The sequence below is a fragment of the Anguilla anguilla genome, chromosome 2, assembly GCF_013347855.1.
Source record: "Anguilla anguilla isolate fAngAng1 chromosome 2, fAngAng1.pri, whole genome shotgun sequence".
NCBI classification, from domain to species: Eukaryota; Metazoa; Chordata; class Actinopteri; order Anguilliformes; family Anguillidae; genus Anguilla; species Anguilla anguilla.
The window spans coordinates 54446103-54551524 of record NC_049202.1 but is presented as its reverse complement, the minus strand read 5'-3'; the positions used below and the strand labels follow the sequence as shown (position 1 = coordinate 54551524).

At 39.6% G+C, this 105422-nt stretch overlaps 3 protein-coding genes and 1 long non-coding RNA gene across 7 annotated transcripts; 2 read left to right on the top strand and 2 right to left on the bottom strand.

The window, feature by feature from the left end:
- The first annotated feature begins 2318 nt into the window (after positions 1–2318).
- rab40b (RAB40B, member RAS oncogene family) lies at positions 2319–37434 on the top strand. The gene is made up of 6 exons (XM_035406450.1): positions 2319–3294; positions 22403–22463; positions 26262–26322; positions 30658–30735; positions 33367–33589; positions 35302–37434. The coding sequence occupies exons 1-6, from the start codon at positions 3153–3155 to the stop codon at positions 35571–35573; spliced, it is 837 nt and encodes a 278-aa protein (XP_035262341.1). The 5' UTR covers positions 2319–3152; the 3' UTR covers positions 35574–37434.
- Positions 37435–38238: 804 nt separating this feature from the next.
- Positions 38239–55048, top strand: wdr45b (WD repeat domain 45B). Its single transcript, XM_035404148.1, has 10 exons — positions 38239–38522; positions 47738–47812; positions 49383–49484; positions 49713–49800; positions 50372–50466; positions 51195–51385; positions 51610–51695; positions 51787–51888; positions 52058–52179; positions 53049–55048. Exons 1-10 carry the CDS (start codon positions 38456–38458, stop codon positions 53153–53155), a joined length of 1035 nt encoding a protein of 344 aa, XP_035260039.1. The 5' UTR covers positions 38239–38455; the 3' UTR covers positions 53156–55048.
- Positions 55049–57706: 2658 nt separating this feature from the next.
- foxk2 (forkhead box K2) lies at positions 57707–81563 on the bottom strand. Of its 4 annotated transcripts, none has more exons than XM_035404144.1 (9): positions 81073–81563; positions 63500–63694; positions 62171–62318; positions 61753–61899; positions 61191–61384; positions 60298–60515; positions 59836–60144; positions 59513–59722; positions 57707–59229 (listed from the first exon to the last, which is right to left on the bottom strand). In XM_035404144.1, exons 1-9 carry the CDS (start codon positions 81366–81368, stop codon positions 59039–59041), a joined length of 1908 nt encoding a protein of 635 aa, XP_035260035.1. In that variant the 5' UTR covers positions 81369–81563; the 3' UTR covers positions 57707–59038. The 4 variants fall into 4 exon arrangements, with proteins under 4 accessions (XP_035260035.1, XP_035260036.1, XP_035260037.1 ...); XM_035404145.1 differs by having other exon boundaries at positions 57707–59226; XM_035404146.1 differs by having other exon boundaries at positions 59848–60144.
- Positions 81564–90618: 9055 nt separating this feature from the next.
- Positions 90619–92748, bottom strand: LOC118219904. Its single transcript, XR_004763882.1, has 2 exons — positions 92198–92748; positions 90619–91643 (listed from the first exon to the last, which is right to left on the bottom strand). It is a non-coding gene; the product is annotated as an uncharacterized LOC118219904 (long non-coding RNA).
- Positions 92749–105422: the final 12674 nt, after the last annotated feature.

Sequence of the window (105422 nt, the reverse complement as noted above, 5' to 3'; positions counted from 1 at the left end):
GAGTTATCAAATTAGCTTAGCAAATTAGCTTATTCAGACTTGTTCATAATTCGATCAACTGAAGGATTTTGCTAAAAAAAAAAAAAAAATTCGAATTGTTATGTTACATTAAGACACCTCCAACGCCACAAACTTTGGTCGTGGACTCTTGACCTGTCTGGGCAATGCACATGTATGCTTCTTGGCCGCACAGATATTTGAGTGACAGTAAGATGTGTATTGTCACACTGTAAGCCGGTGGTTCATGAACACAGTCCTGGGGACCCACTGTGCCTGCTGGTTTTTGTTCTGATTATAATTGCATCTGGATTATAACAAACTCTGCATTATTTTTATTAGAGTCTTTCAGTGTCTGTTGAAGAATGATCAACTGTCGTATGGCCATATTATGTCAGAAATGGCTTTGCATGCCATGAAGAATAAATGTCTCATTTACATCCCTGCAATTATAAGTGAGATCAACTAATACTTTCACTTTCTGTAGTACATTATGTGATGAATGCTTCATCTACAAATACGTAACTTTTTATTTTATTCATCTAGACTGGCAAGAGAAATCAGTGGGGTCCTAACTGCTGAAAATATGCAACACTTGGTTACTGAAGCTAAAACATTTGTGGAAAATGAAAGTTCAGTGACAGAAAAAAATAAAATGACAGTGCACATGGAACAAGTCAAGCCTGCATTTTGTTAAAATAAATGTTAGTAAATAATTACAGTGTAATCTAAACACATCGATTTAATTGATAAAGAGATTGGATTTGACAAAAACCAAAGTTGCTCCTTAGGACCAAGTTGACAAACCACTGCTCTAAGCAGAGACAGTAACTGACACGTACAAGGTTTCTTGATGTCACACATGTGAAAACCGAGATAGGGCCTGAGTATGTGCATGTGTAATTCACACTGGGGCATGTTTTAATGTTTTAATAATTTCATTTTGATTTTGTTTTACTCTGGAACTGTACTCGAGTCAGGCCAAGGCTGCATACTTGGTCACAGGCATTAGGTCACAGGAGGCACTGTGCACAGTTCTTTCTGAACTTTTAGGAATTTTTTTATTTTACATAATCCTGGCTCTGATTCAACATGACTTCACTGATCTTCCCACATGTGGATTGGCTCATATGTTGCTCTCGCTAAAAAGGATGATCTATGCAGACAAAAAAAATGCAACATTAGTCAATAGCACAATATGTTTAGCACTCATAAAAAAATTAATAATTTGAAAATGTTGATAGGTGAAACTGAAAACAGGGACTTGCCCAATGGTTGAAATAAATATGTACCCTTAAAAATATTTTTTTTTAAATATCTATGTTCAGTTGATTCACCTGTATTCCTAGAATACGGATCGGCTTATATGGATGAGGTGTAGGCTATGATTTATTGCCTTTAGCAATTAACAATAGGTTTACTATATGACCTTGGAGGCTGAAGAGGTCCTACTTCTGTGCATATTCACCGATTGTAATGTTTTGTGGATATACTGGTATCTGAATGCGATGAAGGGAGATCAGTGCATGTGGCGATAAAAAATCTCCAATAGGACGGTCGGGTTGGGTGTCCACTACAGTTCAATTGTTTGACAACATTGTGAAACCACTGGTTTTCATCTCAAGCAGATGTGTAACATAAAGAACGATCAATATAGCCTATGCAATGTAGAAAATATAGGCTACGCTCCTCGCTGTATCCTGCTGACCAGAGCTTTTCGCTGACGCAAATTGGCTTGCAACGCAAAACTATACGTGTTGTCTTGGCATATCAGCATCTTCGGTTTTTTCTAAATATTGTCATTACGAATCCATGTGTGTTATCATTATTTTAACCTGAAAATGTTACATTTTGACGTGCTTGCTCAGCATTCAGTGAAATGTTGGACTTAGGCCTGCTATCAAAATCAATTATAGGTTTGGCGTAAGAAAACGTGCCTTTGCGAACGGCTTATCTGTCGTTTCATAATAGTAGCTACCAAACAGCGCAAGTCTTCTTTAAAACAAAAGAATATCACTTGCTACATACTGACCGCTTAACTAGCCTATGTCAACAATCGTGCCTTGATAAACAACAACAAACCAAACTCCGCCCCCTTCACCGCGTCTTGCTGCGTGTGCCCCCATGTGCTGATCGAGGATCAGCTAACCAAATCCTACTCATTATCTTGACCATTTTCAACAAAATCCTTAAACTGATCTCGAGTAACCTTCTGTGGGAGCACTATGTCCAGACCCGCACGCGTCGCCTTTAGCCACACCCTCACTTGTATCAAACTGGCTTTTGTAGATTTTGACAGGCGTATTCAATAACTACTGAACGAAGAGAGCTGCCCTAGCAACTCAGTTGAGGAACCAACCATGGAATAGATGGGCAGGACTTTAGTTGCCGTCTGAAGAAGGCTGTATCTTGTGAAAGAAACAGTGAAAACGCATGAGGACAGTGAAAGCGAACAGCGTGGTTGTCGGAAAGGTTTTGAGACGGGACTGTCAGGTATTTTAATTCGCAGTTATAAAGAGACGCGACAGGGTTAAACCTGCAAATGAAACTTTCCAAAGAAACTATACGTGGAATTTTGGGCATTCAGACACGAAGTGGGATATTGTAGACCGTTGTGTCCATTTACAGTGGAATGCTCTTATTGGCAGTGCAGCCTATGACATAATGCAAACTTATACGTTAGGCTACATGTTCTTTTAGCATTCGAAAATATTCAAGAAAATGCCATTTGTTAGTGTAAAATCGAGCAGTGTTTACCGTTATTTCTAAATGACGTGTTATCTGCATTTAAACACGGATCTGTCTTTCAAACATATACGTTGCTGAAAAGACCTTTACTGCGCAGACTTGTTTACTCCTCGATCTGTACAGGTGGGAGTGCTTCATCAAATGTTACTGTTACGAAAACCACGTTTTGCCGAATTAAATAATTTAAGGAGAAAATTGTCGGTAACCACGTCATAGGCTACTATCATTAGACAGTGATTTTGGACACAATGTTTCTGGAACGGCGACTTTGCACATGTTAAAACTTGTTCAGTGACACATAGATAACTTATTTCACCAAGTCCATAGGCAAAGTTAAACGCGCTGAAAAGTGATCCAACGAGTTGCGGATGTTCCATTATGGGACATATGAGTGATATGTCGTGAGGATGACCCACAGAAGTAGCCCCGCAAAGGCTTACGATTTTCTGCTTAAGTTTCTGCTGGTTGGGGACAGTGATGTTGGGAAGGGGGAGATCTTGGCAAGTCTTCAGGATGGAGCCAGTGAATCACCATACGGATACAACATGGGTGAGTGACTTAAATCTTATTTGTTAAAAAAATATATGAGTTGCAATCATATTTAATAATTTTTCTTCCAACTTATATATTAAAGTATAGTTTATGTTATTTACAGTTTTCAGCTGAATTATTAGCAGCCCTAGCTGATAAACGTGCCTATCTCGTTCGAAAAATCTGTGGCTAATAGGACATCGACCCACGAGTAAGTGTGACGTAACCGTGGGAAAAAGTCTTTGGACTCTTTCTTATTATCGATGCCTCAGCACAAATTGACAGTTAGGTCCACGTGTTAGAAATGTGATGTCTCTGTATTCAAGATTTCATGCACCCGTGTCCTTAAAATAAAACTAACTTCCATGTGAGGTGATACAAGTCTTTGTGTAAATTTAGCCCATTATATTTAGAACGGTGTGTGTGTGTGTGTGTGTTTGTGTGTGTGTGTGTGTGTCTGTTAGAGAGAAGGGGGGTATTTGGGTGAGAGTCAGGCATGTATCTTTGGCCACTGTTCCTGGTACTTAACATTGGGGGTAGGCTTCTTCATGGGGGCATACAGGAGAATAGGTTACAATATTGGCTTGATTGATACCATATATTGCATCAAAATGGCAAAGATTTGTTAATCATTCAGAATGGAGGATTTGCCATTTCAAATCGAAAGTGGTGTCATATATTTATTGTGTATGTTTGCATCTAATTTCTATGTGAAATCAACATGATTTTAAGACTGGCATGGCCTATTCAGATTGATGTGAGAGTGCAAATCTTGGTATAGCTGTCTTATTGACGTTATGCCAGTCTTGCATGAAACGTTTTTCTTTAATGTCAGGGCAATTTTATTTATGGATTAATCCTATAGGTTTATATGTAGATGTGAAGGATCAGAAAATAACCATACACACTTCTGTATGAAGTTGATCTGAAGTTCTGTTATTGTTCCAGAATCAACTCTGTATCAATGCCAAACTAACCCTAGAATAATTACAGAGTCTAAAATAATCAAGGCTTCTAATTCACTTCTAATTCATCTGAGAGGAGAACTGTAATTCAGAGATTAAGAGTAAATAAATAAATATCCACATTTTGTGTTTTATTATGGAGTCGCATGTTACCAAGATATGACTGATGTAATGTTTGTGAGTTGATGTTTTGAGGTGTGAACTGAGCTCACATTTTGTACAGTATTTTGCTTGTATATTTTTGTGCTGTGCACACCAAGAACAAAAGCCAACATCATCACTTAGCCACAGAAATTTACATGCAAGATTGAAAACTGACATTTGGCCCAGGCAGTGGAAATACATTTACTGACAGGTGAAACAAGTCCACCAACTGCCATGACAAACTAAGAATATATTATGAGAATTTTACGTGGTATGACTCCACAGAGAGAACGAAGAAGCCTCAGCTTGATGACTGTTGCCGTGGTGTCGTGGAGGTTCATATGTTGTGTTGATGCCTAGCTTTCATTGTCAGTGTGGGTGTCCTGAACTTGTGAATGTTGTTCTTCCCCCATTGTGAGCTATTGCTCTGCTGGTGTGTACTCTTTTTGCAGTCCACTGTCCCTCTGTTTCACCTCCCTACTCCCTGGGGGATGTTATTTCAATAAAACCCGTTTGTTTGTTTAGAAGTTGTTTTGCCTATGAGAATGAGAAAAGTTATACTGCAGAACTAATCTAACAGGACATATGCACAATGCACTTTCAAAAGTGAAGGTTTTGGATGACAGATGTGTGAAACGGTTCATCTTCAGGCAGTGATAGCGCACTGCAGTTTGAAATCAATGTCTGAACTCTGAATAGTTAGCCATTCTAATTGGTGTCACATAGCCTGTCAGGGTGCTGCAGACAAAGGATTTTACTGTTTCAATGGGTCCAATTGAAAAACATGCTCATTGCAATTCCACAGTAGAATCTGCCTTTATTTGCTGAGCTGTTATTTACATGAATTGCTGAAGAGTACCCTTTGTTGCCCGAATTTGAGGAAATACCTGCAGTCCTGAATCTAAATGTATGTTTTCCAGCTCCTCCTTTTTGTGGGGTTTGGATGAGATTGTGATGTCATTCATGAAATGTGGCAAATTCAAATTGAGACAGTCATCACAGATCATGGCGAGACTGTTTCATGAAATACAATCCGCAACCATGAACCAAATGCCATATGTCAGTTTGTTTGCACTGACTCACAGGTAAAGCAATTGCTGTGGTATAATGCTGTACTCTATTTCCAAGAAAATTATGGACATTTTGGTTGTAGTTTAATATTTAGATTGAATATTGTACATTTTTACACAAGAGATACATGGTAATATTAGGCTAATATTAGGTGTTTTGGTTTGGTGAATAATAGGCTAGCTTCAAACAAACTCACTGTTTCTGGCCTGATGCTAAAATTATGACTGATTTGATGTGCCAATACGAGGACACAGCATGGATTTGCCAGAGAGACCATGAATTTGTGGCGCCTCTGATGCAGTAAATTAACTGAAAATAACATGCTCAAACATTTGTCTAATCACAGTCATCAAAAGCTTGTTTATTATTTATTTGTAATGTATCATTTTACCAAGTAAACTTGCATGCAAAGCTATAGAGACCCAGTAGCTTTCTAGACAAATACTATTGTAATATAATAAAGTAAGAAAGTTTAAGTATTTGTTATTCATAAGTTAACATCTGCTCATATGCGTCTTCCATGTTTTAATATACATATTTTTTAAAACATTAACTGTGATAACAATGCTGTAATACTGCCCTAGTAGAATTTAAATGGGAACACTGTTACAGCTACACAGTTTTATATCTACATTTCTCCAAGGTATCAGGCCCATTGTCAGGGTTTCGGCAGGTTTTGTCAGGGTTTTAGGTGGGTTTGAAGGTGCAGTGGAAGGGTGATCTGTTTAGTGAGTGTTCTATGTCGAGGGGAATCTTTATGTGGGACAAACGAACCGTTTCCCATGCAAAGCGATGATTGGGTGAAGGAGCTATAGGAACCATTCTCTTTGAAGCGTATGAGCACTGGGAATGAGGGAGTCGGCTTCCCACAGAGAATATAGTCAGCTTCACAATATCTTTTAAATGAAACTGCTGAAGATCAGTGCTGTGAAGTGTAAGCAAACTACAGTTTAAAAAAATAATTTTTATTTTTAGCTTTGCAGTCTTACTGATATACATTGTTGCACAAATCACAACATTGGTGCCAGGAAGTACAAATATGTTCTAAATAACATGCCTAAAGGATGGTAAGAAATAGTACAGAGACAGTATCATGCACCTGAGAGCATGAATGCCCTGCCTACAGGCTCTCGTACATGTTTTTCTGACAACTTTCCTGACTTTCCCCTCCCGTCCAATTGTGCCTCTTTAGTCACTGCTTTGCCACCCACAGTTGCTTAAGGAACATTCAAAGCCGAGAAGTGATGTAACATTACTCACCAGTGTGACTGTGTGGCTATTTTACTATTTTACAGGCTACATAGAGCAAAAGCAGAGCTTGCACCAACAGGGTACAGAGGGTACAGTACATCTCCCACTGACAGCTGGAAACCTATGGACACCTGGTGTACCACTGGGAGGAAATAATGCAGCGGTTACCCCAGGACTACTGATTTGGACCTACCCGCACATTGGAAGGATGCATAGCGGTGTCCCACCCCTTTGAACGCCCTCTTATCGATAGCTAATGATTTAGCTGAGGCTCAAGCCTGTAACTGTAGTGCCCTGTCTGTGCTCACAGTGCAAACAGTGCGTACTGACCAGCCGCACAGGAGCCCATTGTTGTATGTAACGGTCATCTAATACATTAACAGTACTGCAATGACGTGCAGATGTAATCTTACCCAAAAGGAGAAATAAAGTGTACGGTGTCATTTAAGGTACGATGAAGTTCTGCTGTACTTGAAATCAGAGGGATGGTGTAATATCTTTCAGTTATTTTATCTGCATGCTAATTGGCTCATCTGCAGTGTGTAAGATAAGTGAGACCTGCAGTTCTGGATTCGTGTGACACGTTCAAACTTGTCGGCTCTATCGTGAGAAAAATCTCAGACAAGCAAGTGATGCAGGGCAGAGGCAGCAGTCTCGGAAAGACAACACCTACAGCTTCAAGTGGCTCAATGCACTTGTGTTGGATTGTTCAGTATCTATTAGTCAAAACGATGGCTTGAATTTCATCACACTGATAAAAAGAAATCAAAAAGTTTTTTGTACCAGTTATTTTGCTTGGGTCTCAGTTTAGCCTCTCTATGTTTTATTCTGAGGACACTGTGTACTACCCCCAAAAAGTGCTTCTTAATCCCAGATAAATCGCTGAAAGTTTATCACTAGTGGAACTTCCTGTCTCATTTATCATTTGAGGTATTTTGTGTTTTACTATTGTAGAGGCAATATAACTTTTTATTTGTAACTTTGCTTTGAAAAAAGTGAGCATCTGAAGTATATACTGGTATGTATTTATCTTATAAGGATCAAGATATAGGAAAACTCTAAAAGAACATACAGAACAGTAACTGGGCTGCCATTTGAAGGGCAGTAACAGGTAATTGTGTCTGTTCTCTCTTGAAAGCATGGGGAATTATCTGAATTATTACACTGAACATAATGCCATTCCCAGGTTAGATTTTCAGCAGTCCATTGTGCTCCAAGACAATCCAATGGAAAGAAAAGAAATATGATGTTGGCTTTTGTCTCCTGCTACTTTGGCTCAGGTTGCTGTGGAAAATGAAATCAGCTAGCTATATGAAATTGAGTGCTTCTGAGGGACTAAATCTGCCAGCGATGTAAGACAGATGGATTGTAGAAAAGAGCCTCTCGCTATACTCGGGGCTATGTTTTATGAGCCAGAATTGCAAAACCAAGTTCTGGTCATGAAAGTAGCACACGCTATTGGCTTGAGTTGGATTATCATTAGTTTGAGTACATTTAACATGATTACAGTTCGGCTTGACGTGGGGTTTGCGTCTTGTGTTAAGAATGTTTATTTTATGTGATAATGTTGGCAGCCTGCTACCATTGTGCAAGGTTTTTGTCAGCGTAGCGAAGCCCTTCTGCAGCTGCATTGTAATTCCTGTGACATTACCTCAGAAATGCTGCACCTTCATGCCTCTTCCATCTCGCCTGGGGTGCCAGGCTTACAAAGAACATTCTAGAGTATGTAGAACATTCTAGAGTATGGTCCACAATGCTCCTACCTACTGCTATAATAGATGGTCCCCACAGAGGAAACTTGAAGAGTAAAACCTTTTTTATGTGGATGGATGTCACTTTAAATACCAGGACAGTCATAGCTTGTCTGTCTGCCCAAACTGAGGAATACATAGCAACAGTTGCTAAAGAAACCAGGAGAGATGTCTGCTTGTGTAGATGTTAGACTGTAGATTATGTAAAACGGTTCTGATGAGTGTAATTTATGATACTGTCTACACACACATCTGATTTTTCAGTAAAAGATACAGTTGTATACGTCATAAAGTCAGTGGAAGACATATAGGTGCTCTGTCAATAAATGAGCTGCTCTACTATTCTCTACTGTTGAAATCAATGGTATTTGTTCTGTCGTATCTCAAACATTGCAAAGCCCAGAATGTCCAGCATGTTCCCTCTTTGTTTTTACAGTGCATCTCAGGGGACTTAAGTCATGCTCAGGCTCTGTTTGGAAATGCTGAGATTCAGTTTATAGGTTTATAGCAGATTATTATTTCCTGTCTTGGATTGTAGAGCAGTCGATTTGGATTTATGCTATACTGACACAAAGTACATATGTATACACATAGAAATATGTGTATTACGTGCAGTGTATTTTATTTTCTTTGATTACTCCATGTCCACGTATGAGAGGGAATGGACTTAATCATTATTTATGAAAGATTGCTTCGGTACCAAAACCACAATAATGAACAGTATTCTGTCACAGAAACAGTCACTTAAAGATTTTATGTTGCACTCATGTCCTTTCATGTTTCAAGACAAACATTATTGTGATTATTCATTATGAAGAACTCCTAGGGTTATTGGCCTGGCACAAAAGCTCTACAGAAACCAGGTCTGTCTTGTATGGATATAATCAGGTTGACATAGTTGAAAATATCTTTGGGGTCCTGCATCTGTGCTGTTGTTTTTAACTAGCAGGCCTGTTGGACAGAGGTCAGAAGGTGGCAGGCCCCTATTTAGACCTAGCCTGCTAGGCGTATTTGTTCACTTGTTCTCCTGCAAAGCTGTGGGTTATTTATAAGTAGTGGCAAGTGTCAGTGTGCTGAATCAGGAAGCAGGTTACCAAGAGGGAGGGAAGACCTCATTTACCTTTGCACCTTCACACATTGGCAGAGCAGTTGGCAGTGGATGCTGTGTGTCACAGACTTTAATTTGCTTCTTACCTGGAAGCAGTGAGAACTGAAAGTGCTGGTTCTTATTATTTTTTATGCATGTGATTCAGGCATGGTGGCAGAATCTTTCATATTGGTCTCCTAGAAAGCAGGTCCTGGAGCAGAATTATTAATAATAACAAACACTGTGGTATAATAATAACAAAATATTTCAAGTAAATAAGCCTAATTTGACTTCCTGTGCCTTTTTCGTGTACTCCTTGTCTGCTTTTGATTTATTATGGTGACCTTTGCGAGCTTGCTGTCTCTGGGCAGTGTGTTTGAATTGTGCTCAATTCACTGCCATTTCCGACCACTGCTCTCAGAGTAATAACTCATTCAGGCCTCTGTGCCAGGGCAATGTGAGCCATAAAATTATTTTTATGGGAAGTGGGTATGAGGATCATTGTGATTTCTGGAAGGACGAGTTCGTGTTTTCATAAATTAGGTGTTTCCTAGCAACTTTTTTACACTTACAAAAAAAGTTACTTATATAACTCAACTCTATAGTATGTTTTTGGCGTTTAATTCATATCTGGTTAAATGTATCATGCAGAATCATAGCTCAAGTAAAGCTCTAAAAATGGATATGCCCCTGTTACCCCCTCTCTCATTTCTGGTGTTGTTTGGTAGAGGTGACAGAAGTGGAAAGTAATTCACCCCCTGGATATATGGAGCTTATGAGTATCTGGGGGATTTTATTGGCATTATGCAAACTTTAGTTTTGGGGACATCTGCTGCTAGATTTAAGCTATCACTGTCCAGTTAATCACTGGATATTTGTGTTGTCTTTTTTTAGAAGTGTGTTTGTGTTCCTTTCTGGGAATCTGGAGGCGCTGTGTCTGTTTGGACCGAATGGATAAACATGGACATTTTGAAGAAACAATCTATGTCATTTCTTTTTGCTGATGCCAGGCCTTTAGCATGTATTGAAGCAATAGACAAATAATTGTTCATTTGAATCCAGCAGATCTACTATTTCACATTTGTTTTTGGCCTAGTGTGTTTTTGTCTTTTCGCCGTCTTGACCATGCACAGATGCGGCTCTGGATTTGTGTTACAAAGAATGGGAACAGTTAATTGAGCTTTTTTATTACTTATTTTTCTCCTATTCTGATTAGGCCTAACTCAGAGAAATGCATAATTAGTTGACAAATTATGTCCTCACAAAATTTAAGAATGGGAGAAAATGTGACCAACAAATTCAGAGCCATTTTCTGTTGATTGAACCATTGTGCTCAAGTCCGTGGACCCATCTGTGTGGAGCTCCAGGATTTCTCCCTCATCCATTTCACAGTTTTTCCAGAAGCATCACTTTCCCTCATTGTCAGATCAATGCATTGACACATTTGGCTAATTAAAATGGTAATCATTCTCACTTTACTAAGTATTTCTTGAGTGTTTTTATATATTTTCTGCACACCTCTTCTACTTTACTGCCACTGTTGTGGCATATTTTCAGGCCAAACTTATTAAAATTACTTATTAAATTGCCTTCACAATTATATAATATAAATAATATAAATGTTGAGGAGTTTGGTTTAGAAACTATTTTGTTTGCGTGTATATTTGTGTATGTCTAGGCTATATGTTAGCTGCGAACGTAAGACTTAAATCAGTGCTGCATGGGCATATTGGTGTGTAAACATGGCTTCTTTCCTACCAGAAGTTGCTCAGTATGAGCAGTATGACGATTTCCCTCAAACCACTTGGGCTGAGCTGTTTCCCCTCAGCCATATGAGGATTCTCCCAAGCCCGGTGCCTATTCCTGCTCTCTAGCGGAAGGTTTCTGGGTTGACAGCACAGAAACTTCTGTGGGTCGGGCTGAAGCCTTCATGTGGCCAGTTTCCCCGAGCCTGGAAGCATGCCTGCAGAGTGAATGCATTCTGCCAAGCTGCTGAGTTCACACCAGAAGTGACCTCAGGCATCGAAATGCAGAAAGCTCTCCTTTCTAAGGGAATCTGCCCATAAACCACAGTTATTAGACTCATTGGTGCCATACTTTTTTTCCAAACACAATCTTCCAACTGCCTTTTAACTCAGAACACATGGAAGTGCACACGATGTTTCTTCCTTAACTGGAAAATTGGTTGCTAGAAAGAATACAGAGTTGGATGGTCTTATTCTTTTGATTCCTTGACCACTTTTTATCAACTCTGCACACTGTAGTTTTTAAACCATGAGATTTAAGCTATACTATATATACGGCTGCCTCTCTTTGGAAGTAGATTAGATAAAACGTGACATTTTGTTCTTCTAAAATATCATGCAGCCTGCACAAGTGCACATGACAGACAAGTATCACCCTTAACATTCTGTGGTAGTTGGAAAATTCATAGACATTCACACCTTCCATGGTAGAATTTCCGCCCTCAGTACCTGGGTCCATCTCATAGACTGTATAAAAATAGGGCCAGGGATAACGTTTGTCCTGTAGCCTACATTGTAAAAGTTTAAAGAAACATTTCCAGAAATGGTATGTTTTTAAAGATGTATGGGAAGGGGGGTTCAGATAATGAATTGCTGTATCATGAAAAAAGCATCCACTTTAGCAGAATAGAAGGAGATTCATTCACTAGGGGTACTTGCTACACGCATGTGTCGATCAATAAATAATGACACCTAAAGGAGGGCTCAAGTCTGTTTCTAAGGCAACAGCTGAGCATATGCAATGTGCGCCTGCTTAAGGCTAGCACAGAGCACAATGGAATTCCTTGAAATTCCAGGCAAAAACCAGGGACAAAAACAGCGGTGATGTAATGTGAAGGGATGATGTGATTGTTCATCTGAAGCATATTCCTCATTCTAACTATGAGTGAGACGAGTCCTGTGGATTTTCCCCTCCTGAGGGCAAGTGCCTCGGCTGAAGGAGGCGCACATGTATGCAGCGCAGTTTGCTGCCTCTCTTAAACAGATGGCTCGTGCGTGAGGAGAGGGACTGGGCCTGGTGGAAATTGCAGGAGGGCTGTCTGTCCATGATGAGCTGTCAGCTTACTTTAGGCCTTGTTAAAATAAAATTGGCACGGAAATAAATGTTGTATGCTGTTTAATATAGAGAGGGACGCCTGGGCCCCTTTCTATATTTACTCCTGTGCTGTAAATAATTCATTCCTGCCACACGCTTCACTGGCAGGATCATCTCATTAAAAGCTACAAATGTCCAGTTTACCTCGAAAACGGCACGTTTAGTTGTAGAGGATGTCATAAATGTAACCAATAAAGTTAATTAACATTATGGAAGACAGTTGTGATCCTGCAGCCCACTGCATTTAAATCCTTGTAAGTTTTGGAGATTCATTTGCATATCTGATAACACAGGTTTTTAATTGGATTGTGAGAAAAATAATTAGAATTACCCCACATGTTCCTTAAAAAAAAATATATATATATATATTTTTTTTTTAATACATATATATATATAGCTTCAGGGTTTCTGAAGCCATCTCCCCTGAATGCCTTAGTCCTCCAGTGGCCTGGCAGAATCCTTGTGAAAAGTTACTGGTGATACAGGTTGTTGAGAACTTTCCCTTGTACAATGCAGGTGGAAAAAGTGTGAATTACTCATCTGTAAATTCTGATCCTGTGCTGGCATGGGGGGACAGCAGAGTCTTAGGTGGGAATTGATTGGTGCAGTTCTGAAATGGCCTGAGGATGATAAGCCAAGTTAGATTTCATTTAATCTCAGTGTTGCATTTAAAAGAAGTTCTGTGTCAACAAACAAAGAAAGAGGGTCTTAAGCTCCTTATTTTAATTTTAATTTGAAGTGAGTCTTTTTGTTTATATTTGATCATATTTGTTAATTATTTGTTGTTTATTCAGAACCTGGTACAAAGTGGGAGACATATCACTGAGGCTTCATTAGGTATTGACACAGATTATTCTTTTATCAACTCTATTTATGGCTTTAGTAACCACAAGATACATATAAAATCACATTGCTGGTTCCAGTATTAGCTAAGAGGTGATATTGGGTAATGTGATATGAAGTCACTTCTGATTGGCAGGTTGTGACTGGGATCTTTGTCCTGACATCCCCTGAGCACTAATAAAACCTTGCACAGCCAGTTCCTGGCAGCAGGGTCCTGTTCCTGCTGGAAACCCATATCAACACAACATGGCCTCTTGGCAGGGGCTGCTGCGGATAATGTAGTATCTGGCATGGACTCTCGCTGTCTGCCATTTACATTGCTTTGGTTTTTCAGACACAAATAAGCTTTGAAAATTACTCCTGAAATGTGCTTGTGAAAGTATACAACCCAGTTTCATGCTTCTCTATCATAGATTCAAACCCTCTGTGTTATACAGGAAAGACTGCAAATGGAGCAACAAATTGTACTGTGAAGATGGAAATTTACATCTGCTGTAAATGACACTCGATGGTTCACAAAACCTGCCTGCTCAACCCTGCAAGAACTGAAGCAGTTACTGTTCTACAGAGCCGTTGGACTTTAAAACAAAAAAAGATTGTCTTTTTATGGCAGTCCAGTGGGAACTGTGGCCCCATGTTTGCATTTGTCCTTTGATGCAGGGATTTTAGCACTATACAAACAGGGAAAAGCCACTTCAATTATCTCATGTCTGTTCTGGGTGGTAACTCATGATTTGTCCGCACTTGCCTGCGTTAGCCTGGTGCCTCTCTGTTTTTCACAGCGCACTGATAGCTAAAGATAAGTTTACTTTAGCCTTTGGGGAAATACACATTTTAATAGGCAGTGTTGGAGTTTGTGTGTTTTAGATCGATGTGCTGAGACATTGGGCTCATCAGCCAAAGGAGGCAGTGTATGGAGGGACACTCAAACTCAAATCAGACTGCATACAGTAGGCTATGTCTCAGTGTGCAGGCAGCCAGGGCACTGTTGACATCTTTCACCTGTTTATATTGAGTCACAGTACAGTAATGATTTTGTGCATTTTTAATACAGAAAGGCAATTCTTATGGTTAGTGAATTGACCATAACACTCTGAAATCTGTGCTCAGTTGGTTGAAGGATGGATTTGAAACAAACTCATCAAAACACAAAATATTCTCTCTATCACCCATGAAAATACAGAATAATCTCAGTGATTTCAAACCTTCAAAATTAAACTTTGATTTGTTATTGTTCCCAACTGGTCAATGATGGCTATCTCAAATGGCCATGATCTTGTGATAAACCCTAGGATAACCCAAGTATGGCTCTTTTCCAGACGAAGGCCTTCTCTTTATTGTTAGACCATGTCCCGTGACTTATTCAGTGTTTGTGAGAATTGAGTGTTTGCTGGAGCAGATTTTCTGTTTGCTTTGCCTATTCCATTGAATGACCAGGCTTATGTTTTTACAGTGTTTATTTTTTCGGTTCATTTCATGGATCAGATGGCAGTGAGAAGCACAGCACGGCTCCCCAGTGCACTGCCGCGGCTCTGCAGGGGCACGCTGATAAATAAAAGACAAGCGCACGTGGCAGAGCCTACGATCCGTCATTGGCGGGGCTACGAAGGCTGGAAGACACGGCGCAAAATGAAATGCCTTCTTCCGTATGGCCACGCGATTCACAAAATGTGATCTGAGCCATGTTTCACTGTGTTCTCTGAGGATGTTGTCCCACCCCCACTCCCCCTACATCTCATAGGTTTTGCTCTGCATCTCGGTCAAACTATATTCTGACTTACGCTACCAGGTACAACACAGCTTGACCTAAGCGTATCAGTGCCCTGCAAGGCAGGAAGCACTATGTTAAATAAAACTGTAAGGTGCTCTCTCCCTGTCCCTGTCTGTCCCGGCGTATATGACGCAAGGCTGGCCCTGGAGTTCAGCGCAGACTGGCAGGGGTGGGGTGGTCCCCCTCCCTGAGGTGCAGCTGACCCCCGGGCTGTGTGAGATGAGCGCACAGGTGGAGGGGGCATTCCTGGCGTTTCGGGCAGTCAGCTGAGCGTCCGCTGACCCCTCATTCCGCTCCAGGCCTCCTCACACTCTGCGCTGGGCTGAGCAGAAGGGAAGCTCGTCAGCGGAGACGGCCGCTGATTTCACGCTCTCTGGGACGCAGGGGCTGTAAATATGCAGGACGGTCACATTTTCAGCTGCCTTACCCCTGCAGCCATATAGTATTAAGTGTGCAAATTAAGTGTGCTAGCTAATGGTCATAGAGCCACTGCTCCATCTGTTGCCAGATTCGGACATCAGTCAAGAGACCACAAAGACTGATGCCATCCCTGTCCATGTGCAGCTGATTTATGAGAGTTTCATGCAGTATGAAAAGGGAATATCTTTCGCAGTATAAAAAATCAGTGACTGGTCCAGTATAAATAACTGGTATTAAAAATATTATTAGATGTTGTGTTAGTGGGATAAGTTTACAGTATTTATTTTCAGATTGCGGAATGTCTCTTGGGGGCTTCTTGTTTACTGTAAGTAAGGGATATTTATATCAGACACTCTTGCCTTTGAAAAGGTTTCCTCCCATGTTTACAGTTGGCCAGCTCTCTAGCTGTAGTTGTTTGTGTTGCATAATTTGGGTCCTCTGGATATGTGCTCCATTTCAATATGAAGAGGAAGCCTTTCCCCCATTTTTGTACTGTATGTGTATACTATATATACACACACACATATGTGATTGGCTACACAATCCCTTCCATTCCTACCACTTTAATTCCCAAAGTTGTTACATATTGCAAAAAGAAATGTGAATCTGTATCAAAAAGCAGCTTTTTCTTTTCATGGAAAGTATCATTTGTTCTGCTGGAAGCAGCGTTATTTTGATCTGCACGAGTGGTTGGGTCCTATTAGACTCGAGCCATGCACACTGACCTGGGTTTTTTTTAAAGACCTGTGGAATGTGTTGGCAGTAAGAAGCCCTGTGGTGTGGCAGTTAAACGGTAGAGTTCCTGGATCCCCTGGCTGTGGGAGTGGGAGAAGATGCCCTCCGGTGTAGTGCACCTGCATTCCCCTGGTTCTGGGAGTGGGAGAAGAAGCCCTCCGGTGTCACAGTTAAGCAGTAGTGCACCTGCATTCCCCTGGTTTTGGGAGTGGGAGAAGGAGTGAGATCCTCCTGTGGCCCTGCACGTCGGTGGAAGTTGTGTCGATGCGTGCCAGCCAGGATTACAAGCGCAGTCATAAGCGCTTGCTTCCTGCGCTGGGTCACGCACGCGATGCTACGGCGGGGGTGGGACAACAACTGGCACTGCAGGCAGCTGGACGCGTGCCACCGAAGGGCTGGAGCATGCCACCCCTGTGCCCGTCTGACTCTCCGCCCTGATGTCACCACACACTCCGTCTTCCATTAAACCCTGAGAGCCAGAGAGTCCTCCGGTTTTCCTGCTTCCTGTTTCTTTTCTTTAACCTTGCTGTCTTCCTGTACCTATCTATAAAAGGTGCAGGTAGCTTCATTGTGGCATTGTGTAGTGTTCTTGTTAGTTTTATTTCTTTATTTTTAACAATGTCTTTGATTGATATAGTACGGGGCACATAACTTCGGCTGGGTGTAACAGGATATCTTCAGTCCTATCCTGTACCTCTCTGGGTGAGATTGAGATTGCGGATCTGAACAGTGTCAGCCAAGCAAGGCAGGGCAAACAACAACTGGCTGTTTGTTTTAAAGAATAGATGCTATTAAGGGGCTTATGTTAGCGGTTGTATTGGCTAGAAAAAAAGCAGTTATTGTTAGCAAGTCTTCTGCTAATAGCATATGTACATGGGCTGGCCATCACCGCAGATTCATCAACAGATATGATGTAATCCAAAATGGCTGTCCTGGGTGTTGTGCAATTTTTTCCGTGTTTAGATTTTTCCCTCTCCCGCTGATTCTGTTTGTGTGCGTGTGTGTATGTGTGTGCAAGTGCATGTGTACAAGTGTACATGTGTGAATGCGTGTGATATTAGTCTTGTATGGTTGTTTAAGCTTTATTAAATCTATGGGAAGGGGAAGCCTAGCACTGCCTGCTAATGAAGGAAGAACAGAAGACCTTTAGAGAAAAAAGGTCAATACCAAATGGGGCAGCATCATACCATGAGTCTTTGATGTTGACGGTTTTGTGAGCGTTATTTTCATAGTGGCAAAGAATGCATCAACATAGTATAGCCACCCACGCTGACAGGAAAAAGGTGTGTCATTTATGGTAATAAGGAAATAAATTATGAATTTTTGGCCTTGATTTAAGTTTCAAGTGTGATTGTAACTCCTATGCTTTGAATTAAATGAAGCCCACGACTATTGTTGAGACCATTTGCCGTTTAACACTTGGCATGTATTTAAATAGGCCTATGTGTGATTAGTCTTTTACTAAATTTGTAATGAAATCTTTATGGCAAATCACCAGTTTTAATCAGGGCTGAGTATTGCATGCATATAAGGCAAGGACAGCAGCTGGTATTCAATGCTCTTTGCTTTTTCTGAATTACTGATGTTTTAGCTTAGATGAGTTAAGCCCAATTAAAACATGACACAAAACAGAACATAATGGCATTTCCACCCCCATCAGAAACAACCAAGGTTCTGTCAGCTTTTGCGTTTTACGGTGATGTTGTTTTTCATTAGCAGCTCTTTCACTGCCCTCTCTTTTCGGCTGGCAGCTAAAGTAATGTGTATACACACACACACACATTATACGCAGTCACACACACACACATTATACGCAGTCACACACACCTTTACACGCTTCACACACGCATCAATCTTCACACATCAGTGACTGACTTTATTTGCTCACACACACATGCATGCACGCACACACACAGACACACAATACACAGTCACACACACCTTTACACACTCACATAAATGACTGACATTTACGCACAGACACACACACATACATACACACACACACACACACACATCGCATTTTCCCAGCAGCACATAAACATAGAGCCCTGCTCGCTGCCTCTCCACTGTAGCCAGGGCCTATCTCTCCTTTGGCTGCTGTGTGAGGAGCCCTGTCAGGTGGATACTTTTTCTGCACTGCCCTCGCTGTCTTACTGCCGACCCTTTCAGGCTCCTGCCCCTCTTCTGCTGCTGTGCCTGAGAGGCAGAGCTGAAGCAGGGAGCTGAGTCTCCAGCAGCGCATCTCCTGCGTTGGCAGGCATGTGTGCGTGCACGTGCGGGTGTGTGTGCGTGCGTGTGTGTGTATGTGTCTGCGTGTGTGTGCGCACGTTCAGCTGGGTTTATCTCCCCACGCAGCACCGGCTGCACCGTCCTCAGGCTTCCATTATTCATAGGGTCTCACCGCAAGCCTTCCCTCCGTTTCTCCTCTGAAATGTAAACAGGGGCACGTGCGCCTCAGCGCGTGCAGCGGAACCTTTATGCGGATACGCATGCGTCTGCGCGCGTGTTATGGAATTGCATCTTCAATCAGAGCAGAATGCGGCAAATTAGGTCAGCTTCTGTCTCTCAGATGTGTGATATCAGAAACATTTCGGATCGTTGCAACACACTCTTCCCCCCTTTGGGTGTTCCTGCAAACCATAACAGTGGTATTATTAACAGTGTGCAACCTTATCTCCACAGTGCTCTTGCGCCTGACCAGACCTAGATTCGCCAGCCAAGCTTTTTTATGTCCTTGCAGATGTAATGCTTGGCCATAAAAGCACTTTGTTTGGGGATAAGCCCACCCAAATTGCAGGAGGAATCCTGTTGATACACCCTGCTAGTAATTTAATGTGGTGAAATGAATCATGCTTGGGGGTGGGGAATTCAGGGCTTGAACACTGGTACTCAGTGTCCAACTAATAACATTGTTGCTGAGAACTTTAATCACTTTATAAGACAATCTGAAGAATGAGGTGTACGAACTTAGCTGCAAAATTGCTCATGGAACATTTATTAAACTGAAATATGGAAATTACAGACAGGAAGTGGAAATTACCACTCTGACACATTTCCCACCATTGCTCATTGGACACATATCTTTGGATTGACCGGCATATGAACAGATTCTTATTTTGTAGTCAGACACTTCTCCCATGATCTTCCATGATTGCTTATAAAGGTAAGATTACCAAAAATGATTGAATTGTGTGGTCATTTTTAGCTAGCAAACTCTTGGCTGCTCAAACCAGTTGTGTTGTGGAATCAAACAACTTCTCTGAGATTTCCTTTTCTGAGATTCATCTACTTTAGCAAAACCATGTTTTTGCAACATGGACGGTAGACATGGATGGACTTTCAGGAAGTGAGACACAGGAGGAGATACTTACCAGGTACTTCTACTGCAAGTCAGTGTAAAACATTCCTGAAAATCCTGAAGCAGTTATCCACCTAGTCAGTTGGTAAGCTAAGGGCCTTTCATCTGAAAATGAGGATTGACCAGGCCTTGCTCTATAAACCACTGTTCAATAGGCTGGAAGTGAATGATTCATATCAATGGTGTTAAGCTGAACTTCTGGATAATACAGAGATGAATGTTAATCACCAATAAATACCTTAATCCATGAATATAGCATAGCATAATATGACATAGTAAACTTGACCAGGTCCCCAATACAGCTCGTATTTCAATGTACTGGAGTGATAAAGAAATGTGTGGTGGGGGGTCAACCATGTTTCTTGTGCAATGAGGAACCACACAACTTGTTTTTGTTTGATGATATCAAAATTCTGTCGGTAGCCCATTGTTGCAGCAGCATGAGAAGGTGGATTTAATCAGTCACACACAAACATGCACACACTTGAATGCCATTCCACTGCGATAACATCATGGGTTCAGAAACCTATGGGGATTGTGGTTACTGGGGATATGGTTTCCAGAGTAGATGTGGAATTTTGACTTCTAACCTCCCAGGTGTTGGAGGCACACTGCAGCTGTCTCGTGTAACTCACTAGTCTTTATGTATGCCAACCATATGGCACTTAGAAGTAAAGGCAAGCCGTGGAGGCTGCTGATTTCAATTTTCCGGAGTGTTAAACCATGTCAAATCTTGGGTCTGTGTTAATTAATTGACAGGAACGCTGTACCAGTGGCCATTGCCATGTCATAGTTTTCATATGATTAAACAGTGCAGCTGAATGTAATGTTATTACTGCATCCATTAAAAAACCTCAAACCTTAAATCTACTCTACTGTAAGAATGTATTTGCATAACGGTATGCATTATTCTGCTCCAGTCATAAATTTTTCACTGGGTCCCTTGAAAGTTCTTCAACACAGTTCTTTTTCTCACAGCTTTTCTATGCGTTACATTTTTTGAAGATAGTATTACAAGGCAAGGGACTCATGTCCATAGTTGGTTACTCTCTGAATTTGATTTTATTTTGAGAATGACTGTAACTCCATACATAAGGGTGGAAATAATGTCCACAGGGGAGATGTGTGAACATTTGAACCACCATCAAGCCTCAGACCCTTAGGGTGGTGCAAAGCAGCACACAGTGTTGGAATGCACGCCTACTCTTCAACGCTATAGAGTGTCTGGACCGACATCATGTCAGGACGTGTGACAGCTCCTGAAGCTTTGGGAAGGTGATCCGTGCTGTGAGTGGAGGCATAGAGGGGAGCTCTCTTTACAGCCACTATGATGTCAGCGGCTGAGAACCCCGCTGTGCGTTCACCTTCGGGCCTCTTGGAAGAAGGTGGACAATTTAGGTAAAATCCACACCCAGTGAGCTGGGTTCAGGGCTGGGGAAGGTGAGTTCATGGGAAGAGGAAGCCTGACACCACTCTTGTGCATGGATGGTTCGCAGGTCACGTGACATAGGAGAGAAATACCCTCCTGTTGACTGAGATCATTATCTTGATGCTCTATACTTAGATTTTATCTGAAACTGCCTTTTTCTTCTCCAGTGGCTCATCATTGACTGTCATTTTTAATGGTTCTCCCTTTATGTCTGTTTTTAAAGTAACTACCACAGAAAGAGGCACGAAATGGCATATTTCCCCTCAAAAAAAGTTATTTGAATTGGATCGCGCAGTGTTTCTCCAAGTTTTTCTTCCAGAAAATAAAATAGTGTGCGGTTGCGTAAGAACACACAGCCTTTCTGGCGCTCCTGAATGTAACGCAGGGCTGGGGGAGGTATGTGCGTGTGCATGCACGTGCGTGCGCGTGTTTGTGTACGTGCGTGTGTGTGCGTGTGTGTGTGTATGTGTGTGTGCTGGAGCTCTGGGGTGTAATTAGTGCAGGTTGTTGTGATGAGTGTGCAGACCCCTCGCTGAACACATCCCACAGGGCTGCAGCAGATGTCTTCGGCATCGTGTTGGGCTCGACACTGGGACAGCTGAAGCATGCGTTCAGTGGACGCATCGCTGAGAGGATAGAACCCTGAAGCCAGAGCTTTTTAATTCACAGTGATGACCTGTCAGCTGCACTGTGATGTCACACCAATGACATTTTTGTTTTTAAAAGACTGCTGTCCTTGGTGACAATTATGCAATGGAAGATCCTCCTCATAGTTCCAGTCATATTTGTCACCATGTGCTTTAAATGATTATTATAAGAAGGGGAAAAGAATACCTGACTGACAGGTTCACCACAGATGATGGGGAGATTGAGATGTTGGGGACAGGGGGGAAGTTGCCTTGGAGATATTGCTTATTATACAGGCTTATTATATCATGCGCAGGTTTCTGGAGCATGCAACTGAGTCAACATGAAGTATGAAATTAATGTCCACAATGCACTCCTTGTTTTCTACACTGAGCCCTACTACAGTTCCTTTTTCTCATCTGTTACTGAGTTCCTTTCTGCATTTTCCAGCCACAGAGAGTGGTCCTCCTAGAGTGACATACTGACACAGTCATTTTACCAGTTAAGGTTATCTCAGTTTGCTTGATTCTTCTCTGTTTTGTCATTCACAGGAATCGATTACAAGACAACCACCATTCTGCTTGATGGACGGAGGGTCAAACTACAACTCTGGTAAATTTGGATAATTGGCACTGTTCTGTGACTGTTTCAAAAGCTCCAAAGTTGTAAATACAAAAAGCACCGCACGTATGTGACAAATTTGCAAAGAGTATCCACAGAAAAGTTTAGAAAAGGAAAAATATCCAGAATCCCTTATGTCTGTGATCTCCCGCGTGGGACACATCTGGAAGTGTGGTATACTGTGAGAAGGGTTATGTCCCTGAGCTTTAAAAACTGGTGACAGGTGATTTATATACTGTTTTTATTGGTCATATGAGAAAAATAACTTCAAGGGAGAAACGTCTGTGAAATGACTGACGGTTCGCATGTCTTTGTAGTACGGTTTCTCTATTCACAGTGGGACAATCAGCATAGAATCAACCTTTTTCATTCTAGATTTTCTTAAATAAACTTTGTATTATTTGGATTCTGCCATTAAACATTATGCCTGTAATGTAATGTAATGTAACATGTTTTTGTTATTTATAAGGTTATATTAATGCCTATAAAAGTGGCATGGTCTGATTGGTCATACTTGGTTTTGGATATTGGAACAATATTTTTTTACCCCTTCTGAAATATCCACAGAGTGTTTTTAATTTTGATCTCATTATTGTGAGAATGGCGTATTGTTGCAAGACTCTTAGATTCATTGAGACTAGGGGTGGGGGTAGCATTTGAAGCTGCTACGAGGGACAGAATCACATGAAAATACACCCAACAGAAAGAAAATGCAAAGAATGTGCATTCTATTTCTTAGTATGTCATTACAGATCTGCCCAACCAAAAGCATTCTGGCTGCAGAATGTAGCTGGCACTTAGTTCCTTTAGAGCAACACGACTCATTTTACTCTGTCTTACTTCATTTGGCTATTTGTCTAAGTTTAGTCTGTTAGTTAAGCAGATGTTGAATTATTCATTTGTAAATGCATATGCTGTCCAGGGGAATGCAATGCCTTAGCAAATGTTTTTTCCCATCCATTTTTCCCAGCTACATGATAATAACACAATCTGAACACAATCTGAACACAGCTTTCTAAATTATTTAACACATGAGTCCTCCCTGCAGCAAGCTACCCAGGACAAAGTTCTCTTAAAAATCAGAACTGAATTTTGTGGATAAAACTCATATGATTAATTCTGTAAAGTGAGAAAAGAGAAAAGAGAAGAGTATGATGCACAGACCAGGCAGAGGAGATCTGTTTCCCCTCTTGTAGTATAGAGAGATTAGGGACCACTGCTAATGATGTACCTCTCGCAATTAAACGTCTTTGATCGATGGAACAGAAGTGAAAATGGTGAAGATGAATCATTCTAACATCTCTAATGAGGGGTGGTAGCATTTAATTAACCTGCCTACTGCTCAATCAGGTCAAACACTGGAAAAGGGTTCGAAATGAGCAAAAGACTTATCAATTTGTTTGAACAGCAGAGGACAGCAAATGATCCATTTGCTCACCTTTGTCAGCAAAGTGGTGGTAGAAAAAGGTTTCACACTCAATTTTAGTAGCAAAATGGTGAATTTACATCAAGTACACAAAGCGAATGTAAAACTGCAATTCCTGTTCTTTCAATGAATGTTTGCACATAAATTATATTTTTGCCTGAGCCATTTCAAATGTTATTCACAAGTTGTAAAGGTCTCCATTAGGTCTAGATAGAATATGGTTTAATTAAAGTACATTTATACAATATAATTAGAAAAAGAAATAAAGCTGTTTATGGGGACCTTTTCTGTGTTTCTGTCAAGATCTGTGAGGATTAGTGGATGTCATATGTTTGCTTTTATTTGACGTTTACAATAGCACCTCTGCATTGTGCTGTCAGCAGCTTAATTATGTAACTTAGTGCATGCCTTTTATCAGTTTCATTGATGCTACCTGTTAAAAACGAAGCATTTTCAATGTCTGCCCACCAGAAGAGACCCTATGATCGCACCGCAAGTGCCAGCTGACTGCTGCTCAGTTGACCTTGTGCAGAGTTTTTGCCCCGATATGGCTAATTACATGAATCACAAAATAATTAACATGATAGAGCACAAATTAGGAATCTATTAATTTCCACAAATGTGATAATTTATTGTGGGCCTTTTGAAAAATCACACATATTCAACGGTCAACAACACATACAAGATGGCTAATGCAGATGGAAGAATGAACAGAAGCGCAGATGTCTGGTATGTCTGAGATGATCGAAAACATACCCGAACACTAAATTATGGTAATATCAAAACCCCTGGAAAGTGAACTTTAAGAGATAAAAAGTTCTAATGAATTTAAGAATAAACTTTAGGCTTATTGGGAAAGCATATTGAAAAGGAGTGATCTCTGGGAATTATGCATGACAAAGTTTAAAAATGCATTACATGCAAACTGGAAAAAAATGATGGTGATGATCATTATAACTACAGAATAAAAACAACAGCTTTTTAAAAATATTGTTAATGATCATAATGAAATCAGGATGCAATGCAGCTGCAGAATTATGTCTATAGAATTTGTTTGCTCACATAAATAATTGGCAACTCCAATACTTCCAGTGCCTCTAATGATTGGTTAATGACTTTGTTAGTCAGAAGAAATTGGAAAATGAATTATCACCTATTATTTTATCATTAATCCAATTATATCAGGATGCAGCTTGTGAATTTGGCGTTGTGTTGAACACACATCGCAATAGTCGTACCATTACCATATCTTCGTTTTCAATGCTGGTTCAAAAGAAGAAGAAGAAAAAAAGCAAACCCCTGCAGAGACTGCAAACACCTCTCATTTTCATTGTTTTATTTTCTAGGGTAATTCTCATAATCTTTGCCTTTTCATAATTTTTTTTCTGAAGCTGAATACTGACTCCAAGTAGCAGGTTCAGCAATTCTTGGACCCAAATGATATATTTCATGAATTTTGACTTCTAACAAGAAATACAGCAACTGCATAGTATTCATGTTAACTAAATACTTGTGTGTACTTCAAACCATACTTCATGGCATAAAACAATTTGAATAAAACAAGTCTCCTGTGATAATGTTATGTTGTGAACCATTTTTAAGGAGCCTTAGCATTCTAAAAATGTCCATGTGCTATGACTCACCTATGAGAGTACAAAGCCATCAGTTGTGATTTCCCACTTCACATTCAACACAAAATCTAGGACTATGTTATGTAATGAGGTCATGTAATTTATATTCTGTTCTAGTCAAGCAAATCTGTGTGAATATTTTGTTAATGGCTGATTTAAGCAAGATGCTGCTGAATTGTTGAGATTTGGATTAATCGCTAAAAGTAGCTGTACGCAGAGGCTGTCTTTAATGAAATAAGACCAGATTTTTCCAATGTAAAAATGGTCGCTCACCAACCCTGTTATCCTGCCTCAGTTAACTCGTACATTTACACACCCCACTCTCTGACATGTTCTGTCATGTTAACTTCTGAGATGGAAGAATGTGTATACATTTTTAAAGTATTCTTGAATGTATAAATCAATGTATAATAGTTATGTTGCTTTGCAGTTAAACAGGGAAAGGAATGAGTGCTATTATGTTAGTTTGCTTGTGTAAGACTGACCAGTGCACAGTTGGATTGTGCTACAGGGATATCTGCATGCAGTTGTTTTTGTAACAAATTTCCATGTCCATGTCCATGAGCCAGTGAGCCAAAGAAAACTGGCCTCCAGTTTTATGGACAGCTACCTGGAAGAATGCTTTTTCTCTATGAACCATGAATGTGGAAAGCAGTCTGTAATAAAGCCTACCTGAAGGTCTCACCATGTATGTGCCTATGGCCACTCAGCCCCTGTACTATTCTCTTTTAGGGACACGTCTGGCCAAGGCAGATTCTGCACCATATTTCGGTCTTACTCCAGAGGAGCACAGGTATGATGTTTGATGTGTGTGTGTGTGTGTGTGTGAGATTCATTGCCTTCACAAGAAAACGGGGAACATTTTTTTTATTAACCACTTTTTATGTTTAGTAATGGTGATTCTTTGTTTCACTACATATTTCACCTCTGAGATTTACCTGGAATCAGTGTTTCTTTATCATGAAAAGTGTTATTCCATGTAAAGCATTGTTATTCAACATTATTATTTTTTACTCAGGTGAGTGTTGTTGCCTAACCCAGTGTAGAGAGAGGCAATTATGGTCCCCAGGGACCTCATTAAAAAGCTGGCTTTTCAGTTGCATCTGAGGTCATTTGTGTGGAATTGCTCGTGCTGAAATTCCTGAGGGTGTCATATCTTTACTGACAGTGCTGCTGAAGGTACCACCCATGGCTCAGTGCTTCCTGTGGAAAGTGTATTATGTAGCAAAATGGGGCCATGTGTTGTTGTTACGCCTGTAAGAGCACAGAGGATTAAAACAATGGATGTAGAAAAAAGTATAATAAATGTGCTTATGCTTAATTTTGACCATGTAGCACTTTGTGCAACTTTTGTGAAGCCCAAAAAAGAAGTGGTGACCCCTGTTTCATGTTAACAACAATGTATTCAAGAATATTAAAATAGCATGTGAATCACAGGAAAACTCTGACAAATATTTCACCCGGTATTTCATTTCTTTTGTCTTATATATAATTCTTTTTTATGCCCGATCATAATTTCCAAGTCCATTCTGTTGCTGGATGGCTGCAGTGTCCTCCATCAGTGTGGGAGGTTGCAGAGCACACATCCTGAAGAGCACATGCAGTTCTCTTCTTTTTGTTCTGAGCTGCGCAGCCATTTTAGACTGGCGCTCAATCAACAAAAGGAGTCTCACAGCTGGACTTTGGGGCACATCAGTGCTTTAGCTGGACACCCTAGCGAGCAAAGCACCCAGACTTGACATGGTTAATTGAAATGCTTTTTCTCCATACAGTAATTCTTGCTAGAGAAAATTCTGGCACAGATTATACATATTTATCTGAAGATTCATTGGACTGAAATGTGCATTGACCCTCTCTTATTAGGACCTCTGTCACCATGAATGAATTTCATACACTTCAGTTGTGAGTATTCTCATGTTAAAATGGTTGAATATGCTCAACTTGAAATTAAAATATACAGTAGATTGTTTAATCTTAAACAATAGTTGTCCTGGAAAAACAGGTTTTTCTCAGTTGCAAGTTGTCTTGTTGCACTGTTTGAAGCACCAGCTTTTAATACTGGGGGTTCAGAAGTAACACATGGTTTACCAGATGGTCAGGTACAGTATGTGCACTTGTTCCCTAAGTAAATCACTCTGAAGGACACCAGTCACCTTGAGTTATTTGTTCTTCTGCTGCCATATCAGCCTGTTTGCCCTCAACAGAGCCACCCTGCTTATGGTAGTTTGACCCTGGTCTGTATCTGAGGCTGAGCGTGTGCAAGGTGGCATGCAGTGGTGATGGTAACAAGCTTGTGCCCAGAACACAGCTGGTTTAAATCCTGAGAAAACTGGCTCAGTTAGTCAGCTGCATAAATACAAACTCTGTATCACCCTGGATTACAGCATCTGCTCTGCGAGAACATTTTAATAGTCATATTAGCACAGGAGTCTAATAACATTTTGGAGGTAGATTGTGACTGACCTTGTGAAACCTATGAGTCTCCTGTATATGCCAAACATGCAGAGTCATTCACCATCAGTAACTTTGAATAGGTAAAGCTAGCTAGCACAGCTGTGGATGTAGATCCTAACCAGGTGAAGTTTAAGAGCACTGCTGCTCCTTGTTGGCAAACACGGTTCAGCTCAGCATCCAGCACAAGGGAGGCATGGTGATCACTGTGTTTTAGGCATGTGTAGAGAAGGGGAGGGGGGTACTGAGAGGGTCATGAGTCAATCCGTGGACAGGTGTGCGGGACAGTGTGATTGATGGGCTTGGTCCTGGTGGAGGGGTATAACCGACAGGATCAATGAATACTGTACCGTCACCTGCCAGACACCCTGAAGCCAGCTCTGCCGCGGAGGCTTAGGGTTACCATGGAAATGACGCCCCCGACCGTGCAAGGGAGCAGGCTGCAGTGGTACACTGTGTCCTCTACCACTAATAATAAGCCCAGCGCTACGGCTATCAAAAGCTGCCTCAGTAAAACTTTGATTTTATTTAAGAGTGGCTCTGCTGCCGCACGGCTAATTCTACTTTCCATTTTAGTTTGCTGGTGGTTTATGATGGACATCATTAAACAAAGGTGTGCGAAGCAGCTCCACACCGTGTCACAGACCAGGCAAGAATGTTAATACTGCAGTTTGTTCTCACAGGAGTGAGAACAGTCTCAAGCAGAGACTGAGAGAAAGAGTCTGTCAGGATGGAAGTAGTGCTAATGGACTATTCCTGGAGAAAGGCAGACCTGAGGGTCATGCACAGTCATAGTGAGAGTGAGATATGGTGGTGAGGACTGAGTCGCTTTTTGAATTTGAGGGGGGTCATAAATGGTAATAAATGCATTATGTGAGCACTTATGCACTTTTGAGTGCATTGTGGAAAATGTCAAGGGGTGCTGTAATGATGTCTTAAACAACCAGGTAACAATGGACCTGGACAATTTACACTGTCTAACACACCAAATTGGAATCTGGCTTCAGGAAGAATTCACAGGTCCATTTAGCATGGCATATTTTAAAAAGAGTTTTTTTTTTTGTTGGTAGATTTAAGCTCTCCAGAAAAGTTGCTGTACATGCTACTTTCTACAAAATACTGTATGAACTTTCACTCAGCTGGTAAAGGTACTTACTCATCGCAGTATCCATCACTTCACAGATTTAAGCCTGCATTGTTTCATTTGACCATTGTGACTGGCAGTCCACAGTGGCAGGACTCAGTTAATGGCTAGTTCCCACCAGGGTTATGTTGGGTTAACATCAATCATGGTCCCTTGAACTACTGTTCCATACGCTTCACCCAACAATGCACCTGTCAAAAACAAGCTACCAGCATTCATCAGTAGGAGATTAGTGGTTCTCATCTTCTCTGGTCTGCTCCATGTAAGAGTTACATGTAAGAGTACAGTGCAGAACTGCACACCCTTCTACTGCAGTCCCTCTGGTGTAGGTTCACATGACAAAGTTGTGATTTGGGCACCATTAGCAATTACTAATTAGGGAGAAAATCTGGATTCTTTTATAAGTATAATTATTTATAAAAACCTGTAGAAGGTTTTACTAATGTTGAAGTTGTTGATAGTGAAACAACCACTCTTATTTAGCCATACAAGTGCGTGGCACTGGTTTTGTTAGTAGAATCCCACTCAAGAGTTGCACAGGAAGTCTGAGAGAATTAATGGCATTTGAATCAAATGTTGTTTTAATTATAGATAGTTGTTTGTTTTTCACGGTTCTGTAGATGTGAAATAGCTTGGTTGTTTTTTCTGACCCAGTATATCTTTGATGGTTGAAAGAATATTCTGTAGTAGCAATTATTATGTTAATTATTTATTAACTGTTGTAAAACGTACTGAGGCCAATTCTCTGTGATATATGAGCCTGTAGGCGACAGATAACGGAAAGAGTTAAGTTTCCAGTTCTGAAGGTCTGGCAGATTCAACAGGAACACAACAACAATGGACGGATTTTGCCCCTTTGCTTAACACCACACTAGTTGGCTCACTTTCCTATGTTAAATGGATTGGAACATCAATCAGTTGATGTTTTTCAATACAATACGCTGTTGCATTCATTCTGACTCAAATAAGCACAAGCTCATTGTTTTATTGTGTTTTTTTATTTTGTGGAAGGCTGACCCATTCTTAGTGAGCAGATTATAGTTATATATATAGCACCATCCCTTCAGTAGCTGGGGTGAATCATCGACTGACACAGACTGTTATTGATATGCCAATATTGATTTATGGCTATCAAGTCTTTCTGATATTTTGCAGGTCCCTTGTTTCAATCTACCTTAATTTCAGCAGTTAGAGACATTGTTTTGCATTTTGTTTAAGTGAATTGAATATTTAAATCAGTCTACTGAAGCACTTCAGAAGTACCCGTGGCTTTAGAACTTCATCCGCTCGAGTGCTCCCAATTCTGCCAATTTTTAGTGGTCGCATTGACAAGTTCAAATGAGTGAATAATTCCAAAAAACCACTACGAGGCTGAAGTGAGCGCTGTTTTGTACACAGTCATGTGTGTGAGAAAGCTGCCCGAATGAAATAGATTCCACATCAGCACATACACCAGTGAAATGACTCTTCACATCATAGTTTACTGAGGATCCTAAGCTGTGGTGAAATACCCCATGTTTTATTTCCTGGCAGGGTGTAATCCTGGTATATGACATCACCAACCGCTGGTCCTTTGATGGCATCGACAGATGGATCAAAGAGATTGATGAGGTAAGATTCTTGCTCACAGTATAAGACCCTCACAGAAATCCACCCACGCTACTGTTGTATATGTTCATATGAGCTATCGTTTTAAGCCTTCTGTGTTGTTGGTTACTGATTGTTCAATTTTGTTATTACTATTATTATTATTATTCTGGATGAGAGGTGCTGTTATAAAGTACATCTTAGTACCATAGTTTATTAGTGATGCAATTGCATTAATCAAAAATAAATTTGAATATAATTCTAATCTTTTTATATAATTCTCAGTAAATATATGATTTACTAAAATATTTAATACCTATTGTACTGTAATGCAATATCTTATATCTTGAGGGAATTACAATTTATAAGAAAAGAAAATCTGGTTTGGAACATACAGATACAAACTAGTGGAGCAGCGTAGAGTGTAAACACAAGGTGGTGATTTTCCGGTCTACCAGCAGTAAGCCTCCCTGAAGAGCCACAGCTGAACATGTGCTGGCCCTCGCCATGGGGCCACAGAAAGGAGGGTCAAGCAGACTGTCAGCCTATTGGCAGGTGCAGGACATAAACTGGAATGTACCAAGCAATGAAGTTCCTGCATATGTAAGGGCTGGATTAAATTGGTGATTGGTTGAAAATTCACTCTGGCCAAATGCATTGGTCCAAACCAGAGCTGGCTTGGGCCTTTGCATTTTGCATCCAGATGATCAAAGTTTTAATGGCATTTGAATGAAAACCCTTGTTTTTTATATCTTCCTTTCTGGTAGGTGTGTGTAAGGCTTGCTTCTCTAAAAACCTGTCTGTTAATGTTTTCCTGTTTACCAGCTGTGCTTTATCGAATTCCATGTGACACTAGCTAAACATTTTAGCTAACAGGCATACAATGCAGTATGACTGTAGAAGGTAAGTAGGGCTTGCTTTGGTTAGAACTTCCAGACACCAGGTTGGTACAGGAAGTGCTGCAGATGGGCCATAATAGCAGACTTCCCTGTGGACCAGTTAAACAAATTCTGCAATCCAATATATTCTCTAACATAAGACTGCAATGCAGAGACCCACTGTGGCTGTGAGAAAGACCCCATAGTTTTATCACAGAGCAGTGTTTTCTCTAATGGGCTGAATGAATCTGGCTATTTGGTGGTTTATATTAATTCATTCCTCCCCTTCGTGTAAAAGGCTTTGAAATCTACAAAAGACCCTGCATAAGTCTGGCTTTGTGATAGAAGCTTTGAAAGAAAATGAGAATCTAGTTTTCCTCTGCTAAGTTTTGATAGTCAATGTAATTGTAAAGAGCAAGTAAATCTGTGCATTTTCATATGGTAAAAAGTCTAAAGTGCAATGTTAATTGGGTTTAATTGAAAAGAATACATGTTTCAAAATCACCAAATTCCTGGCATTTGTTTAGTTCTTAATGGCTTGTTTTACATGATTGTTCCAGGTCACATACGATAGATTAAATCACAATTTAGCATTTATCAAATTTCTGTTTTTGACATGAGCAATGCCAGGAAGAACATAGTGAAGCCTAGGTATGGTACTGACATTTCCTGAAAACAAGGGTAACGAGCAAGGACCATAAAGACTTAATTCACTTTGTTCCTTGTCAATGTTTATAAAATGGAAAATACAGATAATGAAAAAGGAATTATATGCAAGTTTAGTCATTTTCAAGAAGACTGACTGAGAAGTGCACTTTGAGTCATACCTTGGGGTGATATTCAGAATAAGAGAGTGCAGCAGTCTTAACAAATGTGACATGTTGAATACTCCAGGGAAATCCATTTTACCATGAAGAGGATTACAATCCAGCTGTGATCTGCAAAATCAAGTCAGAAGAATTAATTGCAATACTCCCCTCCCCACCCAACTGAGACTGCAGTACCATGCAATTTTTGTTTTTCATTTGACTAGTTCCTTTGGTCTATTTGCAACTGTAAATTCACATTTTATTAATACTTTAATTTTTTCAGTACCATTGTCTAGAACTTTTCCAGTATTATTGTCTGTACATTGTCTGTTCTCTTCATTGGATTTTCTGTTGAAAATGAAAATAAGTGATTTTTTAAACAAATATTAAAATAAAAATGGCCTGACTATGTCCCCTAGTGCTGATTGGTGAGGATATGCTTTGTTCTTTGTCAGTACACATAGTCTTCGGTACTTACAGCAAAACCTAAGAAGAAATGAGCCTCACACTAGTGACCTTCGGAGGTCACTGGAGCTACATGTTCTCAGCTTCATGGTTCATTCTGACTGTATTTATAACAGGGACTAATTGTTGAAGGCTGTTACACTACAGTTGAGACGAACATTAAAAGTGATTAGCTTTTGAAGTTGAACCACACAAAATTAACTTCAATCTCTCGTTGAATGTACATGGTATATGATGCTTGTAGAGGAAGTACTGATTATTTTATCTTATAATAGGCCTTGATTACTGTCAGTGAATGCAAATGATGCTTTAACTTCAATTAGTGTGATGGTATAAAGGGATGCAGCTGTACTGTATAACCTTATGTGTAATTCAAAAGAGGCCTGGTACATCTGTATTACTTTCTGTACATCATTAGTATATTCAGATAGTGTTTGATTCTGGGTACTGTATCTACTCGACGCTGTTTTGCAATCACATGCTGTTTGACTGTCTGTCCTCAGCATGCTCCAGGTGTGCCCAAGATCCTGGTGGGGAACCGGCTGCACCTGGCGTACAAGCGGCAGGTGAGCACGGAGCAGGCGCAGGTGTACGCCGAGCGACTCGGCGTCACCTTCTTTGAGGTCAGCCCTCTCTGCAACTTCAACATCACCGAGTCCTTCACAGAGCTGGCCCGCATCGTCCTGCTGCGCCACGGCATGGAGCGGCTCTGGAGGCCCAACAAAGGTACCTTCCAGCAGCCAGAATTTTTAAATCATTTCTGCTCTTCATTACAAGTTTCTTTACAAGGGTTTCTTTGAACACACCTTCTATCACTCTTCTACAGCCTTCCCACTTGGCAAGTTTCATTGCTGAACTTGTGAAGGGGTTTTCTACAAGTTACCTATGCTTTTTAATGAATTGTACTGTGAGTAATCCCATACTATAAATTATGTAACCATAGTACATAAAACACAAATGGTGTGATTGTTATTTTACTGCTTGGCCCTCCTGTTAATTAAGTGATTGTATAGGCTGTATTTAACAGAGCTGCCTCTGGAATGAATGTGTGCTCAAAGAAAATTATGTGAAAGAGTGGTTTGGCTTACACAATAGAACACTTTCTCCCAGCGATGACCCCGAAATAGGCATGACGAATTCTGGAACATCCGCACTATTTTACAAATTGTGCCCTCTAGTGTTAACTCTTGAAATCAAACTTTTCAAAGTGTGCGCTGAATTTTTGTGCAGAGGGACCTTTCACTTTTACTTGTAATGTGTTATTACTTTCCTTTACAGTAGTAAGCATCCATGTTCTATATCTCTTAATAACTCAGAACATGAGATCATTTGCTAATCCATGCAAATCAACGTTAAAATCAAAATCATTATTCCACCTCTCCTGGTGAAAATGACATTTTAAAATCCCTGTTAAAAGGGTGAAAAAAGTGTACGTTTGCAGGAGGAAACTCAAGATAATGTTAATGACATTTCTGCATCGGGTAGCAGAGTGTTTTGTCTTCTCTGGGTCATAAGAATAAAACTATGAAAGAATACAGTAAAAAGGTCTAAGACCTTTCAGTATTTTGAGACATTCTTCACACTGGTTTGCTGTGAGGACTTCTTTTTGCTATCTACAGATTGAGTGCACATTTGATGTTCCCTTGTTCCTTGTTGTTAATTGAACATGTTTTGGATTTAGAATTAATATTATTTAATAGGGACCAAACAAATGATGAGGGCAATATGATAATCATTGATAATTGACTGCAGTAAATTGTTGGATTGTAGGAAGGTTCAGATATTTGCAAATGTGTAAATGGTATCTTAATAATTCTGCATGACCTTTATAACTTTTTAGCTGCCATGAACCATTTCATGAATCCATATTTTGTATGTTGTACAGTATCAGAGTATGCAGAGAGGTTGTAAATTAAACCTTTGTTGATTTAATACCATACTCCACAGTGAAGGTGGTTGTTTTTCCATTTTTCTATGGAATGTTCTAAGAACACACTTTAATCTATTTTCTGTAATCTTGAATAGAAATATTCATTTAAAAATATTCATATTGCCTAAAATACATGTGGTCTTCAATATCTAATCTGAACAGCATGCCCTGACTTTAAAACTATACAACATACAATATGTTGAAATATTTGGGATAAACCTAAAAAGACCACTGCCTTTTTTAACAAAGCAAATAAAATGCATCTACAAACTATGATCAACAGCAGATTCAACCACTCTAGGGGCCTTGATGAAAGTAACTCCCACAACTATGACATGCCAAATGCAGTCACGTTTACTGGGATTGCACTGGGCATATAGTGGTAGGACTTGACTGGTATTTTGCTTACTATGACTGCCATCAGGTACTCAGACTACATTAGGGGATCTCATTTCATCTGTACGTTTGACTATGTCATTGTCTAAAATGAATGCTTCCCTTCCCCCAGTTTTGAGTCTGCAGGACCTGTGCTGCCGCTCCATAGTGTCCTGCACGCCAGTTCACTTGGTGGAAAAACTTCCCCTCCCCTTTGCCTTAAAGAGCCACCTGAAGTCCTTCTCAATGGCCAACGGATTGAATACCAGGATGATGCAGGGACGCTCATATTCTGTCACTGCCAACAGCGCCAACAAGAGGAACAGCCTGAAGAAATCCAAATTAATCCGCCCCCCTCAGAGCCCCTCTCAGAGCTGTGCCAGGAACAGCTGCAAGATATCTTAGCTCTGAGGGGGAGGCAGTGTGTTCCTGATGAAGGCCTGCGCTCTGGAGTTACTGAGCAGGGCCAGAGCGCCATCTCCGAGGGTCGGCTAGCAGGGGACAGGCTGAGCCACGCCCTTTTCCGAATGTGCTGCGAGATCCGCTTCAGATTTAGCCGCTCCGCGGCGGACTGACTACGGTCTGCATTTGGAGATGAGTCACATAACAAGGGCGTTTTACTTCGAAATCTGGTCTGAGCCATTGTTGCTGTTTTATGTTGAGTATAAAGCATTTATAATATATCATAAATGTTTGACTTTTGGCCAGGGCTCAAAAGGATGGAAGTCGGAGAATGGAATAGGTGTAATATTACATCGTTCCATACAATACCAGCGATTCTGTGTATGATGACTGTACAAGCTGGACCCTGTAATTCAGCAGTTTCCCAGATGGACCTGGGGATGGTCATCTTTGAAATGAATATGAGAATGAATTAAAGAGATTAAATCTATACTGAAATTGAATGGCAGAAAAAAGCAGCTCTTTTAAAATGTATTTGATATGTATTATGTTTGATACTGTTGTGTTTTAATGTTTGGTTTGTATCACAGTTTACTTCTATAAAAGTGTACAGTAATGGGCACTGCAGTCCTTCCAAAAGGAAGATACCAAAGACATTGAGGTGGCTTAAGAGGATGTCTGCACGAAAATGTGTTTTGCAGTTAAGAAGACTATGACTTTCCAATAAACATTGCCACAGGATAAACAGTTCTTGGCTTGTCTCACTGCTCAAACACCTTTGTTGGATGAAAGTGAGTATTAGTTGTTCTCCAAAGTGAAATGCACAATGCTGTGAGTGTAATCAAGAGATATATTACAGTTGTGTGCAAAATAAGAAAATATCAAATGACTTCATATTTTGCCAACATAAATAAGAGACCATGACATATACTATGTCTGAGTAATCTTCATGTCCTTTAAGTGTTTATTTTCAGAAAGCCTAGGTTTTTTGTACTGGCTTACACTGAAGACCTACTAATCTGGGGGTGGATCAGCTACTTGAAAATTCAATATTGCCTTTTTAATATTAATATCAGGGCTAAATTGCCATCCATATCATTTCAAGCATGTAACCCCTCAAATGCCGTTTTCAACCTTTGTTCAGTTAAACGTATACTCCATTACCCATTGTAGCTGTATTGGATGATGAAAAGATAATGTAAAAATAATGTTCTCAGAACATGGCTATTGACTGGGACAAGAATGGGAACACAGCCTAAGAGAGGGGCCAACTCAGCAAATTAAACGTAAGTATTAGAGTTCACTCTTGTTCACGTTTTCATGCTGATTACAAGTGGAAATGCTATAGTCCCATATTTGATGGATTATTAAATAGTTAGAAATTGATAGTTCGTTGTTTCATTTTACATGAAACCTTTAGAAGAATTGATAATACCAGTGGAGCCAATTAAGCTAAACACTTAATTATTCACTAAGTGGGGTTACAGTTTAGTTTTGATTAAACTTGTTAAGGAGTAATTCCTTATGATTTTGAATATGAAAAAAAAGAACATGAATTGTCCATCTTTATCAGTGCTACTGACTCCAGGTCCTGCAGACTGCAGTGTCTGCAGGTATTTTCTCCCGCACTACACCACCTGATTTCACACATTTTTTTTACCTCCATTGTTCAGCAAGTAAGCTCATTGGTGAAATAAGGTGGTATTGTGCATGGTTGGAGAAAATATCTGCAAACACTGCAGGACCTGGAGTTGAGTGGCTTTTTCATTTAACAATTTTAAGCCACAACATCAAAATGTAATACTTTGTAAAATGTTTTACTCAATGTGAATTTTACAGAGAAATAAAATCAAGTTCCCTTGTAGGTTTGCTGTGTACCTTGTTTTCATTTGGACAGTTCCTATGGTTGCTTATTGTAGCTCAGGACAACAACAAATAGTTCGCCTAATAATAATCCATAATAAACATCAGTAGTGTGTGTGTGTGTGTGTATGTGTGCGTGTGTGTGTGTGTGTGTGTGTGGTCAGTCTGTCCAATGTTCATTACAGGATGCTGATAAACATATTGGGTGATGGTAATACTCATATATCCCAATAGTTTTTCAGTTTTTTTATATTTCAGGTGGAAATTTCTCCATATTGCTCTGTCTTCTCTTTTAGATGGAGGAAGAGGCTGCACCATAATTAAAAAAAAATCCCCTTCAGTTTCTTCTCTTGATATTTGTTAATAGAAAAGTAAAGCACTGTTTACTTTCTCCATATTTCCCTCAAGACCTCCTCTCTACTTTCAGGGTCAGCTTTAATTCTCTCTGAATTTCCTTGTTTTCTCTGTAGCCTACTTGACATCTTTCAAGAGGGACAAGAGGGAAGCACAAGTGTAAGAATGACTATGATAGAGTTTGAACTACACATTAATAGGCATCGCTATGGAGCAAGGAGCAAATTTCCCAATTTTAACTTTTTCATGTTTGGATAAAAAATAGGGCATTGCTTGCATTCTCTTATCAAAAATATAAAAATACTTTTTTGGATATCTAACCAATAATTATTGATTTCATGTTTCGGAACATAAAAGCCAGCCACCTCAACCATATATAGACATGCGCAACAATATTGTCGGTAGCACTGTCCACCGAATTAAATTGGTTGGTGTATGGTTGCTACAGAGATAAAGTTAGCATCTAGCTAGCCAGCTATCGAGCTAGCTCATCTAAATGGTTCTCTGCTCGGTCGCTCGGTGTGCTGCTAAGCGTACTAGCGAGGGAGGAAGAGCCCTTCTCGGGTTGTTTCCGTGTGTTGACAGATTGACTACGGAGGAGGAATGGTGTCGTTGACTTGAAATTAGTTTGCAAATTTACCATTATTCTTAAATATCGGGCCAGCACTATGAACCTTCTACCGTCCAATCCTCACGGGAATGGGCTTCTTTACGCCGGATTTAACCAGGATCACGGTGAGAAGTTGGTTCAGCTTTTTCATATTCTGTCTGCTATTTGTTAGTGGCCGTTGCTAGTTGCATAGCACGCTAACGTTTAAGGCCCACAGGCGCAGCCTGTCTGGTATTGTTATTAAACTTGGGGACATTTTAAGACTGCAGATATAGCTGGCTGTCCATATTGCTAGCTAGATATGCAGTCCTTCTTATCAGCTGACTAGCTAGCTAACAGTAGCATCGATACTTTGGATACACTCTCCTTATCAGGTCGTTGGGCACTTCTCCGAATATTTAGGGACAGGAAACCATTTTAGGGACTACCTAGCAAAGTAGCGGTCATAACTAGACGTGTGGGCGAACTAGACATTGATCAGCCTGCGTTGGTGGCAAGAAATGATGCTCTTCATAATGCTAATGCTACGTTAGCTAGCTATTTTGTTCGCTAGCTACATAACATAGCTGCCCAGTGTAATTTATTGCATGTTTACAAGCAGGTTGTCATCGTGAAATTTACCAAAAATGTATGCACGTTAAAGTGATGGCTAGCTGCTCCCTCGTTTGAGGAGAACGCCTTTTTTTCCAAATGCGGTGTGGCCAGTGACCACTTGTAAAGCTTAGAGGGTTCGACCAGAGCTCTGGTTCGACTGCAGCTAGGTGCTAACGTAATGTGCTGTCCGTGAAAAGCAGAATATTCTAAACGTTACGGTTTTGGTGATAAGCATTGTCCAGGCTGTGTAAATGCAGTCCATATCTCATCCTCCAAACCATATTGGTAGTTACTTGTTAGTTAACGAAAAGTGATTTAAAAGTTGTGACGTGACATTTGTCTTAATAATTAGTTTGCTAACATTATCGAAATTGGTTTTGTTTCTGTTAGCTGGATTATTTGACGTAATTATTACAGTCATCGTTTGCGGGGATGGTTCATAAATACTATGACAGTCCTCCAATACATAGCTGAATATGGACAGTGAAGTTTTGCTGTATCATTGGTCAGCAGTGATCTGGCCCCTTTTGTTAACTTGCATGGGCTGATGAATTTAGTGTAGACAATGAAGACAGCTGAGTTATTTCCGTTTAACTTACGAATTTTAGGCTACATTTAGAAAAGCAAGGCCATTGACATTTTAGATGGTGCCCAGGCGAGAGCTCGTATTTTGCAGTAAGCAGTGTTCTGGTGTATAAGAAAAGTGGATCCGCTTTTTGTCTGTGCCCACAGTTGGCCAGTCGAGTAAATTACAGGAGAGGGATTATGCGAAAATAAATAAATAAAACCAGTAATACAACTTTGAACTGTGTCAAAACGTAAAAAGGTTGCATAATTTGTGAATGTATAATACTGTATGTTCAATATCACTGCGTAAAATCTGCATGTAAAAAATCCCATCAAATAGCCTAGATGAGGTCTAAAATTGGAACTTTGTCTCTTTTAGAAGTGGAAGTGCATCCGAAACATTTGGGTTTCATGATTCATTTGTTCTTGAGCCCAGGGTTATCTGCGTTATTTTGTCACAACTTGCATTTGAGACACGTACTCAGCTGGTTCTCAATGGCTTCATTCAGTTTAAACTGAAAACTTTTCTTTTGTTGTCATTTTAAGTAGCCTATTGTGTAAGCTTATTGTGTTATTGTGTAAGTAACCCAGTTTCGTGTTTTCATCTCAGTTTCTATACAGTTGTTTCATGGTTGCAAATAAAATATAATCTTTGTTTGTAATACTCCTCTGATCATTACAATCACACCACACGTGGTTGGAGTAAGGTAACTATAATTTTTAGCACAGTGAAATGATTTAACCCTGAGGGCCAGTTCTGCCCTACCCCAGGACTCTCTCTACATCAAAAATCTATTTTGCATCCCAAATCAACCTGTCACTCATCAATAGATGGCTGAATAACTTATTATTAGTGTGTCAGGCCAGAGAGTCTGTATTTTAGAAGGTATACACTACTTTTTTTATCGGGGGAAAAAAGTGATTTTATTCGTTTTTGGTGTTGTGGCCAGTAAGATGCAAGAGAAAACATTTGTTACCTAATATTACCCGGGGAGGGAGGGTGTGCCTCAAACATTTATCATGGGCTGTGATTCATGAAAATAAAGTGATTCAACTAAAAGAAAAAAAATTAGCTTGTTCTGAATAGATTTATCAGTGGGAGTGGCTTCATAACTTGTGTGTGTGTGTGTTTGTGTGTTTGTGTGTGTGTGGTGGTGATAGTTTGTGCAAAAAGATTAAGGGAATACCCTCCGGTTGTTTCCTAATCTATTATTAATTAATCTGCAATTGGTTCGAAAATTGGGTCGGATTTTACCGGAGGATCTGATTTGACCCGCAAGACAATCTTTGAATAAAAATATGTAGCAGTAGTTATAAAATATGAAATTGGAAAATATTTCAGTGTTACTTTTGGGGTCATTTTAGTAAAATGATCAAGGTTCAGGGCTAAATGTATAAAATTTGGGGGGGCTTTGCTGCTGTTAGACTTAGGCTATATAAACAGGTCAGATCTGATTCAAAGGCAACTGAGGGGTTAAGGTTATGATGATGTTTTAAGAAGGCTGACCTCTGAACTCTGTTACCTGGAAAAGTGGGATGGGTATTTACCCATGTGCTTACTTGGCCTACATCTGGCATCTGCCAAGAGGTTGCTTCAAGTAAAGAAGCAGGCATTTCTTATTTAATAACTTTCAATGGCTAGTTACACCTTCACAAATATACACACCACTGCATCCTTAGTAATAGTGTGTCATGCAGTTGCTTGTTTTAAAGCAACAAAGTTTAAACTTTTGACATATCCTGTTGAAATGCTCTTCTTCTGAAGTTGCTGAAGATAATGCTTTGACAGAAAGTTAACATCACTTAACTTTTTGGTAAACATTTAAAAAAAAAAAACTTTTTTTTAAAAGAAAAAAATCTTATATATTTTAATGTTTTATAGATTTAAGATATGTATATGTTTAAGGTATTTAAACAGAACTCCAAATTTGAGAGCACCAAATTTGTTCTTTGTTATGTTTTTTCATTAAAATATTAATTTTGGATGTTTGACTTTGATGTGTTGTTCACTTGGCAAGCAAGATGCTAGTGGATGCCAAATTCAAGCATAACATTACAGTGTTAAGCCGCGTTTCCACCAAAAGTACTACTTTTCAAGGAACTAAAAGGTCCCTTCAGCCCATGGTTGTCTGCGTTTCCACCATGGTCTAAAGTCCCATGAAGATTAGGCAAATTAGCCCACTGACGTATGAAAAAGCGACGCTGTCGTCGGTCCATCTGTCCTATGATTTCTTCTGTAACCCCATACTACTACCGAAGTAGCCTACGTTATTTTCTAATAACCGGGACAGCCTGGAGGGGTTTATTATTATATATTATTATATACAACGGGTTACCAACAATGACTATATATGGTTACTTTTGTATTTATTGATTTTTATCGATTTAATCACCTGGAATTGAAATATTCTTCTGCAGCCGTTTGGGCATATTTTACCGTTGTCAAGCAAAACTGTTGTTGGTAGTTGAACTTGGACCGTTGTTATGCAACAAATAGGATATAACAGGCATAGTCAGATTGTAACTGTTTTATATAGGCTATCCTCTCAAACACATTCATTATGTTTTTATGCGAACATTCATGGACTGCATTTATATAGCGCTTTTATCCAAAGCGCTTTACAGTTGATGCCTCTCATTCGCCAGAGCGGTTAGGGGTTAGGTGTCTTGCTCAAGGACACTTCGACATGCCCAGGGCGGGGTTTGAACCGGCAACCCTCCGACTGCCAGACAATCGGTCTTACCTCCTGAGCTATGTCGCTATTTCACATTCACTTTCATGTCTTGACATCCGAGGCGACAGAATGCATTCACATTTCCAATATAACTGGCAACAACAGCAGAAAACAAGCACACGTTGTTAACAATTTGCTGTTTGATTACTTTCTCATCGTCAATTCCATATAGGCTAATCGCAAAATGACAAGAATAGAACGAAAACTCGGACTTGCGTGAAAATTTAAATTAGCAGTGGTACAGCCACCGTTTGCTTTCCTTTGAAGTTACTGCTAGCCGAGCAGCGAAGTGTGCCCTCCAGATGCGAACCATGCACCATAAATTAGTCCATAGTCTTCCTGGTCTTTTTGTGGAATTGAAGAATGGCAGAGTAAAATTACGGCAGTCTGAAAAAGCTAAAGGGACGATTACTAGAATTAACCTGTTATTTTACCCTGACAAAAAGTGCGGAAGGTGATTTCCAGTTTGCTTTTACTGTATCACCAATGTGAATTACGCAGAACTACCGCATACCTCACATAACTGTATCAAACGTTTTGAGTCAATTACAACGGGCTAACAAAGAAAATCCGGAAGAAAATATTCAGCAACCAAATTAATCCGTTTGAATGTTTTGGTACGTAATATGCTGTCCCAGCACGAATGCTTAGCATTTTATAAAACGAATACTAAAGCAAGAAAAGAACAGAAGAGCACACGTTGTAATTCCAAGACGTTGGTAGGCTATAACCAAAACTAGGCTACTGCGCCGCATAACATACAAGTTTGATTTGAAGTTATTATGAAAATAAATCTGTTTGCGGCTGCAGATTTTTAAATATGGCGGTTGAAATAAAACAAATAACACTGCAAGTAGTCGACCAATCAGAAATTTTCAGCGCTTGCGCCCCACCCCAAAGGTTCCGGTACTTTTGGAAAGTACTACCCCCCGAGCAGGAACTTTTTGGGGGGTAAAATAAAATAAAATAAAATAAACTAAATTTAGACCCTAGTTCCTGCGGTCGAAACGCACTGAGTTCCTCAAAAGGTTCCTAGTTCCGGGGTAAAGTTCCTGCGGTGGAAACGCGGCTTTACACAAAAAAATATTCAAACAGAAGTAAAATAATTAAAATAATAATTTAAAAAAAGCTACTAGACTATAGAGTAGGACAACTCTTGTAAAGTGCTGGCCTGGGAACATTGCAGGGCTCTTGCCAGGAGTTTATGACCAAGTAGTGCTGAGGTATCCGTCATGATATCAAATAATACTACAACTAATGTTATCAGTTTTAGGTAGGCTGAAGGGAAACTTTACAAGGTGGTGTTGCAGATTCACAAGGTGGTGCAGCACCCCTGTTACAGTTTGAGGAGAACCCTGCATGGCCAATGTAATGCACAACTAGAGGTGCTAGACGTGGGACGGTTTGTCTGAGGACTTATTCAGACTGTGTGAGTTTACTGGAAGGAGGTGGTATGTGGATGGTATGTGAAAGATATTTACGACACAATACACATAATTCCAAATTGTTCAGTAGTATTTTGAATCCATCACTATGTTGATTGACATTGACAGCAGTTGGTGATTTACTCTAGAGTTGCAAAAATTTTGTGTTAATCAGAACACATTGTCTATCAACAGAAAATTGTGTATGATATTGCAAAGTTTGAGATTACATTTGTATGGAATTTCTGAACTTTTTCCTGACTATTCCGATAAGTAGGTGGCATGTGATCTCTGTTAGACAGCCTGGCAGCCAGTGTTGCTGCAGTTGTAGTGTGTGACACAAGCTTTTAGTGACTGGCTTTAGAGCAGTGGTCGCGTTAAGTGCATTGCTTTAAGCAGAAAATGTAGGGTAAAAAATACGTTGTGCTATTTAAAGCAGATATTCCAAGATGTTTTTTTTAATTTTTTTTAAAGATTACAATGAGTGATGACCCAGGTGATGACCCAGACTTGAACCACAACAAAATAATTACTCCTGTTTCTTTGAGCCAATCATCTTTCAGTGTCTGACACATTTGTGTTGTTTATTGATCATGATATTTATACGGCCGTTGCTAGCATTGAGAGATTCAGTCACTAAGGGCTTAATTTGAATGAAAAGTTGAAAAAGAGAATAGCTTGCTAAAAGTATATTAAAACAGAAATCTAGGCGGTTTTTAAATATTAGCCTATTAGCCTGTGTTGCAAAAATTTATTTTGATCAGAATGCCAAAACATTGTTTGTAACGTATTTCACCCCCTATTCCCTTTCATCCTGCTTCTGTTACACGTGTCATTAAAAAATGATGAACAACATACATTTATTGTGTTATTGTGAGTTGCCATATTATGGCAACAATTTAGCAGTCATCACATCCAAGGAAACATAAATCTTGTATTAGGCCTATGTAATCTTAGCTACAGTTTAGGCATGGTCATATTGGATATGGATTGCTAGTTGGTTTGCCAGTGATTCACACATGGACACAATCCCTTATTAACAGCATAAGTAGTGACCCACTCATAAGCTAACTGCCTTTTCCCCCACTGGTCCCTCTCCACTTTTATTCTTCATTGCTATGATGAAACATACTTTTACAGTGTGTATGTATGCACGCGAGTGTAGTGTTGTGCTCTCAGTAGTGTAGAACATTTTCAGTGGACTGAGCATGCTGATACCTTGTTTCCATGGCGCTGCTGGATCACATGCGCCTGGCACATGCTTGTACATTTTGTGAGTCATGCAGCTGTGGGCAGGAGGCTGCCAACTGCATCCTTCCTGTGCTGTACGGATGTGTGCTGGCAAAGAATTAAGTTCAGCTAGTTGACCTGTGGCAATGGGTCTGCAGCGGTAGGGCAGCTTCTCAGTCAGAATCATGTACAGGAGTGTGAGGGAGTCCAGCGTAATGTGTTTGAGCAGCCATGCAAACTGTAAACGCTTGCAAAGTAGACTACCGTTTGTTTTGTTTTTTTTTTACAATGCAATTGTTTAGGCTAATGCAGACTGCAACATTGGTAAACATCTAGCTTGATATGTCTTGAGAACTGAAACTCAAGGTCTCTGAAGTCACACTGAAACTGCTGTGCACGGTGTCTGCTGTCAGACTGTGTGGGTTTCCGAAAAGAACATATTTGGAAAGTTTCCCCTAGTGTGCATGGTGGTATTTTCCTGTTATGATTTCTTTTCCCAATAACGCTGAAATTCCTGTGTAGTAAAGTGTATTTTTCTCTATTGACCACACGGGGCCAGATATAGGCTACTACTCTTGTTTTCTGTTGTTTAGCCTAATTGACTCTTAAAGTAATTTTTTGGAGAAAAAAACTGAATTTGGCAATGGCACACACACAAACACACACATAGCCTACATGGTACCTGTGCTGGAACAAGTACTGTTTTGACTCGAATGTTAGTTACATTACATTACATTACATTACAGGCATTTAGCAGACGCTCTTATCCAGAGCGACTTACACAACTTTTTACATAGCACTTTACATTGTATCCATTTATACAGCAGGATATATACTGAAGCAATGCAGGTTAAGTACCTTGCTCAAGGGTACAACGGCAGTGTCCTTACCCGGGAATCGAACCTGCGACCTTTCGGTTACAAGCGCAGTTCCTTACCCACTGTGCCACACTCCGTCCCTAGTTCATAATCCTAAATTGACACAGTATGTTCAAATTATTTATGTGCAACATTTTGTGGATCCCGGACGCAAGGGTCCAGGGGACATTTAAGGGATAGTTGACTTTCTTGGGAATTATGATATTTTATATAAGTTTTAGTGTATATTTTTGATTGGCTCAGATATTTTTTGTCAACTTTACAGTAGTGGGTATCGGGACATCGGGGCCAAAGCAAGAAAAATGTACTGTCGGTGTACAAGCTACTTTAGAAGTGTATTTTATAGTCTGGGGCCATGCTAGCTGACAGGTCACCAGAAACTGCTCTGAATATTGAAATATCCTTCATTAGGCACAAAACCTTTCTCTGGAGATCAAAAACATGCACTGAAACTAAACATCAAAAAAACCCAAACCGCCATTTTCCTGGTAAAATTTGAAATCAGACTGACAGGAATATGGTGTTTTTTTATACTGGTAAGTCAAAGTAGCCTACATATTCGTGAGCAATGGCTATTGCAACAATATTACATTACATTACATTACAGGCATTTAGCAGACGCTCTTATCCAGAGCGACTTACACAACTTTTTACATGGCACTTTACATTGTATCCATTTATACAGCTGGATATATACTGAAGCAATGCAGGTTAAGTACCTTGCTCAAGGGTACAACGGCAGTGTCCTTACCCGGGAATCGAACCTGCGACCTTTCGGTTACAAGCGCAGTTCCTTACCCACTGTGCCACACTCCGTCCTGGCCAATATAATTTCCATCAAATTGTTGTGGAATATATATGCCTCGCAGCATAGGCCTACTATATTGAGCTACATAACTGATTAAATCCCTTAATGCCTTGATTTGGATATGCCCTTCAGTCTTACCCATTGTCTCACAGAGACCCTAAGAGTATGTCAGCCTCTTGTGACAGTTACTGTACTGTTATATTCTGAAATGAGTCTTTGCTTGACACAAATGTATGGTCCTTTCTGTCCATTTTGTTAAATAAACAAGCTGTGGACAAGCTAGATACAGTTATATAAAATGCACTCTTTCATTTGCACCAAATAGGTTTTCATGTGCTTATTATTTGATGTGAATTAAAATAAATTTAGTCCACCTGATTACTTTTGGCAACAACTTTCGTGCATTTGTTCAAAACTTATTGGAGTTATTGGTTCTTTTCCACAGATCTTTCAACGAAAAAGGCAGACGTGTACTGCTCATTGGAAGGCAAACTTTCAGTGGGTTGAGCTTCAACATGTTTCAGAAATTGTTGGCATTTAAATCAGCCTGATAGTTGTTAGATCAGCTCATTCTTGTTCTTCTAGTTTTCAGAGAAGAGGCATCACATAGCATAAGAACCTTAATGGACTGTGACACTATTTACTCACACGCTTACAAAGTAACTTTGATGTTCTTTTATTCGTATGCAGTTTGTTTTGACTGTTACTCTGGGAGCATCCAAGCCTTATGGTTTATAGAATGTGTCAGGTGTGCATCTTGTTACCCTAGATATTTGATGTTAACTGAGCAAATTATTATTCACAGAATGCCTTAACATGGTAAAATATAGGGCAACAAATGGTGATGCTTTATACGTAGGCCTAATATTAGCCTACTACTTAGCTGTTACCCTCAGTGGAATTTCACATACAGAGGTAGTCTAGATGTAAAAAAGGAGGATTTTCGCATATTCAGTTCGCTTTTTTGTTTGCGTGTGCATATACATTAATCATAAACAGCAACTAAAAAGCCTTTGGGAAAGAATGTGGGTGGAGTAATTGAAAGTGGTCACAGTATGAGTGTGTAATCTGAAGTGTTTAACCATACCCTTATTTTCATCCCAGGCTGCTTCGCATGTGGAATGGAGAATGGATTCCGAGTGTACAACACAGATCCTCTTAAAGAAAAGGAAAAGCAAGGTACAGATAACTGTGAGAACGCAGTGGTTGAATTTTATTCGTATTTGTGGTATATTAGTAACCACACATTGCATGTTCCTGTGTGTAAGTGAAATTGACAAAGGAATTAGGCTACATTTCTTGAGGTTAAATTATTGAATCAATTTTATTATTGACAGTCCTAGCACCACAATCTACCGCAAACATTGGGAGCCGTGGTTGCAGCTGCTTCCCGTGTTGCATTGTAGTTATTTTCAGTTGTGATTTGTGTCACATTAGTATGGTGTCCAAAGTCTTTTAAATATTCAATACCTGGTCATGCAACTTTTGTCTTATCAGTGAAATCTGCCTTTTTGCCCTTTCAAGTGCTTTATTCATCTGTCCTCATGCAAGAGTTTTGTCTTGCGTCATCATTTCATGACGTAAAGAAGAGACGTAAGAAGAGACTTGACTAAAAAAAAAATTCAGTCTGGCCACTTGTAAAAGTATTGTGTGGATAGTCACCCAAAATAAATCAGATTTGAAAAGCAATTCCAGTTTGAGCATTATGGCCAGCTGTCTAAACACAGCTGGAGAATGGTCTGGTAAACCCTTTTTAATATAAATTAAGCAGACTTGTTTATTTCTGATTATATTACCTTACATTCCAATCTTCAACATCTAATCATTCAGAATCAACAGACTTGGAATCTTTTTTTTAATTAATAAACATGTGAATCTTTTTAAAATTAATAAACATGTGAATATGTGACCGCGTGAGATCGTAAAAAACCAATCCCCAAACCCCCCTCTCCACCTACCTACCCTTCAATCCCACATGATAAACCTCCACCCCCCACTTATTGATTGAGTCGACTTGGATTCTTTTTCTTGCATGACAAATCAGTCATGTGTAGAGATGGATCACAGCCTTTACTAGAACTGTTATATTAGCATGGGAGGGACGCACTGCCATTGGGAGTCATTACCAGTTTCCAATGGATGTAATATGTCTTGTGTGCATTTAATGGAGGCTTTTAAAGAACACTGTTGGTAAAACAAGACTCCTCTGCAGATCTTCTATCTGACATCTAGTTTCCTTGGATGAGCAAAGACAACAAGGAGAAGTTAATTATTCTCAGGGAAGAACGCCTGCACGTGACCCACTGCACATGACCAGTTCTTAGGCCGTCTATTTTAAATCACAATACAGTCATGCTGTTGAGTTAATGAGTGGAGGTCAGACATACGATGCCTGTAGCCTTTTCCTGGTGTCCTCTACAGTAAATGTGTGAGTTGACTGTAATCCTCCCAATTCGTTGTAAACAATCTGTGCTGGGTTTTACATTTTAAGTTCAGATGTGTGCTGATGATGTAGGAAATGATGGAAAGCATTAGTGTGCTGGAGAGGAGTGGTGTAAACCATAAATATAACTGAGTTTATGTGCAATTAATGTCCAAATTTAAGGCTTGCTGGACTGTGGTCTCTAGTGGTTTGCTGGATTGTCGTATCGTGTCGTTTGCTTGCCGAAGTGGCAGCCGTCTCTTCTTCTGTGTTCTCTTGCTCGAGCGACTGCTGAAGCACCCGTCCTCTGTCTGTATGCCCTTTCAGAGTTCTTGGAGGGCGGGGTAGGCCATGTGGAGATGCTGTTCCGGTGTAACTACCTAGCACTTGTTGGAGGTGGAAAGAAGCCCAAGTACCCACCTAATAAAGGTACATTAATAATCATCTCACTTCCACTTACAGCTGAAGCCCAAACTGTGAGAAGGAAGCTTTCTGTCTTTGGACTTAATTTCATTACGAAAGTACATATGCTTTGATATGTATGAAATTATTTAGTATTTGATGTGCTGTTGGTTTAATCTTTAGCAATATGATAAAGCACTTCTTCGGCTAGAATACGAACGCTCTTATTGACGCAATTATTATTGCTGTTCTCAGTGATGATTTGGGATGACCTGAAGAAGAAGACCGTGATAGAGATTGAGTTCTCTACAGAGGTTAAAGCGGTTAAACTTCGGCGAGACAGGTAATTTAGTGTAATGTTCCTGTCCTCTTCTGACTGCTTATAAATCAGGGGGTGGCAGAGACAGAGTGGATGAGGAAATGACACAGAGTGAGTGTGTTTTTGGCTCCTGCCCTGGTTCCTTCACTGGGAGACCTGTGTTGATGTGATACCAATGTGGCTGATGGAAGTGTGACATTAGGAATCTTTCTCCAAAATTTGGAAGTCTTGCTCCAGTTTCTTGGGAAGTTTCATCACCTGGGGCTCTGGGGCAGTCTGGGTTGTTCCAACCAGAGGTACTCATAGCAGATGTAGCTTTAGATTGAACTTGAGATTAATTTTAATTTCCCTCTGAAATTGTACAGTAATTCTTTGTGAAATTCATACTTGATTAGAAGTGGGTTATACTGTGCCATTTTAATTAGCTATATCTTTCTTAGCCATCTCTGCATTAAACCACATTTGAATGGAGGTCTTTACTTGCTTGTCTGCCCTCCAGATGTTTGCACTGCAGATTTGATGCATTGCTTTCATCTCTATGCTCAGTGGTTCTATGTGTATGAAAGCTCAGTGAATGTGTCTCTGTTGGTTCCAGAATTGTGGTGGTTCTAGACTCCATGATCAAAGTCTTCACATTCACTCACAACCCACATCAGCTGCATGTGTTTGAGACCTGTTACAACCCTAAAGGTACGTCCATTAGAGTCACACCTTCTCCCAGCGAGCTTCCGCCTGGACCACGGCAGGCCTAAAAGTGCATGTTCTTCTCCCCGTGTGTCAGTCATTGTATCGAACATGTATGCAATGGACAGGGAAAGCATGTGTACAAAGGCATTATATCCAAGGTGGCCTTTATTTAAGCTTGAATGAAAAATGAAAATGAATTATTTTTTAATGAGAGTACTCTGATAGCATATGTACATGAGAGTTCATGTCCAGACCCCGTTTCCTGTTCAATGCAAGGTTGCAAATGACTAGGCATTAAGGACGGTGTTTCTCGCTCATACTGTATAGATATTGAATCCTGACCTGACTCATTCTTTCAGACATTTATACAGCTCAGAGGGAATTCTCAGTGTCTGTGTGTAATAATGATCTCTCAGTGATCTCATTATTACACCATTCTTTTGCAGCTGCAAAAGCAATATGGCTTTGAATTAGGGCAATCCTCAGTAATGACTATGAAGACCTTCGTACTTACCCAATTCTGTTTCCATAAGCTATGGGACCATTGAAATGTACCAGCTATACCAAGTCTGTAGGTGCAGTGCTCATAATACAACACTTCACAAACATGTTAAAAAATGTCCAACTATTGAAGCAGAAGGCCCAAACATTTAAGGTCTGATGTCCAGCACTTAATCAGTGGGTTCGATTTCATGCAATTCATTGACTTTCCTTCCTCTCTGCCCTGGAAGGTCTTTGTGTCCTGTGTCCAAACAGCAACAATTCCCTGTTGGCCTTCCCTGGGACCCACTCTGGGCACGTGCAGATAGTGGACCTGGCCAACACGGAGAAGCCCCCAGTGGACATCCCTGCCCACGAGGGAGCTCTGTGCTGCATCGCCCTCAACCTGCAGGGCACACGGATAGCCACTGCCTCTGAAAAGGTGTGGCCTGCCAGTGCAGTCACTGATTATGTGCTGCCACAGGTAGCAGTTTGAAAACCATGGGGCTTCTCGATCGTAACAAAGTGTACAGCCATTACGTGGTGTGAGGAACACATTTAGCCGGCGGCGATACTGAGGGTACAGGCACTGGACCTGAGCCTACTAATTGCAGATGACTGTTTTATGTGTCATTCACTGTGTGCTGGTCATGGTTCGTGTTGCAGGGGACTCTCATTAGAATATTCGACACCTCGGCCGGCCACTTGATCCAGGAGCTGAGAAGGGGCTCTCAAACGGCCAACATTTACTGGTGAGCGACGTGCTCCAGCTCAGGCGCTAGCATGCTTAGCTCCCGGATGTCTATCACTGGCTGTTGTCTCATGACGTTTGTTTCCCTCCAGTATTAACTTCAACCAGGACGCATCCCTCATCTGCGTGTCCAGCGATCACGGCACTGTGCACATATTTGCAGCCGAGGATCCCAAAAGGAACAAACAGTCCAGGTCTGCGGCAGATTTATTTGTCCTCAGCTCTGTGCTTTATACAAATTATGCCACAGCGATGCGGTGTTGGCTGCAGTCCATGCTAGCGCTGCCCTGTCTATGTGTCGTTAAAGCCATCATTATTAGAGCCTGCACTGACTTGTTTCGCCTTTTGTTTTTTGGTTTGCAGCTTGGCTTCAGCAAGCTTCCTTCCCAAATACTTCAGCTCTAAGTGGAGCTTCTCCAAGTTCCAGGTCCCGTCTGGGTCCCCCTGCGTCTGTGCCTTTGGAACGGAGCCCAACGCGGTCATAGGTACGGCTGGGCTGCTAGCTCCTGTCACAGTTCCAGCGGGAAGAAGCATTACGCGCTCTCAAGTTCCTGGAGGAGCTGCAGACAGGACTGAAAACAACTGAAAGGGGAAATGAAATCTCTTGGGCGTTGTTCTAAGGAAGTGTCAGCATTTTAGTGCTCTAGAGTGCACTCACTGTAGACGTTGGGCCACTGCCCAGCGGTGAGCTGGTGCAGAGCTGTTCTGCAGGGTGGGGCGCAGTCGGACTGGGCAAAGGGCAGTCCACAGGCAGAGAAACGGTTGCCTTGGTACCAGAGTATACCTGGCAGCTTTCTGTCTGGAACAGGCCTGACATTAGTGGGCTCGTTTTTAATAACTATCTGCGCTTGCAATTTATACCGAGGCTAAAACTAGGGGTGCTTGTATAGTTCAGTTGATACATTTAACACTGCAGTGTATAACCTGAGAATATATTCAATTAGATGACTTCAAAATCAGGCTTTCGATACTTTTTCCCTAAATGTTGATTTGTGGAAGTGTTTCCAATACTCTACTTCTGCACCATTTTCCAGTTACAGGCTCAGTGTAAAATAAGAGTTGAAGGTCTGTAAATTCTAAACGTACATTTTAAAGTGCAGTGTAAGAGAACTTGAGTTCTATTCTACTAGAAGGAACCGCCTCTTATGTTTGTTTTCATTCTTGCTGCACTGCCCTCGTGTGGAAATATTCAGAAGTTTTATGACCTTGTTTGTTAAAGTTCACACTAGGATAAAAGTGAAATACTCCCATTTCTCTTTTTAAGCAAAATGCTTTCTGTGCCAAGTATTCACTGGTTTCTAGCTGTTGCAAGAATGATATATATATATATTATTGTTTTTTTCCCCTTCCCCAGCTATATGTGCTGATGGCAGCTACTACAAGTTCCTTTTCAACCAAAAAGGGGAGTGTTCAAGGGACGTCTACGCACAGTTTCTGGAAATGACAGACGAGAAGATCTAAGCGGCAGCAGTAAGGACTCGTGTGGAGAGTGTTTTTCGTGAGCGGCCTTTTCAAACCTGCCTGCTGCGGACAGACCGAAACGGCACACCATGGCCAGTGACCGTCCCGAGGGGGAGGGGAGGGGGCTGTCACTGAGACCTGGAGACAAAATGGGACAAGGAGGAGGGTGAAGACCAAGTGGACTCGCGACCGTGTGCCAGATTGAGTTTTATTTCCTTTTTTCCTGGGTTAACTATAAAAAGACCTGTCTGAACAGTCAGTGAAGGATGATCACACAGATGGTCCACAGCACAGTGGAACAAACTGATCCAGAACTCCTCATGCAACTATGAGAGAAGAGGGAAATTTATTTTTGAAAAGACAGTAGTTGCTTTATTTTTAAATGGCATTTCAAAGAGGGCTGGACTGCCTGTCCATTTTTGAAGCCCCTTATGAGAGTTGAACACACTAAAAGAATGTCTTCTGTGGAATTCACTTTGATTTTTTTTTTAAAGAATAGTTGATTCTGTTATTGTTAGTAAATGCTCTTGTCAACTAACACCACATGACCCAGCATACAAGGTGGGTTATACATACATGTGTAAAATACCTAGTAGCACTAGATTTTTGTTTTTAGTGTAAACCCATTATGCCAGACTGAACCTATATAACTATAGATTATATGTATAGAAAAGTAAAAAAAAAAACATCAGAATTGGTTTTTGCATTTCATGTTACTCACCTGTATGTAAAATTCTATAATCTGTCAGATTTTACACTAAAATGCCAGTGTTTTTCTCAGTGCTGCAGACTGCATAGAAGACTGGAAGTGCTCGGTTGCAAAGTGTTTGCAGTAGCACAAATTAGTCAATTTCTGAGCAGTTGGCATTTGAAAAGGACAAAGTTACATAAAATACACAGCTGTATCATAAAAACATACATTTTTGTTGAAATTCATGATTTTTGAGAATAAAGAGGTATTGTGTATCAGTATGGATGTGTTATAGCTAGTCTCAAAATGGTTGTTGAATTGTAAAACTGAGAGAATCCAATCGGCTTCCGTTTGATGCCATACGCTCTGATTTTCCAAATTTGTTCTCTCTGTTATTTGAGAATTAAGAAATTTCACCAACAAGGTGACTAGAACAAACATTACCGGTGTTTCTCATCATAAGTGTTCCATCTCTCCAACAAATCTGCACTGAATATAGCTTGGTCATGCATAGCCTCCAGCTGCAACCTTATTGTTTTTGAATACACTAACTGAACTTATAAATTTTCCTTGTTTTATACATCTTATGCCTATATTATCAGACCTTCCTTCTGTGAAGCAGATGAGTTCAGCCTGGAACTGGCTTTCTGATTACTTGCTAATTATATTTGGCTTATTTATGATTCTGGGACACAGCGGTGCACTAGTGACTACAAATCTCTCACAAATCTCCCACATTATACCGCTTGTAATTTGCAAAGCGGATGAGATGAAGCTAATGTAAAGTCTTAAAATCAACCTGCACTGTCAGCTAATTAGACCTTGTGCTTAGTGTGTATACTACCTGTAAGTGTATTAACCCTCCATGTATCTGCCAGTTAACCCTTTCTGTGTATATTTTATTTCCTCAGATGAAACACAATGATGAATGCTGATCTTTGCCTCATTTTTACAGCCACAGTCTTGAATGTAAATGTGTTGATGATCAGATTCTGATCTGCACAATGTGTGAGTTGTGATGAAACATCCATATATCAGCCATGCACTCAGCATGGGGTGGGGGGACACGAACAGAGGAACAGCATTGGGGCACTGCATACATTCTGCATTTTGAGACTTAAATTGAAATATATTGTTTACTAATAATTGAAATGTCTATGCCTAATATGTCAGCCATGTCTATAAAGCCTTTTCTGTCTGTATTGTGAGGATATGCTTCATAAATACTGAGATGAGGACATTTGCACACCTGGCAAATTCACCCTTTGCACAGAATAGCTCAAAAATCAAAGAAACCTCCACACACAATTGTCATCCTGCAAATTTTGCTTACCACCACATTGGAAATTGCTAACATTTTTGGCCTACTGAAACTTTAGATTTTTTCCAGTGTGCCATTAAGTGAATCTTAGTGTGCAGAAGTTTATTTTTATTTCTATACTTCATGCCTTCCCATTTAGCATCTCTTTGAATAACCTAATCTAAACCTTTCAAAACCCTTAGCCATTTTACTTGCCTCTGCACAGTTCGTATGTTTTTTTTTTCAGTGTGGTTTGTTCATAATTTTAAATACTTTCACATTTTCAGTACAATGGCACAGTGGTTGGGCCCTGTTTTCTTGGTAGTCAGCTTCAAGCAAACAAATGTGAAAATATTCAAAATAATATTGACGAACTATGCAATTATGAGTATTATAAAAAATTAAATAAAAACAGAATCAAGTCACAATGAGGCACGGTTGTCTGATTTACCTCAGATGGACAATCATTTTTTAAAGTCTGTTGTCATAAGCAGATGTGAATCAGGTGGACGTCTGAGACCGTTTCTGACATTCAAAAGGAGTTTTCAGATCCATTTGATGGTCCACAGACAAGTGTGTCTTATTGCACTTGATAGACAAGTAACTCAAAATTCTTCTCTTCCAACCAGACTTGCCTTGATATTTGAAAATTCCGACTAGTAGAACAAATGTTACACTTCATGCTTCAGCATCATTCATTACAATCCATTGCTCTTGGTTACACAATCTGTTTTTAGTTTGGGCGGGTGGCCATATTGAATACAATAAGTGATTCATTCTTTTCCAGTATGCTAAACCATTTAGGCTTTTTACACATTTGTTTATCAAAGCAGTGCAGTATACATCCATGTTGATTGCCAGCAAAATGTAGATTTGGTGTAATCCTTTTGCTTAAAAGGTCTCCAACTTTTGATTTGAGCACCTGCAGAAATTATTTAAAAATTTTGATTACAGGTAGCCCATATTAATCCAGTTGATATTGTAGTGCACATCAGTGGACAGTATAAAAGCCTTGCTGGACAGTGTCCCAATTTTCACCTTTGAAATCCAGCAATTATCTTCCTAAATTCTGTGTACATGTAGTACAGCCTACATGTAGGACAGTGGAGCTGAAGCACGATCTTGTGCAACATCCGCAGGTGTAACCGCTAAACCTTTCTCGAAGGCATTTGCGCAGCCATTCCAGTAACCGTGTGGATGGTGTTTTCGAATTCCCATGATCTAATATGACTCATTTTCAGTTCCCTGAAATGGCTGCATGTTGTTTCAGTGTGTAAACAAGCTGCGTGCTGTCTAGGCCAAAGGCTTCCACATGGTCTGTGCTCTAACACAAACCTGTAAAAGAGGTTTTAATCTCAATGTGACTTCCTAGTCAAATAAAGGTTCATGCGTACAGCGCTGGAGCTGATAAACCGCCTCTGATGAGAGCACGAGTACGTGCGTTCGTTTGCTGCGGAAGGTGCACGTCTGCAAAACAGTCTGTGTGCACACGGACACACCGACCATGTTGAAGGCTGAAGGGGCCGTGTGGACGGTGCTTTCAGCCGCAATCGCGTCACTGCGGATGCACAAGCCGGCTCACGCCAGGTACTGCAAAGGAGAAAGTCCAGCTGTATTCAGTAAAAACTGCAGGGGATCTCATCTGGACACTGGAAATACTGGAGCATGGAACAGTGCCAAGAGAGCGATGCAGCAGTTCCTCTACAGTGGGGGCGCACAAAAAGGGTTGATCCGTTTCAGGATTTTGTGCCTGCTCTTAACCACTGCCATTTAATTGGCGCACTCGCATCTTAATCTGACATTAAATAAGCACCAGTTGCAGCCTACAGACTGCAAGCGTATCGATAAGATTTTACTGTACGGTACAGGAGTGAACCAGAACAGTTTATAGAGCTTTCAGAAAACAAAAGCCAGCATGGACCGGAGTTGTGCACCCTTGCTCCAGTTACAGAGATGTGCATGCTAGCCGAGGGCTACCTTAGGAGAGCCGTGTGTTCACCGTAAAGAGCGCTCCTTCCACACATGCAGCACTCGACATGCCAGTAATTTAGCATCTGTTTTGAAGAAATCTTAAGCGTTTATCATCAATGGACACATTCAGACCATCCATGTACCAGCAGTGTCACTTCCATTTTGGTCGATGAGCGGAAATACCAGGCTACCACTGCGGGGCATCAGTTTAACGCACGCAAGTACCCAACAAACCTGATTCTATAATGGAGTGTGCCCCTGAATGCTGGACTCTAGCTATGGTCTGTGAAACAGTTAGTTGCACAGTTGCAGCATAATTTCTAGCTAAGTACTTTTATAACCTACAGATGGTTAAAGTAGTTGTAGCCTTTTTCATATGCTTTATCAATGTATCCAAAGGGCATCAAACAGGAAGTATTTCTCAGTCTTGCCACAGCAATTTCAGACACACACACACACACGGATAGTCTCCAATGCATTATGCGTTAAACTTCACATTACCTTTTGTTCATATAGTCAGGTAATCCATTGTTCTCTTATTTTCTCATGGGCTGATGCACAGACATATACAGAATTGCTAGGCTTTGCGTATGGTTTTAAATTAATTTATATATGTATATATATATAAAAAGCATTTACCCACTGAAGCAGAACAAACATCTATCACTTTTTCCTCTTGGAAACGTACAATCTGAAGACTTCGGTTGCCTAAACAGAATAAAATTATCAAGCAAGAGACTGCCAACTCCAACACAAAGTAACAAATACAGCCAATGATAACGGAAAACAAATAGGAAGGAAAAAAAATGAGAACAGAAATTCAGAAACACGTTTAAGTGCAGCTCTGGTCAGATTCTTAGCAGTTTTTTTTTCTTTTTTTTTTTTCTTCAGTTCCATTTTTCAGTTAACGGCTCAGGTACATTTTGTCTAATCAGTTACATGCAAGCTCCATGAAGCATCTGGTCAACTACACATGGAAATTATTTTATATATCATTGGTTATCTGTTAAAAATATGTATCTGTAGATAAAGAAACTTCATTTTGATTTGACAGAACAGACAAAAACCAAACCACTCCATTGATAGATTAAAAAAGGGAAAAGAAACTACATTCATTTTCACTGAACCTAAGTCCACATACAAAAACCTGTTTGTGATTCCGTAGTACGGGTGGAGTGATTTGAAATGTTGGCGACCCCACTATTTCATCTGGTTATTGTTGTATTCTTTGCGCATACAGAAATGAAATTACACCCAAATAAAGATCCTAAGTTCCACGTGAACAACAAAATACTGCATTATCTACGAACAACTGCATTAGGTAGGTCACATGAAGGCTAGCTGCCAAGGTACAGGAATGGCTCCAAAAGTTTTTGTTCCCTTTATGGAGTACACTTGGTTTTTTAGAAGAGATCTGACAGTAAGGGCTCGTCATGCGGCTGTGGGCTCAGCTCATTGGTCGGTTGGTTGGTCTGTGGGTCCAGAGCCCCAGCTCTCCCTCCTCCCAGCCTGCACTGAGGTAGTTGAGACGGAGGTGCAGCACAGCCCAGCCACGTGGGTCTCGGCCTGGGTGTCCACTTTGATCTGGACTTCTAAACGAGTCTTCCTTTTTTATTTCTTTCTTTTTTTAAAGGCTTCCTGTCTTTTTATTTATTTCCTTTATTCATTTTTTTTTGCTTTGCTGTCCTCACAGGGGAACGTTTTGCTTTAGCTTCTCCTTTTTTCTTTGTCTTTAAGCATTTTCTTTTTCTTCTTTTAAACTTGTCGGGTGGTGGGCGACGCATTCCGAAGTTCAAAGATGGCCTGACTTGTGTTCTTCTCCTTTTGGCACCTTGGAGTAGATGAAAGGGAGGTGGAGGGGGGGCAAACCAAAACAAACAGAAGTAAAAGGGAAAGGAAAGAGGTGACTGAGGTCAAAGCTCTAGTTGTGGTTGCCTTGTTCACTGACTGCTGGCCTGTCCATGTTGACCGTGATCACTATGCTCTCGCCCTCCTCCGTTTTGACCCTCTTCAGCTCCGGCTGCTCCGCCTGGTCCCCGTTCTGCCTCTTGGTGGGGAGGGAGGCCGAGGCCGAGGCGTGGGTCGCCAGCATGTGCAGGGGGCTCGCCACTGCTGCACAGGAGAGAAGCGGCGCACACCCATTAGCACCGGATACACGGGAACACCCTGCTAACCATGCTGTTCACTCCAACATAACGGCGTACCTTCTGAGCACATAAACCAATCTCCCAAACCAAACATTAAAAAAAAAAACATTTCATATCATTCTCAAGACCGTAATTTTAATTCATAATGCTGGCAGCTGCAACAAATACCCTGCAAATACAGGCCAGGTCATGCTCTTAAGCCAGTGTAAAACAGGATGACTGAGACTTAGGGGTCTGAGAGTGCTCACCTGTGTTGACCTGACCTTGAATGGCAGTGGTGATGGGCACTACGTGGGTGCCATTCTGAGTGATGGTCTTTATGGGGAGCTGGTGCTGGCCCAGGGGTGCCTGCTGCACAATGGTGACCGTTTGTAGGGGCGTGGCCTGAGAGGTCTGGATGATGCGGCTAGCAGCTCCTATAGAGGCGTGGGTGATAGCAGGAACAGGCTCCACTTTCACTGAAAAACACAAGGCAGCCAATGGCAGTTAGCGTGCGGGGAAGAAAATGGATGACAACACTACAATAAGTCAAGAAAATGCTGATGCAAGTAAATTGAAAGTGCTCTGCTACCTAGACGCACACCTTTGACTTCCTTGTGCTCCCCGTTCTCCTGGGGCTCCGCCTTGGGGGCGTTGACCAGGGCGGCCTGCGTCACCACGGCCTGGCCGGCCACGGTGTAGGTACTAGCAGCGGACAGCCCAGCCATGGTGACCACCGGCATGGCTGGGATCTGGTGGACCACGTGCACCGTCTGCATGACGGACTGCTGGGAGGCGGAGCTGGTGACGGGCGTGGCCACCGCGTACGTCACCGGCTTCATGTTCTGCGGCAGCTGCCGCTGGACTGTGATTAGAACTGGCTGGCTATTGAGAGGGGAACCTACGTAAAAGGAAAAATTGAAAATTAGCACAGAACTTGGTCCTGTTCATAGGTCATCTGTGGTGCTTAGGTGTTCATCAGCGTGCAGCTAAGATGTGTGAAATGAAGAGCTGTGTGCTTTATCTGAGGATGGCGCAGTGACAGATGGCTCACCGGGGGCGCTCTGAGCAAAGCGAGCCTCCTGTATTACAGCTAGTTTGGGTTGGACAGCTGTAGCAGGCGTGGGGGTGGGAGCAGGGGCGGGGGCAGAGGTGGTAGTGGGAGTGGCCTCTGGTTCCATAGGAACAGGAGAGCCCTCCCTAGACAGGCTGTCAGGGGTCTGCACCCCGCTCGATAGCACCCCAGAGTGGTTAGGGGAAGCAGGGGCACTCCTAAGAGGGGGAAGAAGGGCACTGGGGTTAGAGAAGCATGTAAAGCCAACCTGGACCAGTCAAGCATCAAATCAGTTTCTAGCTTCTCCTTAAATTGATTATTTGTGACGAACAAATTCCAAAACATTTTTTTTCTTTTAAATTCTCATTAGATATGTACAAACATTTCTTTTTCGTCAAAAGTTGACCGACAAATGTCAAGAAATTGTGGGAGGATGAAATAAATGTGAAATCAGCAACAGATTTACATGGCTGTGGTCAGATCTGACCCCAGTTGGGTGCTTGAGGGCTAATTGGATAGTTTTCTTTCTGAAACTGATGGCTGGAATTGAAATCCTGTCCTTAAGTAATTAAAAGGAAGCATTATTATTTTTCTTCACACACAGGGTTTGGTGGGTTCAGCGATCACCAAAACGAACGCATCTAACAGAAGAAAAAGCCACCGCTGAGTCTGCGGGTAAGACAAAGTTATGGGTAGGTTAAACACAAACCAATAACGCTTCAAGGCTAAACAGTAATGTCTAAATGTGACCACCAGGTGGCACTAAAACATCCATACTAGTCAAATATTCTCACACTACCACCTACCAAACTGCCATATATGCATCAGCGCATACTGTAGTGAGTCCACCTGTACAGGCATTCGCCAGTTAGGCAGCTGCGGGGTAGTATTACCTGGAGGACAGGGGTCCGAGGGGGGTGCGAAAGCAGGGCACGCCCCTCGGCCTGCGTTTCCTGAAGGCCTGCTCTATGAGCTTGCTCTCTGAGGAGGGATCTATCCTCCAGAAGGAGCCCTTGCCCGGTTCCTCCTGAGATCTGGGCACTTTAATAAAGTAGCGGTTCAGAGAAAGATTGTGACGAATTGAGTTCTGAAACAGAAGACCAGTGTTAGTATTCGCAGTTCATTCGCATGTTCACATTTTAGCATCAGATTAAACAGCGCGTTCAAAAACACAAAGCATTCAGGATATTAATAACCTGCCTTGCTTACAGCTACAGAAGAATTCAGTGTGAATGACTGAAAAGTAAAGCATACTGGATATGCCCCAGATTGTTTAGTCCATTTCCATGGGCTGGTTTAAACAGTAGCGCCATTACTAAGGGGATATTGCTGTGGCTTTGAAACCATTCATCTTAAAATATAATTCCCTACACTGAAAAGCTTAACACAAAGATGGTTGTCAAATGTCAAAATGTTAGCTATATCTGACAATTCACAAGCAAGACTTTTACCCACCTGCCAGCCTTTGTCCGCAGTCCTATAGTAGGGGTAGTTTTTTGTGATATGAGTATATATCCCATTTAGTGTAAGCTGCTTGTCTGGCGCCATGGTGATAGCTTGTACAATTAACTGTGCATACGAGTATGGAGGTTTAGAGTCATCCTGATAAGAAGAAACAGAGAAAAAATGAGCATGTAGCAGAGCTCTCACAGTCTGGTACCAATCGAGTGCGTGCACGCGCATGCGTGCGGTGAGGACACCGAATACTGATGCATGAAATACATCTCCGAAAATATTTTTCCACCGTGAAATCCACGCCCCGTATTTTCATACACATTAAACTCTACTCTACGGCAATGAGGAACGCAAAATTCTAGATTTCAAATGCACTTCAAGTGAAAAGCAGGCCCCTTTACATCTGCAGGGGGCTCACCTTGGGGCTGTCTCCTCCAGAGGCGTCCTTATCGTTCTCCGAGTGCGAGTTGTCCCCGATGAGCTGCAGGTCGGAGGTGAGGACGCGGCCCATCCTGTAGCTGGACGACCCCGCCCCGCGGGGACTCGAGGGGCAGGAGTTGGCAGCGCTGCGGAAAAACTCAAACGGTGAAAAAAAGGCTTCGGACCGGAGCGAAGTCTGCCAACGCCGTTTCCAACATGGCACCTGAAGCTTTCAATTAAAAAGCACGCTAAAAGAAGAAAGGGCCAGAGGCTCTCAGAGCTCCATCATAATGAATAATCTCTCTGGGCTTTCACCGTGCTAATGCACCGGCTAATTGGGTTTGAAGGCTTGGAAAAATCAGACGGGAGAACATGTATAATGGGCAGAAATATATATCATTACAGCATGGCTAGCGCTGGGAAGCATAGACATTAATAGGAGGTCGAAAGCAATGATCTGGCATATTTTGAAGGGTGTACTGCATCGTTTCCCTTCATATCATAGAAGAGTCAAATTATCTATTTCAAGGTGCAGATGCAAGTTTGTTTTGGAAACCTTATTCATATTTGGTTAAATTTCACATCCTGGCAGACATCAAAAAAACAAAAAGCTCTAAGAAAACAATCCAGTCTCTCTGTCTGCCCCAGGCTCTGAAATAAGCCACTCCAAATTTCACCGCGCCTGAGCCTTAACAACCAATCAGGACAACTCTCTGCAAGGAGGCTTCCCAACCTGCCAGCCAATCTGTCAATCCTGTGGTGCGTTCACAGCGCTGCCAGAGCAGGCAGGGCGGGGCTACTGCAGAGCAGAGATGGTGCTACAGCTAGATCTCCAAAAGATGCTAAACTCAGATACAATCTTGCCATCTGATGTTTAAAACCTTTAAAACTATTTTTATTCTGAATTTCACATTAAGACATTGAAAGCAGACATTTTAAAATAAAATCAGATGAAATCAAATACATTAGCTTGTAGCTACAAAACTATTCGCTATATGTGACTGGTGACAAACAGCAGCAGCTATGGTCTCAATAGCCCAACCTAACTCCGCTGCTAGCTTGTTATCTTTAAAACCTTTAAAACTATTTTACACCTAATTTGACAGGACGACATACTTTGGAAGGGGGAAGAGCTTTGAAGGGAGAGCTGAGGGGATGGGAGGTGGTGGAACATTTTTCCCTTCAAAATGTAGCTCTCTCTCGTTTCGTTTCTCCAAACTCACACACCGCACCTTTAAATAGCTTGGCAATTCTTAGCGGAACGTGACGAGTCAAAGTCAGCTCATGCCAGCAGGGCAAGGCATTCGGTTGAAGTTCTTAGATGTACCTGATGGTGCTGGTGGGCGAGGGCAGAGGGCTCATCAGGTGAGCGATGTTGTCTGGAATGTTTATGGTGAGAGGCGAGATCTGGGGCTGGACGGGCTTCACGGGAGACTCCGGGGCCTCCCGCCTCTCCTTCCGGTCACTGGACAAGGCTGTGAACGTGATTTTAATGTTTGTGCTGGGAAACCTAAAAGTGCACCTATGGGGGGGGGGGGGGGGGGAACAAGCTTGGGTTACTTTCAAAGTTTAGCATTGTTCTCAGGACAATTTTAAAACAATATCCCATATTCCCGCTTGACCAAAAAGTATGGTTCAGGTTCATGAAAACACATAATGTATTTTAATAAAGCCCAAGTATTTCCTGGTACACACTTATGCCATTCAAATCTATGCATGGAACATTTATCAATGTGCGGACTAGGCTTAGTCACGAAACTGCATCACTTTTATAGCGAAGGTCAGATTAAATAATAAACTCATTAAATTGATTTGGGGGCGGGTCTCCAACATGCTGTATCTATCAAATGGAAATAAGTCTAATTATTAATCAAATGCACATTTGTATTGTCAGCAGTGCTTCAAAGAAAGAGAATTTAAGGCAATGAGATGGTGAGACAAAGCCATGAAACGCATACTGATGACAGTGCCCTTGGGTTGTAGATGAAGTCATTGTGAGAGCCATGCTTGACTAGCACAATTCCAATTTCAAGAATTATCAAGAGTTCATTACAGCAACCATAATTTAATTAAAACATAACTCATATCAGCTTGTCTTTAAGGACACATGAATAATTCATAAACATTTTGGCTAATTTGCAAATAGTTAGGGTAAACGTCCCTATTAAGCCCACCAAATCCGCTTTTCAGACATTTTTAATATATACTGCCCCAATTTAAGTGAGAACATTTTAGTTAAAATGAAAGTCTAATCTCTCATTTGAAGTGTCAATAATTCATTTATACCAATTTCTAATGTTTTTATTGTTTAATTTGTCAAAATATGTCAAAAGTCTGGCATGGGCTTAATGGGTACCTAACGTACCCTTTAAGCCCATGGGTGTTCCAAATAAGCCCACTTCATGATTTGTTGATAAATAAATAAATATTTAAAAAATCTTAACAATACAAACTTGTTCTATTCAAATCTGTAATCTCTTAGCTCTCAATAGCTATTTTCATTTTGTCTCCACTCCTATCCTATGGCCTGTAAATGGCATTTGAAATAGGCATGACCAGCCTTTCTGCTGTGTTGTCAACACAGAAAAAGCTAAACTTACAACATGTCTTCTTTGGAATGTAGCCAAAAAACTATTTACGAACAAAATCAAAACTATAGTGGAAATTACTCTTCAATACTTCATCTTTCAATATGTGTTGTCATTTTGTCTGTATCTCTATCCTATGGTGTGCTGTTGGCATTTGAAATTGGCCAAAATTTCTGGTCCAGTCAACCGGTTGAAAGTGCAGGTGTTTTTATGAAGATTTCTGAAGACTGACTGACTGAACGAAAAACAATTTCAGGTTCAATACTAATGTTCTAAGGATAGTAAATAAGTCAATTTCAGGATTTACAATTAAACAATAACTTTTCAAATGTTAATCACATTTAGGATAGTAGTTTGAAAACATTGTAAAAACACATTTTAAAACCATTCAGTTCATTGTGGAGTAACATTAAAACATATAGTTCATTATGAGGAGACATCAGTCATAACATATTGAAGCTCATGTATCATTAGCCTATAACTTAAACAAAATAAACAAGAAAGATGTCAACATTTCTGCAATTTCTACTTTCTCCTAGACTAAACGTAGGCCTATGCTCTTTGAGGTGATTGTATCGTTTTAGTAAGGCTATCATTTTCTCCATGCTCCATCTTAGTAGTGTAACATAACATAGGTTATAGGGTGGTCTAAGCTTTATTTTATTTGTTTGTTTCAATCTTTTGCCCACGTTGTGGTTGTCTTTGTCTTACGCTAACAAGTCGTTCATGGCTTTCATCTTGTTTTTGTAGATTTTCAACGACCTCATGATTGCGCAAATAGAATGGTCCAGGTCCCTACAGCCCTGCTTTGCAGAGGATGAACTTGCGCTTCTATCATGCGTGGGCATGAACTGTAGTTCTTTCGTGTTTTAGTCATCTTAAACTAAAACTCATCTGAAAAGTAAAGATTAAAAAATTATTGCTAATGTTAAGATAGAATACAGGCCTATCCAGAATGAATTGACCTATGCAATATCACTGATATTTAAATATGGGTATTAATTATCTGAATTATGGAGCTGATTCATCAGGTGAGATCAAAATTAGGGAGGAAAATGTTTCAAAGGTCAAAAGGGAGAAAATCCCCATTGAAACACAGTAAAGTGGGCTTAATGGGAACAGGTGGGCTTAAAGGGAACATCAGTGAATTTATGGTTAAAAGACAGAATATTTGATTCTACTCACATGACATTAAAAAACAACTATATGAAATAAATCTATATATGGTGCACTAACATAATATGAAAAGTATAAATTGATCATGTAGAGAAGTAATTAGCTATACTCATTTACATCCACCTCAGACAGTGTGATTTTTTTGCTAGAGTCCCCTTTAAGCCCACCAGGTAAAAATGTGAATTAAAAAATAAATAAAGATAAACATACACATTTATTGTCTATTTAACAGTATAATAATATAAACTGCATACAAAAATATAAACTATACATGCTTATCATGCTTTATGTCATTGCAATGAACCATACTATGTAGCTACTGTATTGATGCAGCATGTGGTCTGTTTGCTAGCGTGCTAAAACTCATATTTTGATTTCAAAAGACACAATATTTCTAATTCAGGTAATATTCTAACATATGTCTCATTCAAAACACTAATCACTTAAATTTTGATAACAAGTGAGTACTTTCCAAAAACAGGAGTAGAAATATACAAGAAATGTTATTTTCTGAGGGTACCAAAATCACCTAAGTTTTTTTGCAACTTCTTCTGGGATCAGCAGGCACATGCCACACATATGCTTCGATAACTCAATATCGACAAATGTGATTGACTTACAATAAAAAGTGCCATTTACGTAACAAGCAGCTTCATTCGAAAAAACATCACACAGCAAAAAATGATGATGTAGTTTTTTTAAATTTGACTCAGAAGTTGCAAGTGGGCTTATATGGTACGTGGGCTTAATAGGGACGTTTACCCTACATGGTCACGTCTCACTGAAAGAATTAAATAAGACCATGAACAGTTCCTCTCTTCCTCGTCAACACCATGACTCACTCAAATAAAAGAACAGCACTACTAGCTGAAGCTAGACTTCTCTCCATGTGTCGTTTACCTCACTCACATAATACAAGTAAGCTAACATTATTCCTGCACTAATTAAAACAGAATCCTCAAATAATTAGCAAGTATAGTAGATACAATCTTACAAGTTATGTTTATAAACTGTTCAAATATCCATAGACAGAATAATGAGTTATCTTGACCCTCTCTCATGCAGCCAACAATGAACGTCTCATAGGACGGAAGAGCAAATGCTTGTGGCAATAGTGCTGGTTTTATTGCTTGCTTGTTGGAGTTCTGATAGATGAAACCATATTAAAACTTCAGTTTGACCAATTAAGATGCCGCCACTTTAAATTTTAGTTAAAAGAACTGCTTCGCTAGAGAGAAAGTTAGTGTTCCATGTTATATCATAAATATAGGGTAAGTACACATGTATGCCGAAAAGCAAAGAGCCCCTTTCACAGCCAATATTTTATTTTGCACAATGACATCACTGCACTAAGATTCCCCTTGAAGGAATATTTAACAATCCCCGCAATCTGTTTTGCCTCAGATTCCATATAAAGCCATGAGAAGGTGTCGACTGCCATCCTGAACATATTCTACAGCAATTCTTCAACTTTAAATGACGTCTAATCCATTTCACTTCTTTCCGTTTGCCTGCAGTCTCCAGAAAGCACTGTGAAGGTAGCTGGTATAGAGCAATGCATCATGGGATTTTTAGAGTTGAGAATAAAGGGTATCAAATTAGCTTGTGTGTAAAGTGTAATCACACAGTGTGACACATAGTATATAGCAGGAAAATGACATAACATTTTACATTTACACTGACAGTACCTCAATGTTTCTTAACAACTGTAATGTGCAGGAAGGAATTCAGATTCATATTAAAATACATAATTACTGCTGCTGTTGGGCCTACCCTACATTATGAAACAGACATACGATGTATATAAGAGTTGACAAGGCAACTCTAAGCGCTCAAACTGAGCCATTTACCCACCAAAGGTCTTTGTGACTCTTCAGTCACAAAAAAACTGTTTCCTTCAGAAGATATCATGACTGGAAATAAGCAATATGGAACACATTCACAGCTCACCCAGTTAACCAACCCATCACTTCCTGCCAACAACTAATATTTTTCACAATAACCTCATTCAATGTTAGCCGCTTTAACCTTACATTCCCAGCCACTATGTACGCATCCACTTGCTCATGTGCTCTGAACATGATGTCACACTGTAGTCTATTCATCTTGAAGATCTTTATCTTGGGGAATTCCACCAGCACACTGCAATTTCATATATTTTTTTTTATAGAGCATCGAGCATTTAGTCAGCTCTGAAGCCGACCCAAGCCTGAGTAAGCAATGACATACGATTGTGCTCCTTGCTTGCCACTGCAGCTCCTTCACACACAATTACACCATCTGAAGTCAGTGTTCATGTAGCGTTCAACAGGAAAGGCTCGAACACAACAGTATACTTTCTACAGTGTGACATAGGTGTGCTGAAAATCTGAAAAGCTCAGCAGGGCACATGTCCCCATCTTTTCTCAAGACAAAGGCTTATTTTTCTGTTCAGGTATTTTTTAGCAGCAAATTCATCTGACCATGCCACAAAGCCTCTGCATATTGTAGCATGTAGGACAATGCAAACAGGAAATGAAGATGCATTTTCCTTGGCAACTATCAATCACCCAGGAAGATAGTGGCTAGTGATTAATAACTGGAACTAATTTCTCCCAGCTACATTTTTTACAAGCAAGTGGGTTCCAAGAGACTGGTGGATTTTAATTCAAGAGACTCTCAACAGTGTAAATTATACAATATCAAAAGGAACAATACTTTATCCCCCATAAAAATATAAAGACATTAGCATCATTATAAGTCAAATGATACCGAGTGACCCACTTAAAACACACAAGATGTGTAAGTGTGATGACACGTTCTATTACACTGTCACTCTCATCAGAGAGTTGAAATGACTGAAATACAGCTATCGCCAAATAATTAACCTTAAAACTGCCAAAGATTTGCTATCAACACTCAGCCAAATATAAATGAAAACCTACTTGAGTTGGTCATTATCAGAATCAACTTGCCCATCATAAACCTCTAATCCCATTTGGAAACATTTTCAGCATCAGCCAGTTGAAATAATAGAAAATAAGAAGGTTGCATGCTCTGATTACTCCTTGCTGTGTTTAATAAAACATCAGTCAGTCGCAAATTCATTACAGTCTTAACGTGAACCAGACTGGGCTACATGGTTTCTAGCGTTTCTGCAAGGCAAGCTCAAAACCTCTTCAGCAGAAGCATGCAGACTCAAGAGCTTCATTCCTGACAGCTGGAGCACCAGCTGCATGGGCAGAGAGGCTGTGTGCTGAAGAAACAACCGTGTGCCCTCTAGCTCAGGGCCTTGGCAGGGCGGGCAGGCAGGCAGGCGGGCGGATGTGCAGCACATTTAGAGTGGATTTCTACCTCAGCCTGAGGCTCGGGCCAATTTTCAGCATTACAGTGACTGCCACAGACAAAGAGAGAGAGGGCTCCAGCAGACACAACTGGGTTACTGCACGCTGGCTGTGTATGCTGGAGTGTAGATGTACACATTTAAACCAACAATTAAAAAATACAATGTTAATGTGTTTGTAACTAAGTTCGAGAGGGAAAAAACCCCACAGATTTCTGCTTCCATACTTGTGCAAGGCTTGAGAAATGAGTGCAGGCACTTGTTGGAATCTGGATAAATCCTGCCTGTATGAGGCCGAAGCATGTCCAGAGTATGCTAATGTCGTAAATAAAGGCGTGCCTGTGACAGGGTGGTCTGTCAGTTTCAGTGTGGCTAACTGTAGGCACAGCTATTTAACAGCTAAATGTGCTTCAGTTAGAGGGGAGGAAGACAAAGGGCACGGTTTCTCTCCACAGCTCTCAGGAACAGCTGGAGCCCCATCAGGAAGGGATACACATTATACTTTAGGAATTTATTCTCAGCAAATGCCATCCAATGCCAGGGGCTTAAAACCGAGATTAGTTTGAGATTAGCAAGTAATAACTAGTCGACACTAAAAACAGGGACTTATGATCTCCATGTCAGCAGTAGCCTACATATTAAAGTAAAAATAGAATGGAAAATACACAGAACATCACCAGACATTGCGTTTAAGCTACCACAACTGCAGGAACAAAACGCTTACCTATAAAAAGAATAAAATCTCAAGGTACCAGTGACTCAGTTAGGCTAACAGGAAAGGAATTGGAAACTTGGTTTTGACAGTCAGATGTCTAAACATCAATGACACGTTTCTTTTGTCATCCCATATTTGTCTCAAGACTGAATTTTCTCCCAACACAAATCACTTCGTACAAAGGTACAATTCCAGAAAAGGAGTACATGACCTTACGAAGGGTCTTCAACCCTTGTGTTGAATTTTAAACCCTAAATTAAAATTCTTCATATAGAAGCAATCTGCCACTCAACAGCAAATTGGCAAACATTTTTTGACTTCCTACAGTCTACAGAGACTATATTTCATCAGGCAACACCACTTGTTTTTACTGCAAAAAAAACATAACTGATTGTTTTGCTGTAATAGATGTGTGGCACTTGGTTTATGACCTCTGATTTCATAACAGCAGGGTAAAAAAAAAGACTCAAAATACAATCTTTGTACCCTGATGTTATACCACTTTTATAAAAATATTTAAAGGGGACAATGTTCAACTTTTTCTAATGGTAGGGACACTACAGGAAAAGTCATTATATTTCATACTGAAAATTTTGCGAGTTTTCAGTGGTTAAAATCTGGATAGGTGTGTCAGCGTGACACTGCGCATAGCGTGTGCCGAATGCTGATCTGAGATCAGGAAAGACTGAGGGAACACACAACCCCACGGCCCAGAGAGCAGCAGATTTTACCCTTCTGCTGGGGTGGCTTTGTGAGCATGGGCAGTACATGAGCATTGATGCAGAGCGCAGGCACAAGCAGCCTTTTATAAAATGCACGCGTAACTGCCCTGGAATCCTGAGCACACAAGCACACCAGCCCAAAGGAAACGCTGCCTTTCCCGCCGCCCAGCTTTTGTCTCGCTCCAGGCCGGGCTGCTTGAGATGCCAGTGGTGTGATTCTTAGTACTGGACTCTAAAAAAACAGACCGTTGTACAAGTGCTCACTCTACAGATACAGAGCATAGGAAGAGAGGGAACTGCCCTTGTATTGGGTGCGCTCATAAATGTGTTGCCTTTCATGGTTCTTCAGATCAACAAGGCAGGACTGCAAGTGATGAGGTCCAGAACATTGTTGCCTCCCTGCACAAAAATAGCACACTTCTAGTCAAAAGGTTGAAATTTCAAATTTCCATATTTTCTCCAATATAAGGCAACCCTAAATACAAATTTATCCCAAAAACAAGCCAAAAATTCAGCAGGAAAGTGTATGTTGTGGACCAAGTAAATCTAAATCCTTATTTTAGTTTTTGAAGGTAACTGGGCAGAAACAGTGGGTAGAATCAACTAGTTCAGCCAATGAAAAATGATTTGAAATGCACATACTGATAATGACTTTAGCAGTGCCGGTTCCTCTGTGGTTTTTCCCTACCAGAAGAAATACTCCCTGGAGAAGTGACGTGAGGGACAGGAACCCACCCACTGTTGTCCTTCTGTCACCACTGCTGTAGTAAGCTTGAGCAGCAAGCTCATCTGCAGCACTAAAAAAAGCTAAGCGTCAAAACGCATGTATATGAATCGATAAGTGTTGTGTATGACCCCCTCGACTTACGGAAAGCATCAATAGCTGTATTTTTGACCCCAGCTTCCCAGAAAATGTTTTATTTAGAAATAAAATCTGAGAAATAATTTGGACAGTGGAATGAGTATGACAAAGCTGTCAGGAAAGGCCCCTCAGCTCTGAATCAAGAACTTAACTAAGAGCAGAGACACTGCATTTTATAGCCTGAAATTTTTACTTTCTCCTGACATTTTTTTCAGTAAAAACGAGTGGTGTTGCACAGGGCTGAACAAATAGGCCCACATCAACCAATTCTATGCATCAAATTCTACTCATGCACAAATATAAATCTTTATTTATTTTATTTTTAGCATTAAACCAAAATTTACAAGTTCCTTACTGGCTAGTTTGAAAAAAGGAAGATGCACCTTTAAGACTACTTCACAATTTCTGCATTTTAGGCTATATTACATTTCCTTTGGCAAGACCACATAATCACAGCCAAAGATAAGCTGTCTTTATGCTTTGGATGTGCATGACATTACAGTATTATTTGGACTTTCTGATGTTCTTGGAGGGGACAGGTGCAATTTAACACAACAAAAGCATGCACATTAACAGTATGAAGGTACAAAGCTTTTCTTAATAATACCCATAATAATATCAGACATTATATGTCCAGGTAACATATAATTATATCAGAAATTGTTATCTACAGATGTTGTTTATGTAGATGTCTAATAGTAGAAGTACTTGTGCACTGCTTATTCCTAGGGATGTCCCGATCAAGTTTTTTTGCCCCTGATCCTGATCCGAGTCATTTAATATTGAGTATCTGCCGATACCGAGTCCCGATCCGATACTTGTATTTTCCTAGATAATACAGCTGCACAGTGCACACATTAAAGTTATTAAAATCGATCTCCAATGTATATGCTTGACAATTGCTCTGCAATGCATAAAATATTGCCTGCATCTAAGCTGTTCCTTAATGTTATTTTATTTTTTACAAAATAACAAAGTAAACAAACTAAAAATATTTTTTATATGGCTCTTATCGCAATTCCACTTAGTGCAGCATTGGTTTTCATTTGCTTCTTAACAAAATAACCAAGTAAACAAACTAAAAGATGTCTTTATATAGGCTCTTATCAATTCCACTTAGGGCAGCATTGTAGTAAAACTAGAACACTCAAAATGAATCACAATTGCACTTCGAAGTGGTGTAATAGCATAACTAACATCCTCCAGTGTTTGCTGCTTCGGTGCAGCCTTTGCCTGAGTTACCCGAGTGAACTCACTGTATTCCGTTGAATGTTTATTTTTTAGGTGCCGTATCATATTGGTAGTACTGAACGCAGCTCTGTTACTACCACCTCACAAAATGCTCGCATTGCAGACATTAGCCTACAAGTGGATGTTGGACTGCTTTCGTTTTCCCATTTAAAATATTTCCAGACTGCATTTTAGCCGCAGGTATGCCAGAGTACACTTCTGCGTCTTGCCACATATTGTGCTCTCTGTTTACAACACCTGTGTGACAGCGGACGTAAAACAAAGGACCGGGCTTAGGTTCGTCCTCAAAATAGCCGATACCGATCAGTCAAAAAAAATGCCTTGATCGGATTGGGACATCCCTACTTATTTCTACAATATATTTTCACAGAATTAGAATCTGGTCAGTATCTGAAGACTGACACATTTCCCATGCAAACACACCCTTGTAGATTGAAGACAGTAATTTGTGCTTTGCAATTTGTGCCCTAGAAATTTTAGATTAATTGCCTGCAATGTAAAATACACTCAACAGAACTGAAAACAGGCTGGAATATTTCAGGTCCTAAAGAGGGATTACAAATGACCGCTCGGTCACTCACTAGTTCCATTTTTGTTCCACTGAGCCCTGTCAACTTAGCCCGTTAGTATCACTGTTCCTGGTCTATTTACAAGCGAGCTGCTGGTAGAGCTGGCAGGCAGTGCAATCATGTTGCTTCTAGTACTGCCAGCACTAAAAACTGAGAAAATGAACATAGCAGGGAGAAAGCTCCACGAGCATTGATTACAACATGCAATCAGATATAAGGCCAGCCGAATTCCAGATATCTGAACGCATCAGGGAGGATGATCATTTGGAAATGCTCTGAACTTTAAGAATGAGCATTTTCACAATACTCATTTAACTTGAAATAATAGGGCTGTTGTAATGTAATCATATGACTGATTTGACACTTGTAAACCAGCATTCTCTTTAAATTGGCTGCTCCTATTGTTACATGTCAAACACTGTTCACTTTCCAAAATGATAATCCTTAGCAACAGTCCTATGACATGGCCCTTTCTACTGATAGCATTTATTATTTGATTTAATCAATGCAATATGCGAGTTGTTTACATTTAATGTTTCCATGTTTAAAGCACAGTTCAGTTTATAATAATGGTTTGATCAAACATAATTGTGTATTCTGGTCTCATACCCATTCCATTGATATTCTACTGTAATATGGAAACTACATCCAGAAGCACTCATCTGCGCTGCTACCTTTCAAGGTGATGGCATGCATTTTGTAGCTTTACTTCTGCCTAAATGCAGTTGTGCTATACCAGGTCATCCAGCTTTAACACAGTGAAAAAAGAGGCAGCAGGCTTTGGGAGACTTGTGAGCCCCGTAAGAAAGAATATAAAAAAGCACCTTCCCTTTACCAGTTAGCCATTCAATAGTCTTATAAGACTTCCAGCCTTAGCAACAGTAACCATGGTGGTGAAATGTGTTGCTTGATACAAGGATTATTCTGTACCTGCAGCCTTTATTCCTTCTGCAGAAGTTTGTGGCTCCTGTCTTATGTTAATAATTCTACATAATGCTGCACGACTGGTTCCTTCTGTGGTGACTGTGGCAATTAAAGGCACAGTGATTATCCTCCATATGATGGAGTGGGTATGGCTGCTGAATCCTTCCCACTTCCACTGCTGTGAGCCTGGCAGCTTGCAAATCGCTGCAGTGTTTAGCCTAATAGCTCCCAGCTCAGTGCTCTCCACCATGCCTCACAGGACAGGCGTATTCACACACCACTGATTAAAAGCTGCTCATTACAACCGATAGCACTAATCAATACAGAATTTAAAAAATACATTTCCTAACACATGCAAATTTAACTATAGATTAAGGTTGTAAAGCCTATTGCACCAATAGGCTATTTCATAAATTGTGCAGTCTAGGCTACATGTGAGAATCTCATACACCGGCAACAAATTGATTTAATACAACACTGTCTCCAAGCCTTTATAGTAAGGTCATTTAATTTTCCATTTGGCATCATAGGCTTAATTATGACATGGTATTTCAACCATAAAGTATACCATGTTCAAAGACAACTACTACAGCACGATGTTCACAATACCATCTAGTGTCTATTTAATGCACAGTACTTCCCTTTATATTCATACCCATAGCAGTGGCTGAGAGAATATTTATCAATAATAATCCAAAAACATTTTAACTAGTGATTATACAGTAGATGAAACATCACTAAAGTAGTAGTGCATGTTAACTTACTATGAACCAATACAAAAAGCAGAACCCATACAGATTACATCCATAACACAGAGCATGCAGCCACTAAAACCAAACTGCCAAGAAATTTTACAGGATGTAATATGGAAACTGTTAGGCCTAACAGTAGCACAGCCCCATAACAATAAGCAGTTAATCGTGCTTGAGTTGGCAAATGTAATGAGCTGGAAAATGTAAATTTGGAACAAGTTGGGTTTTTCATGTACATACAATGCTCCCTTGTGTAGCATGTAAAAAGTGAAGATGATGGCTATGACTCTTAGGTCAGTCATGAAGGCGTATTGGAGATGCAGGACCGATCGAGTACATTAATGTCCACCATAGGAGAAAGGAAGCTCTAAGGGTAACAGTTGGGTAAGTCAGACAGGCCAGATGTCTCATTACTTTTGAGATGAAGTGAACTAAATCTGGAAACAGTTCCAACAGCGAACAGTTGTGGTCATTCTGTAAGTGTGCAGGGAGAGTTTTCATGCCACGATCTGAATGCATTTACCCTTAAGACCTCTTCACACTTGGAGATGCAGTGACCGTAGCATGATGCAATTGCGGGCTGAGTTGTAAGGAAAGTAGCAGTCTGCAAAGGCTCTGATGCGGGGATCCATTTTCAGCTTAGATTTTGTGACTTCTTTTACATTACATCGGAAAATTCAGCAGAAATGGAATGCATGGACAAGTCAGGGAAAAACTACACTAACTTCAACACACTCAACAGAATGAACGCATATACCAGAATTAACCATACAAAGTCTGACACTGAGGGCAGCGGGTTCATGTTCCGTAAGTAGGCCTGATTGTGGCTTGCTTTCTGCAGTGTGACTCTAGGCTTTAGAACACCGGTCGATGCCAACCATTATTTTACCATTTTCACCCCGATGTTAAAGCTTAGCTTTCTTGCAGAGGGACATAACCATGACGACAATACCCATGTCTGCAAAGCATAAGCAGTCACCCAACAGTTTCAGGATCATACACTAACGGTTCCATAGGCCTTGGCCTTACCAGTCACCAAATATGACTCTAAAAAGCGTCTAAATTAAAAGCTCATGCATCGAGGCATGAGCTTTCAAAGTCTTAGCCTTAAATCACCTATTAGAGCGCCACCATTTGGACAAATTAAAAGCTTATTACAAGCACACTACTCGGAGCCAAGGTGAATATTATAAGGCTGGAATGACTGGCTTAAAAGCTGTAGGAGAAGTAGTGTGCAGATATTTAGGTGGAAAGAAAATAAGATTAATGTGCCAGAGAACAGGCAGTGTGTTGCAGAAGCAACCACACTAGTGAAAGAGACAAATACAGCATCACTGCAGTGCTATCAATGCACAGCATTAAAACAAGTGATCTCTGTAAAATAATGGTTTTAATGCATACTGGTGATACATCAACAACAGAATAAAATTGCATGTGGGCCTACTTTATTCAGTCTCACTCATTTCATGGAGATACATGCGCAGCTAAATTGGGTAAATGGATATCACCCTTACACAACTCTCATGTTAAAATTTAAAATGTAGTCCTATACAGTTATAATGTCTACTTGAATGTAACAGTCTTTGGCCAGCAGTTTGCTGTGTTCAAATGGGGTTCTATGTTCAAATGGGAAAAAACCCCACTCTTGCAGGCTACTTCCCTGTTTAAAAAAAAACTCAAAAAACGCAATTCTCTTTGATAAACAATTGTTTTGGGGATGGAACAGAACCACAGACTTGTCACCATCATGTCACCTGCACGGACTTAAACTTGTATTTCAATGGTTATCCACCAGGGGGTCCCAACAGGCACACCAACAGCACAGTCAAGTGGCCAATCACACAAGAGTTTCTAATAGAGATATTTATAAAAAAACAATTAATTGATCTAATATGGGGACAGTCATGAAGAAAAGTGAACATGGATGGAAGTTTAAATGCTACGAAAAGCTTGTCTTTGAGAGGTCCTTACACCTGGTCCTGAAGAGCTGCAAGGACTCTTGGCTTCCGTTGTTACTCAGCACTTGAGTAGCACAGCAATAGATCAGTTAAAGCAATTGATTGCACAGTCAACTGAAGTCACCTGGTTTTTGGGATCTGAATCAGTCTCTAATCTTCAGCAAAAAAACAAAAACCAGCAGACTCTGTGGCTCTCCAGGACCAGGATGGTGTATCGCTGCAAAAAAAAAAACTGCAACCATATAAAGCAGGGGTGTCCAATCTTATCCAAAAAGGGCTAGTGTAACTGCAGATTGTGCTTCTAACAAAACCTACTATGCCCCTGTAAAACACTTAAAAATACTGCAGCATGTCCACGATAGTAGGTAATACAACTGGATTTAACGTGAGTGTCACTTGTAAACATTGCTGTCAATCAACGTCAGTGCTTAATTAGTGGCATTACTTTGTGAGAAAACAAAGGGAGACAAACTGGTGGCCCAACCTGTGGCTTATAATTGCAAATGTCGCCCCCCTTGCCTGTGTCCAAAGAGTGTATTGCATTAAGATATGGTCCATAATCAGGATTAAAGGCATGCTATGCAGGATTTTCACCTTGAAAATATTATAAAACCACCATACACAGTCATTACTATGATGCACCGGCAATGTGTGTCTATGTTCACTTCTGCCCAATCCTTACTTGTCTGCCTGTATTTGTTATTCTAAAAAGTATTCGAAACATTTCTGGGTGTGGCCCTTTTTTTTTATTTGTGGGCTGTATTTGAAAAGCATGTGGCCAACAGAATAAGAATGAGAAGAGGAGGAAACGTGAATGGACTGGCTACAGTGAGTGGTGTGTTTTCAGTTGGGTTAGTGCTGGAAAGATGTGGTCACTTTGGTGGCCAACCTAATGCTATCTATGTGGCTAATCAGTGTTCTGGTTTGGTAGCTGCCTTTGGCAAGTATCACTGAAGTTAGTGTGCTAATAATGTTAGCCCGCTGGCCATTCTGGCCCCAGAATTAGCTGTGGGTCCAATATGTTACAAAGTTACAACTTAAGGCTAGAAATAAGATTCCAATCCACTTCTCTTGGCTCATATGGGCAAACTAGTGTTAGCTAGGTAATAAGGGAGTCCACCGGTCAGAAATTCCTACTATCCTGAATAATTTAGTTATTTTTTTTCCATTTACGACTACAGTTAGACTGCTACAGACCAATACTTTTGGTTGGAGAGACACATTGCATTTTGCATTAAAGTCATATCTTAGGTGAACGTGCAGGCACGTGCCTTTGTTGCCATGGCAGTTAGCTGATAGGAGCTCTTATAGTCCACTTCCTTAATCGACCAACAGGAGAAGGCTGCCTCCCATTAAGGTAGAGTACGCACTGGGAGACGCATGCAAATTGGCTGCAATGGATGCACAAAGTTAGACTATGTAAAGATGCAGGAAAAATTCAAAGTGAAAATGAATTGACATGTTTGTGCATGTGTGTGCTCATGTTACAGAATTTTGCCACACTTTCAGGCAGGATAGAGCAGACTGAACCCTGCTGATGCTGTGCTAGCAATGGCTAGCGTACGTCCGTTCTTTCACCACTAAGCTAAAGCGAACTACACTCTACTGTTGCTGCATGACAGCGGAGTTGGAGTTTTTGCTTTTCGATATATCGGTTGAGCATTTAGGCATGCTTGTGACTGCCTGACTGGTATGAATGCAACTATTGCCGTATTTTCATAAGAGATGTGATTCCAACAGTCTGCAATACAATGTTATAAAGTTACGAACATAGCTAGCCAGAACAAAATATCTTCGTTGGTGCTTTAGCTTCAGCTTCTTGGGGGGTGTAGGCAGGGTTGAGAACAAAGGGAGGAGGTGTTTTTGATTGTAAACACAGGAGTGAAGCAAGGAAAGAAATCCTGTGTAATGTGCCTTTAAGAATAAATTGATTTATCAATGGCAAAATTCCATAAGGATAATGACCTGGTGCACATAAATATTATATCTCTATGCTTTATTTGTGAATGTGTCAGGAGTGTACAATTATGCCCACGCATGAATTTTCATTCTTAAAGATTTTAGTTTATCTATTTTTTGTATGTACTATATTCATATTAGGGACAAAATTATACTCATTTGTGTTCATTGCACTTTGTTATTACTATAAATAAACAGATTCTTATTTCATTCACATCCTTACATAAATCAAATAAGTGGTAAACTCCAAAACTGGCAGCCATTTTGGAACATCTTTAGATTCATGTTTCAATTAAACTATGGAAAAACACCTAAATCCCGGTTTAATTTTTATGGAGAGACCCATACATATTTAGTTTGATGCAACTGGCAAATCAGCATGCTCCTGTTGCCTCCACTACTGACGGTTTCCAACTGGAATTAACTCAAGTATGCCATATGACCAAGAGCTAATGCTTAATAACCTGCAAACAGACACTTGAATAAATAGAAGCTGTAAACTGTTAACATAACAATAAATAAATAAACACAAGTACCATAAACTAATCGTTTATGGCACTTATTGTGACATTGTATTATTTACAACGCACTCATTTCTTACCCCACGCTAACTGCAATGATTATTGAAAACATTAAATAGCATAAAAATTCGTAACTATTATGTCCAACACTGTAGCTACACTTGTGGCACATGAAAATATTGTAAAACGGGGCCAAAAGCATGACGTAATATACATTTGTATATAAAATGCGACCAGCTGCATGCTGAACATTTGAACAAGGAGAACCTTAAGCTTATGGCAGACTACTAGTTGGTGGCAATGTAAAAGAGTTCAACTGGCTGAAGGTGGCTGAAATGCACAGCCGATCGGATCATGCGACCTGTGACCTGTGTAATACTGGTAAGCGATTTGATTAACTTCAGACTATTGCGTTAAGTATCAAGAAAAATAATTACGTTGCATTTAGTTCAGTCAAATCTGCAAAAACCAAGTTACAGTTGGTGAAATTAAAATGTGTTTCAAATAGCCCAAAGCTGCAAAAATGTTTGCTAAAATGTGATGAAAAACCAAGCTGACCTCGGATTCAACTATCATTACTCCTTGTTAGAATACAAGTGCAGGAGTTGGACAGCTAGCCTTTTCCACTTCACAATAGTCATCAAACACCGACTGTGTGAAATATTTACGTTACAAATGATTAAGATACGGTGCTACCCGGCAGTAACGTTAGCTATAGGTAGCTACAAAATCGATCGAAGTATACAGGACAAATAGCCAAAAATGCCCTTACTAAAGAGAGGCTGAGATTACATAGTGACGCAAGATACCGACAACGTTACTCGGCTCGCTTCATTACAAATGTTAAGTTAATGAAGGTTATCGTTAACATCAGCTGTGCGTATCGTGGTTAAACTTAAATGGATAACCAGCAGACGAGCCATTTACTAGTCCCTGTCTATCTAGTCTACCTAGTAACTAGCATCACACCAAATTAATAACGAATGAATAATTTGCAATTTAATAACGTGCCGTTACTTTGATGAATGACTACACAAGGCATTTCAGTTGTTACCTATTTCAGATGTAACGCTTTATATTATATGCAAGTCGTTGGTATATTACATGCAAGTCTTACAAGTCTATCGATACTAAATTTTACATGGGAAATTTCAAGGCACTGAACTAGCTAGCGCCAGCTAACTTCACTAGCCGACATTACGTGCAACAACCAGAGCTAACTACACATCGATCACACTTGGTTAGCAAGCTAGCAACCCGACACACTTCATTCACTTACGATGCGCAAAATATTAACAGAGCATTATATGAACGATATGATTTCCACAGCAGCGCTAGTACTAACAGCAGCAGTTAACTAGCCAGTCTAGCTAGCACGCCAAGGTAATTGGCGTGCCAGTTCAAGAGGCTAGCTACGTTTACAGATAACATTAGCCCACAATGTTAGTAACACGTGTTGCTCGAAGAAAACAATAACAATAAGAGCATGTTATTCTGGTGGTTATCTTGCAAGCTAAACCAACAGATAGCGTTAGAAACAGTCAATGCATCCGTTTATCCGGCTAAATTATGTCCACTTACACTCGTGGGAGCTGCAGGGGAGGAGCCCCCCGTCTCTGGAATACCCCATCGACGAATACCCCGTTTTTTCCTAGGCACCTCAGGTAGAAGTCTCCGCCGCCAGAACCATCTTCGCCGGCAGTGAAAATTTCCAAGTGTCGGCGGGAGATGAAGCTCGAATGGCCCATGCTCACATCAACTGAGCCCTGCGACGAGTTCCGCCCAATGGTCACCGAGCGCTTCTTCATGAGGTATTCGAATTCACGGCCCTCAAGCCGGGCAACTGCCGGCCCCGACAACCCGCTCACCACAGCCATCTTAACAGGATTTCTAGTGAATAAATTAATCGGTATTAAGATGCACTTAGCTTTAGACACTTAAGAACAGTTGTTCTCACAAGGACTGCAAATATAGGGAGCAGAAATATTAAACTGAAAATGAAATAGCAAGGAACGTGCCAGACCAGGGATCGCGGCTCCAACCCACAGCCGCGACACAGAAAGAAAGAGAAGGAGAAAGAACCAACCAAACAAACAAGAGGGCGGTTATTGAATGACCGACGCTTTCTAAAACCAATGACAACCGAGAATGTGTATGGAGACACGTGTCTACCTCCAATGATAAGGGAGCGAAACCATGTATTTAAACTTGTGTTCGGTTGCACTGTGGGATAACGCGCATATTAATGGTCATTGGTAAAACAAGGCGTCCACGTTCAAAGCGCCGGAGAGCCATTTTCTTAGTCACCAGAAATAAGTCAGATTAACTCTGTTAGCTATCTGTATAACAAAGCATTCAAAACATTATATTTGTGGCTAGTACACACGATGAAAGCGTAATTAAATGCGCCGTTGAGTGGATTTTAAAATTCAAATGAACCAAAATATGCCCAGCCCTTAGAAATCCTTCGTAGATACATACCGGGTTTTTGATGTGGCGGAAATGTCTGCCGCAGCTTTAGGTTTACAAATCGTGATACCCAGAATGCTCTAGGAAATCTGGTTTACTATGGAGGTCATTGCCAGTAAAATTGCGTTTAAACTTGTGGAACGCATCAAAAATATCATGTGGGCGTATTTTCCAAAATATGAAATGTCATATACATATTATTATCACAAAGCTGTGAGTATTAAGTGATATATTGTGTCTAATAGCCTGTTAATGTGAATCCATGTTTCTTCCAGACATGTGCTTTTTTTCGGTGACATCATACGTGAGGTCAGGATGTGACCTATGCGAGCAACTGTTTGTAAACAGTGAGTGGGGCTTTGGGGGTGGGGCACACAAGCACCTGATGGCTTGTGATTACCGGTGGACGGTGATACTTGTAGAAACGAACGAAGCAGTCTTCTTTGATACGTCTCTGCTGCTTATGTCTAAAACTACTATATAGTGTAATGATTATACAAATAATCTGAATATTCAGCAATAGTTAATGCTTTGTCTTTAAAATTATGTCAGCTTATAACATAACTTATCTAAAATTGTGTCTTTTTATGTTTTCATTGAGATGGAGGGATAGCAAAAAATATTGAATCAATTTTATACACATTAGAAATATGCATGTATGTATCTTCAATGTATAAAATATATTGTTAATTCAGCAGAAGGTGACACACACACACACACACACACACACATATATATATGTACACACACATACATACATACATACAGACAGAGCATAGTTCATGCCTGGCTTCCATCATTGACGTCTTGCAGTTTGCGATGTCATTGGTCCAGCTTCTTGACATCTCAGCTGATGTATGTATTGTTTCCCTGACAAACTTACTTGTTGTCGATGACCACCCAATTGCAAACACGTAGTGCAGACGGGTGACAAATTAAAGGAAAAACCACGATTAAGTGTCTTAGTAAGGTGTTGGGCCACCATGAGCCACCAGAACAGCTCCAGTGTGCCTTGGGATAGATTCTAAAAGTTTCTGGAACTCTCATGGAGGGATGGAACACCATTCTTCCAAAACACATTCCCTTAGTTGTTATTTTGATGATGGTTGTGGAGAGAGCTGTTTAACACATCAGGCCAAAATCTCCCATAGGTGTTCAATTGGGATGAGATCTGGTGACTGCGAAGGTCATAGCATATCATTCACATTTTTTTTTCATACTCGTCTAAACATTCAGTAACCCCTCATGTCCTGTGGATAGGTCATTGTCATCCTGGAAGAGACCTCTCCCATGATTACATTACATCATGATAGAAATGTTTCATCATAGGATAAAAGTGATGACTCTAAACAACTTTGTATTGATTTGCAGTTGCCCTTCCCTGTAAGGGGACAAGAGGCCCAATGCCAGGAAAATGCCCCCCGTAGCTTAACGGAGCCACTGGACCCCCTCACTGTAGGGGTCAAGCAATCAGACGTGTACCTTTCTCTTGGTGTACGCCATACATGCACTCGCCCACAAGTCGGCATAGGATGACTCTTCTGATCATATCACTTTTTTCCACATCTCTGTAGACCAGTGCCTATGGTTTCTATACCACTGAACTCTCGAATGTGCATTCATCTTTGTAATGAGGGGTTTATGCACTGCAGCCCTACCATAATATTCCTCTCTGTGTAGTTGTTGATGGCCTGTTCTTGCTGACAGTCTGATCGCGTCCTGCACTGACATTCTCAGTCATCTGAGAAAGAGTTGCTTTTCTGTGTTTCCTTACATACCGCACTAATGCATGAGCATCACGGTCATCGAATGTGCACTTAATTGTTTAATTGTATCATGCAGTACGCCTGTATGGAAGCATCTACATTGATTATTTCTCCACTCATTTATTCAGGTTTTTCCTTTAATTTGTCGCCCTTCTGTATATATATATGTGTGTGTGTGTGTGTACATATTTACATGGAAACGCTGCATTTATAGACAGATTCACTTGTGTGATGATTAATGCATTATTTGGCAACAGTTTCTCTTTTAGCCATAACAAATGTAGTTTGTAATAATTGTAATCACAACATAAAACAAAACTGAAGATATAATTAGTATTTGTGTTAAACAGGCAATAATCATTACACCTTCCTATAGGTATTAGTTTGTGTCTACATAATTGAACAGTTTAATGTATCTAACTGTTGGAAAATCAGCTTGAACATGTCTTTGTCCACTACTTAAAATAATAATATAATTTAATAATATAATTTAATAATATAATCATGCAAATTAATAAATTTTTTGGCTTTTATGCTTTATGCTAAACCTCCTTAAGTAGGGTATCCATAATTTGTGCCAGTACTATAAATAAATAAATAAATAAATATATATATATATATACGTGTGTGTGTGCGTGTGTTTATAGTAATATGTAACATCTGTAATATCACTAGCATCAAAATAAGGATCAAAATGAACCAAAAGCTTGCAAGTGTTTTTTTCAATAGGTGTCATTTTATGGCAAAATTTGTTTAAGTTATATATGTTTCATGTATATTTCTAAAATGTTTAATAGAGTGACTCAGTTTTCTCTGGACAGGTCCTCGTGCTTGCACACACATCCATATTACACAATTGAAAAGCAAAACCTGAGGAAAATTTAAAGGAGTCATGCAGGCACCAGCAGACGTTGACTTCACTGTTGGGGCCCTGCCGGACTTGCTTTGAACACAACAGTACTGTAAGACACATGATTGACAAGCTGCAGATAGTCATCACGTTAAGGGGTATCTTCTCTTTGACAATTATGTGTGCAACAACACTTTCACTGGGAAGAACCAACAGTATAATTGAGCAAGGTAGCACAAACAGGCCAAATGGCATGGTGGACCGGCAGGCAGCTGTCAGGGTATTCCAGTGAAAATGATGGCCACAGTTGTAATGGTTTCCACCTCACACAGTATATACAGTATGAATTATTGTACAGAAGAAGTAGAAATATTGTCTTGTATTTTAAAAGATGTGGTCTGATTTATGATAAATTGGCCTTTTTATTTTTGTCAAATTTGGCAGGATACTTAGGTAGGACAGAGGATAGCTCTTTATTCCAGGGTTGTACTCTTTCAGAATGATAATTGTAAACTATATTGTGCTTGTCATGTCTGGCAGCTGTGCTAGAGAATTATTATTATTTTTCTGCAGTAAAAGACATTTGAAATCTGTCCGCTTCATAATGCAATCTACAGCAGCCATCGCTATTGATTATTTTTTTCCATCATCAAAACTAAAAATTGCACATTATGTCAGTGACGGTTTGTGAACAGAATTTATTTAAGCATTCTATAACACTCAATATCAGCCACCAAAGTGAAACATTCATATAATAATAAATAATAATAATAATAACAACAATAATAATAATAATAATAATAATAATAATAATAATAATAATAAATTCAAACATCTGGAACAGTTGTAAGCTTGCCAGAAGAGGACACAACTGCCTACCGCCCCACGATCAGGGAAGATGATGATAGGGATGAGGAAGAACCCAAGGAGCACAGAATGGCAGTGTTTGATTGGATCTCTGAGTCCTTGAATCTCCAAATCAACCATAATCAGACATCAAATGAATACCAATGGGCTCTCTCTGAAGGAGGAAAGCCCTTAATGATAGGGACCAACAAATTCCTTTGCCAAACATCATTGGAACTGTGAGTGGAGCTGGGTGCCATGGTAAGGTGTGATGAAAATGGAACTTTCTGTCCATGTACACTTTTGGCATATTTGGAATCAAAAGAGGAAGATCATTTAAATATGGTGGTGGATCATAGATGCTTTGGGGGTGTTTTGCTGCCAGTGCTGTGGTCACTTTTCTTAAGATTAATGGCTTAATGAATTGCACCAAGCACCATTTCAGCCAAAAACTTGCCTGCCTCTGTCAGGAGGCTGAGACTTTGCCATAGATGGATCTTCCAACAAGACAATAGCTGCGGTTATATACACACTTTTTTTCCGTTCGGAAATCATCCCGTTTGAAAATTTCGGGTCAACTGTTTACATGGGATGTGATCTAATACGGTCTGGCGTTTACATGCGACGACGCATTTAATAGGAACAGCTGTGTGACATGCGCAAAAGTGATCAATACATCACGTGTTTGATCAGTGGAGAGAAACGTACGTCACCACGCATTTACGTCAAGACGGTGGGCATGCACAGAAAGAACGTAGCCAGAAAATAATCAGTTTCATCGTTTATATGGTACAATTTTTCTTTTGATCGGTTTATGAAAAGGTTTAAACTACCCCTCTGCAACCGATTAAAATTTCAATCGGTTTGGGCCTGTTTATTCCGATTGAGGTGTTTATATGGAGCATTTTCATCCTGCTTGGGTTTTTAATCCGATTTTAATCGGAATGTTAGGCTCCGTGTAAACTGAGCTAATGACGCTAAATATACTTCGAAATCAAGACGTAAATGGTTAGGTAGAAAGGCAATCAATGTTTAACAATGGCAATCTCAGTCTCTGGATTTAAACCCTATTGTAAGTGTGTGGTCTGAATTGAAGAGGGCAATCCATACAGTAGGCTATGGATATCAAAGATCTTAAAGGTTATGCATGGAGGAATGGTTCAAGATCCCTCCAGATGTGTTCCCCAACCTTATCAAACATTTTAGGAAAAGGTCCAATGCCACTATTTTTGCTAGGGGAAATTTCACTAATTACTAATTACCGGGCCAATAATTCTGAAGCCTATCATTTTGGGGGAAATTCTTTAATTGATTTTTAATTGGTGTTATTTTGGTTTATTTGGTTGCCTACAGTTGAGTATGAATGACAACTGGTGTAAGTTTAGCTCATATGAAAACTCACTGCATGACTAGCAGTACATACAATTTGATATAATGAGTCCCTTAATTTGTATTGTGATAATTCTTAATGTCATTGGTTTAATTACAATAGAACAAAATAATATTCTTTTATTTAAAATCATGTCTAACCTTTCCATGTAATGCTTTTAAGACCGGAAGGAGGGCATCATATTATGAGATCCCTGATGATTTTTGAGGCGCAGTCCTCTAAAAACAATGATTAAACAGCACCACCTAGTGTTCTTCTAAAATAGATTACATCAAATTGAATGTCTCTGGGGTAAAGCTCAGAAACCTCATTACAAAAATAATAATGTGAATCATCAACAAAATGAGACTGCACCTGACATAAATGAAGGTCTGTATATACTGTGGCAAATGTAAACCATTTTGTCTTGAGATTACCTCAAGACACATCAATTGACTCACCAAAGGCAGAATTGTAATGGGCCTATATCAAAGAATTCATTTATATCCCTTTTTTCAAGTTCAAGCAACATGTCACTCTGCTGCCACCAACATCCATATGCTGCATTTGCACTTCAATACTGCACTTCAATTGAATTACAGTTTAATTTTAATTTGCAATCCCTATTAAAGACAGCAGATGGAGATGTGGATTTAAAGTTGGTTTGGTGTTGAAGGGACAGTTCACTTTATGGTTTTAAGTTATTCTTCTAAAATATAATATGTTAATATGTTTAGACTTATTTATGGTTGGAAATATTTTACATGGGGCCTGCTACTTGAGACTGCTGCTCTCAAGGGACAATATATGGGCACAATATAAAACATTTATATTTATACTTTTTAATAAATGCAACAAATACATAAATAAATAAAATAAAATAATAATAATATCTACAAGCTCTGGAAACATAACATTGTTAGTTTACACTGCTTTAGACCATGAAGCCTTAAATTTTTCTATTCAAGCAAAAAACATACATAAACCTGGGTATTTTGGGGGGGGAATAAAAAAACGAATTTCTACAATATATTGAGCACAAAACAATTCTGTACCCATATCACAGGAATTTCACAAAGTATTATTCAGTCCTGGCCATAACATTTTTATATAATGACGGAGGAGTGAAATATTATCCACTCACGATTGCCATTATAATTGCTTTGAAAAGCTTCCCCAGGGTCATTTTTCTGTTTTCTTTTTTTGTCTTCTGTTTATATAAGAATTTGGTATTATTACAGTAAAAAAAAAAAAAAAAAAAACATCAACCCAGGAGTACCTTAGGGCATTGGATGTATTTTTGTCATGTGATGACATTTTTCCACACTTGTTTATACTCTGTAACAATGGAAAAAATGCAGCAGTAAAGAATGTGCAGGCAATGTACACATGCAGACTGTGGATGAATGTTTAATCTGTTTTCAGAGTTTTTTTCTGGAACTCTAGGAATGGAAATAGATTTTTCATTCTGACCTATATACATTGATAACAAAATGGCACTGGGCATGTGCAGAGTATTGCTTTGTCATGATGAGGTCTATTTATCTGCTGCCAAGAGGGTGCTTTATGTAATGTATACTGCTATACTGCTGTTTAATATGAAAATACATGGTTTCTCTATGTAAATAGGAAAGAGAAACATTAGAGACACTATGTATCTAGAGGTGTTTCATGCAAAATTTAAAATACTTTAGAGGATATCCAATTCCTGCACAATTTTGTATGGGTGTCAATGACAAATTAATGAAGGTAAGTTCAAAATATATTTTAAAAAAATTAACATGAAAACCCCATGGTATGAGAAAGAATGTTTCTGTTTTAGGGGGCTTCTAATTCAAATACCAAATCACACTTAGTTACCTAAGATTCAGTAGGCAGTGTCAAAACCAACACAGCTGGGTGTGGCTTGTGTCAACCGCAGGAAATACCAGTAAAGCAGGAAAACGACCAGGCAACTTTAAACATATTATAAATGCATCACATTGACTGAGCTCTTTGGTTTTTTTGACTTGCTCTTTTTTGCACTGGATCAAGTGACCACATGTACCACGGTGATCTACAACGGCTCTGGAATTTTCTGTGAACGTTTGTCTTAAGAGCAACAATTTGAGCAGATGAGAAGTAGAACTGCCTTAAGGCCTTGACAGACTGCACTTTCAGAATGTGAGACAGCTTTGTTTAATTATAACCCTTCAGTGAATAACAAAGGTTTTAAATGCAGAATGTTAACATTTAATATTGTATGGCAACACATGGAAATTTAATGTTTTTATCATCATTGTTGACAGGTTTACTTCTCAGAAAAAAGAAAATTGAGAGATGTGTAATATGTTGACAATAATCATGTAAGATCAGATCAGATTGCTGAGTGAAATTCAATTTTATGACATCCTTAACACTTACTTTTACATTTTAAAGAAGCTCATACGCACAATATTCACAGAACTCACAAAAAAAAAAACAGACAAGGAAGGACGTGTTTTACTGCTAACAATAATCATGAACAGTTCCTTTGATGATTTTTCTGACACCACATTTATTTTTTTGGCAATCATTCACAATGTGCAATTGTTGGAAAAGCCACATTTTAAAAAAAATGTATCTCGTAAACTATTTTTTGTTTGTTTTGTTTGATGCACCCTAGAGATATTAAAAATTTTAAGAAAGAATGAGAAATGTGAAAAAATCAAAAAATAAAACAGTCCTGATATACAGAGTATTCAGAATTTCTGAGTACGATGCCACAATATAACAGTATATAAATTTCAACTCAAATTGGTACTATGTGTATTTCAGCAGTGCCAATCATGCTCAAATATGTTTTATCATTTTGTTCTTGATCAGACCTGGATGGATCAAAACAAAATGATAAAATGATAAAACATGTTTGGGAGCATTAATGGCAGTGTGTGTGTATCCTCTGTTGTTGTTTTTTTTTTACACCATTGTAAGTTATTTGGATGTGTGTTCAGCAACCACAGGTACATTATGAGTATTTCGACCTTAATATTAGATAAGAACTTAATGTAACATCAACAGTCGCCATTTGGTTTAAAACATTACAGGGTGTTAGACCTGTGTTCATCATCTGGAATTGAAACATTCTGATTGAGAGAACATAATCATGGAGGCAATAACTGGCTGCAAACAAAACAAAACAAAAAAGAAAAAACAGGGAGAGGCCTGAGGGAGTGTTCTGTTTGACAACAGGTAGAACCTTATCTCACCATCTTTGTTACCGGCAGTGCAAAGCGGTGTCAAGTTCTGCCGCTGCAGTGTGTGACGCTGACTTTTTTAGAGGTGTCAGTATTGAATGTTTGAAGACACAAACAGGAAACTTCATCTCACAGGTGTGAGTGAGTTCCCACAATACTGTTCATCGCATTTCATTTAGGAAGACAAATACCTAACTTATATTGTCAGCACATTATATCAGCCAAAGTCATACATCATTAAGGAAACTCTAACGCTTCTTTGTATGAATTTCTGAGAGTGCATATACAAAATTGAGAGTGCTAATTAAATTTACAAACAATGCCTGATCTCAATAGTGAGAATAGTGATATCACATACAATTTGTGACAGTTTCTCAACATAAGAGGACTGGGATGTCGCTGTGAATGTGCTGATGTTTGTATCATGCAAAACAACAGTTTTTACATGTAAGCGTATGCTCTCCTTTGTTTTTAATTTGCTTCAAGGAAAACCACCTTTGTGACTCTGAAGGATCCTCAGTTACCCTTACGTTTACATTATCAGCCATTCAAATCTTGAATTATTTTAATGCTTTGGTTCACCAAATAAAGTTTCCTTCCTTCTTTTTTTTCATTTCAGATTATGAATGAAATGAGAGAGTTTAATATCTTGTCATGTGAAGAACACGTGGACTGTAGAAATAAAATGTTATCTGATCTATTCCGCATGTTTTCAATAGCGATTTGGCTATGGAGGTTCAGTAGCTTGGTTTCAATAGCTTGTTGTTTAACTCATTGCCCATTTAGATTCAGGTACATACAGCAGATTACCACAGCGAATCTTAAATGTCATTGCATGAAAGTTATAGGGTGTGTCCCTGAGTTGAAAAACCGGTCGTGGTTTACATTACATTCTGTTTTTAGGCTTACGCCAGATCACAGATTTATGTGATCGGCATACGTGTGTAACTGCAGTCAAAGTAATGCATTCCTCTTTAATTATCATACAACTGTAGAGAAATTCCAGACTCATTCAGAGCTATTGAGAAAGGTTAAGTCTTTTTCCTGTTCTAAATCTATTGTTGGCTGACATCACATGGTAACACACAGTCACAGAGAATACAAATCCTGTTAGGCTGGTTTCTGTTGTGATGGCATATCTAGCAACAGCAGAAGTTTCCAGACTCCAAGACTCTCTATATATGTCATGGCCCCACAAAACACATTTGAAGAATGTCATTTGAAAAGACATTTTAAAAAATTTGAAAAGACACCTTTCTGTAGATCTACTATCAGCAATGTAGGCTATTAATCTATTGCACTTCTCATAAGGTCACAGTATTCCCCAAGTGATCTATCTATACTGATACATTGCACTTCAGCATGGATATGGTCATAATTTAATGTCCAGTATTAAACTTTGAAATAAATATTTAAACCTGAAGAAATTATGAAACTGGAGAATATTGTCAGTAGGACTCAGGATGGTATGGTGAGTGTAGCCTTTCATGAAGCCTTCTTTGACGTCAGCTCTCAAAGGCAAGGAGTCCATAAGATACAGTTCACACATAGTGACATTTCAGATCCAGCCAAAATCAAGTTCAGAGGAGAAGATGGAAAATCTCAGTTTTTTTGCTGTTTCACAGAACAACATTTGCCTATGAAAACAAAAAAGAAATTTCAGTGTTTATGACAGCAGCATCAATTACTCAAAATGTGCTGTAGAAAATGTGGTCACATTGGTAAAAGAATGGATTTATTTTAACTGAATTTATTTTGATATGCATAATGCAAAACTGTTCTGTAAAATATGATATTTATTAAACCTGAGTTTTTTCTTTTCTTACCAAAGGCAACTTAAAAAATAGGACAAACATTCAAACAAGCAACTTCATAATCAAAGAATAAAAAAACCCTCAAACTTAAATCTATTGCAATGAGCTAAGAACTTCTAAATGACACGGTCGTAACATATCAGTCATTACAATTGTTTTATGTTTGTATGATATATAGATATATAAGTATAAACTTAGTTTTTCCTAGTGCAATCCTCCATCTTATGTCAAGGTTTTGCATCTGTGAATAGTTACATGACCAACGTAGTGAAGGAAAAACAGGACCATACAGTGATGATATGAAGTGATTTTTAACTTAATCGTCCTAATTATTTCCTTATAACTTATTATTTATATAAAAAGTGGGTCCAACAAACCTTTCCATTGGAGAAAATGGGAGGCCTCTATTTTGATTGCACTGGAAATGTTTTCATTGTACACCAAAGCAAATCCATCAGCTCCAAAAGGTCCAGAGTACTTGCAAATGCTTTCAGTGGAAACCAGTGGCATTTTAGTAACAAAATGCACTTCAGTTTGGAAGAAGCAGCTCTTCATGGGAGACGGTGAGGTTCCCCAAGTACCAAAATATCCAGAATACCAGGCTGAGGAACATGATCAATGGTCCAGAGAGGACAAAGAAATCCCAGAAAGATAGGGGAGCAAAAATCCCCATAAAAAAGAGGATTAGGCCAACAACATCAAATAATAGGGCCAAGAAGAAAAATATCAGACAGCGTCCCAGGTACTGACTATAATCCATGACAGGGAGAGGCACAGCACAGCAACTGACTATCGCACAACAGGAATGAGGAGTAATAATGAGAATGACAAGCTTTTAAAGGTGGTAGCACATTCTTCAGATTTTTAACACACCTCATATTTTCCGCATAGCAGAGTTGGAAGGCATCAGATGGGTACTGAAAACTGGTTCAGCATCTTGTATTACCACCTTAAATCCATGCATTTTCTTCTCCTACCAAACCGGCTTCTTAAATGAGGCTGCCAGTACTTTCAGATAATCAAGGATTTGTGATCATTAGGGGAGAATTGCACCACTTGCACGTGATTTATACCCTTTGTGTCTGCTTACACTTTACTCGCAAATGACAGTTTATTTAAGGCTGAAAGGAGGAGCAAAATTCTGAGAAGACCTGAGGAGTGTCCCTCGATGGAGTTTAAGTTTTAGTTTCGTTTAGTTTATTTGACAAAATTAAAACACATGTATCAAAAGACTTGCATTTGATGAAATTGTCAAGGATAACACAAAAAAGTCCTGGACTTATTTCCATCGTGGTCCTTGATGTTCCATCATGTGTAGTATAGTGAAGTGTAGGCACATACTTGATTGTTTTGTTACATTTTGTTTTTATTTTTCTATACTTTACTGTCTATAAATATCATCCCCGCAGACAGAATTTATGCTGTGTTCACCCTACCTAGAAGACTAGAGTAAGGACACTAGATGGCTAGCATACTAGCTTGCCAAGATTTGAGAGTAACTGGCATTTATGGGCAGCATTCCTGATTAACATAGTCTACATAGCTAGATAAGTTATTTTACTATTCTCAAATGATGTTGGGATAGTTAGAGAGACATAGTGTGTTAACTGAATTCATCTTAATGAACAGGCCAGGTCATATAACTGTAGTGTCATAAACTAGAGCTCTATACAAACTTCCCTAATGCATGCAATAGGCAAGCTTTTGACTAATATCCAGGCTTCCAGCCAAATGCTGGAAAATACTAGTTAATGCAAGTTTTACCAGTATGTTTGTTAGGTAAAAAAATGTAAGTTGACAGCCAACAATATGAGGTTTAATAAAAAGGTTTATGTTATTATGGCCACAGGCTTTGTTAGACTTTAACAATATGATATCTATATCGAAAGGTTGTCTATTAGAGAAGCTTGCCAAGTATGGAGGTCATTCTAGTTCTAGTTATAGGCTTATATCCTGGGAAGTTTCAACCATCATTGTGTGCTTACATATCTTTTTAACCAGTATGTGCCAATTAAGAAAACTGCCATACCAGCCAGATAGCTGAACTTGAATAACTAGCAGCCTAAAACCTGAATATAATTGTGAGATCACTGAAGTGGAGGCAGTGATAGCATTCCTTAAATTGTACAATGCTAACTAAAATATGATGTTCTTATATTTACATATATTCATTAAATTAAAACTATAAAACTGCTTTTTTAAAATTTGTAATATGAATGATCCACCCTTTCAGTCTGTAAGGTAGAAAAAGGGCAGAATGGATAAAACCAGAGGACTGTCCTCATAGTACCTCGCCTGCTAGGTAATTATGTGAATAGGCAGAGGGCCAGCATAACATGACCAGCACGATTATAAAAACTGTATGCAGTCTAACAGGGATGGAAAAATACAGACTAATACTGAAGAGTGGAGAGACACTGTGTCAAAAGAAAAGGCAGCACAAATGTATTATTTAAATAGGTTATATAATGATTGCTTGTGTTATGAGACAACAACATGAACAGAAACAGACAAAATGAAGTATGGCATTTTATTTATATGATGCAGTCTGAGGATTTTTAAAAGAATCTCACAATAATCTGAATTAGAGAGGGTCAACATTCTTCCATTTTTGCCTCTGCTTAATTCATTTAGGTTTTTAATAGCAAGCAAGTACATATTCACAAATGAAAGCTAAAAAGAAACCTGGCCAAAGAACAAAAAAAAAATTTTAATAATAAAAAAAGTTTGAAATACAAGCAATGTGGTAAAAAAAAAAAATACACTTGCAAAAAACTGTGACACGTGTCAGCTGAGGAAAAAAAAAAAAAAAAAACAGGTCTACTGACTATGCTTTGTGAATACTGTGAACAATATGCCATCATAAGTTTGTACAAATGGAAACAAATCCTACTTAACCAAGATGAATAAGAAATGAAATAGTTTATTGTTTAGTTGGTTTAATCTTTGCAATATGAACTCTTAATAAATCATGAATCTCTAGGCAAGGTTTTTAGAATGAAAAAAGGTCAATACCATACTTCACAGTGACAGTATAAATAATGAATTTACTATACCATTAATGGAGTAATTATTGTCACCCACAATTTACTGTAGATGCCTCTTAGAATGGTCAATAGTATGTGTCTTTGGTGGCATTAAACAGCCTCCTCACTAAAAGGTCAATTAAGCTTCCAAATTTTGGCAATAACACAAAATGTAAAAAGAGTACCCAATGTCCACTTTGAATCTTGTCCCATGAAATTTTGCACAAAGAATGCAAACACATTTATAGTAAAGAAAAGCAGTGGTACAAGAGCATAATCTGAGAGGACAGTCAGCATAAACACCATTAACATTGGATCTAAGAACAAGACATCTGCAAATTTTATTTAATAAACATCTTCCAGAAGACATAAAATCAAGAAAATAAAAACTAAAATATATTTATATTGCACATTTGAAAGTATTTACACGATACATTTACAGCTACAATCTATATGCAGATCCCTGTCCTCAGTTTGTATTCCAGGTAAGGGCTAATTCCTGAGTAAGAGCAGTCATTTTTCTAACTTGTTTCATCCTAATAGCTGTGAGGTCTTCAGGCAAAGATGGTCTTCACTTTGCTGCAAGCATTATTGTTACTATTTTTAAAGTGCATCTTCATAACAGATTCTTGTGAGCAGTTGAGAAGACCTGGAAGATAAGGGAGCACACAACACATGATTTTAGGTGTGCTATCCAAAGAATATTCTAAGCAACCAATGTCATCAAGAACAATTTTACTCTTGAATCTAAAAAAAAAAATATTTTGGACAAAATATTAACGTTTTTGCAAAGAGATACCAGAATGAGCCATTCACACACTATATCTAGTTTTCTCTTTGCTCCAAGACTGAGATCTCTTCAGCATGCATATGAACAACATTGGTAAACTACCAACTACAAATGGATTAAAACTAGTTGTCTTGAGATTTTTGGAAACAGCGTCTAACCTAAAAAAGTCATTAATAATTAAAAGGAAATGCATTAGGCTATGTTACTCAAGGAGAAAGACAGACAACTTCTGTCCATTGACGAGATCTATTAAAAGCAGTAATATGTTGCCTTGGGCCATATCAATACACCTCTCATGTTACCTTATGTGTGCTCACATGTTAGTTAATGCGCCCCATTAATTAAACATTCGCTAGGCAAAATTCATATATTAAAAAAAATTGTATTTTTCTTTGGGATTGTTTATCAATGTATTTATTAACATACTTTGTATCCCTGATGATTTCTCTTTACATTTTTAATGCCCAGCTCATTTCATCACTGTAAGGTCTTTAACCAGTTCAGGAGAGCACAGAAAATGCAAGTGCTCTGCTATGAAGTGCATGATACCACATTCTGCTTTCAGCCTCCAGTCTACCAACTGAGCCGTGCACCCAGGCACTGTTGGGAGAGGTAGACTAGAGACAGCCAAACAGAGGAGACAAACCTGCTAACTTTAAATCCTCCCTCCCTGTGCAACACTATATCAATTATGGACCACCCCGCAGGGCAGGTGGCCTCAGTTGGCACTGGTATGTATCTGGTACGAGATACTTCTACTTTCAACTGGTTGAATGTTCACACATAACACAATTCTCAGTAATTTTAAGACAATTTTGAGCATGTCATGCTTAAATCAAAGTAATATCAACTGCAAAATATAACATCTCCAAAATGTGCAAAAAAAGGCCCGTTCACTGACAACAAAACGAGGAAGAAGAAATACTTCCTTTTTGCAGTTGCACATTATCTCTCAACTTTTCTATAACTGCAACTGTACCTATTATGGAACTTTAAAGAATATTTATGGTAAACCAAGCAATTCTGCATGTAAACAGAAAACAAAGATATCAATGAAAATAGCCACCCGAAGGAGGAATTACTTCAGTAAATGTAGAAAACACACAATGGCCATTTAAAACCAGAGAAATGGTGCACTGAGGTGTTGGTTTTCAGACTGATTCATTTGCAGCCTTCTGCTCAGAGCACAAGATAATGAACCAGCTGAAAGACTCAGAAATGACCTAAAGATCTGAATTATGAATGATGACTTTGCCACCCTTGCTTTGGGTAATTCACGAGGTTATGCTGCTATTTATTTATACATTTATACACATTTCAAAATGTATTTTGAAAAATGAAATGTTTTTAAAAGTCAGTCATTGTTTGCTTAGCCCCATTCTGTTGCTCTTGTTGTGCATATATTCTGTATATATCAAAAACACAACTATAAAGTGATGAACAAAAGGTAAAAGGGACATATTCCCTTCAGAGGAGATGTACTCCATTGCTATTGGTGAGGAAATATCATATTATGACAGAAAACGTTGTTTAATGGAGGCGGTTTGTCATATATATTCCAGTAAAATTCTAAATTCTACCTCCTCTAGACTGAAACATTCCAAGTAAACACTAACAGAAAATCTCAAGATGATACAGAAAAAGAGTTAAAAAAACAAAACAAAAACAATGTTGTCACTAACCCCCTGAGGAATTTGCGAAAACTGTAGACTATACACTACCTTTCCAAAAGTATGTGGACACCTGAGCATCACACCGATATGTACTTGTCAAACATTTCATTACAAAACCATGGGCATTGATATGGATTTGGACACCCTTTGCTGCTGTAAAAACCTCCACTCTTCTGGGAAGCCTTTACAGTAAATTCTGGAACATGGCTGTGGGGATTCGCTTCCATTCAGCCACAGCAGCATTAGTGAGGATGGATACTGATGTTGGGTATAAGGCCTGGCTCACAGTCAGCATTCCAATTCATCCCAAAGGTGTTTCATGGGATAGAGGTCAGGGCTCTGTGCAGGCCAAGTTCTTCCCCACCAAACTCAGCAAACCATTTCTTTATGAGCCTTGCTTTGTGCATGGGGGCATTGTCGTGCTGAAACAGGAAAGGGCCTTCCCCCAACTGTCGCCACAAAGAAGTGGATAATTCTCTAGAATGTCATTGTATGCTATAGAATTAAGATTTCCCCTCACTGGAACTAAGGGGCCTAGCCCAAACCATAAAATTATTTTATACGCTACACGCTTCAGCACACTGTGGTCTTGTTCTGTGAGCTTGTGTGGGCTACCACGTCACGGCTGAGCTGTTGTTGCTCCTATACGTTTCCACAGTAACGGCACTTACAGTTGACTGCGGCAGCTCTAACAGGGCAGAAATTTGACAAACTGACTTGTTGGAAAGGTGGCATCCTATGACAGTGCCACGTTGAAAGTCACTGAGCCCTTCAGTACAACCTGTTCTACTGCCAATGTTTGTCAATGGAGATGTATGTATGGCTGTATGTTTGATTTTATGGACCTATTAGCAATGGGTGTGGCTGAAATAGCCGAAACCAGCCATTAGAAGGGATGTCCACATACTTTTGGAAATGTAGTGTATTTACAGCATGCAGTTGAAGTATCTAAGAGATTTGGTATTTTTATGGACAAGTTTTTTCCCTCCTTGAAATCCTCAAAATTCATTGTTTCATTAAAACATATTCTACCCAGCTAATAGAACAGAACACTGCAATATCCTGACTGAACTGCCACTCTCCTTCCCCCCAGGCTCCCTGTATGTGCTGTGAATCCTCTGTAACTCATACAGAATGCTGCTGTTCATCTCATTTATAGTTACATAGCTATTTCCAAAACTAAAGATTGCCACGTGATTCCTCCTTAGGCAGCGTTCGACTAAGCAGCTAATAACTGATCTTAAAAGGAAGGTCACTGGTTAGTGTAGGTACATGGCTGCTTTGAACAAAGGGATCCATTCAAAGGGATGGACAGCATTTACTTCAGCAAATGTTAGCTAATCATCTCACTCCTAAATGAATTAAATGTGAGAGCAAGCTAGTGATCCAAATTCTGATGTGGAAAAATCTCTTATTTAAACTTAGTAACCTAGCTAGCTGGCACAGATATAATTACAGTTTATGAAACTTTACTTCCTGCTATTAAATTGTAAGTAAGCCAGCTTAAAATGGTTAAGATTGGCATGCAAAGTGACAGTTAATAGTGCATGCAACATAGGCTAACTATAAATACATGAAATGGGCACTAGCTGGCAATGTGAACTCCGAGTTGTCATTGCACACCAAATCTATGCTCTGTGTTTTAACCGTACTGGCAACATTAAGTTATTTATGGTGCCAAATACAAATGACATAAAATTGCCACATGATTCTGACCAATACCAGAGATACTAAAATGGTTCTAAAGATCAGTAGTGCTGCTGGTTTTCTCTCCAGCCTGATAGCCCATAGTCAAATAATGTCACCGATCGGCCAGAGATTGCACTCGCCTGGTGGGTCAGTTTTAAATCAGTCCCTGATTAGAGGAGAGGAATGAAAACCAGCAGTACTAGTAGCTCTGAGGGCCAGATTTTAGTATCCCTAATCTGAACCTTTTTGTACACACTTTTTGTGAAAGCTACTTTGAATAAAAGCCAAATTCAGGATTAATATATAAATAAACTGATACTTATGGTAGGCTTGTTTCCAAAAACACACTGTCTGTGGTGACCTAAAATCAACTTTGTGACCAATATTCCAATGCAAGTAATGTTAAAAGCATATTCTTAATGGTTTAAAGAAGTGTGGGTTAACCTTACTGAAAGGACTATTTACGCATGTCATTAAATGTCACAAAAACAAAATATATTAGTTCTTTACATTGTAAGCAAACACATCCCTCAAACAATGACAATGTTTTTCCATGGCGGCAGATCATTTCCATTAACTGGAATGAGCATTGTTAAAAAGGTTTACAAATGGCTATACAGGCCATTGACAAATGGTAGGTCAGAGTATAAAAAGCATCTTTAATGGTGAATGCAAATGTTTGTCTAAGATATTCTATGTACAGACGAAAAACGGCTCATGCTTCACCAAAACAAAAGCAAAACCTTAAAAAATAATGCCTGCATTTAATATGAACTTGCTAAGGTTTTATTTACAACAACATTACATGACAGCCATTTGGTGATTGCTTCTTCTTCTGTGCCTTTAATAGATTTGATGCACAAGTGAAGTTAACTCAATTGGACAAGCAGAGTTTGGTTAGACTGTATTAATCTTAAACGAGCACTGTGAAATGGAATAAGACCGGCCTGGGTTCTCACGTTGATTGAAGCAAGTCATCATGATTTTGTTAAACCAGCTCTTTGTAGTACTCCCTTAGTTACATATCCTCAGAACACTAGGGGGGCAATCAGTAACAATTGCAAAGTATTCCCTCCCTTTTTCATACAGTAGAAAAGCATGCACTGTCTCAGGTATTTCAGGATAAATGACAAAGCAATATAATTTTGACTAGTTAAAATAATGATGCAAAAAAATCATGGGTGCTCCATCGATTATGTTTATCTGTCTTTGGGGGTATTCCATATAAATTCAATCACCTGTTGTCTTCACCCCTTTTGATTTTAACAAAAAATAAATGATAGATGTCCTAGGGAGATAAATGTTTGTCCAAGGAAGAAATAGTTAATCTGATTTCTAGACCTGAATGACTAAGAGTTCAAAGTTTGCCCATTTTTGGTGAGTGGGCATCTACATGTCCACGTCGGCTAGAAACCCAGGAGTGTAACAATGATCTTGTCTCACAGCTTAAAGTGGTTTCACAAACTGTTATCCATCCATGCATCCATCCATCCATCCACCCATCATGTCACCGCTTATCCCTGGTCGAGGGGGGGTTGTGCTGTTGCCCATCTCAGTATGCATTGCGCGAGAGGGAGGAATACACCCTGGACCGGTCGCCAATACCCCAAACTGTTATAACATCCAAAATCGCTTGTCATTTGGGTATAGAAATCACAGCCTAACCATTTCCCAGGGACAAACATTGATGGATTTGTTTTTAATCAAAATAAGTGAGGTCAACAGGGGGCTCATTAGATATTGAAAGACCTTCCTTGTTCAAATAGGGATGAATTAGCCTTTTCTGTTGACCAATGTTTGGCAGAAATAACATGACACGTTGGCTTTCAGCAGTGAACACAGTCAAGAGATGGGAGTTTCCATCTTTAAGTCAACAATTTTAAAGGAAAACATCTCCTCAAAAAAATCCAGTTAAATAGATCCTTACTTTGTAAACACTGTGTCCGCATGTTGAAATACCATGTGTCATCATGACCAGTCAGAACACAGTTTCCATTTCCCAACCCAATAAGGATTCCAACCGCAGCCAACAGGATGAAGAAAGTTTGTCTGAGAGCAAGCTAGATTGTTTTAGAACAAGTTTCTTTCAACACGTCATCAGTTTGTACTTTTAAGCCCTTTCTAGGATTTCAAATTTCATGTGGCACACAAGGGAATCATTTTTATATTTACTACCCTATGATCAAAAAAGTTTATAAAATTCAAATGAGTAAGTTGATGTTAAAGTACAAGTCAGGTAGAGCAAGTGCAGACCATATAAGTGAAATACATCATTAGTAGGGCTACACCTGAGGCAAAGCACTGCCACAATTTCACCAATTTGAAAACAAATCAAACCAATTCTAGGTGCACTGGGAGACATTTAAGGAAAATGTCTCATACTAAAGTAGTGCCATTTTAATTGTTATTCTGAAATACCTGCGCAGATTTGTTCTCACGGTTGCCTTCATTGTATCACTGCATTATTTTCTGTCACGACAGCAACACTGCTGCAACGTATTGTTCATTTGGGCTATTGTATAGTCCATAACGTCTTTCTGTCATGATGTCAAGATGATGGCGACCAAACGATCCGTTGCCCATCTACTGTATCCTGACGTTTGCAGTGTGCACTATTCAAGTAATCTCAATATGCCTTCATTTACACAACAACATACTGGATACGAATACAATGTGGCGAAAAAACACTGATAAATTGCACACACATTAAAACGAAGAAAGCATGATAAAAGCAAGGAATAGTAGTTTTACCTACTTTCTGTCAGAGAAGTCTTTCTACTTTCCCATCCACAGTATCCTGCATCAGCGTTTCGGAGCTTTTGAGACTCCCCATTTCCACCGTTTTCTCAGTTGGATCTACGTCCAAACTTCCGTCATATCCTTTATTTTCATACCCTGAACAACTGGGGTTCTCCCACCTAACTCGAGTGGGAGCGTGCACAGACAGTGATCCGTTCAAATCCTTCCCTCCGATGCACTTCTCTCCGGCTTCCAGAGTTTTCAAACCGCCTTTAGATAGCCTCTGCGATAACTTTCTCGCCCATTGCGCAAAATTGTCCAATGTACTTCTATCTAGTTCTTCATCCGAAATCTCAACGTTTCCCGTGTACCACATAATCCACCAAATTAAACTGAGAAAAATAATAAGTGAGCCAGTGTAAATAAGGAAGTCCCCGTAAAATTTACCATTCAACCTCAAATTAGCAAAAATTCCAATTATAAGCAGAACGAAACCGACAATGTCAAAAATTAACGCGAGAAAGAATAGCGGCACACATCTCCCAATGCATTTCATAGCCATGGTTTAGAGTGTAGCCTACTCGGATAACGGCAAGAACGAGAAGGTTCACTTGTTTTCCAGTACACGCATTTCTTACACCTGAAGAACACACCTGTCCTCTCCGAACCGCCTTCCTGTGGCGTCAATGGTAATTATAATATTTAAAGAGCCGAGCCTTTCTTCTCACACCTGAAACTGGGCAACGCAACCTGTTGCAGCAGGTTTAATACTTTAGCGCAACATCGGTAGCTATTTCTCTTCATTTTTTAAAATTTTTTTAAGTTTGTTTACCTTCACATTGAGGAGGTTGCTACTTCATTGTGTTTATGTCGTTACAAGCCACCCATAAGACACGCGATCGGTGTCGTTGTTTTAGGCGCAGTTTACTTGCACTTTCAAGTCATTGGGTAAGGGATAACGTACATCCACCGACGTTAAAATGTGTGACAAGCACCAAAGACATGCAAATTAAATTGGAAATTTAATGTATGTATTTGCATTTTAAACTTGTCATTTTTTAACTGCAGGCACATTGGCACGCTCGCTCTCTCTCTCTCTCTCTCTCTCTCTCTCTCTCTCTCTCTCTCTCTCTCTCTCTGTCTCTCTCTCCACACACGCGCGCGCACACACACACAGGTAGGTCACACACAGCAGAGAACATTTCTATTACATTTTACATGACAGTAGTAGAGAGTTAATTTTCAAAACCTGAAAATCAGGGAAATTCAACCGAATTCCACAACATTTGACATATTCTCTGTCATGGGAGTGCTTTCCAACACATTCTGCTTTTCAAAATGGCACTGTAGGCTACACAGCATAAACTAATATCTTCGAAGTTTGATTGCTTGTTTCAACAAAAAGACAGATCACAATCACTATTAGGCCTACACACCTCAACAAAGTAATTGGAACTGTAAAGTAAAAAAAAAAAAAAAAACTTTCATGATTTCATTAATAAAGAAGCTTAATTCTAGCATGGAAGCTTATTTAGCCTCTCATGTCTATACACACCTGGCTTTTTGTAGAAACCACTCAACCAAATCAAACTGCTGTCAATCCATTAACTGTTTATATGGTGTCACAATGTCCATGTAGAATTTATTTGGCATTTCAATCAGATTGTACAATCATTATTTATTTGCATTCAAGAATAAATAAATAAATAAATAAATAAATAAATAAATAAATAAATAAATAAATAAATAAATACACATGCACCTCACACAATTTCATTGTAAAGAGCAATGGTTCTTTTTAAGTGTTATCAAGTAAAACAGTCTCTTGTCATTGCCACCTTATTCCGGATCAGATAGTTGTAGTCTCATGTATTCAAGACTGGAAATTCATTTTAACTGATTTAGCTGTTAGTGTACATTCTGTTACAATTGTGCCTTAGTTCCCTGCAAAAACTCTGTGACTGAAGACTGCATAATGTTCCCTCACGATCATAGGCATCCCCAATGGTCCCAGCTCTGCTATCTCCCTGTGAAAATAGGTGTGAACGTGAAAAGTAGAGAGGGTTTCAAAGTAGTGACATAAATTGTTGACGGGAATGTCACACATCTTATTTGCAAATTCAGGCAAAAACTGCCACCGTGTTTAACCAACCACTCCTTATTGGCCACTTTGCAAACTTTCCACAACAATGGGTATTCAAAGCTGACATCACCAAAGCAAACAGCAGCACATAATAATGTATTGCTTCCTGAGTTCTCTATCCAATGTCCACTTACACAATATTGTCTTCAGGACATTTTTCTCCAAGAAAAACAAAAACATGTCCTCATTAAATATACACAGGTTTTAAGTACACTATGAAAATATGCCATGATATGAACCAAATAAATACTTAAATTGACAGGAGTCCCAATGCATGTAAACTTCTCAGCAGTAATTGAAGCAGCCCATTATGTACAGATGACCTGTAACCAATTTCTTTCAATATTTCATTTGAGAGAACACATTTATGCAATAATACATTGGTGTGCATTATGCCACATTACTGAGTGACAATATTGAACCAGGGAAACTGACCATGCATATATATTTTTTAGAAATTCATAAAAAGTAGCACATTATGTTTCGACAGAGAAAAATTAAAAAAATGTGTATGGCCAACAACAAAGTAATTGGTAGCCTAGATCCATGACAATGTCAGTTCGGAGTGTCTGGTTTCAGAGCGTTGATTTATTTCAGGTATATTTTTTTTATACCTAATTTAATGTCGGTCCTAAAGTGAACAACATGTATGTGAAGACAGTGCAAATTTGAATCCTCTCACAAGTCGTATAGCTTGAAACTCTGTGTGGCCTGGCAAAAAAAGCTGAATTGATTACCAGTGACCCCATATGCAACCTTGCCAGTTTTTGAATTGCTGCCCCCCAGGAGTGGGTACAAAGTCTTGAAGCAAAAAAAAAAAAAAAAAAAAAAAAAACCAGATGCCAGGTTCCTCAACCTGGGATACATATACGATAGGACTTGAGAGATACGATGAGTCACATAAGAGGTAGCATGTGGGGTAGCAGATGAATACACAATGTACCACTTACTGGGTATATGAACGATCAGTATGCCACACAATGTCTTTTTGAAGACTGTTGCGTGTGTACCTGTGGTGGTGTCTTGTGCTGACCTACAGTTGCAAAGTTGATTTCCATGGAAACAGACGATAAAGCATAAACCCTGAAATGCAAATCCCATCTAATTTCCACATAAGTTGATTGTAGAGTCACATGCGCAATCAGCATCTGATACTAGTCATACATTTCCCGAATGATAAAGAACATGACCAGAAAATTGTAACTACATATTTCTCATCATGTGTAATGGTGAGTAACGTCTTTATACATTGCAGTACTATTTCACAAACTAATGATCTTCAATGATCTGTGAAAAGACTTCTCACACAAATGAGCTTTGTCTGCTTATAAAACATTTTGTGTATCTGTTATGGAATCTTCCCCTCAGTGCTGTTATTTTTCTGTTGTGTATTCCCTGACAGAAAGAAAGGCAAAACCATGCATGATACCCCTGAGGTTTGCAACCTGACCTCATTCTGTGTTTTAGCAGATCAAATTGCTTTTATATTTTTCCTCCAAATATATATATATATATATATATATATATGTATATATATATATT

What these genes read in the sequence shown, in the direction of transcription:
- wdr45b (XM_035404148.1), top strand. Translation starts at nt 38,456, where the DNA reads ATGAACCTTCTACCGTCCAATCCTCACGGGAATGGGCTTCTTTACGCC. An exon ending in TAAAGAAAAGGAAAAGCAAG is followed by an intron (nt 47,813 to 49,382) that starts GTACAGATAACT and finishes ATGCCCTTTCAG; the next exon opens with AGTTCTTGGAGGGCGGGGTA. An exon ending in CAAGTACCCACCTAATAAAG is followed by an intron (nt 49,485 to 49,712) that starts GTACATTAATAA and finishes TGCTGTTCTCAG; the next exon opens with TGATGATTTGGGATGACCTG.
- foxk2 (XM_035404144.1), bottom strand. Translation starts at nt 81,368, where the DNA reads ATGGCTGTGGTGAGCGGGTTGTCGGGGCCGGCAGTTGCCCGGCTTGAG. An exon ending in CCCCTGCAGCTCCCACGAGT is followed by an intron (nt 63,695 to 81,072) that starts GTAAGTGGACAT and finishes CCCCCCCCATAG; the next exon opens with GTGCACTTTTAGGTTTCCCA. An exon ending in TCGCCCACCAGCACCATCAG is followed by an intron (nt 62,319 to 63,499) that starts GTACATCTAAGA and finishes GTTTTTCCGCAG; the next exon opens with CGCTGCCAACTCCTGCCCCT.
- rab40b (XM_035406450.1), top strand. Translation starts at nt 3,153, where the DNA reads ATGACCCACAGAAGTAGCCCCGCAAAGGCTTACGATTTTCTGCTTAAG. An exon ending in ACCATACGGATACAACATGG is followed by an intron (nt 3,295 to 22,402) that starts GTGAGTGACTTA and finishes TGTCATTCACAG; the next exon opens with GAATCGATTACAAGACAACC. An exon ending in AGGGTCAAACTACAACTCTG is followed by an intron (nt 22,464 to 26,261) that starts GTAAATTTGGAT and finishes ATTCTCTTTTAG; the next exon opens with GGACACGTCTGGCCAAGGCA.